The 144,179-nt window shown below is 40.3% G+C and overlaps 1 long non-coding RNA gene across 1 annotated transcript; it reads left to right on the forward strand.

Moving 5' to 3' along the window:
- Positions 1 to 14,799: 14,799 nt before the first annotated feature.
- On the forward strand, positions 14,800 to 87,203 carry LOC125363132. Its single transcript, XR_007213175.1, has 3 exons — positions 14,800 to 14,857; positions 16,699 to 16,821; positions 87,146 to 87,203. It is a non-coding gene; the product is annotated as an uncharacterized LOC125363132 (long non-coding RNA).
- The last annotated feature ends 56,976 nt before the right edge of the window (positions 87,204 to 144,179 follow it).

Here is a 144,179-nt window from a genome sequence, read left to right on the forward strand (position 1 = left end):
TCTGGGTCATAGGGGAGTTCTATATTGAGCCTTCTGAGGAATCTCCATACTGCTTGCCAGAGTGGCTGAACCAGTTTACATTCCCACCAACAATGAAGTAGGGTTCCCTTTTGGCCACATCCCCTCCAACAATTGTTATTATTAGTTTTCTTGATATATGGCATTCTTGCTGGGGTGAGATGGAATCTCAATGTTGTTTTGATTTGCATTTCCTTTATGGCCAGTGATGTGGAGCATTTTTTCATATGCCTATTGGCCATTCTCATTTCCTCATCAGAGAAGTTTCTTTGTAAGTCTTTAGCCCACTTGATGAGGGGGCTATTGGTTCTTTGCGGTTTTGTTTTGGAAGAAGGTAATTTTTTTAGTTCTGCATATATTTTAGAGATGAGGCCTTTGTCTGTTGAATGTCCGGTAAAGATCTTCTCCCAGTCTGTGGGCTTTCTGTTTATCTTGAGAGCTATGTCCTTTGCCGTGCAGAAGCTCTGCAGTTTGATGCAGTCCCATTTGTCCAACCTTTCTTTGATTTGTAGCCTGTCAGGGTCTTTGTTAAGGAAGTTCTGTCCTGTGCCAAGGAGCCCAAGTGTTTCTCCTACTCCTTCCTTTAGTGTTTTCAGGGTGCCTGTTTTGATTTCAAGGTCTTTAATCCATTTGGAATTGATTTTGGTGCAGGGTGATATATAAGGATCTAGTTTTAGTTTGTTGCATGTGTTGAGCCAGTTTTGTCAGCACCACTTGTTAAAGAGGCTATCTTTCTTCCATACTATTGTTTTAGCTCCTTTATCAAAGATTAAGTAGGTGTAGTTCTGTGGGTTCAATTCTTTGTCTTCAATTCTGTTCCATTGGTCTTCAGGCCTGTTCCGGTGCCAATACCAAGCTGTTTTTATTACTATAGCTTTATAATACAGCTTGACGTTGGGTATTGTAATTCCTCCAGCACTGTTCTTTCTGCTTCTGAGTGTTTTTGCTATTCTATGTCTTTTATTGTTCCATATGAATTTCTGGATTGCTTCCTCTATTTCATTAAAGAATGGTGTTGGGACATTAATGGGTATTGCATTGAATTTGTAGATAGCCTTTGGCAATATTGCCATTTTGATTATATTAATCCTCCCAATGCAGGAGCATGGGAGGTTTTTCCATTTCCTTAGTTCTGACTTAATTTCATTTTTCAAGCTTTTAAAGTTCTCATCAAAGAGGTCTTTCACTTCTTTGGTTAAGGTTATTCCTAGGTATTTTATGTTTTTGGGGGCTATTGCAAAAGGAGTTGCTTTCCTGATTTCAGCCTCGGTCTTCGGGTTGTTAGCATAGAGAAAGGCCATTGATTTTTGAAGGTTTATTTTATATCCTGCAACTTTGCCAAAGTTTTGGATCAGCTCTAGTAGCTTGGGGGTAGAGTCTATGGGATTCTTTAGGTATAGGATCATGTCATCTGCGAAGAGAGAAAGTTTAACTTCATCTTTTCCTATTTGGATCCCGTTTATATTCTCTTCTTGCCTAATTGCTCTGGCTAGGAATTCTAGTACTATGTTGAAGAGCAGGGGAGAGCGTGGACATCCCTGACTTGTTCCTGATTTTAAAGGGAATGGCTTTAGTTTTTCGCCATTTAGAGTTATGCTTGCTGTTGGTTTGTCATAAACTGCCTTGATTATGTTAGGAATGTTCCCTGGAATCCCAGTTTTTCCAGGGCTTTTAGCATAAATGGGTGCTGGATTTTATCGAATGCTTTTTCCACATCCAGCGATAAAACCATGTGGTTCTTTACCTTGCTCCGGTTGATGTGGTGGATTACATTAATTGACTTGCTTATATTAAACCAGCTTTGCATACCTGGGATGAATCCAGTTTGATCCTGGTGTATGATTTTTTTGATGACCTGTTGAAGTCGATTGGCCAGAATTTTGTTGAGAATTTTTGCATCTATGTTCATCAGGGAGATTGGTCTGTAGTCCTCTTTCCGTGATGAGTCTCTGCCTGGTTTTGGGATGAGGGTTATACTGGCTTCATAAAATGAGTCTGGTAGTGAACGTTCTCTTTCAATTTCATTGAAGAGTTTGAGAAATATTGGAGTGAGTTCTGTTTTGAAGGCCTTGTAGAATTCTGCGGTGAATCCGTCTGGTCCTGGGCTTTTCTTGGATGGGAGATCATTGATTGCTCTTTCTATTTCAATACTGGATATGGGTCTGTTTAGAAGGTTTAAGTCTTCATGGTTGAGTTTGGGGTTATCAATTTTTTCTAGGAAATCATCCATTTCTTCCAAGTTCTCAAGTTTGTTGGCATAAAGGTTTGCAAAATAGTCCCTTATTATTTTCTGGATTTCGGTTATTTCTGTGGTGACGCTACCTGTTTCATCTCTTATCTTGTTTATTTGAGTGTGCTGCCTTCGTTTTTTGGTCAGGTTTGCCAGGGGTCTGTCTATCTTGTTGATTTTTTCAAAGAACCAACTCTTTGTTTGGTTGATTCTTTCGATGGTTTTTATGTCTCTAATTGATTTAATTCTGATTTGATTTTAATTATTTGCTTCCGTCTATTGACTTGGGGTTTGGCTTGCTGTTCTCTCTCCAGAAAATTAAGGTGCTTCCTTAAATTACTGAGTTGCTGTTTCTCCAGTTTGTTGATGTATGTACTCAGAGATATAAATTTTCCTCTGAGTCCTGCCTTTTCTGTGTCCCAAAGGAGCTGGTACTTTGTGTCCTCAACTTGGTTGAAGTCCATAAACATTTGAATTTCCGTTTTAATTTCTTCAATGACCCACTGATGGTTCAGCAGTGTGTTCTTTAGTCTCCATGAATTGTGGGATTTTCTGTGGTGGCTGAATGAGTTGAGCTCTAGTTTTATTCCATTGTGGTCTGAGAGAATGCAGGGAATTATTTTGATACTTCTGAATTTGTACAGATTTTCTTTGTGCCCAAAGATGTTATCTATTTTGGAGAATGTTCCATGTGCTGCCGAAAAGAATGTGTATTCTGTCCTTGCTGGGTGGAATATTCTATAGATGTCGATTAAGTCTAGTTGGTCTATGCAATTGTTTAGTTCTGTGGTTTCTTTGTTCAGTTTTTGGCGTGTTGATCTGTCCAGAGGTGATAGTGGAGTGTTAAAGTCCCCCACTATCATTGTGTTTGGGTCTATGAATGTTTTTAGAGCCAGTAGTGTTTGTTTGATGAAGTTGGGTGCTCCTGCATTTGGTGTAGATATTTGGTGTAGATATTTAGGATGGTTATTTCTTCCTGTTGGAGAGATCCTTTTACTAGTATGTAGTAACCTTCTTTGTCTCTTCTTACCTTTTTTAATTTGAAGTCAATTTTGTCTGATACTAGGATTGCAACTCCAGCCTGCTTATGGGGGCCATTCGCTTGATAGATTTGTTTCCAGCCTTTCACTTTTAGAAGATGTTTACTTTTGCTGGATAGATGTGTCTCTTGGAGGCAGCAGAAAGATGGATCTTGATTTTTGATCCAACTTATGAGCCTATGTCGTTTGATTGGAGAATTAAGTCCATTAATGTTGACAGTTAGGATTGAGAGGTGATCGTTTGTTCCTTTCATTATCACTATCTTGTTTAAAGCTGTGTCTTCCCATTTCTTGATCTAGTGTTTACTAATTAGGGTTAATTTCTCTGTCTGTGTTGGGATCTTGATTATTTTCCCTGTATAGTACATCTTTAAGGATTTTGTGTAAAGCTGGTTTGGTGGAGATATATTGTTTCAGTTTTTCCTTATTGTGGAAGACTTTTATTTGACCTTCGGCTATGAAGGAGAGTTTGGCTGGGTACAGAATTCTTGGTTAGTAGTTATTTTTATTTAGAGTTTGGTGTACTTTATTCCAGGCTCTCCTTGCTTTCTTTCATGGTCTCTGCTGAGAAGTCTGGGGTAATTCTGATTGCTTTTCCTTTATATGTGATTGTTTTCTTTGCCCTAACAGCTTTGAGTATTTTTTCCTTGCACTCTGCTGAAGCTGTTTTGATCACAATGTGTCGGTGGGAAGTCCTATTCTGGTCTGGTCGATTTGGGGTTCTAAATGCTTCTTGTATCTGTATAGGCCTTTCCTTCTGGATGTTTGGGAAGTTCTCAGCTAATATTCTGTTAAATAGGTTGCCTATCCCATTAACCTCTTTCTCCAAGTTTTCCTCAATACCTATTATCCTTAAATTGGGCTTCCTGATCATGTCTTGAATCTCCTGTAGTGATCTGTTTTGTTGCTTGGACTGGATTTGTATTGATTTTTGATCTTTCTCCATAGAGTCTAAGGAATCTTCAGCTCCTGAGATTCGATCCTCTGCTTCAGTTAGTCGGGACTGTAGGCTAGCTACTTGATTTCGAATCTCTTTTCCTTCTGACTGGTCTTTCCTGATGATTTCCATTCCATTTCTTAGGTCCTGTATGGACTTCTTTACTTCATTAACTTCATTACTTTGGTTTTGAGTGTTGTCTCTCATATCTTTAAGCTGGGTAGCTATCTTTTCATTTGACTCTTGAAGCTCATTTATCTTTCTATTTGTGGATGCCATGAAATTCTCCATTAATTTTTGCTTTGCCTCCTCACGCTCTAACATAATTGACTGAAGAGTTTCAAACTTTTCATTTATCATGTTTATCAGTAGACTTTGTAGAGCATTTTGGGGGTTTTCTTCTATGTTTTTGATTGACTGCTCTGCTTCCTGCTTGTTTTGAGTGGGGGATAAGACTTCATTGTTTGCCATCTTTCTTGTGTTTCTTCTGCCCATTTGAATTGGGAATGCCAGTCTACCAGCACCTGTGAGCACCGTTTAAGACCCAAAGCAGCCCTTACCAAGCACTGTTGTGTAAATCTTACAATTTCACAATTATATACAGATAACTTGTATACCTGTCTATAAAGATAGATTTGGTGTTCCTAAAGAATACAATTTCAATATAACAACCGATCCTGGGCCCTGTATTCAGTAGTTACTTATTTACTGTTACAACCCTATATGCAAATCTTGTTTTTATATTAAGTTCTTTTAGGACTGGCTTTCTCTATGAACCCCTTTGATTAACTCGTATTAACCTGGGATACCCTCTATCCAATAACCAGGAGTCAATGGAACTTGGAGGTCCAGGCAGTAAGTCAGGAGGGTAAGTTGAAGGTAGTAAAGAGAATAGAGTAAAATGTATTGGGGGGGTGGTGATTTTGGTTTAGTTTCAGTGACGTGGAAATGTGGAGAAGAGTAGAATCAGTAGAAAGAACAATGTTAAAATGACAGACACTGGAGAGTTAGCAGAGAAGGGTGGAGGTGTTATTTATAGGAAAGTAATTTTTAAAGGAAGAGGACGCAACGAGAGAAATAAAGTAAAAATACTTGGAGACAGATACACAAAACAGAGAAAAATTATTTAAAAAGGAAGCATACGTGAATAAAAAGGAAAATAACAGAAAAGGAACAACACAAACAAATAAACAAACACAAAAAAAACTTGATAAAACAAACCGGTATAAATGGAAAACAAACAAACAAAAAACAAACAAACCAAAAAAAAAAACAAAAAAACAACCAATGATGTTTCAGATGTGAAAAAATTAAAAGGAAAATTAAAAAAAAAGTTAAAAAAATGTTTGAACAGAAAAAGGAAAAGAAAAAGAGAAAAAAAAAGTCTCTGGTTTCTCTGCAATGGACTGCAGTCTATTTTCCTGATTGGCTGGTTTGACTTGATTTCAGTTGGCAAGGGGTGGTTCTGTTCTGACCTTCTCCCCTGTTGGTGCAATCGTGTGTCTCTGAGGTTCGCACAGCTTGCAGGCAGGCCTTGGGCGTCCTCTGTAGATGGGGAGGTGAGCAGTCTCAGGAACTGTGGCTCCTCTGTCTGCTGTGGGGCCGCTGCCTTTGATGCCTAGTCTTGACTAGGCTGTGAACTCAGCAGGGCGGGGCGCCTCTGGCCTGTTTTGCTCCGCTGAGAGTTGCTTACCTGGGGGAGGCGGCCTCCTTGGCATAGGTGGGTATGGAATGCAGCTCTGTTTTGGGCTGGGAATTGGGCTTCCTCTGTGACGGGACCGTTTAGCTGTCCCAGGAACTGTTTGTTCCTCCGTCTGGTGTTTCCGTGCCCCAGGTAGCTGCTCGCAGCTTTTGTTTTAAGTTTAGAAATTCCGGCGGGCAGGGCGGGGCACCTCTGGCTAAGCCCCGGACTCGCCTCCCGCCAGGGCAGGGGGCGTTCTTCTGGGCGGGGCTGGTTCTCACTGATTCCGCCCCTCCTGCCCTTTTCAAAGATGGCTTTTTTGACCTCGCTTTCCCCAGGCCCGCTTCAGTTCCAGTCTGGTCTGACCCTATGCCAGTGGCAAAGATGGCGCTTTGCTCTGGCGGTGGGGACAGGGATGCCTTCCAGAAGCTGGACTGTGGGCACAAGTGAGGATAACTTTTGTGGGGTACTCACGCTGTCTCTGCGATGTCAGGTCCTCCGTGCTCAGCTGCCGTCTAGAGTATTTAACGCTTTAGCTGTGCGGAGTGCAGGGAGGCTGTGCCCGGCACTGTGCCGGAGCCGGCGCTGGCGCGGCGGCGGGCCGCCGCCCAGAGCTCAAATCTGTGTTTTCAGACCAGCAAAGCCGATTTTTCCTTCCTGTTCAGAATCCCTGTACTGTTAGAACTTACTTTGGCTGTCTTTCTAGGAGTAACAGTTTCTATGGGGTGAGAAAACTACGATATCGGAGGGAGCTCTGCAAGGGCTCTGCTTCTCCTCCGCCGTCTTCGGTACACTATTCTTGGTTAGTAGTTATTTTTATTTAGGGTTTGGTATACCTCATTCCAGGCTCTCCTTGCTGTCATGGTCTCTGCTGAGAAGTCTGGAGTAATTCTGATTGCTTTTTCTTTATATGTGATTGTTTTCTTCTCCCTAACAGCTTTAAGGATTCTTTCCTTAGACTCTATTGATCCTGTTTTTATCACAATGTGTCGGTGGGATGTCATATTCTGGTCTGGTTGGTTTGGGGTTCTAAATGCTTCTTATATCTTTATAGGCCTATACTTCTGGATATTTGTGAAGTTCTCAGCTAATATTCTGTTAAATAGGTTGCCTATTTCATTAACTCCTTTCTTATGTTTTCCTCAATACCTATTAGCCTTAAATTGGGCTTCCTGGTTGTGTCTTGGAGCTCCTGGAGTGATCTGTTTTGTCAATTGGATTGGTTTTGTATTGATTTTTTATCTTTCCCCATAGATTCAAGGGAATCTTCAGCTCCTGAGATTCGATCCTCTGCTTCAGTTAATCAGGACTGTAGGCTAGCTACTTGATTTCAAATCTCTTTTTCTTCTGACTGGACTTTCCTGATGATTTCCATGTCCTTGCTATAATTATTTCTTAGGTTGTGCATGGACTTCTTTATTTCATTAACTTCATTAATTTGGTTTTGAGTGTTTTCTCTCAAATCTTTTAGCTGGGTAACTCTCTTTTCGTTTGACTCTTGAAGTTCAATTATCTTTCTATTTGTGGAGGCCATGAAATTCGCAATTACTTTTTCTTTGCCTCCTCATGCTCTAGAATAGTTGACTGAAGAGATTCAAACTTTTCATTTATCATTTTTATCAGTAGACTTTGTAGAGCATTTTGAGGGTTCTCTTCTATGTCTTTGATTGACTGCTCTGCTTCCTGCTTGTTTTGAGTGGGAAATGAGACTCCATTGTTTGCCATCTTTCTTGTGTTTCTTCTGCCCATTTGGATTGGGAATGCCAATCTACAAGCACTTGTGAGCACCATTTAAGACCGAAAGCAGACCTTACCAAGCAATGTTGTGTAAATCTTAGAAGTTCACAATTATATACAGATACCTTGTATACCTGTATATAAAATTAGATTTGGTGTTCCTAAAGAATACAATTTTGATATAACAACCAATCCTGAGCCCTGTATTCAGTACTTACTTATTTACTGTTACAACCCTATGAGCAATTTTTGTTCTTATATTAAGTTCTTTTTGGACTGGCTGGCTTTGTCTTTGAACCCCTTTGATTCACTCTGATTGAGCAGGGATACCCTCTATTCAATAACCAGCGGTCAATGGAATCTGGAGGTCCTGGAAGTAAGGCAGGAGGGTAAGTTAGAGGAAGTAAAGAGAATAGAGTAAAGTGTATGGGGGGTGGTGTGATGATTTGGTTTAGTTTCAGTGACATGGAAATGTGGAGAAGAGTAGAATCAGTAGAAAGAACAAGGTTAAAATGATAGACAATGGAGTGTTAGCAGAAAAGAATGTGAAGAGAGAAATAAAGAAAGAATACTGGAAGACAAATGCAGGAAACAGACAAAAGTTATTTTTTATTTTATTATTTTATTTTATTTATTTATTTATTTATTTTTGCCAGTCCTGGGCCTTGGACTCAGGGCCTGAGCACTGTCCCTGGCTTCTTCCCGCTCAAGGCTAGCACTCTGCCACTTGAGCCACAGCGCCGCTTCTGGCCGTTTTCTGTATATGTGGTGCTGGGGAATCGAACCTAGGGCCTCGTGTATCTGAGGCAGGCACTCTTGCCACTAGGCTATATCCCCAGCCCCAAAATTTATTTTTTAAAAAAGGAAAAAACCCAGAAAAATGAACAACCAAAAATAAAAACTTGATAAAACAAAGAAGTAAAAATGGAAAACAAAAAAACAATGACGTTTCAGAAATGAAAAATAAAAAGGCTTAAAAATGTTTTGAAAAGAAAAAAATGGAGTCTTCCTTGTTTTTGTGGGCTTTCTAGAGTCTTTGGTTTCCTTGTGATGATCTGCAGTCTGTTTTGCTGCTTGGCTGGTTTGATTTGCTTTCAGTTTGCAGGGGGTGGATCTGTTCTGATCCTCCTCCCCTGTTAATGAATCCTGGGGCTCTGTGGTTCACACAGCTTGCAGGTAGGCCTTGGGCATCCACTGTAGATGGGGCACGTGAACAGTCTTGGGAACCATGGCTCCTCCCATCTGCTGTGGGGCCGCTGCCTTTAACGCCTGGCTTTGAATAGGCTGTGGACTCAGCAGGGCGGGGCACCTCTGTCCAGGTTTACTGGGTTGAGAGCCGCTTGCCTGGGGGAGGTTCCTCCCTCCTGGGCGGGGCGGCCTCCTGGGCAGAGCTGGCTATGGAATTCAGCTCTGTTTTGGGCTGGGAATTGGGCTTCCTCTGCGATGGGACTGTTTATCTGTCTCGGGAACTGTTTGTTCTCCTGTCTGGTTGTTCCGTGCCGCTGGTAGCTGCTCGCCACTTTCAGTTTTAATTTAGAAATTCTGGTGGGCAGGGTGGGGCACCTCTGGTTGAGTTCACCTGAGTGTGTGAGCCTGGGCCCAGGACGAGCCATCCGCCTGGGCAGGAGTCGTTCTCCTGGGCGGAGCTGGCTCTCACTGATTGGTCCCTCTTGCCCTTTTCAAAGATGGCTCCTTTGTCCTCGCTTTCCCCAGGCCCGCTTTAGTTCCAGTGTGGTCTGATCCTATGCCAGTGTCAAAGATGGCACTTTGCTCTGGCGGTGGGGGAAGGGCTACCTTCAAGGAGCTGCTCTGTGGGCGCGAGTGAGAATGTCTTTTGTGGGGTACTCACGCTTTCTCTGCAATTTCAGCCCGTCCGTGTTCAGCCTGAGATCCGAGGCTGTCTGCCACTGTCTGGAGGATATCTCCCTGCTCACCGCTGTGTGCTTTAGGTGTGAGGAGTGCGGGGCGCTGTGCTGGTGCCGGCACTGGTGTGGCGGCGGGACCCCGCTTGGAGCTCAAATCTGTGTTTTCAGGCCAGCAAATTCGATTTTTACTTCCTGGCCCGAATCCCTATACTGTTATAACTTACTTGGGCTGTCTTTCTAGGAGTAAAAGTGTCTCTGAAGTGGGAAAACTGCGATGTCGGAGGGAGCTTAGCTATGGCTCTGCTGCTCCTCGCCGTCTTCCCGGAAGTCCTAATCTATCAGATTCTCCTTGTTCAAAAATTCTATGATTTTTAAAGGAAGAAATATAGTCTCTGACATGAAGTATACAGTCAGAATCTTAAAAGACTATTTTTCTCTCCTCTGACTTGTCCAAGTTTTGAGAGCTCCTAGTTGCTCTCTCTTTCATAAATGTATATAAAACACAACCCAACAAAATGTTCTCTATAGGCCTTGCTGGCCCAGATTTTGGACAGAAAGACAATTTAATTCACAGCCACCTTCCAGAAGGATGGAACAAGATCCTTTTCTTTAATGTGTTCAAAGAGGCCTTTCTTGGGGGTTGCTGGGACTATAATCCCTAAGATCCTACATACTGCTGGTGTCACAGGGAGGCTCCCATACAGGGACTCCTGTTTCAGGAGACTTCAGTTTCCTTCTCCACTCTATTTAGGATGCTTTGTCTTTTTTTTTCCTTCCTTCCTTCCTTCCTTCCTTCCTTCCTTCCTTCCTTCCTTCCTTCCTTCCTTCCTTCCTTTAATTCTTTCTTTCTTTCTTTTCTTTTCCTTTCTTTCTTTCTTTCTTTCTTTCTTTCTTTCTTTCTTTCTTTCTTTCTTTCTTTCTTTCTTTCTTTCTTTCTCTCTCTCTCTTTCTTTCTTTCTTTCTCTCCTGTCTCTCTCTCTCTCTTTTGCCTAAAAGGTTATGAACCATTGTCTTTGCTTTTAAGTGAAGTCTCATTATGTTCAACCAGAACATAGTATCTATACTTTGTGTGTGTGTGTGTGTGTGTGTGTGTGTGTGTGTATCGGTGTGTGTGTGTGTGTGTGTGTGTGTGTGTGTGTGTGTGTGTTAGTCCTGGGGCTTCAACTCAGGGCTTAGGCATTGTCCCTGAACTTTCATGCTCAATTATAGTCTCTACTACTTGAACCACAGCTGCACTTTTGGCTTGTTGGAGGTTAACTGGAGATATAGAGTCTCTCAGACTTTCCTTCCTGGGCTGACTTTGAACTGTGATCCTCAGAACTCTTGAGTAGCTAGGATTTCAAGTGTGAGCTGCTGGTGCTTGGCCCATGTATACTTTTAAATGACAACAGCCAATAGCAAGCACTTGTCCAACTTGAAAATTCTTTGTAAACTTTTAGAAACATGTAAACGTTTAGAAACATGTATGAGATAGTGAAATATCAATGGTTTATTCAATTTATTGAGAGATACTCCTATTTAAAATAGTATATCTACAGAAATAATACTTGTTTCCTTTCCTGTTTCCTGAAACAAAATTTCATTCAGATTTTTTACACGTACTTTTTCTTAACATCTGTTTGAATGACCTATGTCAGCTTTTTCTAGCCTCACATTCCCATAAGCCATTTGAAGATTAGCATTTTCCAATCCTTGGTTATTGGGATGACAAGTCATGCTTGTCATACATATGTACCAGTTCCATTAGGTATATCTGTTTTTCATTTTCATCCAAGTATGTATTTATGATCTCTAAAGTACAGTCAATCACTATATTGCTTTTGAAAGTTATTTTTAGGGGACCATCTCTCAACTCAGCTACATGAGAAGTTGGGGTAGTAGGATTATTGCTTAAGGTTGCCTGGGCAAAAGTGTGAAACTCTATCTGAAAAATAAATACAGAAAAAAAAATACTGGAGAAGTGGCGCAAGTGGTCAGAGCTTATGCCTAGCAGAGTTCAAACTCCACCAAAAATATTTTTAAGGTTTATTGTTATTATGTTTTTGTCAGTCATGGGGCTTGAACTCAGGGCCTAGGTACTGTCTCTGAGATTTTTTTTTTCCTCAAGGTTAGCACTCTACCACTTCGAGCCACTTCCTTTTTGGCTTATTTCTCATAGTCACAAACACTATGAACTATAAGCAGGTAAAAATTGTTTTTATTTGATTGACTCCATACTAACTTCTGTAAATACTCTTAACAAGCCTGGAGTTATTTTGGTATTCCCTCCTCTCAACATACCATATAGCTTAAAGTAAAATGAATGGAAAAAATAGCTTGTTATTTATAAGATTTTTTTTCTTGAGGGTACTGGGGCTTGAATTCTTGGCCTTGCACTTGCTAGGCAGGTGGTCTACCACTTGAGTCATATCCCCAGTCCTTTTTTGCTTTTGTTGTTTTTCAGATAGGGTCTGAAATATATGTCTCATCTGTCCTGGACAGTGATCTTCTTATTCTTGTATTCCATGTAGCCAAGATGACAGGTCCACACCATCACACCTAACTTTTTTCATTTGATTGAGACAGGATCTTGTAAACATTTTGCCTAGGCTCACTCTCCTGGTTTGAATTGCTTGGATAACAGATATGGACTACCATGTCTAGCTTATTTGTAAGATTTTATAAAGAATCTAGCTGTAAGGTAGCTCCTTCTATAAAGAGGGTAATCCTAGGCAAGTGAAAGGAAATATTTGCTTCGTTTTAGGGCATTTCTACTAGAAAAAGTGAGTTCATAAGAGGTAGAAGGATTACAAGAACAGTTTTAATTTAAAGCAACATTTTATTTGCATATTATGTGGGAGTACCATTAATCCATTTCCTTCTTATTTCTACTCACAGGAAAAATTGATAGGCTGGTGGGATGAAACCTGGAGAATTCCCCTCTGCATACCCTTCTATTGTTTGTCCTATGGACACTTCCAGAAATCGTCTTAGAGAGAGACAGTGATGGTAGTTTGCTATCAACCCCTTTTGAACACATCAAGCACTTTGGACAGAGAGACAAATTGGATCACATGAAAACAATTTTAAGTGTTGAAAAGATCCGGAATAAGGAAAGCCCATACAACCTGTCAGGTTGTATGAGATAGATTTCTGTAAGGTTGTTTGCACTGACCTTGAACGTTTCTTCATTCAGTTATCACCGTCACTGTCATAATTGTCATCATCTTATTCATCTCTCCCATCATTTGCTGTATAATTTGGTGTTAAGAATGGCACATATTTATTTCCACAGTAATTTCACAGTTAGTGTTCTAAGGAGGACTGTAGTGGCAAGACTTACAGGGGAAAGTAGTTCCTATGCACCAACTACTGTGAGAACCTGGGGCAGGGGGCGTTGTTTGCACCTTCATATCAATCTTTGGTAGATTAAGCTCACAGTTGGGAAAGGGACTAACATTATGCAACATGACAAAACAGAATAGGAATTTTCAGTCTTGGTCATTCTTTTCTTCTCCCCTGGGCACAGATCATGCTTGAAGTATATCCCTCTCTGAACGTTTATTTCTGTTTTATTGTATTTGCTTTCTTTTGGGATTCTATTTTTTCCCATGTGAAGGCTAATTTGAAGCAATTATACCATGAAAAGAGTCTAAGCTTAAGATTTGCAAGACTTGGCCTTGAAGACTGAATTTCCCTCCCTTAAGAGCAATGTTGTATTGAACACATTATATAAGCTTTCTAGTCCTTCCTTTCCTATTTTGTGTATGAATTAAAGTGAGAATATGTGAGAAGCTGTGATTATTGTCCCAGGCACCATTGCATTTTAATGTGTAATTTAATTGGAAGGAGCGTTTATATGGGAATTTGAACTCTAGAAGGCTGATGAGGGAAACGGTACATGTGTTTAGGGGAGATGAGTATTGCAGGACTACCTGTATCCTTAGAATACATTGTGGTTGGAGATGCTCTGTGTTGTCTCTCTATATCTGCCTCATAATCTCATGTTAGGACAATGTACTCTTCTAACTTAGACTTTATAGGTCATCTAGGGACAGATGAGGTAACTGAGGTCTGAAGATGTAAATGGTCTTTACTGTGACTTTGTAGCTCACTAGCATCACAGACCCGGCAAGAGTCACTTGTCAGCATTTGCAATGCTGAAATTGGCAATTAAAGGCCAGGCTTGTTAACTATGTGTGTTTAGTCTAAAGGAGGCTTGTGAAATTTCACTCCTCCCAAGAGCTCCTACTGGAAGCTTCTAGATACCTATTGCTTGCTTTTTATTGTGACTCCTCTGAGTGGATTGATTTTTACAAGAGCTGGAAAAAAGGGAATTCTTTGGCCATGATATTCCTCTGCAAAGGCTGGTAGCACCAGGGCAAAGGTAGTATCTCTTGGTGCCCCCAAAGCCCAACCTGCCCAAGGTCTTTTCAGAAGCGTGGAGAGCTCATGAATGAATCCAGAGGATCTGAAGCTGGACACTGACTTAAACTTGAAGACTTTTATCTGAGACTCTTTTTTTAAAAAAATTCTTTTTCTTTTTTCTGTTTTTATTAACATATATGGATTTCACAAAAGGGTTTCATTGTCATAGTTTCCACTCATACACATAATCAACCTTACCTACTCCCTTTTTTGTCCAAGATTCTTAACCTTATTATGATGGAATACTTCAAGCACACAGTGAAGCATTAAACCAATGGAATCAACATGGCATACCTTTTAAAGTTTATATAACTAGCATTAGACTGTATGATTCCTAGACTTTGCTTATTTTGTTCAACATTATGTTTGGAAGATTTATCCAGGTAGTGCATAGTATTAAACTGTTATACTTTACATTGTGTGTTATCACCCTTTTTTATGGTTTACCTATACCTCTATCATCACACTGTATATCTATCTCTTTTCATCATTCACTTTCTGATCCAGCAAAACTTACACAGTGAACCATGGCTAGCAATGATAACAGAAAATCCAGGTTATGGCACAGAATAAATGTGAACATGCAGTGTTTTGAATGGTAATAATGTGGAGATTTATTCTGGATGTAGTGCAGGCTATGTCTGAACTTTATGTTAGAAATTTGTAACTGCATTGCTAAATGACAGCTCCTTTGTACAACTACTTAAACATAATAGTAATAAAAATAAAAAGTTACAAAAAAAGAAATTCATTTTTGCAATGCTAGATTTCATTTTTTTCAAAGCACATTTAAAACCAATCTTGAGTGATTTAAGGTTGTATTTTAAAGATATGTTTTATTTGCTAAAACAAACCACCAGTCTCATCTCTTTTTTTTCTTCTTTCTTTCAGTTTGTGATGAGGCCCATTGGACTGGAATTGTTGCCCAGAACCTTTGAGCCAGTATGTATTGACTATGGCTTATGTATGTGTGCTGGTCCTGGGGCTTGAACTCAGGCTCAGGAGCTGCTTTTGTGCTCAGGGCTAGTGTCCTACCATAGTGTCAGTTCTGGCTTTTTTTTTTTTGGCCAGTCCTGGGCCTTGGACTCAGGGCCTGAGCACTGTCCCTGGCTTCTTCCCGCTCAAGGCTAGCACTCTGCCACTTGAGCCACAGCGCCGCTTCTGGCCGTTTTCTGTATATGTGGTGCTGGGGAATCGAACCTAGGGCCTCGTGTATCCGAGGCAGGCACTCCTGCCACTAGGCTATATCCCCAGCCCCTGGTTCTGGCTTTTTGGTAGTAAATTGGTGGAGATAAGAGTCTCACGTACTTTCCTTCCTGGTCTGGCTTCAAACTGCCATCTTCAGACTTCAGCTTCCTGAGTAGCTAGGATGACCGGTGTGAGCTACCAGCTCCTGGTTTGGCTACACATTATTGAAAGCCAGTAAGATGGGGGTAGGGGAAGCTGTGCGAAGCTAGTCTGTTTACTTTAGGGAGAAATGTCAGGAAAGTATTCCCCTTCCCATGGCCCTAATAGCTTCTCTTTTTCTCTTTTGGGTCCACTCTGATGCCTGCTCTGAAATGTATGGCTTTAGGCTCCTGCTATGATGTTCCTTTCTTGCTCTCCTTTCCTGGAGCAATGAGCCCCACTGAAATTACTCCATCTGGCTAGGGGATGTTGGTGATTTACATTTAGCTATATTTAGCAAGGCTCGGATCTAGTCCCAGGGCTCTTTGGGGAGAGCTGTTTCCAAGAAGCCAAAGGGCCTGGGGATGCAGACAGCACAGCTGCATGGAAAAGCTGTTAAAAAAAAAGATTAAGCCCTTCCCACAGCTGAGTGTATTTTCCTAATGTAAATGTTTATCTCCTCTTTTTTTTTTTTAAACCTCAAGGAACCCCAGGAGAGGGCTTTGCCTCTGGAAACTTAACTAGGCATAGATTGGCATTAGGGCAGCTGACCCAAGAAGAAAAGCTTTGAGAGCTGAGAGAAGATCATATAAAGGTCAAGGAGGAGACAATGTGACAGTGAAACCAGATCCAGTCTCTACAACAGAGTTTTTGAGGACAAGATTAGTAAACTTTAAAAGCTTTGGAGGACTTGATAAGCCAAGAGGAAGAGTGGGAACATTTACTTAAGAGCTTACAGTGTCTGAAATCTTCTATCTGAGGCTGCTCCATTCCTCCACCTTCCTTCTCCTTGACCTTCATATGACCTTCTCTCAGCTCTCAAAGCTTTTCTTCTTGGGTCAGCTGCATTCCCAGCCTTAATGCCAACCTATGCCTAGTTAACACTCAATGAGGCATGAGGCCCCTAAAGAGGGTCAGCTGAGCAGCCCTTGTGTGCATCAAATACCTGGAGCCAGGAGATTCCACTTGTCTAGCCTAAAATATGGAACCCATTATCTCTGGTCTGTTGGAACGGGGGTGGTGGTAATAAGGACAAATGTTGGTTATGCTGCCCATGTCATGTATGGGAAGCCAAGAACAGTCTAGTATTTACATAGGCTTTATAAAGATATACACAGGGAAGTTTATTATACACAAAAATAATACTCATCAAATCCTGGGTTGTGAGAAGTAGAGACTAGTGGTCAATGGACATAAGGAGGCTCATTCCTTCTTTCACTGTTGGGGGAACTGGGGCCACACAAGTCCTGCCCTCACTAAGGTATAGTCTAGTGGGGCTCCATGGTTTTCTAGCCCCTGTTTAATTCTCTTTTATTATATATATATATGTATATGTATATATGTATATGTATATGTATATACATATATATATATATGTATATATATTCACTTTGCAGACCACACTTCTCCCTGGAAAGGAGTTCTCTTTGGAGCAATGGAACATCATTTTCATTGAGGACTTCTGAAATTTGGAGCTCAGGTTATAATGATCAAGCAAAAGCCTGTGAGAACTATCTAAGGTAACTGATGTTAACATTCCTGAATTAGCATGCAGTTGTTCTTCGGAAAAATGTAAATGCAAAGCAAAATCATACTCTTCTGACTCATATTAGCTGTTGTGGGCTTTAGTTGGGAAGCTGTTAGAAAAATAATGACTTTTCTTTGAAATTGCTTCAAGAAATGGCATTAACAACAAAATATTAATTTTAAAGTTGCTGTTTTTATTTCCTATTATTAGGGTAAGGGGAATAGTATCCAGTCTGGAGGTTGAAAACTCATCTATTATTATGATTTGTTTTCAGATATTTTTCTAATATTTTCTTTTCAGATTTCTTCCCTATTATTTCTGTACTAAGAGTGCGGTTAGGGGCTGGGGATATAGCCTAGTGGCAAGAGTGCCTGCCTCGGATACACGAGGCCCTAGGTTCCATTCCCCAGCACCACATATACAGAAAACGGCCAGAAGCGGCGCTGTGGCTCAAGTGGCAGAGTGCTAGCCTTGAGCAAAAAGAAGCCAGGGACAGTGCTCAGGCCCTGAGTCCAAGGCCCAGGACTGGCCAAAAAAAAAAAAAAAAAAAAAAAAAAAAAAAAAAAAAAAAAGAGTGCGGTTAGATACCAATAGTTTATTCTATAGATAGTTATCATTGAAAAGTATTATCTGCTTGCTGAGTGATTATTACCAGTTTAAACTATTTGAGTATGCTATTTTGTTTCTTTTGGTGGTATTGGGGTTTGAACTCAGGGCTTCATGCTTGTTAGGACATTTGCACTATGCCTCCAACCCTTCATTGACTTTTTTTTGGCCAGTCCTGGGGCTTGAACGCAGGGCCTGAGCATTGTCCTTGGCTTCTTTTTACTCAAGGCTAGCACTCTGCCAACTTGAGCCACAGCACCCCTTCTGGCTTTTTGTATATATGTGGTGCTGAGGAATTGAACCTAGGCCACTAGGCCATATTCCTGGGCCCTCATTTACTATTTTTAATGGATGACTTTCTTAGTGATGCCATAGGTACTTTAATAGCTCTTTAGTTGGAGCTAGATAGTTGGACATTTGAAATCAATTTAATATAGCCCCAGTATTACTAATTTACATACTATTTATATAGGGCTCGATCTGTTTCATTTATTTTTTATAACTCATTTAATTCTCAGAATCATTCTTGGAGGAATGTGTTATTTTTACAATTGTGCAGGTGAGGAGGCTATGGTAGAAGGTTAAGTACCAGTATGTTTAAAAGAACCACCTTTAACTCTGACACCTCCACAATTCTTTCTTTCATTCTCAAACCTCCACTAAATGCTGAACCCATCTCCAAGACAGCCTTTTGTTGTGCAAACTCACATTGATTTTTCAATCTCTGGATGACACAGTTGATAATGACTTTGGTCACCAACTGGTGGTGACTCTTTTTACCAGACTTTGCAATGGGAAATCAGAAGCTCCAGGTAAAAACCCCAGCACTCATTTCACCTCATTTCAGCACTAATTTCTGTTGCTTTTCAACTAAATTTCTCTAATGATAAGCTCCTAATGAGCTGCTCTTTGCCACTGAAAACTTGCTTTTGTTTTGCTGTATATTTTTGTGTTGGTTCCATGGGAGGTCATTTAGCGCATGAAAATAGCACTTATCCCGGTGGGAGGGTTTGCAGACTGGCCTATTTCATCTAGTTAGGCTTTTGGCAGGAAGTGATGGATGTGTGGGAGGGTCTCAGAGGTCAAAAGTTCTACTTCCTTGCTGCTCAAAGTGTGGTCCACAGCCCAGAAGCATGGGTAACATTAAGAGCTTGTTAGAAATGCAGATGCCCTGGCTTTACCCTCATTCAGAATGCTCATTACAGGCAGAGCAGCAGTGCTTTTTTGTTGTTGTTGTTTTTATATCCCAGAGAATGGAATCTATTAGGTTAAATTTAGGATTTTTTTCCCTTCTTCACTACTGTTTTGCAACCAAATCTCCATCCTAAGCATCTAGAACAGATCTTGGCATTGGTAATTTCTCTCATTAGTATGCATTTCTGTAAGTCTTCAACATGAAAATGGATTTGCCCCTTTGGGTTTTACACCTGTTCTTGTTTTGTGAAGCGTAATGTCTCTAGGCAACTTGCATTAAAAAGAAAATTCTGAAATGCTGCTCTGTTTCACAATGTGACACTATTTCTCTGAGGTTTTTCAAGAAATATTATCCTTGTTTTCCCAATCTTCATATTGGTTGAAAAGAATTTGTTTTCTTTTCATAAGCAGACTATGATACAAATGTTTTTTGATGTGAGATTAGAACCAACATGGCTGAGCCAAATGATTTTGCTTTGAAGTCCTGTAAATGCAGCTTGATTTTGACAAGATGTATTTTTATCTAAACAAACCAATGGTTAATAATGTTCATGGGAACATTCTACTGTTGTGATATGTTGGGAGTAGCACTTTACTTAGCAAACTACTTATTTATTTCAAGTGCAAAGGCGTGCATTACATCTTTACTCATATTTTAAAGTTCCCAGGGTTGGAATAGGATTCTGTAGGTTTGCTTTTAAATTCACTTTTCATCTTAAAAAGAAAATGGTCAGGCTGGGAATGTGGCCCAGTGGTAGAGTGCTTGCCCTGGGTTCCATTCCTCAATACCTCATATACAGAAAAGGCCAGAAGTGGTGCTGTGGCTCAAGTGGTAGAGTGCTAGCCTTGAGCACAAAGAAACTAGGGGCAGTGCTCAGGCCCCAAGTTCAAGCCCAGGACTGGCAACAAAAAAAAAGAAAGAAAGAAAGAAGGAAAGAAAATGGAGCTACTTGCAAATTGGTTTTGTTTTGGATTCTGAGTTTCATTTAGAACAAAACCAAGCAGTGGGTAGAATTTCTGGAGGATATTCAAAATGGCTTTTGGAATGCTGCTGTGATTTTTTCAATGTGGGTATTTATTAAGCATCTACTGTGTACACCATCTTGAGTTCTCAAATTTCTGGAGAGCATATGCCATAGATGTTCTGGAACTGTCTTAATATCACTTTTCCCCCCAGGTCAAACCATGTGTCTCTGTGTTTGGTCCAACACGTATGTTCACAACAGGGAAAGCAGAGAAAGCAGAAAGTGGAGGCACTGGCCCTCAGTAAGGAATGAGCCCGCCTTTGTTTGTCTTAGTCAGGGCCTTCACTTTTCCTGAGGAGCACAGGAAATGGGTCAGAGCACACATCAGACCTAAAGAAGACTGTGCATATGGGAGGGTTTTAAAGGAACTTTCTCCCCCCCTTCTTCTGCCACTTCCATTATCTCAGCCCACTCTAGCAGAACTGAGTTTTCTGCAAAGCCCACTCCAGAAGAACTGAGTTTTCTGAAATTTCCTCTGGCATTTGGATTTTGCAAATTTTTGCAAACAAATTATGTAGCCAATGAATCTGGCATCAGGCAATAACAGGCAGACCATAAAATACTTTCATGGGTTTCTATACAGGCCTAACAGTTCAAACTTGCTCGATTTTATAGCCAATTTAGGTTAACTAGCACAAGGAGTTTAAGGATAGTGTGGTTACTCTAAATGTAAAGAAAATAGCAAACATCTTTAAAAACAATGGATTCTCAACGTTTTCCCCATCATTACCCTTCAAATACTCCTCTCTTCTTGAAAAAAAGAACACAAAACTCCAAAACAATCCCTTGTCATGGTTACAACTATTGGTAAGGTCCATTGTGAATTTATTTTCACCTTTATTTATGCACTGTAGTCTCTGGTGGCGATGTTAATGTGCAAAATGATGAGGCAGTTCATTTCCATTTAGAGTCTGAGACATCCAGTGTTCTTCATCTCTACTTTCCTCTATCTGTACACTTCCAAGGCAGCCTACATAATAGGCATGTGCCGACTCCTTTCTGGTGCTTGAAAGTTTAGACACTGTCCTTTTCATTTTGAGTGGTTATAATTTCTTCATTTCTACTTTTTCTTTCTTTCTTTTTTTGTTTTTGGTGCTAGTCCTGGGGTTTGAGTTCAGGGCTTGAGTTTTGTCACTGAGCTTTTTTTGCTCAAGACTAGTGTTGTCTCATTTGAGCCACAACTCCATTCCCAGCTTTTGCTGGCTTTGAACCACAATCCTCATATCTCAGCCTCCTAAGTAGCTAGTGTTACAGGTGTGAACCACCAGTGCCTATTTGTACTTTTCACTAAGTGATTTTACCATTTATATTTCTGCCTCAGAGTTGGAGGTATATAACCATAGCTTTTGCAGGAGAAAATTCACTGTGCTGTGGAGGAAGGCTCATAAATGCCCTAAGAAGCCAGATATCTCTTGGTTGGGTTGTGGCCTCCTTTCTCCCTTAATCCATGATGTTGAGTGAATCAGTTTATCTCTGAGTTCCAGTTTCCTCATCTGTAAAATGGGCACAATAATATAGATCTCGTGAGTTATGTACATTAAATCAACATTTATCAGTATAGCACGTAAGGAAGGAAGAAAGTTCACATAGGATTCTTCCTTTTCCCTTTATGAAAACATTTATGATTTTTATAAGGTACACCATGGGTACAATTCCTGCCTAAGAGTAGATGTGCCTATCCTAAAGGAGGCCTGTGAATGGAAAATCTCACATCATCCATTCACTTATTTGCTAATTCATTCAGTATATATTACACTTCAGGCACCAGGACTATAAAACAAATAAGATACTTTTTTCCTGAGGGACTCTTCATGGACTCCTCTCAATGTTTATAAAAATTGCTTTCTTTTACATAGACCCCCTTTTATGATCTCATTTTTGTGACTTGCTGCTTGGGGTTTGCTGTTTGCTTTCATTCTGAGGCCTTTGGCCAACTTCACTGATCAGAAAAGAACTTTAAAAATACCAACAAAAAGTAATTGGGTTCTCTTTATTTAAATGAATTCAAATTCATATGGATGGTCATTGTTTATCATGTTCAAAACAACTATTTTTTGTGAGAATTAAAATCTGTATATTTTAGGGCATGATACAAAAGCCTTCTCATCTGTTTACTATTTAATGATTCCTCTAGCTATATTTTTGCTTGGTATTAAATTGACCAATATGGCTGGGCACACAGTAAACATTTAACATGAACCTGAGACACTTAGACTTCTTAGGGGGCAGAGAATAAGATTTGTCATCTCTGGGTAAATGGAATTGTTATTGTTGTTGTTGTCATAGGTGCTTCCTACTGTGATTTTGGGAGGAAGTGGAACAGGCGCTCACAGACACACATGGGTTATGCGCTTACCTGGGCTGTTGGTGCTAGTCATGGTTGGTGTGAAGCTGGGCTTGTTCCCTCTGTAAAACAAACATTGTAGCAGCACTGAGCTCCCTGGCACTTGGTGAGGAAGACCAGTGGAACTGCCTGGTTCCTGTGAAAACGGTTGTTATTCTCATTAGGGCAGGTGTGGGGATCCAGGAGGCTGGAATTTGGGGATGAGTGGCTTTGCCTCTGGAGATTAACATTCTCATCACATAAATCAAATGGACAGTATTTGAGGGTTTATGGCCTTCCATTTTCCTAGGGGCTCTGCCTCCTCCAGCTGCAGTTCTTAACCCACAGGGCTCCTAGAGGGGTTCTCCAAGCGCCCTCTGTTAACAGACTAAAGGACTAGCCAGAGGGAGGAGGCAGCCGTTTCCTAGGGAGGCTGCAGTCCCTGTGCCCCACCCCCACATGTCATTTTGTTTCAGTTCAGGGATGAGGTAGGCATGCAGACCTGCAGATGGGAGTGGTTTCATCCTAGCTGGGTCAGAGGTTAATAGAGATAAGTAGTGTCTTCTTTCCAGTGGGCCTCTGGGAAGCCCAGCATGTTGTTGGAGTTGAGTCAGGATCTTAAAGATTCCACAGACTGATATGTCGGGGAGAGAGAGTGAAGCCCTGGGAGAGGGAGAAAGCTGCAACCAGTCAGGCTGGGGTGAGGGGGCAGCAAGAGGGCCATGTCAGGCATTGAATGAATGGCTCCAGGTGAGACAGGGTAATAGCCCACTGGGCAGATTAGAAGTTTGGGATCAGTGTGCTTCAAATTGGCAGCTTCTGCACAGATCTGCTTTGACATGAAGGCATATCCTCTCGTGTGTGCAGTGCCACACAGGAGGAATTCCTGCACAGGCTGCCATGATGTTAGTGTGTGCTTCTGCCCTCCCCTCCCCCTGCCATCCCTAACCTCCTTCCCTGGAGCCACATCCTGGTGACCCATGCTAAACTCTGATTCTTGCCACTGTGTTCTGATGGAGAAAGCATGTCAGTGGAGCTCTCAGGGTTCAGACCTGGAGCTTCCCATTGGGGTTACAGTCATCTCAAATGGTTACTTGATGGCTAAAGGAGGGGAAAGAACATTTCTAAACACCCAGACAACTCTTCCTCCTTCAGGAAGGCTTCCCCATTGGCTATGTCACATAAGACAAATTCTTTCTCTGTATTCCTAGAGTGTTCAGTGGCATTTCCTTTCTGTGACCTTAACCTTTGACTTCTCTGCAGGCCAAATTCCATGTCATCTTCACATGACATCCTAAAAGGACTGAACCAACATCCTCTTCCCCTCTCCTCTACTCCTTTTCTCCTCCTTCTCCTCCCCTCCTCCCCTCCTCCCCTCCTCCCCTCCTCCCCTCTTCTCCTCCTTCCCCTCCTCTCCTCTCCTCTCCTCCTCTCCTCTCCTCTCCTCTCCTCTCCTCTCCTCTCCTCTCCTCTCCTCTCCTCTCCTCTCCTCTCCTCTCCTCTCCTCTCCCTCTCCCCTCCCCTCCCCTCCCCTCCCCCTCCCCTCCCTCTCCCTTTTCCTTTCCTTTCCTTCCTTTCCCTTCTCTTTCCTTCATCTCTCCCCTTTCCTCCCTCTCTTCCTCCCTCTTTGCTTCCCTCCCTCTCTCCCTCCCTTCCTGCAGTGTCTCTTTCTGTTCTTTCTCTCAGGCAGTCACATGTCAGGTACTCTTCAGGAACTGGGACAACTGTGAATAGAACAGGCCTAGTCCTGACCTGTGGTGTTGATCTTCTACTGGGCACATTTACTCATTCAGCATCTTACTGGTCCATAATCTCTAGGAAACAGGAGTCACAAAGGGACATTCTTTGTGTCTCTTATAACCATTTGTGTCTTTGCTTGCAAAGGGAACAAATGCTTGTTGAATAAATGTATGCTTCTTGGTATATATGTAGAGGCCACCAAATCAGAAGCTCCTAGGACCAGTAAAAGAATAAAATAGATGAATGCATGGCAGACATTAGAGAGTAGAGGTGACTTTGGCAAACTGGAGTATGTAATCAGTGGAGAGGTTGAGGTCAAAGAACCAGCTTTTAGTCTTATTTATTTGTTGAATGGTCTTTCCATGTTCAATCAGATTTATCTCTTCTTTAATCTTTGTGATCTCTCTCCTCCTAGTCATTTTGGATTAGATCATTTCTTGTTTCTCCAGTTGTTTTAGTTTTATCGTGAGGTTATTTACCTGCTCTGCTTCCATTCTTTTAATGTGAGTGCTGAAGGCAATGGTCTTGCCCCTCAGTACTGCTTTAGCTGTATCCCATAGGTTCCTTTGTGATGTATTTTCATTGTCATTGTGGCTTATGAATTCATTAATTTCATCTTTAATTTGGTCTGTGGCCCAAGTATTAGATAACAGTGAGGGGTTTAGCTTCCAAGAATGTGTATAGCTTCTGTGGTAACCGTTGTTATTGAGGGTTACCTTTATTCCACTGTGGTCCAATATAATACATGGGATTTGCTGAGGTTCTTTGTGTGGGCTATGACATGGTCTGTTTTGGAGTACGATCCATGGGCTGCTGAGAAGAAGGTATATTGGGTCTCTTTAGGGTGGAAGATTCTGTATAGATCTGTCAGATCCATTTGGGATATGGTGTTACTTAGGTCCTCAGCTCCCTTGCCAATCCTCTGGGTGTTGGATCTGTCTCTTGGAGAGAGTGGGGTATTAAAGTCACCCACTATGATTGTGTTTGGGTCTATCTTGTTCTGTAGTTCTGTGAGAATTTGCTTGACATATGTAGGGCCTCTTTTGTTCGGTGAGTATAAATTTATCACCGTGATGTCTTGATTTTGGATTTTTTCCTTGTATTAAAATGTAGTGGCCTTCTTTGTCTTTTTGAGTTGATTTTAATGAAAAGTCCAGCTTGTCTGAGATCAGGATGGCTATTCCTGCCGTTTTGGTAGGTGCATTTGCTTGGAAGATCTTGCTCCATCCATTCATTCGAAGCCTGTTTTTATCCCTTGCTGGAAGATGGGTCTCTTGTAGATAGACAAAAGATGGCCACTTTTTGTTTGCAGATCCACTCTGCCAGTCTGCTCCTCTTTGTTGGAGAGTTTATACCGCTTATATTCAAAGAGATCAAGGATAAGAGTGTTTTTTTCCCCTTCCATTTTCCTGTTAGGCTGTTTTTCCTGTTTTTTTTTTTTTTTTCTTTTCTTGTCTTTAGTGAGCTGTTCTTTCTCTTGGGTTCTGGTTATTGTAGTTTCTTTCTGTTTCTGTCTGTGTGTCCTGTACGATTTCTGTTGGGTGGGGTTCCCCTCTTAGAATCCCCTCTTAGAATTCACTGTAGGGCTGGTTTTTTATTCACATACTCCTTTAGATCCTCTTTGCTATGGAAAGATCTGATTTTTCCCTCGAATATGAACTCTAGCTTCACTGGATATTTTATTCTGGGTTGGCAGTTGTTGGCCTGTAGGACTTGGATGGTGTTCTTCCATTCTCTTCGCGCGTGGTAGGTTTGTGTGGAGAAGTCTGCTGTTATTCGGATCCTTTTCCCATTGTAATAAATTTCTTTCTTCACTTTGGCTGCATTCAAAATTTGCTCTTTATTCTTGAGATCTGTAGTCTTGATTATTATGTGCCTGGGTGAGGATGTTCTAGGGTCTGGTCTGCCAGGCGTCCTATAGGCTTTGGTTACCTGGGTGAGGTCCCTTGTGAGATTGGGGAAGTTTTCTGCAATCACTTTATTGAAAATATGTTGAAGCCCTCTGCTCTGGTATTCGGCTCCTTCTTCTATTCCAATTATGAGCAGATTATATCTCTTGTCTTTGTCCACTTGCTCCTGGATTAGTCTGCCCTGGAGCTTTACCGTTTCTTGGAGTGTGGTAATTTTCTGGTTCTTGTTGGCTGCATCATCGTCCAAGAGAGAGATTCTGGCTTCCATATAGTCAATTCTTTGTGCTGTGGATTCAAGTGTGGAGTTTCTGGATGTTAGGGAGCTGTTTATGGTTGCCAGATCAGCTCTGATCGTGGAAATTTCTTCCTTTAAAGAGTTGTATTTTAAATCTAATTTTTCGTGCATTTCTCTTCTCAGGATGTTAAGGTCTTCTTTAACAGAGGTTTGCACTGTATCCATTTTTGCTTCCATTTTTTTCTTGGTTTCCTGAAGGTCCTTCAATACTTCCATTCTAAACTCCTGGAATTGTTTTGTGATTTCGTTCCTGAGGCTTTCCATCATTTCTGCTATCATAGCCTCAGGTGTTTTTTTGTTCTCCATCTCCTCTTCGGTCGTATTGCTTTTTGGAGCTGGCGAATTGGCTTGCCCTTCATGTAGTTTGCAATATTTCTTTGTGATTTACACATCTGGGGATCTGTAGGTGGTTTCCTTGGGTTGGCTTTGTGCTGGTTCCCGCTGGTCTGTCAGTGGGAGACTTGTTCGTGTCCTGGCTCTGGGTTTGAGTTTGGCTGTTGAACCTTACTGCCCGATGGGTGAGCGTGACGGTCACGGTTGTTGCTGGGGTGGTCACCCTCATTGCACTTGGAGGTGGGTAGGTTCTGTGTCTTTCTCTGCAGGATAGTGAACTGCCGCTGTCTTGTGCTGACCCTAGTGTGCCCCTGGTGGGGGTTTGCGGGTTGCTGATTCAGCGTGGCATGGAGGCTTTTCTCTTCTTTGGTTCTTTTTTCCAGAGGAGCTCACCTCTCAGATTAAGATTTGCCGCTGAGAGGCGGTTCGCCCACCTGTGTGGGTTGCTCTGGGGACGGTGTTGTTGAGGGGCGGCCCACCCAACTGTGCGAGATGCACATAGCAGAGTGGGTGCTGTCGCAGGGGGGCCCTGACCACCTGTGCAGAGTGCACCCACCGGAGCGGGTGCTGCCACTGGGGTGCCCTGCCCACCTGTGTGAAGTGCGCCTACCAGTGTGGGCGCTGTCGCTGGGGGGCCCTGCCCACCTGTGCAAAGTGCGCCCACCAAAGTGGGCACCGCAGCTCGGGGCCCCGCCCACCTATGAGAAGCTCCTGTGGAGGTTTGGGCAGGAGGTCCTCTTGCTGGAGGTCCTCTTGCCCCGAGCTACTGGAGGGCGCTTGTGCCCTCTCTCGAGTCCGCTGTGGGGGGTGGTATGTGGAAGCCCCAGCTGGGCCAAGTGTCCGGCATGGGTTGGTGCCCACAAACTCCGCACCTCAGCTGTGAGTGGGGTGTTTGTTTGGGCCCAGTGAGCCTGTGACTGCTGTTCAAAAAGTCCGCGAGGACCAGGCGCCTCAGGTGGGGCTTCCAATGCCCACCGGTCCCCGGGCCCCTGTTGGGGAGGGGGCAGGGCCGGTGCAGCCCGGCTCAGGCTCCTCTGCTGCCTTGGCACTGCTCCGCCCTCGCTAGCTCCCTCATCCTCCCAGAGTCTACAGGGACCCCTCACTGCCTAACTTGTGGCTGGCTCCTTTGTTCCCTTGGGTTTGGGAGTGGGAGGGAGGCAGCGCTAGCCTCCTTGCAGGCCTTGGGTCTCTGCTAGAGCTGGTCTCCCATGGGGGGGGGGGTAATGGGGAACTTACTGGTCCCAGATTGTGTGAGGGTCCCGCACCGCCGCGAGCTCCTCGGGGCTGTGGTGCTGGGGTGAGGTGATCAGTCATTTGGTGGTGGCGGCCCCGGCTCTCCCGGTCTGCACCGCCCAGTTCCCCAGCTGCCTATGTCCGATCCCGGCCATTTGGTCCTGCAGCTCCAGTGTCTCTGTTGGTCTGCACTCAGTTCTGGGGTCCATGGAGCTCCTGCCATCTGGACTCTGCGCTCCTGGTGTGACTTTTCGGCAGTTGGTTTGCTGGCGCCAGGTCCCCTTTCCCAGCCTGGCCCTGTTCGGGCCAGGGTCGGCAGGTGGGGGAGGGGTACCCTGGAGATTTTCCGGCTCCATGCAGGCTACAGGCTCTTCTTTTTTTGTTCTTTTTCATTTCCTGAGTTCCTCTGTTGCTTCTGGTTGTTGGGTTTGCTGGATTCTTTTTTTTTTTTTAAGTTTTTATTTTCAAACTGATGTACAGAGAGGTTACAGTTTCATACGTTAGGCATTGGACACATTTCTTGTACTGTTTGTTACCTTGTCCCTCATACCTTTGCTGGATTCTTAATGGGGTGTTGGGTGCTGGAATTCCCAGCTCACTATTCAGTTGGAGTGAGTTCGGGTGCCTCCCTACTGTGGCGGCGCCATCTTCCTTTCTCCTGATATACTTCTAAGAAAAGACACTCCCCACAGATTAAGGAAACAGGACCTTTGTTCCATGAGTATTCTGGGTATTCTCTAAAGCCTGCCACATTGTTGTTGTCAGGGTTTCTGCCCGGAAAGCCCTCACTAGGTTTGGATTTACTCTGTTAGTCTTTAAGGGGGTTACAAACAATATAGGTGGAGGACAAAATGGAAGACTACCCTTCCATTTTTTTTTTGTCCTGAGATCCAATGTTCTTTCCTCTCAGTAAAGCCTAGAAACAATATCTTTGGAGCTGAGGACTGAGAGGGATGGGCAAGGTGAGTGGCTGACATAATCAAAATCCAACCAGTTGCATGGAAAATGACTAGCCCCAGGGCTGTCTGGGACTTCTTTGGGGGCATCTCCTCAGGAGGGCATGCACAGCCTGGCTTATTGATTCTCCATCCCTGGGAGTTCCCATGGCTGCAATCCACTGGGAGGAGGAACTGTAGGCAGTGGGCTGGGAGAGGCTCCTGGGTCTCCTGGTGGTGACTTCCTCCTATGAATCAGCCTCAATCAGCTGTGTCCACTAGCACCACAGGATAGAAAAACAGACCCTCTTGCTAGACAGCAACCCAGGCTCCACAAACAGTGTGGGATCATAGGGCAGGGGGCTTAGCTCAGGCATTAGCCAAGCAAGCCTGGAAGCCCCCCATGCGCATCCAGATCCTCTTGTTTATTTTCCAGTGGCATTACCTGTCTGTACCAAATGAAGGAGGGGCCTCACCAGGTCCCCTTCTGCTCTGCATGTGGAAGTCACTTACTGCTCACTACCAGAAAACCCTGCTGAGCTGCAGACTAATTTATTTATTTTATAAGTTGTACATAGGCTGTCTGCTAGGTCTAAGACCCCAGGCTAACAGGGATATCAACAACTGGATTTCATTTGGTCCAACAAATGTATCTAATTGAGCAAGAAAGGGAACCCTACAGCACTGATATTTTCCCAGCCCTACCCCTGCCCCAACTCTACCACCCCCACCCCCACCTGCCCTGCCTGCTAGGGGCTCCGCTCTCCAACCAGCACAGCATGATGGCAGATGATTCACCCAAGGACCCTGCTTGTGGCATCTGTGAGTTTTGAACTCTTCCTCCCTTGGACCTGACTTGCTGTCTTCCCAAGTAACTTTTCCAACATTTTACCATAAAAATTTCAAAGCATATGTTAAAGTGGATAGAATTAAAAACAGTGAACACCTGTAATGCCACTAGAAAATTCTACCATCCTTATATTTGGTTTATAGCCAATCTCTCTTCCTCTCTCTCTCTCTCTTTCTTTTTTTGACACATTTTAAAGTAAACTGCAGATCTTGGAATACGTTTTCCCTCAAGAGTTCACTAGGCACACTTGGAAACTTGCTTGTGGTTTTGCTTTTGGGGTAAAACTTTCATTTGAGGATTAATGGAAAGGGGGGAGGCTGTTTGTGGAAAGGAACCAGTTGGAGAACAGAAGGAGAGGACAATAAGGGGTAGGTACAACTGAGCTACATTATATACATGTATTAAAATAGCATAATGAAGCCCGTTAAACACTGTAAAAGAAATAGGAGGAGAGGTCAGAGTGAGGATAAGAAAGTAATAGAGGGGCGTAAATATGACCAAATTACATTTATATATGTATGGAAAACAACAATGAAAGTCAGTTCTATAATTAATATACACCCAGAAAAGAGAAAAATTTAATATGAAAATTGGAAAAATCTTCCCAACCTCTCCAAAAGTGGAATAATCTTCTCACCCCCAAAAGCTTACATATGAGGAGATGGATTTCTTCAGTTCATGTTCCCTGAGTTGACAAATGCAAACATCTGTGTAAAATAAACTTTATAAGATATCAAACAAGGCTGGGGATACAGCCTAGTGGCAAGAGTGCTTGCCTTGTATATATGAAGCCCTGTGTTCAATTCCCCAGCCCCACATATACAGAAAATGGCCAAAAAGTGGCACTGTGGCTCAAGTGGCAGAGTGCTAGCCTTGATCAAAAAGAAGCCAGGGACAGTGCTCAGCCCCTGAGTCCAATGCCCATGACTGGCCAAAATAAAAAAAAAAAAGATATCAGACACTGCCATCACCTAGAAAGTCCTTCATTTCCCTGCCTAGTCAACAGCTATCAATAGCCATTTGTATTCCATCCAAAGCAACTACTATTGAGGATATTTTCTACCATGCATCAGGTTTGCCTGCTCTAAAATCTCATGTAAATAATTTATTATGTTGTGTTTGGGTAAGGCTTATTTTATTTAGTAATGTCTCTGGGGTTATCCATACTGCTCTATCAATAGTTAGATTGGAATCTCACCCCAGTAAGAATGTCATATATCAAGAGAACTAACAATAACAATTGTTAGAGGGGATGTGGCCAAAAGGGAACCCTACTTCATTGTTGGTGGGAATGTAAACTCGTTCAGCCACTCTGGAAAGCAGTATGGAGATTCCTCAGAAGGCTAAATATACAACTCTCCTATGACCCAGCAGCCCCACTTTTGGGTATCTATCCAAAAGACCACAACCAAATTCACAGTAAAGCCACCAGCACAACAATGTTCATCACAGCGCAATTTGTCATAGCTAGGATCTAGAACCAACCCAGATGCCCCTCAGTAGACGAATGGATCAGTAAAGTGTGGTACATATACACAATGGAATTTTATGCTTCTATCAGAAAGAATGACATTGCCCCATTTGTAAGGAAATGGAAGGACTTGGAAAAAATTATACTAAGTGAAGTGAGCCAGATCCAAAGAAACATGGACTTTATGGTCTCCCTTATTGGGAATAATTAGTACAGGTTTAGGCAAGTCACAGCAGAGCATCACAAGAGCCCAATAGCTATACCCTTATGAACACATAAGATGATGCTAAGTGAAATGAACTCCATGTTATGGAAACGGTTGTTATATCACAGTTGTAACTACTTTCAACGTCCCATGTGTATCTGTAGCTTCTGTTATTGATGATGTTCTTGTATCACCTTCCTGTGGTTGTATCTACACTATCTCTGTAATCTTATCTGAGTATATTGGAAACCGTGTATACTGGTATTAGAACTAGGAAATTGAAAGGGAATACCAAAATTGAGAGACACAGGGTAAAAAAAGACAAACAACTACAAAAGCAATACTTGCAAAACTGTTTGGTGTAAATGAACTGAACACCTCATGGGGGAAAAGGGAAAGGGGGAGGAGAGAAGGGGGTATGGGGGACGAGGTAACAAACAGTACAAGAAATGTATCCAGTGCCTAATGTATGAAAATGTAACCTCTCTGTACATCAGTTTGATAATAAAAATTTGAAAAAAAACAGTTGGATTGGATCTATTGTCTAGTAGTACTCTGTTGTTTGGACGTGCCACAGTATTTTTATTTATTCCTGCAGTTTTGGACTTGTGCTGCTTCCACTTGTTGGCTATTATTAAAAAAAAAAAAAAGTTGCCACGGATATTTTTGTTCAAGTCATGTGGTAGACATCTGTTTTCATTTTTTTCTTGTGTAAAATTTCTAAAATTAGAATTGCTAACTTACAAAGTATATATAGACTTAATTTTCATTTTATAAGAAAATGGTTAGTATTTTCTTTCCAAAGTGTATTTTTTTTTGAAAATTTTTTTTTAAATTGTCAAACTGATATACAGATCAGTTACAGTTTCATACTTTAGGCATTGGATACATTTCTTGTACTGTTTGTTACTGAAGTGCCAGACTTTGAAGTCAGGCCCCACTTTACCACGCGAACCCCACTTTACCACGTGAACCTGAGATAAGCAGGCCCTGTGAACAATCCCAGGACAAGCTTATTAGGGCCCAGCCAGTCGAGAACTCTAATGACTGGGAATGCTTAACTCTAACTGCCCCTAGAATGCCTCGAGCCCTGAGCCAATCAGATTTGTACCGTAATCTTACTTGCTTAAACACCTGATTGCTGTAACTTTGTCTTCTGCCTTTATAAGCTCTGTGTAATCGCAGCTGGAGGCTGCCTCCTAACCTCCCCTCTGTCGGTGGGTAGGACAAGGCCTGGGTCGTGGCGCTGCTTGAATAAAGTCTTGCCTTGCTATTGCATTTCAGAATGTCTGAGCCTCGGTGGTCTTCTTGGTGGTGGTCTCGTGACTTGGCACAACATTACCTCCTCCCTCATTCCTCCCTCCCCCCTCCCCCTTTCTCTTTCCCCCCATGAGTTGTTCAGTAGATTTACACTAAACAGTTTTGCAAGTATTACTTTTGTAATCATTTGTCTTTTTTACCCCGTGTCTCTCGATTTTGGTATTCCCTGAGTACATTTCCAATGTACTCAGATAAGATACAGAGATAGTGCAGGTACAACCACAGAAAGGGGATACAAGAGGATCATCAACAATAGAAGCTACGGTTTCACATCTCATGTTGAAAGTAAATACAACAGTGATGTAATAGTCATTTCTATAACATGTAGTTCATTTCACTTAGCATCATCTTTTTTGTTCATAAGGGTATAGCTGTTGGGCTCTTGTGATCCTCTGCTGTGACTTGCCTAAACCTGTGCTAATTATTCCCTATAAGGGAGACCATAGAGTCCATGTTTCTTTGGGTCTGGCTCACTTCACTTAGTATAATTTTTTCCAAGTCCTTCCATTTCCTTACAAATAGGGCAATGTCATTCTTTCTGATAGAGGCCTAAAATTCCATTGTGTATATGTACCACATTTTCCCGATCCATTCGTCTAGTGAGGGGCATCTGGGTTGGTTCCAAATTCTAGCTATGACAAATTGTGCTGCGATGAACATTGTTGTGCTGGTGGCTTTAGTGTGTTCTTGTTTGTGGTCTTTTGGGTAGATGCCCAAAAGTTGGGCTGCAGGGTCATAGGGGAGCTCTATACTTAGCCTTTTGAGGAATCTCCATACCGCTTTCCAGAGTGGCTGAACCAGTTTACATTCCCACCAACAATGAAGTAGGGTTCCCTTTTGGCCACATCCCCTCCAACATTTGTCATTATTAGTTTTCTTGACATAGGACATTCTTACTGGGGTGAGATGGAATCTCAATGTTGTTTTGATTTGCATTTCTTTTATGGCCAGTGATGTAGAGCACTTTTTAATATGTCTCTTGGCCATTCTCATTTCCTCATGAGAGAAGTCTCTTTTTAAGTCTTTAGCCCACTTTTTGATGGGGCTGTTGGTTCTTTGCGGTTTTGTTTTGGAAGAATGTAATCTTTTTAGTTCTGCATATATTTTAGATATGAGTCCTTTGTATGTTGTATGGGCGCTAAAGATCTTTTCGCAATCTGGGGCTTTCTGTTTATCTAGTGAGCTATGTCCTTTGCCCTGCAGAAGCTCTGCAGTTTGATGCAGTCCCATTTGTCCATCCTTTCTTTGATTTGTCACATTTCTGGGTCTTTGTTACGGAAGTTGCGTCCTGTGCCAAGGAGCCCAAGTGTTTCTCCTACTCCTTCCTTTAGTGTTTTCAGGGTTTCTGCTTTGATTTCGAGGTCTTTAATCCATTTGGAATTGATTTTGGTGCAGGGTGATATATAAGGATCTAGTTTTAGTTTGTTGCATGTGTTGAACCAGTTTTGCCAGCACCATTTGTTAAAGAGGCTGTCTTTTTTCCATCCTATTTTTTTAAGCTCTTTTATCAAAGATTAAGTAGGTATGGTTCTGTGGGTTCATTTCTGGGTCTTCAATTCTGTTTCCTTGGTCTTCATGCCTGTTCTCGTGCCAATACCAAGCTGTTTTTATTACTATAGCTTTATAATACAGCTTGACGTTGGGTATTGTAATTCTTCTCGCACTCTTCTTTCTGCTCAGGATTGTTTTTGCTATTCTGGGTCTTTTATTGTTCTGTATAAATTTCTAGATTGCTTCCTCTAATTCATTAAAAATTGTGTTGGGATATTAATGAGTATTGCATTGAATTTGTAGATAGCCTTTGGCAATATTGCCATTTTGATTGTATTAATCCTCCTAATCCAGGAGCATGGGAGGTTTTTCCATTTCCTTAGTTCTGCCTTAATTTCGTTTTTCATGTTTTTAATGTTCTCATCATAAAGGTCTTTCACTTCTTTGGTTAAGGTTATTCCAAGGTATTTTATTTTTTTTTTGAGGCTATTTCAAAAGGAGTTGCTTTCCTGCTTTCCAAAGTGTTTTTAAATTGTTTGCGCGATATCAACAAACCAATGAGAGTTCCGGTTGTTCCATATACTGGTCAACATTTGGTGCTATCAGTTTTTTTTTGTTTTTGTTTTTCCAGTGCTGGTCTTGGGGCTTGAATTCAGAGCCTGGTCACTGTCCTGAGCTTTTTTACTCAAGGCTAGCATTCTACCTCTTGAGCCATAGCTCCATTTTGGGCCTTTTTTTTTTTTTTCAGTATTTACAGATAAGCGTTTCATGGGCTTTTCTGCCACTGCTGGCTATGAGCCATGACCTTACAGATCTGTCTCCTGAGTAGCTAGGATTACAGGCATGAGCCATTGGTACCTAGCCTGTCTTTTAAATGTTAATTATTCTAGTGGGTGGATATACACATCTCAATATGGTTTTAATTTTGATGATTGTTTATCAAAAATTTTCTTTAAATTCTGCGATTTGGTTCTATCATTATGTTTAATTTGGTTTTAAAATTTATTTTCTAGAAATAGATTGGGGCATTGAATATTTGCCCATGATCCAGAGGCTGAGTTAAATGTAAATTTTGTGAAATCATTATTATCTCTATTAGTGTTGGCATGGTATGAGAATTTCCATTGTAAGTTTTTTGAGGAGAATGCATTTTAGGATATATTTTGGGGGATAGGGTTTGATAAAAACAGAACCTTGGGGATGTAACATTTCAATGTACAAAGTCATCAACCACATCCATTTTTAAAAGTGTAATTTTATTATTCTGGTATTGTATAGAGAGGCTACAATTAGGAAATGAGTAAGTCAGGTAATGAATACATTTCCTTTTGGATAACAGCACCTCTTCCTTTACTTTCCCCTAGTTTTTCGCTCCTGTCCCTGCACACAAGTTGCATAGTTCATATTCTTCATAGTGTCTGCTGAGTACCAGGCCTGTATTTGTTCACCCTTCTTTTCTCCATTTCTGCATCTTCCCTTACTCCCCTCAAAAGACAGAAAAAAGAACAAACACAGAAAAAGAAAAACCATGAAAAGCAAAACCAAACATCACTACCACTACCACCACCACAACAAAAACCATGTTTCCATCTCCTGGAATTCATTTATTTTTGACTAATTACTTATTTATTGTCAAAGTGAAGAACAGAGGGGTTACAGTTTCATACGTAAGGCAGTGGTTACATTTCTTGTACAATTTGTTACCTCCTCCCTCATGGCCCCCTTCCCCCTCCCCCTTTTCCTCTCTCCTCATGAGTTGTTCAGTTGGTTGACACCAAATGCTTTTGTAAGTATTGCTTTTGGAGTCGTTGACTTTTTATCCTTTGTCTCTCGTTTTGATATTCCCTTTCCCTTCCCTAGTTCTAATACAGTATCCAGGGTACTCAGATGAGATACAGTGATAGCATGGGGACAACCACAGGCAGGGGATACAAGAGGATCATCAACAAAAAAAGCTACAGTTTCAAATGGCGTTTGAAAGTAATTACAACAGTGATATAACACTTGTTTCCATAATATGGAGTTCATTGTACTTAGCATCATCTTTTTTTTTTTGATTTTTTTCAATTTTTTATTATCAAACTGATGTACAGAGAGGTTACAGTTTCATACGTTAGGCAATGGATACATTTCTTGTACTGTTTGTTACCTTGTCCCTCATACCCCCCTCCCTCCTCCCCCTTTCCCTTCCCCCCCCCCCCCCCGAGGTGTTCAGTTCACTTACACCAAACAGTTTTGCAAGTATTGCTTTTGTAGTTGTTTGTCTTTTTTTACCCTGTGTCTCTCAAATTTGGTATTCCCTTTCAATTTCCTGCATCCAATACCAGTATACACGGTGTCCAATATACTCAGATAAGATTCCAGAGACAGTGTAGGTACAACCACAGGAAGGTGATACAAGAACATCATCAATAATAGAAGCTATATACACATGGGACGTTGAAAGTAGTTACAACTGTGATATAACAATTGTTTCCATAACATGGAGTTCATTTCACTTAGCATCATCTTATGTGTTCATAAGGGTATAGCTATTGGGCCTTGTGATGCTCTGCTATGACTTGCCTAAACCTGTACTAATTATTCCCAATAAGGGAGACCACAGAGTCCATGTTTCTTTGGATCTGGCTCACTTCACTTAGTATAACTTTTTCCAAGTCCTTCCATTTCCTTACAAATGGGGCAATGTCATTCTTTCTGATAGAGGCATAAAATTCCATTGTGTATATGTACCACATTTTCCTGATCCATTCATCTACTGAGGGGCATCTGGGTTGGTTCCAAATTCTAGCTATGACAAATTGTGCTGCGATGAACATTGTTGTGCTGGTGGCTTTACTGTGATTTTGTTTGTGGCCTTTGGGTAGATACCCAAAAGTGGGGCTTCTGGGTCATAGGGGTGTTCTATATTTAGCCTTCTGAGGAATCTCCATACTGTACTTAGCATCATCTTATATGTTCATAAGGGCATAGCTATTGGGCTCTTGTGATCCTCTGCTGTGACTAGCATAACCTGTACTAATTATTCCTTATGAGGGAAATCATAGAGTCCATGGTTTTTTGAGTCTGGTTCCCTTCAGTTAGTATAATTTTTCTGGAATTCATTTTGATAAATAATATTTTAAGTCTTCAGAGGAGTTACACTTTTGAGTTCCTCCCCTAAGAGTACCTTCCTTTAGTATGTTGTGTGTGAACACCCAGAGTCCTCTATTATGTCCAGTTGTATTTTAGATCTCTAGTTTCCACATATTAGAGACAACATTCACTGTTTGTCTCTGAGCTTGGCTTACCTCACTTAAAATGATTCATTCTAGGTCCATCATTTCCCTGAAAATGACTTAATCTTGTTCTTTCAAATAGATGAGTAAAATACCACATTTAAAAAAATCCACTCATCTATTGTAGGACATCTGGCCTGATTATACAACTTGCCTATTGTGAACAGTACAACAATGAACATGGATAGCACATCCATTTTTAGGATTGCTTTCATAGCATGTTTTTTGTGGCAACACTGGAAATGCCATTTACTTAGTTTTCAGAGATATCTTTTTATTCTTAAATAATCAAAATAGGACTCTTAATTCTACTTGCAGGCCTCCTTGACCTCCTTAGCCATGTGTTCCGATTCTTCTCCTGCCTTTCTGATTTTTGCCACCATGGTTGCCCCCCTTACACAGTCCCCTTTCTAATTTTGCCTGCACTTCCCCTGCTTCAAATGCTAGTCAAGCTTCAAGTGCATTACTACATTTCTCCGATTTTTACTTCCTTGCTGAAAGAAGTACCTTATCAGATTCATTTTCTCAAAGTGCAAGTTATTGCACTTTGTTATTGTATCAGCCTTCTTTCTCTGAGACAAAATACCTCAGTGATTAACTCAGAGGGAGGAAAGCTTTATTTTGGCTCATGGTTTCATAGGTTCCAGTCCATTGACTGTGTCGCTTTGAGTCTCTGATAACAGTGCATAATGCAGGAGTGCATGGGGGATGAGGTCTATTCACCTTATGCTGTCCAGGAAGCAAAAAGACAGAGAGAAAGGAACCAAGGGTGCAATATCCCCCTCAAGGGCATTTCCACAATGACATAAAATCCTTTGGTTAAGCCATGCTTATGAAAAGCATAACCCCTTCTTCATAGTGCCACAGGCTGGTGATCAAACCTTTAGCACGTGAACCTTTGGGTAAACTTCATCTCTAAACTACAAAATTATGATATCTATCCTATCTTCGTAGCAATCCTTTCACACCTGTAATGGAAAGCAAGCAAACAACATTTTTTAAATTATTAAACTTTATTGACAAGGTCTTGTGCAAAGGGGGTACAGTTACATGATAAGGCAGTGAGTACATTTCTTGTGATATCTTACACCCTTGTTTTTCTTTCCCTTCCCTAGATCAGGTAAGCATATATACAATATCCAGTGTACCAAAATCATATACAGTAACCATGTAGGGTACGCCAAAGGAAAATCTCCTAGAACTTTAAATGAAACATTATCAATAGAATCCTCCTGTGTCCTTCTCTTGGAGTTGTTTTTGCTTATCCTCATCTTATGTGATCATGTGTACATGGCTGTTGAGCTATTGTGATCCACTGTAGATACACTCTAGACCTTTTTATGTTTAGTAGTTGTTTGGTCTTAGATACCTAATGTGAAGTCACTCAGCCAAACATGTAGAAATACCATTTGAAAAGAAATTTGTTGTTTTCCAGACCTGGTCTCTACTGTCCCCCCTGCACAACAGTCATATATCAAGGAGGCCATGCCCCTTTTTTCTCTGTGTTCGAGGCTTGTCTTGCTCAACATTATTTGTTCAAGTTCTGACCATTTCACTGCAAATACCAATATTTTATCATTTCTAATTGCTATGCAGTATTCCATTGTGTATAGGAACCACATTTTTTTGATCCATTCATCTGTAGTGGGGCATCTGGGTTGTTTCCATATTTTGGCCATGGTGAATTGTGCAGTGTTAAACATGGATGTACAGATGTCTTTATGATATCCTGAGACCTGTTGTTCAGGATAGATGCTTAGGAGTGGTATGGCTGGGTCATAGGGTATGTCTATGCTGAGCTTTTTGAGGAACCTACATACTGTTCTTCAAAGTGGATGTATGAATTTGCACTCCCACCAAGAGTGGAGAAGGGTTCCTCTTTCCCCCCATCCCCTCCAGCATTTGTTGTTGGCTGAGTTCAGAGTATAGGCCATTCTAACTGGAGTGAGGTAGTATCTCAGGGTTGTTTTTATTTGCATTTCCTTTACTGCCAGGGATGTTGAACATTTCCTCATATGTTTCTTTGCCATTTTTATTTCTTCTCCTGTGAAGTCTCTCTTTAGCTCCTTTGCCCACTTAATAATTGGTTTACTGGTTTTGGAGGGGGTTAGTTTCTTGAGTTCTCTGTAGATGACAGATATTAGGCCTTTGTCTGTTGCTGTGCTGGTGAAGATCCTTTCCCATGTGGTTGGCTGTCTTTCTAGTTTGGTGGCTATGTCTTTAGCTGTGCAGAAACTTTTTTTTTGGTAGTAGTCACAATTGTCGAGACTCTCCCCTATCTGTTGTGCCCCTGGGACTCTGTTCAGTAAGTTCTAACCTGTACCTATATGTTCTAGTGTCTCTCCTACTCTGTCCAGTAGTTTCAAGGATTCAGGTCTGATGTTGAGGTCCTTAATCCATTTTGAGTTAATCTTGGTGCATGGTGATAGGCTATGGCCTACTTTGAGTTTTCTACATGTGGCTACCCAGTTTTCCCAGCACCAGTAGTTGAAGAGGGTATGGTTTTTCCATTGTATGTCTTCAGCTCCTTTGTCGAATATCAGCTGACTGTAAGAGTGCGGCTTTATTTCTGGGTCTTCTATTCTATTCCATTGGTCTTCAAGTCTGTTTTTATACCGATCTTATTATACTCTATAATAGAGCTTGAAGTCTGGTATTGTGATTCCTCCTGGATTGCTTCTTTTGCCTAGAATTGCTTTGGCTATTCTAGGTCTTTTGCTGTTCCATATGAATTTATGGGTTGTTTTCTCTATTTCAGTGAAGAATATAGCTGGGATCTTAATGGGGATTGCGTTGAATTTGTATAACATTTTGAGCAATGTGGCCATTTTTACTATATTGATTCTGCCTACCCAGGAGCAAGGGAGGTCTTTCCATCTCCTGGTGTCCTCTTTGATTTTCCTTTTTAGATTTTTATAGTTCTCACTAAATAGGTCATTCACGTCTTTAGTTAGGTTAATTCCTAGGTAATTTATTCTTTTTTTAGCTTTTGCAAATGGTATTATTTCCATAATTTCCTTTTCTTCTTTTACATTGCTGGTCTACAGAAAAGCTGCTGATTTTTGTGGGTTGATTTTGTATCCTGCTACTTTGCCAAATGGTTTATTAGTTCTAGGGGTTTGGGGGCTCAGTTTTTGGGTCCTTCAGATATAAGATCATGTCATCTGCGAATAGGGTTAGTTTGATTTCTTCTTTCCAATGTGGATCCCTTTGATGTCCTCTTCTTGCCTTATTGCTATGGCTAGGGATTCCAGCATTATGTTGAATAGAAGCGGGGAGAGTGGGCATCCTTGTCTTGTTCCTGAGTTTAGGGGAAATGGTTTTAGTTTCTCCCCATTAAATATGATATTAGTAGTTGGTCTGTTGTATACAGCTCTTATTGTTTTAAAGAATGTTTCCTTTATTCCTGTTCTCTCTAGGGCTTTTAGCATGTTTGGGTGTTGTATTTTGTCAAAGGCTTTCTGGGTATCAGCTGAGATGAAGATGTGGTTCTTGGTCTTAGTTCTGTTGATATGGTGAATTACATTTATTGATTTGCGTATGTTAAACCATCTTTGAGTCTGTGGGATGAACCTTACTTGATTGTGATTTATAATTCTCTTGATCAGTTTCTGGATCCTGTTAGCTAATATTTTGTTGAGGAGCTTAGCATCTGTGTTCATTAGTGGTATTGGTCTGTAATTCTCTTTTTTTTTGTTGAGTCTTTGCCTGGTTTGGGGATGAGTATGATATTAGCTTCATAGAATGAGTTTGGGATTTCTTCCTCTGTTTCTATTTTGCGAAAGAGTTTGAGTTGTATTGGTATTAGCTCCTCACTGAAGTTTTTATAGATTTCATTGGTGGATCCATCCGGACCTGGGCTTTTCTTTGTTGGAAGGCTCTTGATTACATCCTGTATCTCGCTGTAGGTTATTGGTTTATTTAATTGATTTATTTCTTCTTGATTCAGTTTGGGCAGTTTATACTTCTCTAAGAATTGATCCATCTATGTAAAATTTTCGTTCTTTAGTGAATAAAGGTTTTGGAAATAGTTCCTTATAATTGTTTGAATTTCCTGTGTATTTGTTGTAATTTTTCCGGTAGAGTCCCTGATCTTATGGATATGAGTCTCTTCTCTTCTTTTTTTTGTAAGTCTTGCAAGGGGTCTGTTAATTTTATTTATTTTCTGGAGAAGAACCAGCTTTTACTTTCATTTATTTGTTGAATGGTCTTTCTATTCTCAATCAGATTTATCTCTTCTTTAATGTTTGTGATTTCTTTCATCCTAGTCGTTTTAGATTCAATTTTTTCTTGTTTCTCCAGTCGGTTTAACTGCACCATGAGGTTATTTACATGTTCTGACTCCATTCTTTTAATGTTTGTGCTGAGGCACTGCCTTTGCTGTATCCCATAGGTTTCTCTGTGATGTATTTTCATTGCAGTTGTGGCTTATGAACTCTTTAATTTTGTCCTTAATTTGTTCTGTGATTCAAATGTTAGATAACACTGAGTGGTTTAGCCTCCAAGTATTTGTGTAGCTTCTGTGGTATCCTTTGTTATTGAGGGCTACCTTGATTGTACTGTGATCAGATAGAATACATGGGATAATGTCAATACTCCTGTATTTCTGAGGCTCTTTGTGTGGACTATGATATGATATATTTTGGTGTGTGTTCTATGGGCCGCTGAGAAGAATGTTTATTGAGTCTCTGTAGGGTGAAAAATTCTGTACAGATCTGTCAGATCCATGTGGGATATGGTATTACTTAAGTCTTTGCTTGGAAGATCTTGCTCCATTCTTTCATCTGGACCCTGTTTTTGTTCCTTGCTGTAAGATGGGCCTCTTGAAAACAACAGATATCTATATTTTGTTTGTGAATCCACTCTGCCATTCTTCTCCTCTTTATTGGAGAGTTTAATGCATTTATATTTAAAGAGATCATGGATAGGTGTGGTTTTTTTCCCCTTCCATCTTCCTTTTAGGCTATGTTTTGCCTCCTTTTCTCCCTTCTTTCTTGTCTTTATTGAGCTGCTCTTCCTGTTAGGCTCTCGCTATTGTAGTTTCTTTCTGTTTCTGTTTGGAGGTTCTGTACGTTTTCTATTGGGTCGGTTTTTCCTCTTAAAATTCTCTAAGTCTGGGTTTTTGTTCACTTATTCCTTTAGTTTCTCTTTGCTATGGAAATATTTTTTTTTCCCTTGAAAGTAAATTTTAATTTTTCTAGGTATGTAAGTCTGGATTGGAAGTTGTTGGCCTGGAGGACTGGGATGGTGTTCTTCCAGGCTCTTCGTGCATTGTAAGTTTGTGTGGAGAGGTGTGCTGTGATTCTGATCTTTTTCCATTGTAGTATAGTTCTTTCTTTTTTTGACAGCATTCAGAATATGCTCCTTGTTGAAATCTGAGACCTTGACTATGATGTGTCTGGGGGTGTTTTTCTAGGGTCATGTCGGGCTCGTTTGCCTCTCCTGGCGTAGGGTTCAAGGCTCTGCTAGGCTTCTCGCCACCCCCTTTTCTTGTCCTCTCTCCTGGACTCCCGGCCGGCAGATATCCAAGATGGGATGGAGGGGTCAGGGCCAGCCTCACGCGCGCGATGGTCTAACGAGAAAGCATGCCCACCTCCTTACTGGTAAATAAAGCCAGACATACGCAAGTCTCGGAGAAAGCTTCTAGAGCCAACTGATTTATTAAGGCAGAGGTAAAGGGAGATGATAGCGAGAGAGGGCGATCGGCCAGGACGCTGATAGGCTGAAAGCTGTCACATGATCCCCTTGAGCTAACGTCACTGGAAAGCGCCGAGCCAGGGTGAAACAGGTAGGCGCCTGGGCGGGTGAGACTGGAAGGTGCCTGGGCTGGCGGGAGAGTTGGGGGCTGGGTGCAAAGCCAGTTCTTCTGGTTCCGGACCCAGAGAACATAGCCTGCTCCCGCATTCCCCTAGGGCTTGGGGGGAAGGGCGTCAAGCCCCCCCATCAACTCTAAAGGCTGGATCCCAACATCTGCCTCTTTTATATTTATTTATTTATTTTCTTTGAACAGCAGGAGGTGCCCTACTTGAGAGCGCGCCGTGTCTTAGTTTGCCCCCCCCCATGGAGGGTCATACCCGTCTTGGGCTAACGCCCTAGCTCTTCAGGCTGACCTTCCTGCCGGGCTGGCGGGCCCGATGAGAGGACTCGGGTAGAGTGTGATTGGCACTTGAAAGAAAGCCCTGATAATTTTCTCTCATGCCAGCGGACCTCAGCGAGCAGCAGGTCCTAGGGGTCGAGTGACGAGCCTCATGGGGTTCCTATATGGCTAAGAGGCCAAAGGCCACTTGGTACCTAGACAGCTCTGGCCCATCGCTTACAATATAAGAGACCCATGTGTCTAGCACAGGGCAGTGTAGACATAATGTAAATGGGAGCATAAAGCAGACATGAGCATAAGCAATCGTAATACAAGGCAAATGCAAACATGAGCAACTGTAACACATGAGCAATTACAACACAGGCACAAAGCAATGGAGGGTCTCTTATCTGGCTCAGTCCACAGGAAATAGAGGAATCCTGTTTCATTCTGGTGTTGCTCAAGGTAGCGCGGATGGGTCTTCCTTCCCTCGATGATGAGGTAGAGGCAGGTTCAGGTCCTGGCGATGTGGCGGCCAGGGTGCTGGTAACTTAACAACTGAGGTTAGTAAACACTTTATAGTAAACATTGCAGCAAGGTTCCAATCCCTTGCTTATTGTAAACATTTATCATAAAACATTAAGGTGTCTAAGTCCTTTAGCTCCTATTTCCCTCCAATGGGGTCCCCTAAGATAAGCAGCAAAGGGGGGAGCGAAGGGAGGAACAACAGTGTGCAAAATTTCCCTTTGGTCCTTGTGCAAGGCTGTGGGCCACGCTGCCACAGCAAACATTACTCCAAAGGGCGCCAGGCAGGGTCCAGGGAAGAAACAGGGCCGACACTGGGTCCATCGCTGGTACAGGCAGGCTTTCCCATTTCTCCATAGAAAATTCCACCACAGTCTTTGCTTTCCTGAGAGGAAACAAGGGGAGACATCCCTCAAGGGCAGGTGCCCTTGGGAGGCTATTCTGATGAACAATATTTTATGTCTCTAGCAGGTATCCAGATTGGATTCAGTTCCCCAGTGGGGAAAACGTAAGCGAAGCCCCTTCCGGCACTGATAAGTGGGTCTGGGCCTCACCATGCCCCTGTAAGGGGATCCTTCCAATGGACTTCCACCTTTAAGTAGGGTGTTTGGCTTGACCAGTGTCTCTGGAAAGCCGAAAGAGGTTGGTCCTTTGAGAAATTTAAAATATTCAATGTAAACATCGCTGTCCTCAGCTGGTCATGGGGGCTTCCCCCCTTTTTCTTTTAATAATTGATCCTTCAGGGTCTTATTGTGCCTCTCAATTATGGCTTGACCCTTTGGGTTATATGGTATTCCAGTGGTATGTTTAATATTCCACATTTGGAAAAACGCCTGTAAAGGCTTACTGGTGAAGCAAGGTCCATTATCTGTTTTAACTTGTAAAGGCAGCCCTAGGATAGCAAAACATTGTAAGAAGTGGCTTTCAGCATGCCGTGCTCTTTCCCCCATATGCAGAGAGGCCTAACACGTGCCAGAGCATGTGTCGATAGACATAAATATATATTTTAGCCTTCCAAAAGGAGCGTAGTGGGTTACATCAGTCTGCCAAATTAGGTTAGGTTTGAGACCTCTTGGGTCACCCCTGGAGATTGCAGGGGAGGGACTTGCACGCAAGGCATACATGATTTGCAAGTCCTTATAATCTTTTTTAAGTCTTTTATAGGAATTGAAGGAAATCTCTGATGTAACCCTCTCCAATTTAAGTGAGTACGCTCATGGAGTCCTTTGGCCATTTGAAGGTTTTGAGGTTGTACAATGGCCAGAGCTATGATGGTTCCATTAGTGGCCAGCTGGTCAGCCATACGATTACCTTGTGCCAGGTCCCCAGGCAATCCTTGGTGTCCACGAAGGTGTTGTAAAAATATAGGCTCACTCCTCTCTTTTAACAGAGACCTGACTTGGATCATCAGAGGAGTGATTGGGTTTTCATCTAATTTAATGTATGAACATCTCGCCCATAATGTCTCAGGGAAGTATCCCTGCCCTTAATTACCAAGTCAGCTAGCTGGTCTAGCTGGGAATAAACTCTGGGAGCTCCTCCCACTGATGCGTGCACCCATTGAAGGGGCTTGCCTGATTGGGTAATTGCAGCTGAGGAAAGTTCAGACCCGGGGAGGATCCAAAGGCAAAGTGGGCACTCAGGCTTGTAGCGTGCCAGCTGTGCCTTATTTAGGGCCAATTGGATTTTCTGGAAGGCTGTTTGAAGTGATGGAGTTATTGTAATAATATCAGTGGGTGCTTTGCCCTTTAAAGAGTCATGGAGTGGAAGCAGCTCCTCTGTAGGCAGGTGAAGCCAGGGTCTTAGCCAATTAATTTCCCCTAACAGTCTTTGCATCTCCACCAGAGTATAAGGTGCCTTGAAGGATAACTGTGACTTAAGGGGGCACACAGAGTCTAGTTTAAGCTCTGCCTCCAAGATCTTAAAGGGGTATACTTTTTGAACCTTGTCACTGGCCTCTTGAAATCATGGAAATCTGTAGTTTCCTGCAACTCCCATGAAGGGGTAAAGGCTCTGAATTTAAAAGTGGCCAGGCCGTTTGTTTTTTTTGCTGCGGGACGCTGCCGCCGCTGCTGCTGCACAACTCGGGGCTGCCGAAATCTGCATATGTATTGAGCCAAGCCGAGCTTTCCATGGGGGAGGGGTAGCAAGCCTGAGGCTGCGCCACGCGTCTCCCAGCTGCCGCAGGAGCTGCGTCTGGCTTGGGGTCCCGGGGACCAAACGTGTGTTTGTCCCTGGGCCTCTTGGAGCGGGGCGTCAGGGCCCCCTCCGGATCAAAATTCCCTCCGGCTGCCCTCTCCTGAATCCAGGGGTTCCCCGCCTGGGTCCCAAGAGAAGCAAGCCTTGCGGGTCTTAATAGCTTGCAGTGGGAGTTCTCCTCCCCATTCTGCCTCTTGTGATTTCCGCTCTAGTTGGTCCCAAGTTTCCCACGAGAGTGGGTTGGCTCCAGTTAGCCACGGGACCCTGAGATTTAGCTCCTGCCAAGTAAGCATGGCACATGGTTCTGAGATATTCATCCCACGTTTTGGAGGGTGAACTTCAGGATTTTAAGACGCAAATCACCTCGCCTAGTTTGAACTTGTCCCATCTCCTTTTTGACATGGGTGGGAGGACCACGCGTCCCAGGGTTTCCACCCTAATTTCTTGAGGGTCGATCAGGAGCCGGACTTGCTCGTGTGGGTTCGTGAAACCACGTTGGTGCCAAAATGTCGGGCTCGTTTGCCTCTCCTGGCATAGGGTTCAAGGCTCTGCTAGGGTTCTCGCCACCCCGTTTTCTCGTCCTCTCTCCTGGACACCCGGCCGGCAGATAACCAAGATGGGATGGAGGGGTCAGGGCCGACCTCATGCGCGCGATGGTCTAACGAGAAAGCATGCCCACCTCCTTACCGGTAAATAAAGCCAGGCGTACGCAAGTCTCGGAGAAAGCTTCTAGAGCCAACTGATTTATTAAGGTGGAGGTAAAGGGAGATGATAGCGAGAGAGAGAGGGCGATCGGCCAGGACGCCGATAGGCTGAAAGCTGTCACATGATCCCCTTGAGCTAACGTCACTGGAAAGCGCCGAGCCAGGGTGAGACAGGTAGGCGCCTGGGCGGGTGAGACTGGAAGGTGCCTGGGCTGGCGGGAGAGTTGGGGGCTGGGTGCAAAGCCAGTTCTTCTGGTTCCGGACCCAGAGAACATAGCCTGCTCCCGCATTCCCCTAGGGCTTGGGGGGAAGGGCGTCAAGCCCCCCCATCAACTCTAAAGGCTGGATCCCAACAGGGTCAGGTCTGTTAGGTGTTCTATATGCTTCCGTTATTTGGGTGAGGTTTTCCCTTTTAAGATTTTCCAGGGTGGGGTGCCCGGCTCCCTCACTGTTGTCTGATTCTGGCTGTTCCATCCTGTGCCGTCAGTCCCGCGCCATGGGTCCCGCATAGCCATCTGCATCAGTTTGGTCTGCACGTGGTCTGGGTTCCGTGGAGCTCCTGCTGTCTGGTCTCTGCACTTGCAGTGGAACTTTTCTGCTGTTTCTTCTGTGGTCACTGAAGGTCTGTGGTCACATTGCTGGCACTGGGGCCGCTTTCCCAGCCTGGCCCTGTTCGGGCCAGGGCGGGGGGGGGGGTACCCTGGAGATTTTCTGTCTTCATGCAGATTATAGGCTTTTCTTTCTTTGTTCTTTTTTGTTTCCCTTGTTTCTCTGTTTGTTCTGATTGTTGGGTTTGGCGGTCTCTTGATGGGGCATTGGGTGTTGGAGTTCTCAGCTCACTATTTGGTTGGAGCAAGTTGGGGTACCTCCCTATTGTGTTGGTGCCATCTTCTCTCCTTAGGAAACAACTTTTCAAATGCCCACTCAGCCTAGCTCTGTGTTCTAGCTCTGTGTTTAGCACTTTATATACATTATAATCTCAATTTCAATGCCAGTATTTATGAAGTAGGGCATAGGTGAAGCAATCCTCCACAGCTCTATTGCTAAGTTTGGAACAAGTATTCTTACCCAGACAGCCTGATGTTAGAATCCAAGCTTTTAGGTTTTATGCCATTTCTTAGTAGTCTAATGACACCCTGATTGCTGTTTTCAATAGGAACACTTCTTACTTCCCCTTTCCTCACTCTGCTACAGCCACACTGACAGATTCACTGTAACTTGAAACAAACCACACTCTTTCATAGCTTCTTTTTTTTTGTATGTTATTTTTCTTTTCTTTCTTTTTTTTCCTTATTTATTGTCAAAGTGATGTACAGAGAGGTTACAGTTTCATACGTTAGGCATTGGATACATTTCTTATACTGTTTGTTACCTCCTTCCTCATTCCCCCCTCTTCTCTCCCCCCTCCCCTTTTCCCTCTCCCTCTATGAGTTGTTCAGTTGGTTTACACCAAACAGTTTTGCAAGTATTGCTTTTGTAGTCGTTTGTCTTTTTATCCTCTGTCTCTCGATTTTGGTATTCCCTTTCACTTTCCTAGTTGTAATACCAGTATATACAGTTTCCAATGTACTCAGGTAATATACAGTGATAGTGCAGGTACAACCACAGGAAGGGGATACAAGAGGATCATCAACAAAAAAAAGCTATGGTTTCACCTGGCATGTTGAAAGTAATTACAACAATGATATATCACTTGTTTCCATAGCATTGAGTTCATTTCACTCAGCATTATCTTATGCATTCATAGGGGCATAGATATTAGGCTCTTGTGATCCTCTGCTGTGACTAGCCTAAACCTGTGCTAATTATTCCCTATGAGGGAAACTATAGAGTCCATGTTTCTTTGGGTCTGGCTCACTTCACTTAGTATAATTTTTTCCAAGTCCTTACATTTCTTTACAAATGGGGCAATGTCATTCTTTCTGATAGAGGCATAACATTCCATTATATATATGTAGCACATTTCCCTGATCCATTCATCTAGAGGGGCATCTGGGTTGGTTCCATATTTTAGCTATGACAAACTGTCCTGAGATGCACATTGTTGTGCTGGTGGCTTTAGTGTGTTCTTGTTTGTAATCTTTTGGGTAGATACCCAAAAGTGGGGCTGCTGGGTCATAGGGGAGCTCTATGTTTAGCCTCCTGAGGAATCTCCATACCGCTTTCCAGAGTGGCTGAACCAGTTTACATTCCCACCAACAAAATCAATTCCAAATGGATCAACGACCTCGAAATTAAAACAGGTACCCTGAAAACACTAAAAGAAGGAGTAGGAGAAACACTTGGGCTCCTTGGCACAGGACGGAACTTCCTTAACAAAGACCCAGAAATGCTACAAATCAAAGAAAGGATGGACAAATGGGACTGTATCAAACTGCAGAGCTTCTGCAGGGCAAAGGACATAGTTTGCAAGATAAACAGAAAGCCTGCAGATTGGGAAAAGATCTTTACCATTCATACAACGGACAAAGGCCTCATATCTAAAATATATGCAGAACTTACAAAATTAAATTTCTTCAAAACAAAACCACAAAGAACCAACAGCCCCCTCAATAAGTGGGCTAAAGACTTAAAAAGAGACTTCTCTGATGAGGAAATGCGAATGGCCAAGAGACATATGAAAAAGTGCTTTACATCACTGGCCATAAAAGAAATGCAAATCAAAACAACATTGAGATTCCTTCTCACCTCAGTTAGAATACCCTATATTAAGAAAACTAACAATAATAAATGTTGGAAGGGATGTGGCCAAAAGGGAGCCCTATTTCATAGCTTCTTGACTCAACAAATACTAATGTGTCTTCCCAGTGTATTTGATCTGCTCCCTCATCTTTTCCATCAGTTGAATTAATCTCTCTGGAATGAAGACAAGCAGCACTGCCCCTGGGGAAAGCCCTACATCAGGCCCTGTTTCTCCTCTCCTCCTGTTCCTCTGTAGCACATGTGTCTTGGTGATGCTTTGGCATTACAAATTACTTAAGACCTTGTCTTACTCATCTTGCACTCTAGAAGTTAGCGAGTATCTGGAGAATCATGATTACTCCATCTAGGATCTGGGAGGAAGAAAAGGGTATAGGATAGGGTGGAGAGAGACGCTGAGTAGATGAACTTTAGGAGTCCGAGAAATGAGAGTGTATTGTGTACTTGTTTATCATTGGGGCAAGGAGGTAACATTTGAACCCCTTAGGATTTACCAGTAGTTAGATGCAGGCCCACCATAAAGGGATGTAATCTCACATGGTGCAACAGCAGCTCTTGGAGAAGAACTAAGCTTTGTGTCTTTAGACATCAAAATACTTTGGACAACCTAGAATGAAATGAGTGCTTTGGTTCTGAAAGGGAAATGGGTAGCATGCCATGGTGTGCATGAATGAACCTGTGAAGGGAGACTGTCATCAGCAACCATGTGCAGATAATGGGGAGCTTCTATTATTGAAGAGTCTTCAAAAAATAGGAGAAAAGGCTTTAGCAAATGTTGAAAGTGGATTATGAATAGATCATTGATTAATTACATTTGCATTGAAATAGCTATTTGTTGGATCTTGCCAGGTGAGAAACATCTCCTCCTATGCTGAACATTGCACATTTGACATTCCTGGAAGAGGAAAGTATGTCTCTCATCCCAACCAACCACACTTTGGCTCTGCTTTGTAATATGACACACATGCTGAGTGATAAGGGGTGCATGGCAAGCTAACTCACTAGTCATTACTACATTTGGAGACATTGAATGTGACTTCAATACATCCTCTATCTTACTCAGCTTACTTAGGATTCACTGGGTTAGTTGCAGCTTTTTCTGGTGACTTCCTTTCTCAAACAAAGGTCTTAATACCTCAGTGTGCTTTGGGTTCAGCATTAGCACACAAAACCAGAAAGTCAACAGTTTCCTCTCTTGCTAACCCACTCTTCTTTCTATGTTTTGTTGATTTGATTTTAGGACTGGTTTGGCTGGTTTACAGTCCTCTTCACATACAGTGAACCAATATCCTGGCTTCTCTTTCCAAGAAGGAGGTAGATGTGTGGTCCTGTGAGTGAAGACTATGGCTTTAGAAGCTTCAGGATCTTTGACCTCGAGCTGCCTATTGGAATCTGAACTCCCTCTGGAGAGACTCAGAATGAGGGAGCCTCCCAATAGATTCCAGCCTTGTGTGGAATATCTAAAATTGTGATCATTTAGAGCATTATTACAGAATTTTTTACTGGCCTGTATAATCATATCATACCATTTGTCACTCTGAGGGTAACAGGTGCTTTCCAAGCTGCCAGCTGGGACTACTTTAGTCTAACAGAAAAAAACAGCATTTTTAAAAGTTTCAACTCTCTTCACAAAGAACTGCAGAGATTCTAGGCTTAAGGCAGAGGAAGTTGGGAGGCAGAACTCTGTGACATCTTACAAACTTTTCTTTCTCCACATTTTACATAGTGATCTGCCTCCCATTGAAAATGCCAGTCAGAAAAGCCACTCTCACCACCCTTGAGAGCATAATGATGCTCTTTGTGTCTGCCAATATTTTATACAAGTGTCTTCATTCCTGCACTCGACAAACAATTACACTGAATGCCTGTTATGTTCTAAGCATTGCTTTAGGAACAAAAAATATAATTGTAAACAAAACAGATCAAGTTGCAACACACATGATGCTTATAAACTTATAATGGCAAAGAGGAATTCTGTGACCAAGTGAATACAATTCAGGTACTGGCACCTGTTTACAAAGGAGAGTAAAACACGAAAGGGGTTATAGAACAACAGGTGTGTGTGTGTGTGTGTGTGTATACACTTTTAGATACAGATGGTATGATATTAAAGCAGAGATTTGAAGAATGTTGCGGGAGTGAACCATTGGATATCTGAGAAAAGAGCGTTATGGGCCATGGAAAGATGGAAGATGACAAACAGCATCACCACTGTTTACTATGAGAGAATACCCTGTAGGGGACAGGGCAAGGATAGAAGAAGGGAGACCATCTAGGACATCAGTGTTACTATGGAAGGGGATATAGTGATGGCCTGTAATGAGATGGTAATGGTGGATGTGCTAAGAGTAGATCAAAATTTGCATTTATGAAGAGTTTTAACAGGACTTAATGAGAGATTGAATCTGAGCACGAGAGAAAGATGACTTCAAGGAGTTTAGAAATCAGACAAGTATAATAGGACCATACTGCCATACTGGGAAAGCAAGAATTCCATTTTTACATATATATATATGTATATATTATATATATATACATACACACACACACACACATATATATATATATACATATAGTGTAAGTAGTTGAAAATATGAGCTTGGTATTAAAGGAAGATGTTGGGTTTGGAGAAATAGATTTGGGAGCCATCAGCAGAGAAATAATATTTTTAAGCCAGAGTACTAAATAATACCACCCTGAGGACTACATAATACACTCAGGATCTAGGATGAAGTCTAAAGATTTCTAGTGTTCAGAGGTCAGGAAAGACTGAGAAAAAGGGATCACTAAGTTCTTCCTGAAGTACAGTGAAATGTTCCAAGAAGAAAGGCCCAATTAGACAAGTCACTCCTGATGAATTAGGTCAGATGAAGACTTAGAAATGAATATTACCAGGTGGGGATATGGCTCAAGTGTTAGAGTGTCTTCCCAGAAAGCAAGAGGCCTTGAGTTAAAATTCTAGTATTGCCAAGTTAAAAAAGTAAGGAAAAGATTTCCTAGAAATAAGCATTGTGTTTGTCAGTAGACTGCCATGGAGTGGGTGATTTGAAGCCAAATTGAGATGAGTTCAAGAAATAATTTGAAGACCAGGCTGAATAGCAAGCATATGCAAGTCTTTGTATAGTTCTGTTGAAAAAAGAACAGAATGAACATAGCTACATAGTAAGGATTTGAAGTCAAGAGATGTGAGGTAAAACAAACATGAAAATGGAAAGGATCCAGTAGAATAGAAAAAGATTTGATCAAGTAGGAGGGGAGAGATATAATCACAGAAGCTATGTATTCCAGTGTGGGATCCTATGCCTAAACAGATAGCATGTTCTTACCCAGGAGGCTTACTTATTTCAGTGGCGAAGGCAGAAGATGGGCACAAGTGTAGACAAGAGGGCTGACCAAATGGAAGCATGTACAAGATCTCTATCAATTGCTTTTGTTTTTTTTGTAAATTGAGAAGTAAAGTCAGGGGCTATAAGAATGAGGATGGCTAGTGGCTCATACCTTTAATCTAGCTACTCAGTAGACAGATCTGAGGATCAAGATTATAAGTCAACTTTAGGCAGAAAAGTCTGAGAGACTCTTATTTCTAATTAACCACCAACAAGCTGGAAGTGGAGCTGTGGTTCAAACGGTAGGGCTCCATATGAAGGAGCTCAAGGACAGTGCTCAGGATATGAGTTTAAACCCCAGGAGACACACACACACATACACACACACACACACACACACACACACACACACGAATAAGGATGACAAGGAGGAGTGCAACAGTTGTTTAGAAGAGCGGCAGGATAATTAAAAAAGAAAAGAAAGGTATTGCAATTTGCTGCATAGCCAAGGACTCCTTTGAGAATTTGTGAAGAGTCTTGTCAGTGCTATGGATGATAAGGTAGACAGAAGAGTAGGTCAAATACTGGGATTCTGATCACAGAGGGAGGGACCAATTTCCCAGGACTCCAACTAGAAAATAAATGGGAACATAGATCTCACATCCCCTGGCAGTCTCTGAAATTTGCCCAAAGTTAATGGGATAAATTAGTATCATTTTATCCAAAGGCTTTCTTCTGTGTCACTGAATATCATACTGTTACCATTGTCATGTGCCCCAACCTTTAAGCTGCTCTGGACACAGGTGATATTAACCCAAGGAGAGAGCAAATCACTCCACAGTGGATGATGGGAAATTCTTCACATCAATCTCCACCCTTCCTCCAGCATTGGGTCATTTTATTTGTCAGTCCAGCAGAAGCTTTTCAATGGTTCCTGGAACATTCCTTAACTCCATATGCAGGAGACCTTTGTCATCAGCTTGTTCCCCTAATTTATTTTCTTAGTGTGTAGACCCAGGAGCCTAGGAGAATAAATAAAGTGGACATGTATTTGTCTTGCTGTACTTGAAATCCACTAGACTTAATAATGGTTAGAAACCTTTCTTTTCTTTTGCACACCATTAGAAAAATGTTTGTTCCCAGCAATAATGTTATTGTATTCAAAAAACAATGAAGTCCTGGTTCCATGATAAAGATTCAGGCCTTCATCTCTCAAAAATGCCTCTTCTGTCATCCTCAGCTTAAGATATATTTTTCTCCTGGGGGGGGCGGGGGCTGGAATTTTCCAGTGAGCACTGGTGATTCTTACAAAAATTTTCTTTCTTATTTACAAAGTATTGACACACAGCATATCATAGGCAATAATGTAAGACTGGAATCTGTTATGACCCCAGGATTTAAAACCTCAAATCATAAAAATCATGCTGGTTATTCCAATTCCCCTTAAAGTTTTTCTTATTATATGCCCAAGAAAGCTAGAGTCTTGTGTACCTTTTCTGTGTATGTTGGGATTAGGTTTTTCCTTATCACATCAGATGTTTCTTGTGTTTATGCAGTGCAAACTTTCTCTTCCAGGAGTTGGAAAGAAATGGGACCATGAAATACTAGACTCAGCTTGATGATGAATCATTGCAGCCTGACTCACTTAAGTCAACCAGAGCCTTCAGCCTGGGTTAGGGTACTGCTGGCCTACAGGCTATATAAGAACCATGAAATAATTTGATACATGAAATCATTTGATGGAATCAAATTTCATCATTTGATAAAATAATCTCCTCCTCCTCTTATATCTCCTTCTCTGTCTTCTTCTCCTCTTCCTTCTCCTCCTCCTTCTTTCTTCTCCTCCTTTCCCTTTTCCTCCTCTCTCTTCTTTTCCCTTCTCCCCATTCCTCCTTCTCTTTGTATGATTATGGATGAACCTAGGGCCTTGAGTTTGGTTCTACTACTTGAGCTATACCTATAACTCTGATTCTCTTGAGCTCTTCCTGCCCACACTCCTGCAGAAAATGTGCATGGCAAACTCACCTCCAGAACAGTCAATGTGGAGAGGTAGTCATCAAGAGCCAACAGTTCACCAAGAGCCAAGCAGATTCAACTTCTGTTTTCACATCCTTCATCGTATCTCATAACTCCTGAAAGTGCAGAGTTTTTGCAGATTGGAAAGGAATTGTCTGGAAGAAACACTACCTCTGCACATACCAGGCATGGGAATGGGGGCAGACAGCAGGCAATCACAGATGGAGGTGAGAGGTGGGGATAGGAAGGGCACAAAGACATCATCAAAGGCTTTCCATTGGACTTCATGTGTAGTCTTGTCTTTCTAACATAGCTACCTTCCTACACTTGCCCAGATCTTTTCCATTTGGGGCCCTCACAGATGCTTTTCCTAGCAATAGACTCCTCCAGTGATTACTATCACACCTGCTCCACCAACTAACATCTCTCAAATGCTTTCTGTGTACCACAATCTGTGCTAATGACTATACACAATTATTCCATTTAATTGTCATAGCTGTGTAGTAGGAAGTCTTACTTCCAGTTTAGATTGTATAGGTGATTGAATAGGTGGAGTATACTCTTTTTCTTTGAATGCAAGTTTCTTTTGAAGTTCAGAAGGGTCAGGTTTTGGTTATTTTGTGCCTTTCTTGCTACCTCAATGCCTTCTGTATTCTTATCCAAATAGTTGTTGCATTTACACTAAGCCTCAAAGTAATTGACAAAGTCCATGAGAAAGATTCTAAGCACATCTCTATGCTAGCCCACCATCTGGGCTTCTGGGAGGATGGAAAGTAATTTCAATGTCAGGGTGGCTCCAAGATTCTTCAGAACTGGCAAAGAGAGGATTATCAGAGGGAGAAATTTTCCAGGCAGTCAGCTTCTCAGCCACTTCTTTGAAGAAGATGTTTATAACACATTTTGTTGACTGCTTCTATAACTCCCAGGACTGCTGGTCGTTTTTCATAAAAAAATAAGAAGTGAAAATGAAGCAATTTGGCTGTGAGAACATCCTTGCCTTTCTGCTGGTTGTTTCTAATTGCAATTTGGCTGTGAATTATTTTTTAACCATTTGCTTTAGGGTATGAAAAAAACCCCCAAACATCCAGTACACAGGAACAGAACAATGTCTAAAACATCCAGGAGTTCAGAGGGTGAGTGAGGAGAATTCTCTGAAAGCAGGAGAGGCCAGCATTCTTGAGAACACAAACAGGAAAATTCATTCCCTAAGAGCAGTAACCTTGGTCCTCTTTTCTCTTTCTTAGTGAAAATACTAGACTTGTAAAAGCATTGGGAAGGTCATCAATTAGAAGGTACTTTTCTTCATGGCTGGGTAGGTAGCCAGAGCTCAGACTCAAGGGTCTGAATAGGGATAAAGCCAGCATTCCAATACTGAAATTTTCTGTTGTTCTTAAATAATTAAAACAAAATAAAAAACTAAACTAATAAGACCAGTGGGAGCAAGGATTTGGAAGAGTTAATCTTTGTTAATTACTTCTTAGATGGTAAGAGCTATTTTATGTGCCTAAAGTAAAATTATTATTATTGTTGTTATTATTGGTTATGGGGCTGCACTCAGGGCGAGTGCTATCCCCGAGCCTCTTTGGGCTCAAGGCTAGTGCTCTACCACTTGAGCCCACTTTTGGTTTTTGAGTGGTTAATTGGAGATACAAGTCTCATGGAGATTTTTCTTCCCAGGCTAGCTTTGAACCATGATCCTCAGATGTCAACCTCTTGAGTAACTAAGATTATGGGTGTGAGAAACCAGTGCCAGGCTTTGGGGCTTACAAAGTGAAACAATATATCTATGGCCATACCACATAGTCTCTGTTGTCTGATGGCAAACCTGAGCTCCTATACACAAATGATACCACATATAGTGAGGCGTAAGGTAGATGTAAAGGTAGGGAGATCAGGACGACAGGCCCTGGGAAGTTAACCCAGATGGAAAAGTCAGGATTGATACAGAATGGTCCACCCTGTGCCTTCTGTTAGTTCAAGGCCAGGCTGACAGAGCCAGTGTTTTCAAGTCAGCTTAAGATTTTCCCTTCCTGTAGCCAGATCTGTTTTCAATTGAATTTTCCAGCTGGTGTTGATTAATAAAATGGTGCTCAGTGTTCCAAAGAAGCTGTACACTGGCATCTCAGAATTCCATTCCAGCTAATTCTGGGTCACTTATGCCATAATTCCCATGGTTGCAGTATGTTTCCCCTTCTTTTTTCTTCTTTAAAAGTGGAACATAGCAATTCATTCTTATTGCTGCATGTTGTAATATTTTCACATGCAATTTTCTCCTTCAGTTCATTGCTCTCTACAAAAGAAACTGTGGGGTATGATTATTATATTTATAATTGAAAACAGCTGACTTCACGGATTTTTATGTTTTACCTCATTTTCCAGCTTGAACTGCTTTGGCTTGTCAAGGGAGGCACAGGGGAGGCTGTGTAGAGAGAGGGCGGGTAGTGTCAAATCGTTGTACATGTAGCCAACATCAATAGTAAATAGTTCTGGAAAGGAATGGGCAGAATTCTCTTCCCAGGAGAGCTCTCAGAGCTGAAGGGGGATTTCTGCAGAGCAACTCACAAATATTAAAGAGAAGAAAAGATTTAAGTGAATGTGTGGGTAATGATATCATTGCTAGCACTTAATTGAGTGTTCAATGTAGACTAGGGACGGGCCTAAGTATTTTTTTTCTTTTTTACCAGTTTTTGGGCTTGAACTCAGGGCTTGGGCACTGTTCTTTCCTCTTTTGCTCAAAGTTAGAGCTCTACTACTTGAGCCACAGTGCCACTTCTGGTTTTTGAGTGGTTAATTGGAGGTAAGAGTCTCATGGGGACTTTTGTGCCTAGGCTGGCTTAGACCACGATCCTCAGATTTCAGCCTCCTGAGTAGTCTAGGATTAGAGGTTTGAGCCACAGGTACCTGGAGGTGTTCATTTTTTTGCAGGGTTGTCCTACCTGAGAAATATTTACAGAATTGAAGATTTAGTGTGTGGTCTCTTCTGTGCATTGTTCAATTTACTGGAAATTCTTTGTGTGGTGTGTGTGTGTGTGTGTGTGTGAGAGAGAGAGAGAGAGACAGAGAGAGACAGAGACAGAGACAGAGAGAGACACACACACACACACAGAGAGAGTCCTAGGACTTGAACATAGGGCCAGATCATTTTTTTGTTCAAGTCTAGTTCTCTGCTACTTGAGCCACAGGTGCTCAACTTCCAGCTTTTTGGTAGTTAACTAGAAATAGCGTCTCATGGCCTTTTCTGCTTGGGCTGGCTTTGAGTCACAATCGTCAGGTCTCAGACTTCTGATTAGCTAGGATTATAGGCATAAGGCACCATCACCCGGCAAAACTGGAAATTCTTAGTGGGTCATTGATCCGGCTATTGTCCCATAAAATAAATTTCTTGTGAATTATTCAGGATTACAGCCATATAAACCTGTAATCAGATTGCTTATCTTTTTCAGATTATTTATGTGTTTATTATAGAATAAAGGAAGATGTTCAAGAATTTTAATTGACTTATAAGAAAAAAATTAAGAGAAATTCCCTCCCTCCCTCCCTCCCTCCCTCTCTTGCTTTTTTTCTTTGTTTGAGAAAATGCCTTCTTATGTTACCCAGTCTGGTCTTGAACCTCTGGAATCCAGCATAAGCCGTAGCCTCCTTAGTAGCTGGGACTACAGGCACATGCTATGGCACATAGCTAAAAGGCACAATTTTCTTAACTGGTTTTTATGTGGCTGATTACTATGGCAGTTGGCTGATCAAATGCTTGACCCTTCCTGCCTACTGTTCTTGAGATCTGTACGTTCACATGCTTGGTTATGGGGTTTGCCTATAGAAAGTAATGTTACAGTAATTTATATAAGATGAGGGACTTAAAACTTGAGAAAAAGTATGTGTACCTCTCCAATTTTCTTTCTTTCTTTTAGTTTGTGCTGTGTCAGTGACATTGAAAATTGATGATATTATGCTTGGCAAGAGCCTCCTATTCTGTAATTTTGTGTAATTATTCCAAATTCCATGCAACAGAACTGAATTTTTGAGGTAAATGTACAGGACATAATGACTTGCAGCCTGGATTTCTTTTTTATACAAAGTAATTTGGATGAATTTAATATTCTTTTTTGGCTGCTGCAGCATAGATTTGGTCACAGATTTACCATATTTTCTTGATTTGGTGAGCTGCTTTCTGTTGCTTCAAAAATGTTTATGTCTGCTTCTTTATTGTTAGAAAGGGAAAGAAAACATCTTGATTTCTTTTCCTGGTGAACAAACTAGTCTTTAAAGTAAATAAACACCAAGACAAATGCCATTCATCAGTGTGGCTTTCCCATTGGTGTGTAATTGTTTTGCTTTGTCTTTAGAGTTGGGGTCTTCTCTCTAGTTACTTCCTCCTGGGTCAGGTTTATGTTTGGGCAATGTAGTCATTCAGGGTTGTTTGGGAGACATAGGCTTGAAGCACAAAGGGCAATCCTCCCCTCCCCAGGCGAGGACACTGAAGAATGTAACATGATGGGAGGAAGGGGAGGAATCATATTTAACAGAAATCATCAGTGAAAAATAAATCAGAGAAATTCCCACAAGGCAGCACATTCTTTTCACAGGTTTTGAAATAGACTGGGTGATGCAGTGAGTTCCCTGGAGAATGGATTAAGTCCTGGTGGTCTTATCCTTAGGCGAGGGGGTGAAGGGGAGATGATGGGGAAGGACTCACAGAAGTGGAGGAAGTGATCAGAGAGCCAAATTGTGGTGAGATACCCTAAAAATGAGTGATAGTAGGAGCTATTTGCAGTGGGTCTAGAATTTCAAAGATTAACACTAAAACCTAAAGGTAATTTCTGAAACAACTTTCTGGTTAGTGTCTGTACAAAACTCCTACATGGCCTCATTTAAAATCACTGGGCATGATGGCTCACACCTATAGTCTCAGCTATGGGAGTTGGAGCAGAGATTGTGAATATCATGATTTGACGCTTACTCAGGCAAAAAAAGTTAGCAAGACCCATTAACAACAACAACAACAACAACAACAACAACAACATCATCATCATCAAAATCTTATCCTGGGAAGTGTAAGGCAAAAACATTAGCAAGACCCATTCTCAACAACAATGACAACAACATCAAAAGCTTATCATCCTAGCTGCCTAGGAAGTGTAAAAGAGAGGATCATGTTCGTGCCCAGCCCCTCAAAACCTTGAGACCATATCTTAAAAATAACCAAACAAAAAGGGTAGGAGGTGACTTAAGCCCAGAACACCTATCTAGCAAGTGTAAGGCCCTGCATTCAAACCCTAGTATTGTGAAAAAATAGCTACAAATGGTATGCAGAGTTTAGGAAGAAAGGTTTCTGTTTGTTTAGGATGTACCTCATAGCTAAGCTTGAGTTCTGAGAATTATTTGGGTTAGATGGCATACTAAGAAGATATATTCTTTGATAAAATATTAATGTATTAGTATCAGCTCATCACAGTGATATAATATTTAAAGATAGTTCTGAGCAATAAATATGAATAACTAGGTACAACCAGGATTTTCTCTTTTCTTTCTTTTCCTTTTTTCTTTTTTTTTTAAGTTTGTATTATCAAACTGAATTACAGAGAGGTTACAGTTTCATACATTATGCATTGGATACATTTCTTGTACTATTTGTTACCTCGTCCTCATTCCCCCCCCCACTCCTTTTTGCTTTTTTCTTCCTCCCTCCCTCCCTCCCTCCCTCCCTCCCTCCCTCCCTCCCTCCCTCCCTCCCTCCCTCCCTTCCTCCCTCCCTCCCTTCCTTTTTTGCTGGTCCTGGGGCTTGAACTCAGGGACTGACTGCTGTCCCTAAGCTTATTTGCTCAAGGCTAGTGTCTATACGCCACTGCTCCAATTTTGGCTTTTTTTGGAGATATGAGTCTTGTGGACTTTCCTGTCCTGGTTGGCTTTCAGCCATGATCCTCAGCCTCCTGAGTAGCTAGGATTATAGGCATGAGCCAGGCAGGACTTTTTAAAAAAATTTTTTATTGTCAAACTGATGTACAGAGAGGTTACAGTTTCGTATGTTCATGACATTAGGCATTGGATACATTTCTTGTACTGTTTGCTATCTCCTCCATCATATCCCCCTCCCCCCACCCCCTTTCCCTTTCCCCCATGAATTGTTCAATTCATTTACACCAGTTTTGCAAGTATTGCTTTTGTAGTTGTTTGTCTTTTTTACCCTGTGTCTCTCGATTTTGGTATTCCCTTACAGTTTCCTAGTTCTAATACCAGTATACACGGTTTCCAATGTACTCAGATAAGATCACAGAGATAGTGAAGGTATACCACAGGAAGGGATACAAGAAGAAAATCAATAATAGGAGCTATGGTTACACATAGCACGTTGAAAGTAGTTACAACAGTGATATAACAATCGTTTCCCTAACTTGGAGTTCATCACCTTATGTGTTCATAAGGGTATAGCTATTGGGCTCTTGGGATCCGCTGCTGTGACTTCCCTAAACCTGTGCTAATTATTCCCTATGAGGGAGACAATAGAGTCCATGTTTCTTTGGGTCTGGCTCACTCATGTCCTATATCAAGAAAACTAACAATAACAAATGTTGGAGGGGATGTGGCCAAAAAGGAACCCTACTCCATTGTTGGTGGGAATGTAAACTGGTTCAGCCACTCTGGCAAGCAGTATGGAGATTCCTCAGAAGGCTAAACATAGAGCTACCCTATGACCCAGCAGCCCCACTTTTGGGCATCTACCCAAAAGACCACAAACAAGAACACACTAAAGCCACCAGCACAACAATGTTCATCACAGAACAATTTGTCATAGCTAGAATTTGGAACCAACTCAGATGCCCCTCACTGGATGAATGGATCAGGAAAATGTGTTACATATACACAATGGAATTTTAGGCCTCTATCAGAAAGAATGACTTTGCTCCATTTGTAAGGAAATGGAAGGATGTGGAAAAAATTATGCTAAGTGAAGTGAGCCAGGCAGGACTTTTTAAATTAATTGCCACCTATGACCAACTTGAGGACATTATTCAGTTGAGATTTTGAAGATAAATGAAAGGTTTACAGGGCAATGGGAGGGTTAAGGGGAGTCTTGAATACTGAGAAGCTGTTTCCTAGGACTGAAGCAGGGAGGAAAGGAAAAGTATGGGATGCAGTGAGACTTTGGCTATGCCAGAGGAGCTATCTGGCAGTAGCTAAAGTCAGACATAGTACCAGTAGATGTCTTGTTTCAAAATAACATTTTGCCACATATAGGAATGTTTTTATGAAAAGCTCTGTCTCTATTGCTACAAGAAAGTTCTGTCATCAAGACACTCATGGCTAAAGCAGTTAGCACAGTGGTTCTCAGAGGAGCAAAGAGGCTTTTCAGTAGACACCTAGGTGACTGGATTCTACTGAATTTTACTATGCACTAAACTGAATTGGGTAGGAAAAAGAACAAGGGAAGTTAAAGAAGGAAAGGGAAACTTTGTCTCATCTTTTCACAACTTCCTCATGTTTTACCTGGGTTCCCTCCAAGTCTCATTAAAACTTAACTAATTCATTTCACAGTAGTACTTGGAAATTCTGGCAATGTAATGGACACATTTATTTTGCTCCTGACTACATAGGCAAAGCTTAATACCATCTGGCAGAGGCCGGAGGTATGCATTATTTTTGGAACTTCTCTAAAGAAAATATGAACTGAGAAGTCTAGGCCCAACAATTGTTCCTGTCACATACATATAGAAACACACAAATATTAATACTGCAGTTCTGGATGGCTTGTTTTAATTATTCCAGGCACTTTGCTTTTTTATGATGTCTAAAATTCTACCATAACTTTCAAGAATTATGAAAAATTAAGATGTTTAGAATTCTCTACATAAGATTTCAAGTATATGACATGCTGACTATGTTTTTTTTCCATTCTAAATACATGGCAGACATTACTAATCAATTGTCCCTTTCTAAGATAGCATCAGATTCCTTCTCAAGATAGCATGCTCACAGGCATGAGCAATTCCTCATCAATGGCTCAAGAGGACAAACCTTCTCACAAAGAACTCATTGAATCCCTTGTTTTATAGATAAGAAAAGGATTCATTACAAGAATAAAGAGGCTATCTTTCTTCCATACTATTGTTTTAGCTCCTTTATCAAAGATTAAGTAGGCATAGTTCTGTGGGTTTAATTCTGGGTCTTCAATTCTGTTCCATTGGTCTTCAGGCCTGTTCCGGTGCCAATACCAAGCTGTTTTTATTACTATAGCTTTATAATACAGCTTGAAGTTGGGTATTGTAATTCCTCCAGCACTGTTCTTTCTGCTTAGGAGTGTTTTTGCTATTCTAGGTCTTTTATTGTTCCATATGAATTTCTGGATTGCTTCCTCTATTTCATTAAAGAATGGTGTTGGGATATTAATGGGTATTGCATTGAATTTGTAGATAGCCTTTGGCAATATTGCCATTTTGATTATATTAATCCTCCCAATCCAGGAGCATGGGAGGTTTTTCCATTTTCTTAGTTCTGACTTAATTTCATTTTTCAAGCTTTTAAAGTTCTCTTCAAAGAGGTCTTTCACTTCTTTGGTTAAGGTTATTCCTAGGTATTTTATGTTTTTGGGGGCTATTGCAAAAGGAGTTGCTTTCCTGATTTCAGCCTCGGTCTTCGGGTTGTTAGCATAGAGAAAGGCCGTTGATTTTTGAAGGTTTATTTTATATCCTGCAACTTTGCCAAAGTTTTGTATCAGCTCTAGTAGCTTGGGGGTAGAGTCTATGGGATTCTTTAGTTATAGGATCATGTCATCTGCGAAGAGAGAAAGTTTAACTTCATCTTTTCCTATTTGGATCCCCTTTATATTCTCTTCTTGCCTAATTGCATCTGTTTGGCTTATTGATTGTCAATAGGGTTCAGGTTTTGACGAAATCACTAAGTGGCTTAAAAACACATTAACATTTGAGAGGTATTTATCTGAAACACTGGGTGGAAGAATCTACAGGAGGGAGAGGGAGAGAGAGAGGAGAGAGAGAAATGAGAGAGAGAGAAAGGAGAGAGAGAAAGGAGGAAGAATGAGAAAGGAGAGAGAGAGAGAGAGAGAGAGAAACACCCACATGGGTAGCACCCTGTCGAATCAGTATCTTGGAGAGGGCATCATGTGTGATGGTCCTCGACTTCTCAGGTTTAGAACTTTAGTTCTATACAAAGTTCTACACAAAGATGAGCAACCCATGGGAGACTAGTTTTTGCTAATGAAATTATAAAGGCATTGACTGCCATGAAAGCCATAATTTATATGTACTAAATGATGGGAGAAAAATTGTGTGAGTTCTTTGCAGTCACACATTGTTTTAGGGGTCTTCTATCTGGTGAGATACGTAACTTATAAGGCTGTCTCTTGATCAACACAGAATGAAAGCAATGACTGTGGGCATTTCAGAGGAGTAGTTTCTTCACATTAGGGTTATTTTCTCTTCAAGAGCATTTGACATGTCATCTTTAAAAATGTCACCAAATTTATCATTGCCAAATTCCAATTAAATTTCAGTGAAGGTTTTCTTTGTCTACCAGTTACATTTCAGCTGTTTTCCTAAGGACAAATTTTAATATCTCTGGTTTTAGAAGCAGCACCATGAAGCCATTTCATAGGGGGTTTACAATTCAATGCAATACCCACCTCTCCCCTCCCCAGTTCCCTTTTCCCCATACATTGTGCAGTTGGTTTATACCAATTAGTTTTATAAGTATTGCTATTGCAGTGGTTTGTCTTTTTATCCTTTGTCTCTTGATTTTCGTATTCCCTTTCCCTTCCCTACTTCCAATGCAATTCCATAGCTGTCAAAACTCCCGTGTGTTCATTTTTATTTAGTTTATTCCCTAATAAGGAATTCTTCTAGTTTTATAATGCTTAGCAGCTCCTTACTGTGGCTCCTAACAGCATTGCTGTAGTGAATATTGGCTCAGCTGATGTGGGGCAAATTGTACAACCTATAGATGTTTAAGTTATCTTTATGAAAACCAGTGAAAAGATGAAAGCATTTACAAAAAGAGTCAATGCTGGGCTGTAAATGTATTTGGAAAGAACAGTGTCAAATGTTCTTTGACTCAAAATAATTCTATACCCTACCAGATGGGAAACAGTATATACAGTCTTATAGTCATGAAGGGCTGTGCTGGGTGTAGATAGTGCTGTGAACTCACTTAAAGTCAGACTTCTTGGGTTTCCAAGAGTAGCTACTTCAGACTAAAATGCTAAAGAGCAGTTGGGGCAAGGGACATAGCCTCTCCAAGATACTGATTCCACAGGGTGCTACCCATGTGGGTGCTCTCTCTCTCTCTCTCTCTCTGTCCCTCCTGTAGCGATTCTTCCACCCAGTGTTTCAGATAAATACCTCTCAAATGTTAAATTTTGCTAGACATGCACCAATTCCAAAAATCTTTCCAAGTTCTGAAGAAGAGGGAATGGTTCTATTTTCTCAAATGCAGGAGTGGAGGACGTGATCTTAGAGAGCTGCGTATAATATGGTACATAAATTTCCATAATCCAAAGACAACCCTTACTATTTTATATATTGGATAATAAAAAAACTTTAATGCTTTATGGTTATTTTCTTCTGAAACATAGACTGTTTATTACATGGGAAAATCAATGATGGGGAGTCCTTCATTAGCTTTCAAATGGTTTCAGATCATACCAAAAATTTTAAAAGAAAATAAATCAATTAACCAATGGTCATATCTTTACTAAATCAAGACAGATTTTATATTTCCTTGGGGGTCAATTCCATAAATAGTGTTTTTTATTCAGCAAAGTAGAAACATAGAGTACTTAGCAAGTGTTTAAAAGCATAAACTCTGAACTGCTGAGGAAAGAAGAGTAGCTGCTTCATACTCAGTCACTGACTTCAAAATATGAGGCTTCAAGTGAGACAGAAAGGACTTTACGAAAGTGACAGTACTGAATAATGCAAGGGAATTACAGCTAAATAACATGTGCTTATTATGCTTTTGGTTTCTATCAAGCTGTGCGGGAACACATGGATTCCTTTTCTTTTTTAAAAACTAGATTATATTTTTATTTTTTTTCCTTCTTTATTGTCAGAGTGAAGTACAGAGGGGTTACAGTTTCATATGCAAGGCAAGTACATTTCTTATCTAACTTGTTACCTTCTCCCTCATTTTTCCCCCATCTCCCCCCTCCCCAGCTCCTTTTCTCCCCATGAGTTGTATGGTTGGTTTACACTAATTGGTTTTATAAGTATTGCTATTGCAGTAGTTTGTCTTTTCATCCTATGTCTCTTGATTTTGGTATTCCATTTCCCTTCCCTAGTTCCAATACGTCTATATACAGGATCTGGGGGTACTAAGATCAGATGCAGTGATAGCAGGGGTAAAATTACCAGAAGGGAATACAAGAGAAAAAAAGGGGACAGTTTCACATGGCATGTTGAAAATAACTGCAACAATGATATACCATTTGTCCATAACTTGGAGTTCATTTAGCTTAGCATCATCTTAGGTGTTCATACAGGCATAGCTATTGAGGTATTGTGATCTTCTGCTATGAATTATTCCCTATGAGGGAAACCATAGAGTCCATGTTTCTTTGGGTCTGGTTCACTTCACCTAGTATGATTTTTTTCCCCCAAGTCCTTCCATTTCCTTACAAATAGGGCAGTGTCATTCTTTCTGATAGAGGCATAGAATTCCATTGTGTATATGTGCCACATTTTTTTTGATCTACTCAGCTACTGAGGAGCATCTGGGTTGGTTCCATATTTTACCAATGACAAATTGTGCTGCAATGAACATAGTTGTGCTGGTGGCTTTAGTGTGGTCTTGCTTGTAATCTTTTGGGTAGGTGCCCAAAAGTGGGGCTGCTGGGTTGTAGGGGAGCTCTATGGTTTTAGCCTTCTGAGGAACCTCCATACTGCTTTCCAGAGTGGTTGAACAAGTTTACATTCCCACCAACAATGTAATAGGGTTTCCTTTTGGCCACATCTCCTCCAGCATTTGTTATTATTAGTTTTCCTGATAATGGACATTCTTACTGGTGTGAGGTGGAATCTCAGTGTTGTCATGATTTGCATTTCTTTCATGGCCAGTGATGTGGAGCACTTCTTCATGTGTCTCTTGGCCATTCTCATTTCCTCTTCAGAGAAGTCTCTTTTTAGGCCGTTGGCCCATTTGTTAAGGGGGCCATTGGTTTTTTGAGGATTTGTTTTGGAGGAATTTAACTTTTTGAGTTCTGCATATATTTTAGATATGAGGCCTTTGTCCATTGTATGGCCAGTGAAGAGCTTCTCCCAATCTGTGGGCTTTCTATTTATCTTTCAAGCTATGTCCTTTGCCCTGCAGAAGCTCTGCAGTTTAATGTAGTCCTATTTGTCTAACCTTTCTTTGATTGGTTGTGTTTCTGTGCCTTTGTTAAGGAAACTTTGTTCTGTGCCAAGGTGCCCAAGAATTTCGCCTATTCCTTCTTGTAGTGTTTTCACGGTGTCTGATTTTACTTTGGGGTCTTTGATCCATTTGGAATTGATTTTGGTGCAGGCTGATATATAAGGATCTAGTTTTAGTTTGTTACCAGTGCTGAACCAGTTTTTCCAGCACCGTTTGTTGAAGATGCTGTCTTTCTTCCATCCTATTTTTTAGGTCCTTTATCAAAGATTAAGTAGCCATAGGTCTGTGGGTTCATTTCTGGGTTTTCATTTCTGTTCCATTGGTCCTCAAGCCTGTTCTTGTGCCAATACCAAGCTTTTTTTTTTTTTTATTACTATAGCTTTGTAATACAGCTTGAAGTTTGGTATTGAAATTCATTGAGCACTGTTCTTTCTAGTTAGGATTGCTTTTGCTATTTGGGGTCTTTTATTGTTCCAAATGAATTTTTGGATTGCTTCCTCCATTTCATTAAAGAATGATGTTGGGATATTGATGGTATTGCATTGAATTTGTAGCCATCCTTTTATAATATTGCTATTTTGACAATGTTAATCCTCCCAATCTAGGAGCATGGGAAGTTTTTCCATTTCCTTAGGTCTGCCTTAATTTCATAGAATAATGAAGGAATTTGTGTTGAAGTGATTGATACCCAAGATATCAACATGGAAATGGTTATCATGTACTAACTAGAAAGACAAATTAGAATCACCTTTCCCTCTCTCCTTTTTGAGGCAGATTAGGATATGTGAGCATGTGAATGGCAATTTTGGTTCATAGTTATTTACTATTGTTTTACATTCTGTGTTCATTTTATTATGAAATAGCTACTGGTTTGTTCTTGTTTGGTGATACTGAAGTGTTAGAAATGATCCCTCTTTCTCTATTCAGTTGAGACATTTGAGGTACATTATCTGAGGTACAAAGGGTAGTTAGAAAGGACCAGGGAGAAGCAAGTGGTTTGGGGAATATTTATGTCACTGTTACATGTGTATATGCATACCTTTGACCAATGGGGCTCTGGATTCATTTAGTGAAATCAAAAGAACCACAACTAAATAAAATTAAATGTCTGGGTTGAAAATTGAAATTCCATATAATGAAGAAGAAGTAAAATGGGTTTAGCAAATGAATATTTCAAGTACAAATTATTGAATAGACTTGATGAAAGTATAAGGGAATAGAAGTTGAAAATGGTTTAGTTTTATGAACACGATTGCCAACTGATAATTTGTTCAGTTGGAAAATTGATAGGATATCTCAAAATTACAGAAAACTTAGTCTACATAATTTTTGCTAAATATTCTCTTGGATTATAAAATAGGGAAAACTGAATTGTGAAGCAATATGAAACTCTACTACATGCAGAATACTCAAAATTCTATATGAGCAAGGACCTGTAAAATATTTTATGACTTCACAGTGAATAACTGGATGGCAATGCAATCTTCTATCTCATAGTACACCTCAAAATACATGGCCTACAACATTAAATCTCTAATAAAAGGAACACCAAAGATTAGAAAATGTTATTTCTTACTCACTGGCAAAGGGATAGCTCTCAGGCATTAGGACCCTTGTAAATACAAATAGAGAATTAACTGTTTAAAAATTTTAAATTTAAATTTAATTTTTAAAAACTGTGTTCTATCTGAGATCAGCTTGGCTTTGCCTGATTATTTTCTCTTTGGAAATGTAAATTAATCATGTTAGAGTGAGCTCTATGAAGAGAACCTGCTGTTTTTTCATGGGCCCATCTAGGCTCATGTTTCTTACTGGATTTGGCCTCATTTGGTTAAGCCATCTTGGAGGGTCCTGGTAGCCTGAGCCCTGAAATAAAGCTCTCACAAGCCCATGGCTTGGGTGATTGGTAGCAACCGCAACCTTCCAGAATTCAGTCAATTAACTTTGGACAAATTGTGACTTTTTTTTTCAGCTGCTTAATAAACATTAAAAGAAAAACCCCAGCCTCGTTTGCTTAGTTGGCATTTCAGTTGATTGAAGGTAGGGAAATCAAGCCTCAAAGCAATATTTGAGTAACACAATTACTTTGGAAAGTCTATAAAGTGCAGGGGAGAGAATCTAGACCTATCAATTCAAAAGGGAATGAGGAAGAGCACAACAAGCTAGATCTTAGAATATCTTGAAAGCAAAATAGCCTTTTTGTTCCAGGCATTTGGCCATGGTGTACACAACTTTGTGATTATGTGACTATGTGGATTTATAGTCAGTTTCCAAGCAAATCATCAGAGCTAGACAAATGTCTTCTGATCTGTCTCTGTGGTGTTTATTCATGGAAGGAACTCAGCCAGGGCCCTGAAATACCTGGTGACCCTTCATGAACACATGACAGTTATTGATTTGATTTCTTTTTTGTAGAGTTATAGAGTCCCCCAGAACTTGGACATTTTACCAAACTTTTTCTCTCTGTGTCTATGCAATATAATACTCTCCAGATTTGTAGACTTTCTTTGATTTCAAAATGTGCCCTACTGGGGCTGGGAATATAGCTTAGCAGTAGAATGCTTGCCTTGCATGCATGAAGCCCTGGGTTTGATTCCTCAGCACCACATAAAAGAGAAAAAGGCTGGAAGTGGCACTGTAGCTCAAGAGGTAGAGTGCTAGCCTTGAGCAAAAAGAAGCCAGGTCCCAGGACTGGCAAAAACAACAACAACAACAACAACAACAAAATATACCCTATTGAAATATTTCTCTTGGCTTTGGAGATAATGACTCGTTTTTATGTCTGATGAATAGCCAGCCCTCTTTTATCTATTTATTTATTTTGCTGGTCCTGAAGCTGGAACTGGGGCTTGGGCACTGTCCCTGAACTGTTTTGCTGAAGGCTAGCATTCTACCACTTGACCCACTTCCAGCTTTTTCTGTGATTAATTGGAGATAGACTTCCCTGCCTGGGCTGACCTTGAAGCTCCACCCTCAGATCTCAGCTTCCTGAATAGCTGGGATAACAGATGTGAGCTACTGACTCCCCACTTACCCAGTTCCTCTTGTCAGAACAACTTCTACGTTGTGAGCCATGTGAGCTCAAACACCCATATTCCTAGAGACTGTACAGTATTTGGAAGAGATTTCTTGCCGCTTCTGTTATAGCAAAGGACAGCACATCTTGGCTTCCTCCATTTCTTCTTACTATATATTCTGAGTGTAAGGGACCAATCTCAGATTTCCTTTCACATTCCTTTTATTGTTTTTAGACTTGAATCCATACCCTTTTAAGTTTCTTACAGCTCTATTTTGCCCTACTGGAACTCTCAGAATTTTGATGGGATTAAAAAAAAAAATGGTTGTGAAGCTTGAACTCAGGGCCTGGGCCCTCTCATTGAGCCTCTTTGTGTTCAAATCTAGCACTTTACCACCTGAACCACAGCTCCACTTCTGGTTTTTGAGTGATAATTGGAGATAAAAGTCTCATGAGGACTTTTCTTTCCTGGGCTGGCTTTGAACCATGATCCTCAGATCTCAGCTTCCTGAGTAGCTAGGATTACAGGTTGGCTTGATGAGATATTTTAAAACGTGATTACACTGATTCAGAAAGGGCTTTGTTTTGATGTAACATGTGTGTTGGCTTGACAAGCTGACTGAAATCACCACAGGCACCGTGGAAATGAGGATGAAGCCAAAATAACAGCGAGGGGAAAGAATCCACAATGATCAGCTAAATGCCAAGAAATATTAAAAACAGATATTCAAAGAAAGGGACCTATCTGAAAGTGGTCATTTCAAGTGTTCTTAGGATTCCTCTGGGCTCTGTAGTTCTCTGGCCATTGCTTTTAAGTATAGGTCCTCCTTTTTGCTATTCAAGCAATGTAACAGTCAGTCTGGATTGATCAAGGTAGTAGACTGGACTTGATGCCAGTTGGAAAGCTAGAATAGAGTTCTGCACTAGTTTTACTGTTTTAGTTGCTGGATGGTAGGAAGATCTCCAAGATCCAAGAAGGACCCAGAGTATTATGGGTAGAGGAGATGTGAAGCTGGATTCAGTGCAACAGCTACTTATGAAGAAGTGTACAACCATTTCAATAGATTGACAACCAGTAAGACTGTACTGATTTTCATCAGCTGCATTACTACAAGTTCTATTTCAGTTGGCAAAAGTTTAGTCATCCTGTGGTATAATCCTGTTGGCAGTTTGCTCTCAGTTAAGATGGACACCGAGGCCATGTTTTGTGTTCACATTATCACACTGCTCTTTGTCCTGTTAAGATGGACACAAACAGTAGAGTAGAAAAAAAAGGTTACTGTCATAGAAGGAGAAGCTACTGGGGAAAACGGAGCAAAAGGGGGAAAGCATTAGCTATCAATCACTCATCCCAGCAGAGATTTCAAGAGAAATTTAATATGGCAGTCTTTGTAGCAATTGTAGAACTCTTAGGCACAGTTGAGACTAAATCAGGGTATGGATAGGGGCCAGCTGCGTTTGATAAATGACTCAACATGGCTAAGTATTCTGCAAAAAGAAAACTTCAGTACTGACAGCATGCACCAATGATGTGATGAGCCCTCAAATGGATGAAGAGTAATGGATCAAAAGTAGAACCCGATGCCAAGAAAAAAAATCCCTCACTGAGTGCAAATTTAAGAGATGGAGTTACTCTTTACACAGGGATTTAGTGGCTTTCTCTTCTCCAAGGCATAACTCCACTTTATTTAGCTTTAGCTAGGAAAATACTCAATGTTCTTGGATTTTTTTTCCCTTGCTGAATGGATTTGAAACTCTTAAGTATTTCCTTATTCTAAATTTCTCAAGGTGGATAATTACTCTAGGGATTAATGTTCTAACAGGAGATTAAAGAGATTGACTATTAAATATCAAATATTTGTAACCCTTGATAAAATTCTGTATACTTGTTGATGATCTTTACCAAAATCATTGGTAGTATGTGGGGGAACCTAAGGACAGATGAATCTCAACATTTACCTTTTCAAATGAATGCCAGAATCAATAGGTAGACTTATTTCACAAAATAGGTGAAAATGGTATGTAAAATAGTGATTGGAATAGACCAAAGCCTTGAAAGGGTTTAATAAATAGTTTACATTGTTGGAAAAATAAAGGCACTTACCCATTTGTGTAGTCCACAGCTCATAGATATCCAATTTTATTGTAGAACATGAACAAGTTACAGGAGATAATTGAAGAGTTATGGTCATCTATTTATTTTTATTCAAGAGAGAGGTCATACTAACCTGTCTTAGTTGATTGGCATTAGGGTAGTACCAGCTGAACTACTTAACTAACAAGAGCAAGTCAAGAGATTGGATCAAGAGACAATGTTAGATATCAACACAAACTTTCTCAATAGATGTGCAAAGAGCAAAATAAGATTTATTGAAATCAAAGCTAGCTAAACAATTCACTGAATCATGTTCCTGTCTGTACCCAGAATCAGCAATTTAGCTTTAGGGAGACATGGAACAATAGTAGCTTGGACTTGTGCCCAGGACTCTTCAAGATAAAGTAAAAGGAGAGTGTATATGTTGGACCAGAGCCATTTCTCCAGAAGACACAAAGATAGGCAGGGAGTCTTGGAGGGATCTTTCCTTATTATAAACAGAACCTTCCTTAGTAACCTTTGGTCTTCAGGGAGAGAGTGTGGATATTAAGCTCTTGGCCCAGAATAAGGTTTAGTGAAATGGCCTTGGGGCACAGACCTGGCATGGCTTCTTAGAGTCCCATGATAGCCACTTTCTTTCTCTATCTTGGTTGGTTCTCATCCTCATCTGGTTGCTGCTTCACTTTGGGGGCATTGATAAAATCCAGCTCTGGGGATGTGAGATATGGAGTCTGGAGGGACTCTGAAGGAGTTGGATGACAAAACTAAATGGCAAGTGGGTGTCTGGCACTCAGGAGTGGGCTTTGGCTAATGGGAAGTGGGAGATAAGAGGGAACTGAGAAGATAAACACAACTGAATACTCTAAGGTGCAATTCCTTCCTGTAGCCCTTCTTGTAAATTTCCCTATGTGAACATGCCTGCCATGTGAGCTTCTCTGGCTCTTCCTGACCTTTGTGTGCATGGGGAATGGGATAACAAAGTTCATTCAATACCAGTGCACTGTTACCTACCCTTTTTTTTTTTTTTTTCTGGTTTTCTGCCTCTTTGGGATTATGTCTCCTAGGCAAAGTGTGAGACTCCTAAAGCCATGTCTCACACTGTGCTATCTAGGATGCCTGGGTTTGGGACCTCAGACAAATCATTCAGTATTTAACCAAATTGTTAATATGTCGGCCTCATCAATATGTAATATGATCCTTCCTAATGTCAGACTACTGTGGTTTCAGTGGCCCCTCCAAAATTAATGTCAATTTAATTGTGACCCAGCTATTAAGAAGTGAGACCAGGCCAAGCACAGGCAGCTCACACCTCTAATCCTACCTCAGGAGGGTGAGATCTGAGGATGATAGTTCAAAGTCAACCTAGGTAAGAAAGTCCATTAGTCCCTTATCTCTAATTAACTATCAACACTCTGGAAGTAGAGCTGTGGCTCAAGTGACAGAGTGTTAGCCTTAGTTCAAGCCCCAGAACCAGAACGACAACAACAAAAGACCTTTTTGAGGTGGTAAGTCGTTATCATGGGAATGGACTAAAAGTCTCAAAAATGGATTTGTTATAATTTTAGCATCCTTTTCCACCCCCATCTTGAGCATGCTCACTTGTCTTCTGTCATATTATAATGCAGCAAGAAGGCCCTCACCAGATGCAGCCCCTTTGATTTGGGACTTGCCAGCCTTTCAAACCAGGAGCTGGATAAAATGCTATTGTTTGTAATTTAACCAGTGGTATTCTGTTATAGTAGTAGAAATAGACACAGACAAAAAACAGATTTAGGGGCTGGGGATTTAGCTCAGCGGAAGAGTGCCTGCCTGGCAAGCACAAGGCACCAAGTTCGGTCCTCAGCTCTGGAAAAAAAATCTATAAAAAACAGATTTAAGCTCTTCTCATTATTACAGCTTAAATTTGCATTGGAACAATTAGTATCAGCTCTTCTCAGCTAGAGTGTGAACGAAACCCCAAGATATGTATTACCTGTGATGAATTAAGTTCTGTCCTATGCATGTGGAATGTATCTCTTCTGAGAAAATTGAGAAAGCAGTTATTTGAATAATCTGTGTAACTTAATTATCTTGAAGAATCCTAGTTTTTTTGAAGATATTAAAGTTTATTTCATATAGGAAATTAAGCATTTTCTAGTAAGCATCATTTACTTACTGCATAACAGAATGAAGGACACTTTGAGGAATGCTAAGAGTTGGTAAGGTCTAGAGGAAACAGGAGACATTATATAATGATACCCAATAAGCTGATAGGGCACAGCCTTGTAATGCCCTTTACTCCATAGTTTTCAATCACTTCAGCCTGATATTTTGTGCAGAATTCCAGTAATAGAAATTGTATAGCTGTACAGCCCTTTAAAAAAATAAATACAGACTTGTGCTTGAAAGTATACTGGAATTTCCTCTTCCTAAGTAGAGATTGCCTCTAGTGGTACCTTTGGTTAGGGATTTCTTTTTTTTTTTTTTTTTTTTTTTTGGCCAGTCCTGGGCCTTGAACTCAGGGCCTGAGCACTGTCCCTGGCTTCTTCCCGCTCAAGGCTAGCACTCTGCCACTTGAGCCACAGCGCCGCTTCTGGCCGTTTTCTGTATATGTGGTGCTGGGGAATCGAACCTAGGGCCTCGTGTATCCGAGGCAGGCACTCTTGCCACTAGGCTATATCCCCAGCCCCTGGTTAGGGATTTCTTAAAGGCACGAAGTGAAGAGACCTTGGGTACACTCTCAACCCAATTGCACTTATGCTCTCTGAACCTGGCGTAACGTGGACAGACGTTGATTGCATCCTGTTTGTAAAGGGCTAGTCTAGACAAATTTCTAGCATTGTTCTTTTTTTGCCTTGTTACTTTGGTATTAAAGGTACATTTATTTTAAAGTGTGTGTGTGTGTGTGTGTGTGTGTGTGTGTGTGTGTGTGTGTGTGTGTGTGCGCATGCTGATCTTAGCCTTGGACTCAGGCCTAGGTATTGTTCCTGAGCTTTTTTCCTCAAGGCTGGTGCTCTACCACTTGAGCTATTGGTCTACTTCTGACTTGTTGGTGGTTAATTAGAGGTAAGTCTAATGGACTTTCCTGCCCGGGTTATCTCTTAACTGTTATTCTCAGATCTCAGCCTCCTAAGTAGTTAGGATTATAGGTATGAACTGGCACCAGGCTATTTTACAGTTTTTCAGATGTAATCTTCATTTGTAACAAGGATAGTAAATCATGTGAGTAAATGTTTGAATGCCTACTAAGAGCTGAGTCCTAGGAAATGATAGTGACTGTGGCTTGTTGTTTGTGTCTGCAGAGCTCAAAGAAATGGGAATTAATGTAGACAAATGTTATACTATATGTTTTAGAAGTGAAGCATGTAGAAAATGACATGAAGTTGAAGAAATCGATATATTACTCTCTTTTCAAGTAATTCATTTGCTGTATTTTAGAGACCATGACTAAAACAAATGACCTGTAAGAAAACTAGGGTGGCATTTTTCTGAACCATTTGTATTGCTATAATTTTTTTTCTGGGTTCTCCAATAAAATCCTTGTCTTAAGTGATATCAAACAAGAAAAGGAATTGAAACTTGTTAAAACTTCTAGTCCTGAGTCCACCAACTAGGCTAGTAATAGCTAAGTATTTGGTTAAGGAATGTCATTTTTCAACACTTTGCCTGGAAATAAAGGTAGAATATTTAAGTTCTATGTTTTTATGTATAAGAAAATAGTGAATGGGAATTTATGGGGGTCTGCTTTCAAAATATTTCTGATTGGGCTTTTTGTAAACACTAGTAGACCAGAAATTTGGTATCAAAATCTAAAAATATTTGTCATTTGTATGTTTTATCTAAAATACAGGCATTTAACATTTTTTTCTTAAGTGAAGACCTATTTAAACTCTACTCACATATTTGTATTTATAATTTGTGAAAATCATTCTGTTAGGTCTAGAGTAGAAGTCTATCACTGGAACTTTTTGGCTTTGTTAAATACTCCAAAGCATTTTCAATGATATAAATAGCTCTAACAGAATTTTTTGAGAAGATTGGGAGAATGACCTTGTGCTGTATTAGCTTACATGCCTGGATGGAAAGGTATAGTTAGTGCTGTTAATAAGAACAAATTGAAGACTAATATTTGGCATATAAAATTTCAGATAACTATTATAAATTCATAAGGTTGTGTTGCAAAAAATGAGGATGGGTGCTTTATTTCAAGGGGTTGATGACTATTTAATATGATAAACATTTTAAAATTAGAAGAAACTAGAGATAGTCTTTTTCTCATGGAAACACAAGTTCATAATTAGGTCTTAAAAAGAGATTCTTTCACTTAAAAAGAGACTTCTCTGATGAGGAAACGAGAATGGCCAAGAGACATATGAAAAAATGCTCTACATCACTGGCCATAAAAGAAACGCAAATCAAAACAACATTGAGATTCCATCTCACCCCAGTAAGAATGTCCTATGTCAAGAAAACTAACAATGACAAATGTTGGAGGGGATGTGGCCAAAAGGGAACCCTACTTCATTGTTGGTGGGAATGTAAACTGGTTCAGCCACTCTGGAAAGTGGTATGGAGATTCCTCAGAAGGCTAAGCATAGAGCTCCCCTATGACTCTGCAGCCCTACTTTTGGGGCATCTACCCAAAAGACCACAAACAAGAACACACTAAAGTCACCAGCACAACAATGTTCATCACAGAACAATTTGTCATAGCTAGAATTTGGAACCAACCCAGATGCTCCTCACTAGACGAATGGATCAGGAAAATGTGGTACATATACACAATGGAATTTTAGGCCTCTATCAGAAAGAATGACATTGCCTCATTTGTAAGGAAATGGAAGGATTTGGAAAAAATTATACTAAGTGAAGTGAGCCAGACCTAAAGAAACATGGACTCTATGGTCTCCCTTATAGGGAATAATTAGCACAGGTTTAGGCAAGTCACAGCAGAGGATCACAAGAGCCCAATAGCTATACCATTATGAACACATAAGATGATGCTAAGTGAAATGAACTCCATGTTATGGAAACGACTGTTATATCACTGTTGTAATTACTTTCAACATACGATGTGAAACCGTAGCTTCTATTATTGATGATCCTCTTGTATCCCCTTTCTGTGGTTGTACCTTCACTATCTCTGTATCTTATCTGAGTACATTGGAAACCATCTATACAGGTACTAGGAAACTGTAAGGGAATACCAAAATCGAGAGACACAGGGTAAAAAAGACAAATGATTACAAAAGTAATACTTGCAAAACTGTTTAGTGTAAATCTACTGAACAACTCATGAGGGGAAAATGAAAGGGGAAGGGGGGAGGGGGGAATGAGGGAGGAGGTAACAAACAGTACAAGAAATGTATCCAATGCCTAATGTATGAAACTGTAACCACTCTGTATATCATTTTGACAAAAAAAAAGAGAATGATATCAGTCAAGGAGAGAAAATATATAATCTTGAAAAAAAGATAAAATAAATAAATCTGAAAAAAAGAGATTCTTTCATAAACATAGTAGAAAACCTAGTGTAAATCCAGCTTTTAATGAATGCCCTAGGAAAGAGTATAGAAATTATGGCTCTTCAGTTATGATGAAACTGATCATATCCCTAAACATCCATGGAACTTTCTCTCTTTATTTTCCATTTTACCCACTGTTCACTTTCCTGTCAATAAATGCAAACCTTCCATGGTTCTGAATTAACTCAGGGTCAGTTTTGAGAATGTCAACCCTACCTAAATACGAAATACGAAAATCTTGATAATAGTCTTTTCTCTCAGAAAAGTGTAGGAAGGGATTTCTTTTTCATTTCCAGAAATGATTCATGAGAAATGTACAGCAGAAAATCATTACAATGACTTTCATTTCCCTATGGTTTCACTTTTCTTTGATATCAGACTTAACCACATCCAAATAGACCAATTAAAGAAGCAAGACCTCTGCATTCTCCTTTATTCAACAATGCATTCTATAAAAAATTAATTTACTTATTGCCAAAGTAATGTACAGAGGGGTTACAGTTTCATATGTAAGGCAGTAAGTACATTTCTTATCACACTTTTTACTTCCTCCCTCATTTTTCTCCCATCTTTCCTCCTCCCCAATACCCTCCCCACTGTGTTCTTTTTTAATTAAAAAATTACTTTTAAGTAGTTGTACAAAGAGGTTTCAACTCAACATATCAGTTTGTTGATGCATCTTGACCAGTGCTACTCTCTCCATGGAATTCTTATTCATCCTCTCATAGAATTTTGGGCACAGCCTTTCATGCCTATGAGAATGTAAGAAACACATATGGACTGTTCGGTTGTGCTTAACCACCCTTCTAAAATTCTCATATCAACCTAAGAGAGAGCTATCTGCAGTTACCTAGGTGAATAAAGACAGCCTTTTCTGTGTAGGGTCAAAGCTTTCATTCTTTTGGGCGGTAAGATTTGCTTCTGTAGTCATCCAGGTACTTGAATCAATGAAGAGTTCCCAGAAAGAAATGCTTAAGGCTATCTTGATTATGAGCTAAGCATAGCTGTGCCTACAAGGTAAAACAGGCTTCCAGAAAGAATGTGTAAACAAGTATCAACTGACTAATGACTGGCACAAAATTATGCCCAGCCTCTGTTCTTTTGGGGAAATGTGTGCAAAAGAGCAAATTGATTTTACTTTTGTTACCACATTTTTTCATTGAGCTTTCTAGAAGTGTATTATTTCCTGGAGGGCAATTCACATCTGAGATAGGGTTAGGCTGCCCTTTGCATAGTAATGTTTTTCCCTTGCGCAGTTTTATCTTCTTTTGCTCCTGTTTCAGACCATGATAATACTATTTCTTATTTGGAAGAAAGAACAAGGTCCTGTTTAGAACTCTCAATTGGCTTTAAAAAAAAAATGATGGAGTTAATATTCCTGAGAGATGACTAAAGCAAAAACAAAAACAAAAAAAGCACAAATAGCAGGAATAAGTGACACAAGATATTCAATAAGGAAACTTTTTTTTTTGAGACAGAGTCTCAATATGTATCTCAAGCTGGCCTTAATATGGACATTCTCCTGTCTCAGCTTATTGACAGCTAGAATTATAGATGTATAATTTCTCATCAAGCAATTCAGTGAGCAAAGGTTTGACCGAGAAATCAATTCATATGTGTAATCCTAGCTACTCAGGAGGCTGAGATCTGAGGATAATGGTTTTAAGCCAGGCTGGGCAGGAAAGTCCATGAGGCTCCTTATCTCCAATTAACCACTGAAAAAGCTGGAAGTGGAGCTGTGGCTCAAGTAGTAGAGCACTAGCCTTTAGCATAAAGCTCAGGGATAGTGCCCAGCTCTGAGGTCAAACCCCAGGACAGGTGGGCACGCACACACACACACACACACACACACACACACACACACACACACACACTACCACCACCACCACTGCAACCATCAACAAACTTCTCAATCCCCGACTATGTGTCATGTATTGTCTCCAATGCCTATCATTTATTAATTCCTTTAAACATCACAACTCTAGGAAGTAGACAAAGTTTTTATCCTTACTGAAGAAGGTAACCTACCTGTGGCAGGACTTCCTTTCACATGTATCCCTCAACATGTACTAGCTCTAAAAAATAGCACTTCTGTACAGTCATGAAAGCTCAGAGTTTAACTGTATGAACTCAAAGTCTCTCAATCTCAAAAAACTAAAAACTGAGAAGTAGAACCAGACTCCTAGTTATAGAGATGGAGCAACACACAGCCTCAACAGTGATGACTCCCACTGACCACAGCAGGTCCACTCTGACTGAACATGTGTCCAGCTTCCAGAGCAGAGATAATCACTGGTGGAGACCACCCTGTTTCTTGGTAACAAGTTGACTACATTGAACTCTGCTCACTCTGAAGGGCAGTGATTTATTCTGACAGATACCCACATGTATTCCAAGAATAAGTATCCCTATTGGTTTCCAGAGTTCCTGCTAACACATTTTTTTTTTTTTTTTTGGCCAGTCCTGGGCCTTGGACTCAGGGCCTGAGCACTGTCCCTGGCTTCTTCCCGCTCAAGGCTAGCACTCCGCCACTTGAGCCACAGCGCCGCTTCTGGCCGTTTTCTGTATATGTGGTGCTGGGGAATCGAACCTAGGGCCTCGTGTATCCGAGGCAGGCACTCTTGCCACTAGGCTATATCCCCAGCCCTGCTAACACATTTTTTGAGATTTCTTGGAGATATCTGAAGCAGTAGAAGCCTGAGTTAGGAGTAAGGCCATGAAGAATGCTGACCTTTGACTTGTGCACAGATGCTGAGGATTTGTTGCTCCTCTATAGAAACACCACTCTCTGCTTAGTGTTTTTATCATGGGATGAGGTGATTGGAAAAGAAAGAAGTGACATGGGGCTATGACTTATATTTCCATTAGTAATCAAATTGTGGAATTAGGTTTATTGAGATGAGAGAGTATATGTATAGTACATTCAATCATAAAAACTGCTAATTAATCTATTACTTTTAGCTTGAGACTGTCGGAAACATAGACGATCGAGTGAGACAATGGGAATTATGGAAAAATAGAAAAACAATATCTGAGAAGAAGGGTTATAGTTATAGTTGTTCTTTAGCACATGGACTGTTACATGGAAACAAACTGTACATGGTGTTAAAGAGGAGGGACACTATGTAACTTAGGCAATTATATAACTAGTTTATGCTGTGCTAGACAAGAGCAATCTGCTTATAAACTACAGAGCACCATAGGTATTGGTGTTGGCCAGTGATTCTGAGGATGAAAATAAAAGGGGAAGTATACATTTCAAAGAGTTCTTTGAAAACTTGAAGGCTTTTCCATGGCACAGCTGCAGTAGGGAGTAGAGAAATGTGGGCAAAGAAGATTGCATCGTGAATGTGGAATTCAGGACTACAGTAGGAGGAAAAGGGAGAAAGAGTCATGAAGGCAGTCTCCTGAGTTTCTCCAGCTCAGACTGATTTCTGTATTTTTGAAGTCTGAATGGGAGTGTCTCGATCTTTGGATCCAAGTGTTGGGTCATATCAGGAGCTTGAAACAGCAAAAACGGTTGTGTTTTGGTAGTGGAAAGTTGAAAATTTGTAGACTCTGGTTGGGAAGATATTCTACAGGAAATATTTTCAACCATTTACTTAGGTTTCCTTTGACAAATATGAATTCCAAGTCACTGGTCTGAATGATGAGAATCAGAATTAACCCATGTGTGAAAAAGCCTTCATGATTTGTGTTTAGTTTTCCAGCTTCACCTGTACCCCTGTGACATTGTTTTCTGAGAATACTGACCTCCTATCATTTGTGCACTGTTCTCCCCTTATCACATCTCTGTACTACCATTCTTCTTGTCAGAATGCCTTTTGAAAAAATAATTCTCTTCTCTTTGGATAATATTGTATTTTTCAGATGAGCTGCCATTCTGTCCACATGATCTTCTTCAGGGCCCAGCCAGAGTCATCTGGTCCTTCTTTGTATCCACCTCTGTTGTAATCCTGATTATGTGCCACTAACTTGATTTGTTGAAGTCTATTTCTTTCACATTCCTTGGGCTGAAGGCTTGAGTTTTTTCCTCCCTGTATGTCAGCACTTGGCATATAACAGGTGACATAATAAATGCTTACTGAGAGTTTAAATTTAGAAATGAGTGACTCTGAGGTTAGATTATCAGGTGCTATAAATCCCACAAGGCAAGAAGCTGATAAAGTAGACAAATGTCAGAGTAGAGATAATGAAAATAAACAAACATTTCCTTTTTTTTTTTGCTTTCTCTCCATTGTGTAACTCACTTAACTGTTTCTACTATGGTTATGTTCAAGGAGTAAGGACAAAAATAGGTACTTATAAAAGAGTTGCATGATTAAGCGAAGAAAACATTCTATTTTAAATATATATTTTATTACAAAATATTAATGGTGGCCCAAAACTATTTTTCACTCAGTATTTCCATTGAATACTACCTCACTAAATTAATTAGAATTAAATTTCAGCATTAGCATTTTTTTGGTACATCATTACAGAAAACATTACAAGAATATAAGAAAGCATTGATGGAGAAATCCAGTTAGGCATGCTTTAATCAGTATTTAACTCATTTAATAAATATCTAAACCTTTTATGTGCAAATAATTGCTATGAAAGTGTTAAAATTTTAGTTCTTACAAGTAGGATTATTGTGGTTCACTATAATCTTAATATAATACCTGTGCCTATTTATAGTATGTATTTGCTTAAATGGCTTCTCTTTTCTCCATAGGTGACAAATATATGAGCCTCAGCTCAATTCTGGTCCAGTTAAAGAAAATTGAATCAAAACAACTAGGAGGAGAGAGATTACAAAGATTAAAGAAGAGATAAATCTGATTGAAAATAGAAAGACCATTCAACAAATAAATAAAACTAAAAGCTGGTTCTTTGAGAAAATAAATAAAATTGACAGACCTCTTGCAAGACTTACAAAAAAAAAAAAAAAGAGAAGAGACTCATATCTGTAAGATCAGGCCCTCCACCGGAAAAATTACAACAAATACACAGGATATTCAAACAAACATAAAGAACTATTTTCAGAACCTCTACTCACTAAAAAATGACAATTTTACAGAAATGGATCAATTCTTAGAGAAGTATAAACTTCCCAAACTCAATCAAGAAGAAATGAATCAACTACATAAACCAATAACTTACAGGGAGATACAGGAGGTAATCAAGAGCCTTCCAACAAAGAAAAGCCCAGGCCCGGATGGATTCACCAATGAATTCTATAAAACTTTTAGTGAGGAGCTAATACCAATACTCCTCAAACTATTCCACAAAATAGAAACAGAGGGAGAAATCCCAAACTCATTCTATGAAGCTAATATTATACTCATCCCCAAACCAGGCAAAGACCCAACAAAAAAAGAGAACTACAGACTAATATCAACTAATGAACACAGACACAAAGCTCCTCAACAAAATATTAACTAACAGGATCCAGAAACTGATCAAGAAAATTATACATCATGATCAAGTAGGCTTCATCCCACAGACACAAGGATGGTTCAACATCCGTAAATCAATAAACGTAATTCACCACATTAACAGAGCTAAGACCAAGAACTATATCATCATCTCAGCTGATGCCCAAAAAGCCTTTGACAAAATACAATACCCATACATGTTAAAAGCCCTGGTAGAACAGGGAACATTCTTTAAAACAATAAAAGCCATATACAACAGACCAACTGCTAATAACATATTAAATGGGAAGAAACTAAAACTATTCCCCCTAAACTCAGGAACAAGACAAGGATGTCTACTCTCCCCACTTCTTTTCAACATAGTGCTGGAATCTCTAGCCATAGCAATAAGGCAAGAGGAGGACATCAAAGGGAACCACATTGGTAAAGAAGAAATCAAACTATCCCTATTCGCAGATGACATAATCTTATATCTGAAGGATCCAAAAAAGTCAGTCCCCAAACTCCTAGAACTAATAAACCATTTGGCAAAGTAGCAGAATACAAAATCAACCCACGAAAGTCAGCAGCTTTTCTGTACAGCAGCAATGTGCAAGCAGGAAAGGAAATTATGGAAATAATACCATTTACAATAGCTAAAAAAAGAATAAATTACCTAGGGATCAACCTAACTAAAGACGTGAATGACCTATTTAATGAGAACTATAAAAATCTAATAAGGGAAGTCAAAGAAGACACAAGGAGATGGAAAGACCTCCCATGCTCATGGGTAGGCAGAATCAATATAGTGAAAATGGCCATATTGCCAAAAATGTTATACAAATTCAATTCAATTCCTATCAAAATCCCAGTTACATTCTTCACTGAAATAGAGAAAGCAACCCATAAATTCATATGGAACAGCAAAAGACCTAGAATAGCCAAAGCAATTCTAGGCAAAAGAAGCAACCCAGGAGGTATAACAATACCAGATTTCAAGCTCTATTATAGAGCCATCATAACAAAATCAGCCTGGTATTGGTATAAAAACAGACTTGAAGACCAATGGAATAGAATAGAAGACCCAGAAATAAAGCCGCATTCTTACATCAGCTGATATTTGACAAAGGAGCTAAAGACATACAATGGAAAAAACATAGCCTCTTCAACTACTGGTGCTGGGAAAACTGGGCAGCCATATGAAGAAAACTCAAAGTAGACCCTAGCCTATCACCGTGCACCAAGATCAACTCAAAATGGATCAAGGACCTCAACATCAGACCTGAATCTTTGTAACTACTGAAGGACGGAGTAGGAAAGACACTAGAACTTATAGGCACAGGAAGGAACTTCCTGAATATAGTCTCAGGGGCACAACATATAGGGGAGAGTCTCGACAAATGGGACTACTACAAAATAAAAACTTTCTGCACAGCTAGAGATAGCCAGCAAACTAGAAAGACAGCCAACCATATGGGAAAGGATCATCACCAGCACAGCAACAGACAAAGGCCTAATATCTGTCATCTACAGAGAACTAAAAAATGAACCCCCTCCAAGCTCAGTTAACCAATTATTAAATGGGCAAAGGACCTAAAGAGAGACTTCACAGGAGAAGAAATAAAAATGGCAAAGAAACATATGAGGAAATGTTCAACATCCCTGGCAGTAATGGAAATGCAAATAAAAACAACCCTGAGCTACTACCTCACTCCAGTTAGAATGGCCTATACTCTGAACTCAGGCAACAACAAATGCTGGAGGGGTTGGGGGGAAAGAAGAACCCTTCTCCACTCTTGGTGGGAGTGTAAATTCGTACAACCACTTTGGAGAACAGTATGGGGGTTCCTCAAAAAGCTCAACATAGACCTACCCTATGACCCAGCCATACTACTTCTAGGCATCTATCCTGAAAAACAAGTCTCAGGGTATCAAAAAGACATCTGCACATCCACGTTTATCACTGCACAATTCACAATAGCCTAAATATGGAAACAACCCAGATTCCCCTCTACAGATGAATGGATCAAAAAATATGGTACCTATACACAATGGAACACTACATAGTGATTAGAAATGATAAAATACTGGTATTCGCAGGGAAATGGTCAGAACTTGAACAAATAATGTTAAGCAAGACAAGCCTAGAACACAGAGAACAAAGGGGCCTGGTTTCCTTGATATATGACTGTTAAGGTTGGGGGGGTGGTGGCAGTACAGACCAGGTCTGCAAAACAAGAAACTTCTTTTCAAATGGTATTTCCCTCAGGTTTGGGTCAGCGACCTCTCATTATGTATCTAAAACCAAACAACTACTAAACATAAAAAGGTCTAAAATAGACCTCTCAGTGGATCACAATAGCTCAACAGCTATGTATGTATGATCATATAAGACAAGGATAAGCAAACTCTATTGTTGACGTTATATTTAAAGTTCTAGGTAAATTTCCTTTGGCGAATGCCATGTGGCTACTGTATATGATTTTTGTACACTGGCTATTGTATATATGCCTACCTGATCTAGCGAAGGGAACAAAAAATGAGGGTGTAAGATATCAGAAGAAATGTACTCACTGCCCTATTATGTAATTGTACCCCTTTTGCACAACAGCTTGTCAACAAAATTTAATTAATTAAAAAAAGAATGATTAAAAATGCTTATTCAAAAGACTGAGATTTATTTATTCTAACTCAACTGTGTGCATTGCATGACCTATTGCCTTAAATAGGATAAAGGCAACTATGTCTAGAATCATTTTGAATGCTGGGAGAAGAATTTGACCAGCAGGATGTCTTATAGGGTAAACAGCATGTGAGTGTCTTTTTGCATCCTGGTGGGAGGACCTGCTTTCTCAACAGATTCTGAGGTGGCAAAGAGAAGGGGCTGTAGGACTCTTGTCTTGTGGTGTAACCAGATAATGGAACTTCAATTGCTCCTTTACACAGGCAGGAGGTTGGACTTAGTAATTCTGTTAGAGATTTCTCATTTCTTAATATCTGTATCATTAGTTGACAGATGGATTTCTGTGTGGAATCTTATTTCAAGAAAGCTTCCTCATGCTAGATAATCTCCTTAAACTATAATTGACAAGTGGGATGAATTTCATTTCCCTAAATTTTGAGTGAATAAATTAAAAGTCATTCTTCAAATTGTGGAGCACTTTGTTTTGAGAAATATTTATTAAGTATTTGCCAGGAGCCAGCCATGCTGCTACATACTCAGACACAATGGAGAATGATAAAGGTACTGTCTTTTCTTCAGTGACATAAATGCACATGTGCACATGCACACACTCGTGCACACATGCAGTCACGCACACACATAAGACAGGACTTGTTAGCAGCACAGTAACTCATGCCTGTAATCTTAGCTGTTACCATTCTGTAATCCTAGTCAGTAGGCTAAGATCTGAGGATTTGGGCTGGAAGCCAGTTTAGGCAAGAAAGTCCCTGAGACTCCAATTAATCTCCAATTAACCAGAAAACTGAAACTGGTGCAGTAGCTAAAAGTGTTATAGCACTAGCCTTGAGCAAAAGTGCTCAGGGACAGTGCCCAGGCTCTGATTTCAAGACCCAGGAACCACAAACAAACATACAAAAAGGATTTGAGGATTTTTCATGTATATCAAGAAGGTTGTGAATACAATTCACAAGGACAGGTATTATTTTTCTACATTATAATCTGTATTTTTTTCTCTGTAAAGCAGTAGTCAATCTCTCAGGTTAACTTTTTTTTCAGACCACAGCTTCTTGACATGGGAATATCCATAAATAAAGTTAGAGAGAATTTTTTGGAATTTGAAGGCCCAGTATTACAGATGCATCTATTAACCTACAGACTCACTTGTGAGTCCAGCCCCTGAGACTTTCCTATTGATGGTATGAGAAACTATCTTTATATTGGTTCTTTTTAATAATTACCAGTGATATTGGGAGAGGAAGCTTTTGTTTACCTAATAGTTGGATTTGGTTTGAGGGAGACATGCATGTCCCTACACACACACACACACACACACACACACACACACACACACACACACACACACACTTGCACACAGAACTGAGCTGAGATTGGTCATTCAAAGCATGGAAAGAGCTGCCCAAGGGCATGGTGTCTGGAGAGAATGCTCAGAATCCTCTGAAATCATGAACCAAAAACAAATCCTTCCTCTTTTAAGTTATTCTTTCAGGTATTTTGGTCACAGCCACACAAAAGTAACTAAAACATTCTGAAGAAAAGGAAAAGATATGTTTTATCACAGGGAATTGAGATTTGAAATCAGGTGATGTCATAAGGAGGATCTCTAAGCCTTACTCTTGGTAAGTGGCAGTGGCCAGTGAACAATTATGTTCAATATGACTTTTATTTCTGTGTTGCAGCATCCTTTAGCTAGTGACAAATCTTCAGCAAAATCTGTTGGCATTTATATCCTCTGATGTGCTGGGTGAGGTGCTGAGTGAAGGAGGTGTAGACAGATTCTCCTGCCCTAACCTTTTCTACTCATGTGGTAAGAGTAGCTCTATGTCCAGAAAGAACCATATTTCTAGATTTAAGGGGGTCTCTTGGAGCAATGCAAGTTAAGGCCCAAAGTAGGCTTGGGACAAATAGGGACGTAAGTCAGTGTTCTTGCTGCTAAGTGCCAAAAGGGTCAGCTATAGTAGCAAGGGTGACAGGAGGCGGGCCCAGGAGTCCTGTGTACACACATCCTTCCTGGGCAATACCTGCTGCCATTGTTCCCTGCAGGATGTCCTGTGTGCTAACATGAAGCAGGAGATAGGTGCTCTTCTCATAATACACACAGCCTTATCTTTAGCCATTATGTGTAGAGCAATGGTAATGTTACAGTTAATTTTATGTCTCAAGTTGGCTAGGTTGTAGGATACTTCATGGTTTGCTCAAACTCCAGTATAGATGTTTCTGTGATGTTGTTTTCAGGTGTGATTGACATTGACAATCAGTAAAATTTGAGTGAAGCAGATTGCCTTCCATAATGTAGGCTCCATTCAATCAGTGTAGGCCTTCAGAACAAAGACTGACGTTTCCCTGATAATTCCAATTTTTAGCACTGCTAAAAATTCTGGTAGAAATTCTGGTTTAGTGCCTGCTGGCCTATCTCACAGATTTCAGTGTCAGGCCTGTGCTATCAGCTGGTACTGAATTGCTGTCCTCATTCCTAGCTTGTTCTACTCATTTGTAACTTGCTAGCTCCTAATATCCCATCAGCCAATTCCTTAAAATGTGTGTGTGTGTGCGCGCACACATGCCTGTATGTATTTGTGTGTGTGTGTGTGTGTGTGTGTGAGAGAGAGAGAGAGAGAGAGAGAGAGAGAGAGAGATTATCTCTCTTTCTTTGGAGAATCCTGACTAATTGAATAAGCAATCTGAAGGGGAACAAATAGAAACTTAGTGAGTTTTACTGGAAATATTCAATATCCAATAGATCCAGTGTTTTCTACTGACTTCCACCTAGAATCCACAAGAACTTATTAACCCAAACCTGTTGTCTGGCTAGGGAAATGGGGAGAGCTATGCTGGCAGTTTATGACCACTGGTTAACTCTTCTGCAAGTCCAGCCTATTGCTTCCATCTCTTCGAGTCCTGTTTCATAGAACAGAGTAGGATGACGCTCAGGTTCTTTTTTTTTTTTTTTTTTTTTGCCAGTCCTGGGCCTTGGACTCAGGGCCTGAGCACTGTCCCTGGCTTCTTTTTGCTCAAGGCTAGCACTCCGCCATTTGAGCCACAGCGCCGCTTCTGGCCGTTTTCTGTATATGTGGTGCTGGGGAATCGAACCTAGGGCCTCGTGTATCCGAGGCAGGCACTCTTGCCACTAGGCTATATCCCCAGCCCCGACGCTCAGGTTCTTATGTCATCCCAAGTTGTCTTTGTCCCCTCAGCCACTGCATATGGCTGGCTGTGGTAAGTAATGGAACCATTGTCAAGGAAAGTGCACATACTAACTACGTGTGGCATCTTTACCAGCACTGTGTTTGAGTTAGACTTGAATCCTTCTCTGATCTCTCTGATCTAATGATTGCTCTGTGACTATCAGTGCCTCAGGGATGGTGCTGGCTAGAAAGAATGTGCATGGCCATTCTTGTGCCAATTTTATAACTCATTTTTTAATAATCTGTATCTGAAGAGTGGAGTGGAATTCATTAAACCCTGCCCCTTTTCTCACTGGGGAGCTTTCTGTGTTTTGTTTCCAAGCCAAGGCTGAGTGCAGCTGTTGGAGCTGTCACTGGAATTCTGGTTCACCCAAATATTGATAATAATTGCTTTGCTTCACATGGAAAGCACTGATTTAAATATTTGTCATGGAAAGACTGATATTATTGATAGTAAAGCTTTCCAGTGAGATCATCACAACGTGGCTATGATATTCATAAACTATGTTCCCCAACAAGCTGTATCTCTCTCTTGTATGATAGGCAGGGCCCTGGGTTGGTATTGTTGATCATCTGTTCTTCATAGAAATAGGGAGATGCTATTACCAGAGAATAATTAAACCCATAGAAACGTCCCAACATTGGCAGGCTACAGCCATCCCCAACACCACACAACAGCCTGTTGTGATCAGCAAAATCAAACAGCTTAGGCTTTGAGGCCAAGGGGGGTAAATGGTGTAATGAGTTTTCTTTTCCCTGTTATTATTCCTCCCCTGACTTTCCTGGATTACAGTTGCAAGTGGGTCACATCACATAAATGCACCCTTCATACTGAGCCTGACTTTGGAGTGGAGCCTGGGTTCTGGTGTAACTTGAGTATGAATGCCCACATCCTTGCAGGAATGAAGAGCTGCTTTTGACCCTTGCCAACTGTATCACTAGAAAGCCCTATGTTAGCATGAACCTACCACTCAGTATTTCCTTTCTCTGTTTTTCTTTTCTGTCCTCTTGCCTGACCTTATTCACTTGTCTTTGGTTGTCTTCCCCTTACCCAATCAAATTCTCTGTTTAATTATATATTTTTAAAAGGCAATGTATTATTTTCACTCCTCAAGATGACTTTATTTTAACGATAATGCCTTATCACCTCCAAAAGAATAGGAGAAATTTTCTTAGGGTATAAGTGACCATCTAGGCTATGAAGTCCTTAGCTGGGGATTAGCTGTATCCACAGCAGTGAGTTGAGCTGATGATGGAAGAGGAAGATCTTTCTCCATCTAGGAGGAATACTTTTTATATCAAATCCTTACCTGTTAGAGAGAAGGAGATTGGATCCAGCCTATGGGCTGTTAGGTAATTTAATTCAAAGCTTAGCCTCTGGAAGCTGCTTTGAGCCTGAGAGACAGAAAGCTGTGAGTGCAATCTGTGCTATTATGTCCTGTGATGAATTGGGATCCCATTACAAACTGCCTAGGGATCTTGCTGCCAGCACATAATACAAAGAGAGGGGACTTCAGTGATTGTGGAGCTGATGGAGCAGTCTTTACTCTGCCTGATCTGCCAAGGAGCCTCTAGTTGATACCCGATGCATATACCTCCTACCCAGTCAGCCTGGTTGGCAACCTTGGGGGAGTCCAAGTTCCCTTACATTATTCCTGAATGAACTCACAGGGCACCTTTATTATTGTTTTACACATGTAGGAGGTGATCCATTTGGGGTCAGTTCCTTACTCTGTGAATCATGAACCCTTTGTCAAGAAAACTGAGCTAAGTGGTGGATTCCTCAAGGGACTAATGTATCCTGGTCTTAGCTTATAGAAAGAAGAATAGGTTATTTGGCTGTAAAAGCCTACAATTTCACCAGCTTTCAAAAGCCTTCTGTACTGATGAACTTTGTTTGCAAAGGACAGATTTTTTAAAAAAAATTAATATGACTGAAGTTGGAGTCACTGGAAAGAAAAACTGGAGCAAAATTTCAGAAACATGATATCTTTATGCATACAGAAAAATGCTGAAGTGATAAAAAGAATGTTGGACTTAGCCAAATGAAGCCATCCAATGACAAAACTCCTCTACTTCAAATCAGGAACTATTTCAGCCAATTAATGTGGCCTTAAAGTCTATTTTAATTTCTGAAGGCTTTGTTAAAACCAAGCCAAAGCCAAAATAATCGGGGCTTACCAGTAAGTTTCAGGGTACTTTTCCTGCTTGGGGTTCAGAAAGATGAATCATGTCATTTTATAAGAATTCTTTATAATGTAGGGTAAAATTATGCTCACATGCTCTGAAGTGTTTCTAAATAGCTCTAGCCACATCTTAGATATTCACTGTCTGAGAATGTATAATTTAAGAAATCATCACAAGAGCAGAATTTAGTTCTAAAAGATTTTCAAGGAATTGAGCTCTAGCCACTTCAAAGTTCTTTCCTAAGAGGACTTTCATCTGCTCCACCTCCCCATCCCAATCCATAACTTTTAGAGCTTCAGAATTTCTTCTTTCAACTTGGGATAGTCATTGACTATTGTTGTTCAGTGGGCTCTTTCCTCTCATTAATTGCCATTTGCTCTATGTTCTCAGCTTGCTGTTGCTTCTCTGCTGAATTGCTGGGTGATAATTAAGACTACCTCAAGGCAGGTGGCCTGACCAACTCTTCAAAAATAATTATGCAAAAATTGGTGTATTTTTTTGGTAGATGAGCATGTTTAAAAATGTTGATCAGAATCTTAAAAGTGTTTTGTAATCTTAGAGACCAGGGACTTAAGGAATGGCTTCCTGAGCATACCTAGGCTACAGCTGAGTAAGGATGAAAGGAACAGTGATAGGATGAACAATTTGGGGTCTGGGAACGTTGAACAATACCCTTCAACTTTCACTGTGAATAAGGCTGGCTTTGTACATGAGTGTTTCTAAGATGCTAACATTTGTTACTCTCTGGCATATGAATCAATAGCTCATATTTCTTTATATTCATTTGTTGCTCACAAGTAAACTTGTTTCAGAGGAGCTTCTCTAGTTCAGCAAAGCTGAATATGTGATGATTGACTGGAATACTGCTCTAACTCCTTAAGTTAGCAGAATTTTTATTGCCAGCCTCAGGGCTTGAACTCATGGCCTGGGCACTGTCCCTGAGCACCTTTGCTTAAGGCTAGCACTCTACCACTTGAGCCACAGCTACATTTCTGACTTTTTCTGTTTATGTGGTGCTGTGGAATTGAACCCAGGGCTTTACACACAAGGCAAGCACTCTACTACCAAGCCACATTCCCAGTCTATTTTTCCCCCCTCAAGATTAGCACTCTACCACTTGAGCCTTAGTGGTACTTCTGGCTTTTTCTGTTTAATGTGGTACTGAGGAATCGAAACTCAGGGCTAGGCAAGTACTCTACTACTAAGCCACATTTCTGTCAGGGTCTGGCTATACCTAAGAGACAGGCCCTTTCTCCCGCCCTGGGGCTGTTTGGCTGTTATTCACTCTTACCTTCTCCCCGGGTCTGGAACCTCCTCCGGAAGAGGGAGCTAAACCAGCCCCACCCTCCATCTGTAAGCACGTGTGCCACCATGGCACCAGCCGAGCCCAGGGGAGGCGGTTCTGTGGGCCATTATTTCCGCCCATAGAGGAAGTTCTGTGACATCACTATGATGAGCAGCCCATCAGCCAATCGCTAGTACCTAGTTAGGCAATCCAAGTCAGTCCCTCCCCTTCCCGCCGTCATCACCGTAATAAATGCTATTGCCCTCCCTCTGAATAAACAGAAGCCGGAAGTCCATCAGACTCCCCGAAATCTCCGTGTCCAGTGTCTGCTCTTAAACATAAGTGGGGCTTTGGGATGGGTGGTTTTGCCGGCTAGATCCCCATCTCGGCTTAGTCTCAATCGGGACAGGCTCTGCCCTCCTGCCGGCAGGAGAAATGCGCAGAGCTGAGTGTCCCCCACAATTTATGTAGTCCGACACATTTCTAGCTAAGTTAGCAGAATTTTAAAGACTATTTTATATGGTGGAAAATGAGCAAATAATTGCTTCACATGGGAAACCAGGGTTTATTACCCCCTCCACCAGTGTACTTTTCTCCCAATTTAGGATGGTGTTGATCTGTGTTTATTCTCATCTTCCGCCTTCTTAATTCTTTACTCTTAACTCTTAACTTTTTTTAACAGTTACTGTATTCACGATGCTATCTGCCTCACCTATTTGAAACTCATGACTTAAACCTATAGAGGGCAGTTAATATTACCTTTTCCTCTAAGATATTCTGAAGATTAAATGCGAACATATAGTTATAATACCTATAGGGCCTCTTAACAAAAATTAGTCATAAACGAGCACATTATTAAAAGAGATTCTGTATATACCGTATTTAAATTATTAATTTGCAAATAAAAAGATGAGAGGTAAAGCAGAAAAGGCAACTCATTCAAGAGTGAGGAATTCTAAAGGGCAGTATGGGTTTGTGTGGAATGGTTGTCTCAAACTCATTTTCTGGGAAATTTCCCCCAAAACTTTTCCTTCAGTGGAAAAAGTTACACTGTAGGTTCCTAGGTTATGTGCAATTTGATCAAGAGATAGATATCTGAACTAGGCTGAGTCAGCAAAGGTATTTGTAAAATTGACCTGGGGAAATAGGTTAGGAGTGAGAGAGTGTTGGAGTAAGGGCAAGAGAAAGCTCGGCTCCAGGCAGTATTCCACCCTGGGTTCCGTCTGGTTTGGATGCCTGGTTGCATTTCTATTGAGTTTCCTAAGGCACTTTCAAGAAAAATCAATGCCTTTGTTGTCACTGTTCGCTATTTTTGCTTTTACTACAGGGAGGGGAAGTTCTATTGCTGGAAATAGAGGGTCTTCTCTGAGCTAAACCTTATACGGCCTCTTTGATTTCTGTGATTTTGAGTATGTGTGTGTTTGTATGTTTGTATATGCACACTCACACAGGAGATGATGGCAGAGTGTGGGCAGTCAGAACATTATCTTCTGCCTGATAAATGGTAGCCCACAAATAATAAGTGGAGCTAGAAACAGTAAATATGCAGTAAATATGCTCATTGGCATAGAATGTCAAGCCATCTTAGAAACCCAGCTTTTGATTGTTTTCCTTGAATTACTTCCTGACTTTGTCAATGGACACAGGTATAACAGAGACAAAGAAAGGTTTTTTTTTTTATTGTTTGTTTTTTAACACATTCTCCTAGGAAAATAAAGAACAACTAGTGTTTGGGAAACAGGATGTTCTGAAGTGTGAGGTGAATTTAAGATGGAGGATTGATCTGGAACCCTGAAGCTGAGATGGCTCTTTTCTCAGAGCAGAGTGGTATCTTGTGTTTGAAATAGGAACAATGGGTCCCCAGCAGCTGCCTCTTCAGAAGAGAATGTGCCAGATGCAATATGGCATTTCTGGCCTCTTGATGATGATTTATGAGCCTTGGGCTCAATTACCATGTACATGATGGAAAAGTAATTTGTCCTGTTTTTAGGGAATACAGTTCTCAACATTTGAGAAAAAAATTGAAGTTAGTTTTACTTCAGTAATTGTTTATTTTTAATGGTTTTGGTGCCAGTCCCTTTTTATGGGGAGTCTTTATTTTCTTGTATCTAGGCTGAAAGAGCAGTTAACTATGTTTGTTTGTTGGCGTATCTTTCATCCATTCTAACTTAATTCCATTTTTATTTCTCTGAGCACATTTAAAAGCCATTCATTTATCAGTAAGTACTGCTTGCTTAATCTACAGGGTGGTGCCAGGTACTTATGGGTAACACTTTGTTCTCCACAGTCTCTCTTAGTTAATGGCTAAGAGCCTAGGGCATCACCACTGGACTGTCTGGGTCCAAATCCTTGCTTTGGCAGTGATTATTTGTATAACTTTGAACATCAGTCATTTGGACCCATTATTTAGTATTTCTGTATTTGCCTTTTTTTAATATAAAGATAACAACTTCACCTAGAAGAGCTCTTGGCTCCTGGAAAATGCTATGGCAAGATTTCTGTGATTGTTTTATTGGTAGAGTAACATTTCTTTATTAGAAGAATAAACTTAGAGCTGGGTGCTGGTGGTTTGCCTACTATTCTAGCTACTGAATTAAAGTAATTGATTCATTTTGGCTTAGTCAAACTAAAATTATTTTGCTTTTATTTTATTATTTTTTTTCCAGTCCTGGGCCTTGGACTGAGGGCCTGAGCACTGTAGCTGGCTTCTTTTTGCTCAAGGCTAGCACTCTGCCACTTGAGGCACAGCATCACTTCTGGTCATTTTCTATATATGTGGTGCTAGGGAATTTAACCCATGGCTTCATGGCATTCTTGTCACTAGGCCATATTCCCAGTCCCTTATTTTGCTTTTATAGAGATGATAATAGGAGTATACAAATATTTGAACTACAACACAACCAAGGATCCATTTTCTCTTATATTTATACCAGAGCAAGGTATAAATGAGTAGCAGCTAAGAATTATTTTTGTCTTTGTTTCCTTACTTACACAAGCTTTGTCTTGCATAGTATTTTAAAATTTTAATTCCTTTGTTATATCTCTTAAGATCCATCCAGTAAATACTATTTTATCTGAACTTTTTTATATGTCATAATATTTATGATTCATTATTCCAGCTAAAAGGAAAGCCTTACAAGGTCTCTACAATATTACAGAAGGCACAGTAAACAAAAAGAACAAAGTGACTCTGGTCTGGGTCTATGATCAGTTTTCCCACTTATTGTTAGAATGTTGTGAAGTCTCTTAATTCATACAAGCCTTGCTGTTTCTATCTATGAAATGAGATAATGTTATCTGGCCTACAAAGTCTTTGTGAGATTAGAAACTTAGTATTTAAGTTGCTGGTACGTAGTAGGTACTCAAGAAGATAAACAATCATGACTGTTGCTTTTAAGATAGTTATTATGGTTGGTTTTCCTTTTTCTTTTTGTTGGCCATGTGTCTTGAACTCAGGTGCTGGGTATTGTCCCTGAACTTTTCTGCTCAAGGCTAACACTCTCCCACTTTGAGCCACAGCTCCACTTCTGGTTTTCTGGTGGTTAATTCAAGATAAGAGTGTCACAGACTTTCCTATTTGGGCTGGCTTTGAAGCATAATCCTCAGATCTCAGACTTCTGAGTAGCTAAAATTACAGGTGTAAGCTACTGGCTCCTGGCTTACGCTTATGAATTCTTTATCATGATGATGATTTTTGCCAGTATTGGAGTTGAACTCAGAGTCCTGTGTTTGTTAGGCAGGTGCTCTACCACTTGAGCCATGGCTCCACCTCCAATATTATGGATTAATATTTCTGTGTCTCTAGCGTTATTTAGATGTCCAGTCATAGTCTTACCAACTAAAGAGTAATCATGGAAATCATTTGTCTTCCTTCCTTCCTTCCTTCCTTTCGATCTTTCGTTCTTTCTTGTGTGTATGAGTCCTGGGACTTGAACTTAGGGCCTGGGAGCTGTCCTGGAAGTTCTGTGATTAAGGCTAGTACTCTACCACTTGAGACGCCTCTCCACTTTTAGATTTTGATGATTACTTGGAGACAAGAGTCTCATGGACTTTCTTTCCTGGCTGACATTGAACCATGATTCTTAGATCTCAGCCTCCCAAGTAGCTAGGATTAAAGGCATGAGCCAATGGTACCTGGAAAATAATTTTTCCGTAATTATTTTTCCCAGGCAAGTTTGAATAATTTTTTGACTTTTCATTTCTGTAGAAGTTAAAGTTCTCTAAGTAGAAAAATATATACTAACATCTGTAGACATTTTATACCAAGCATTTAATGAATGGAATTTTGAACTTTTTTTTTTTCCAGTCCTGGGGCTTAGACTCAGCCTGAGCACTGTCCCTGGCTTCTTTTTGCTCAAGGCTAGCACTCTGCCACTTGAGCCACAGCGCCACTTCGGGCCATTTTCTATATATGTGGTCTTGAGGAATCGACCCAGGGCTTCATGTATACAAGGAAAGCACTCTTGCCACTAGGCCATATTCCCAGCCTGGAATTTTGAACTTTTAACATTAATAAATTTAGGACTGAGAATGTAGCTTAGTGGTAGAGTGCTTGTGAAATCCTGGGTTTGATTCCTTAGTACCACATAAACAGAAAAGGCTGGAAATGGTGCTGTGGCTTGTGGTAGTGTGCTAGCCTTGAACACAGAGGGGCTTGGGGACAGAGCCCAGGCCCTGAGTTCAAGGCCTAGGACTGGCAAAAACAAAAAACACAAAAAATTAATAAATTTAGCCTCAAACCTCTTCTCATTCATAGACTTTGAGCTTTGAGGCACCAAGATACCATTTCCTTGTCCCTGCTTGCCACCTAAGTGCTCAGCCTCCTTTATGGCACATGACTAGTGTATTTCTATGGCAACTTGTCTTAGCATTTCACAAGGATCAAAGGACTCTTTTTGATTTATTAAAAGCACCAACTAGCTATTGCTACTTAGCATTAATCCCACTTTTACCTTCCATATTTTCCCTCTATCCTAACGTTTCCTTCAGTTAACTATTAGCTTCTGATAACACATCACATTTTCTTATTTCATTTCATTCACTGAAATCCTGTCTACTTTTCTAGGGAGAGCCTTGTTATACAAGGCACATCCTGTGGTTACACAAACTAGGTTTCCCTACCTAATAGGACTGAGTTTCCTATGCCTTAGCTCCTTCACTCACATATATTCAGATGGTGAGCCATTTGTGCATTTGATCTTCCAGAGAAAAAAAACCTGTTGCTGGATATCTTTGTGTGCTCCTGAGTGACTAAGAGAGTCCTTTACAATCACAGATGCCTAACATAGTCTAATGAAAAGAGTAAATATTGAATGACTTGTTTGTGAATGAAACCACCCAACATTGGCTACTCCAGCAGGAGTTAAAGAAGACAAGCCTGGAGATGCACTGTGGTTGCTTGTGACTTGCAGGAATTTGGAAGAATAACCTCTTTGAACTCAATTTCATCATCTGTAAAGACATATTTGAATCTGCTTGTTCTTGCCCTACCTACTTATGGAATAGTATGGAAACTAAGTGAAAGAAAAACAACAACAACACATGTTCACTCTGAGTACACTGGAAATGCTAACCTAAGCAATTACATTCCTAGACAGCTAGGGTAACTTTGCTGCCAATAAATACTTTAATAACAAGCTTCATTTACTATTGACTCAGCCCATTCAAAAAATGTTATCAAAGTCCTTTTGCTATTACATAGCGACAGTGATCCATTCACTCCCTCTTCTGTTTTTCTATAAAGAATCATTTCAGTAAATACTATTGAAGTCCTACTATAATGCCAAGCACAATGCTAGGTTCTAGGGCTCTGGGTGGCCTTGTATTCTGTTACGAAACCTTAAAGTAGGCCTATAAACAAAGAAATTCACAAATAAAATGATCTGAAATGAGGCAAAGTGCTGTAGAGATACCAGAATGCGGAAAAGGAAGCAGCTGTGAGCAAAGGTACAAAGGCAAACAGGGGAGTGAGATGAGACTTGGGATGACAGAAGAGCAGAAAGGCCAGTGGATTACAGGAGATGGCGGCATAGCCTGGTGGCAAGGCTATCTATTCCCCCAGAAAAATTAAGGAAGAGAAAAAGCAATGCATTTTCTTTGGCAACAGAGTTTAAGACTGGTGAAATTCTGATGAGGGGTATTGTAGAGGGTGCTTACATTCATATAACCATAAGTATTTTAATATTCACTAAAATGAAAGCATCTCTATTGTTTCTGATTTGGGGTATTTGTCAAATAAATTTTTCTTTGCTTAAACCATTACTGTTTGGGTGATCTGCTGGTGTCCTTAACTGTTAATTCATTGTTATCAATGTTTAGTGAAAAGTTTGAATTAAGGCATTTAAAATACATTTAATTTTACGGCATTCATAGTACCTTTTAGAAAGTCTCAGACCAATGGAACAGAATTGAAGACCCAGAAATGAACCCACAGAACTATGCCTACTTAATCTTTGATAAAGGAGCTAAAACAATAGAATGGAAGAAAGATAGCCTCTTTAACAAATGGTGCTGGCAAAACTGGCTCAACACATGCAACAAACTAAAACTAGATCCTTATATATCACTCTGCACCAAAATCAATTCCAAATGGATCAAAGACCTCGAAATCAAAACAGACACCCTGAAAACACTAAAGGAAGGAGTAGGAGAAACACTTTGGCTCCTTGGCGCAGGACAAAACTCCTTAACAAAGACCCAGAAAGGCTACAAATCAAAGAAAGGTTGGACAAATGGGACTGCATCAAACTGCAGAGCTTCTGCACGACAAAGGACATAGCTTGCAAGATAAACAGAAAGCCCACAGACTGGGAGAAGATCTTTACCGGCCATTCAATAGACAAAGAAGGCCTCATATCTAAAATATATGCAGAACTAAAAAAATTACCTTCTTCCAAAACAAAACCGCAAAGAACCAATAGCCCCCTCATCAAGTGGGCTAAAGACTTAAAAAGAGACTTCTCTGATGAGGAAATGAGAATGGCTAAGAGACATATGAAAAAATGCTCTACATCACTGGCCATAAAAGAAATGCAAATCAAAACAACATTGAGATTCCATCTCACCCCAGTAAGAATGTCATATATCAAGAAACTAACAATAACAATTGTTGGAGTGGATGTGGCCAAAAGGGAACCCTACTTCATTGTTGGTGGGAATGTAAACTGGTTCAGCCACTCTGGCAAGCAGTATGGAGATTCCTCAGAAGGCTAAATATAGAACTCCCCTATGACCCAGCAGCCCCACTTTTGGGTATCTATCCAAAAGACCACAAACAAAATCACAGTAATGCCACCAGCACACCACTGTTCATCACAGCACAATTTGTCATAGCAAGAATCTGGAACCAACCCAGATGCCCCTCAGTAGATGAATGGATCAGGAAAATGTGGTACATATACACAATGGAATTTTATGCCTCTATCAGAAAGAATGACATTGTCCCATTTGTTAGGAAATGGAAGGACTTGGAAAAAATTATACTAAGTGAAGTGATCCAGACCCAAAGAAACATGGACTCTATGGTCTCCCTTATTGGGAATAATTAGTACAGGTTTAGGCAAGTCATAGCAGAGCATCACAAGGCCCAATAGCTATACCCTTATGAACACATAAGATGATGCTAAGTGAAATGAACTCCATGTTATGGAAACAATTATTATATCACAGTTGTAACTACTTTCAATGTGCCATGTGTATCTGTAGCTTCTATTATTGATGATGTTCTTGTATCACCTTCCTGTGGTTGTACCTACACTATCTCTGTAATGTTATCTGAGTATATTGGAAACCGTGTATACTGGTATTGGAACTAGGAAATTGAAAGGGAATACCAAAATTGAGAGACACAGGGTAAAAAAAAAGACAAACAACTACAAAAGCAATGCTTGCAAAACTGTTTGGTGTAAGTGAACTGAACACCTCAGGGGGGAAAGGGAAAGGGGGAGGAGGGAGGGGGGTATGAGGGACAAGGTAACAAACAGTACAAGAAATGTATCCAATGCCTAACATATGAAACTGTAACCTTTCTGTACATCAGTTTGATAATAAAAATTTGAAAAAAAATAAAAAAAAGAAAGTCTCAGACTCTGTGGGTGTACTAGATAAAGGGGAAAAAACTCCACAATCCTTCATGGAGTCTTCATGGAATCTCTCTCTCTTTCTCTCTTTCTCTCTCTCTCTCTTTCTTTCTTTCTTTCTTTTTCAGATATACACAGATTAAATAAAAATTTTAACTGTGATAAGTTCTGAAAATGAGAGGTTTATGGTCCTATTAATATTCTTTAAAATTTTTTCTTCTGTGTGCTCACTTTTTTCTTTCTTTTTTAGATTAATATATTTTACTAGTACAAAGGAGTTTTATTGTGATAGTTCCATCTAAGCATATAATGGATTTTGATCATATTCATCTTCTCTATTAGCCTTATCACCTCTCACCTATCCTCCATTTTTGGCAGGTTTATTGTGCTATTTTTCCATATTTATATACTGCATTTTATCATATGCATACCTTTGTCATTTTTCGTTTTCTTTCCCTCTGTTCACTGGTTCCCCTCCCTCACATGGACATCAAAATGTTTGTATGTGTGTGTGTGTGTGTGTGTGTGTGTGTGTGTGTGTGTGTGTGTAGAGAGAGAAAGATGATAACATGAATATTGTGTTACATATACATAATATATATAAAATATTATATATTACATATTATAATGATTCATTTCTTGGCTATTGTGACAAGTGTTATAATAAACATGGGTGTGCAGGTGTCACTCCCGCATGAAGATTTATATTCTTAGGACAGCCTCTCAGCAGCATGGGTACTCCTGCTTGCTTTCAACTTGTGGTTGTAAATGTCTTGCCCTTATTTCCCTTTCAGTCTGTGTGTCTTTGCCTGTGAGGTGTGTTTCTTGTAGACCATAAATGGTTGGATTTTATTTCTAATCTAGTCAGCTAGTCTGTGTCTCTTGATTGAGAGATACTAGTTGATTCTTGTAATTGTGTTTGTCATTTTTCTGATTGATTTGAGTGCTGCTTGTTTTTTTCCTTCACCTTTGCTCACTTTAACATTGTGCTGATTTGCTGAGTTGAACATGTTTTATGTTTTCTCAATTCTCACCTGTTCATCTATTTCTCTCATGAAATTTATTCTTTCTTGAAGTCTTTATGCCTGTCTTTATTCTTCTTCTGGTGTAGTGCTCTTTTAAGTACCTTTTGCAATGTTGCCTGGGTGGACATGAGTTGCTATAGCAATTGGAAGGCTTTTATTTCTCCTTTGACTTTCAATGACCAAATTATGTTGGCTATAGTAATCTAGGTTGGCAGTTATTTTCTTCTGAGGCCTGAAATATGTCATTGCATGCTCTCCTAACAGGGTGTTAGCTCTGTAACCTACGTTGTCTTAGCCTTTTCATGCTGGGATTATGGGCATGTACCACAGAGCTATTATGAAAAATTTCAAAAGCAAGAATTGGTCATTTAAAGAAAGGTCAATGAAGGGTTAAATTAATCAAGTACTATATACTAGAAGTCCTACTGTAGTGATTGAATTAGAATATTTGGTAATAAGCTTATTACATCTTTCCACTTCCTAAGGACTAAATTGCATATGAATATATATGTATACATATATATTAAAGTACTGCAAAGTATCTTTGTCTCATATATATGCCATTTCCTATACATACATATGCATATACACACATTTATACATGTACATATACATATACATACACACATGTGTACACATATACACATGTACATGTACACATGTGTATATGTACATACATACCTATATATGTATATATGTGTATAATATATAATGTATAACATATGTGTCTATGAGTGTATAAATATGTAAATATAAAATAATATGTATATGTACAATAAAATATGTATAATCTGCTTTTACACACAAACCAGTATTTTCTCCTCACCTTTTTTCCCTTAACAAAGGGAAGTCAGCCTTGCTGGTGTACATATTATCACTGATAAATGACCACTGATATTTGATGGTGGGATTTATTCCATGTTCTATGAATTTTCTCCCTTTCTGTTCATTCTACACTGGACATTGAAAGCACAATTACTGAGTGCTTCATCTCTGCCTGCCAGGTTACTCACACACCCACACATCGCCCCAACCACCTCCCTCGCTGTGGTACCCCAATCCACAGTCCTGCCCCTTCCTGATGTGGAAGTGCACTCTGCCGGCCAGCATGACTCCCTCTCCACAGCTACTCTGCCAGACATTGGACTCCCAGGCTCATAAATGTGGAATCTGTCAGGCTGTGAACATAAGGGCTCCAGCCCATTATTAGCCAATAGAAAGCTTATAAAAAAGACTTTATAAACCAAGGCATGAATAAATAATTTCACAAGCAAAGCTTCCTGTGGCAGTCCTGGGTTTAAAGCAGAAAGCCTTTCTAATATGTCGCCAGAGGATTAAATGCCATCACCATGTTTCAGGCAGTGATTTTTATTGCATGCTTCATTCAGAATTTGACATTGGAAAAGAAGGAATTCTATGCACATCAAATTGAAATTAGAAGGCAGCACACTGTGATTCAGAGCTTGGTTGCTATTGTTTTGAAGACATTAGCTTCTGCTTATGTATTTGCTCTTTATCTCCCTCCTCCCCCATCTCCATTTGTCAACAAATATTTATCACTTCTTGGTTCCTAATAAACTCTCGCATAATGCTTTTAAAAATTATATTCCACAGTGGTAAGAGCAGTAGTCAGTGTGCTTTAGTAGGGGTGCACCAATTGTGTGGTACCACATGGTATCCACATGCAATGGTAACACATACACACACACGCACACACAATCAGTGATTCAAACATATGAGGGAAACCACATGGGACATTTGTCTTGTACTTAATAATGAGTGGGGGTTGTTCTGTGGCTACGTCATTAATAACTTGAGAGGTTAGAGTGAAACTCCAGGGTCTGAATCTCATGTAAACTTCTTTCCTGGTTGTAGTTGATAGGAGGACATTATTTTAAGTGAAATAAGCCAGGTGCAGAAGGACAAACAGCACGATCTCACTCATGCATAGAATGTGAACAAGTTGGTTTCATGGAAGTGCAGGGTGGAAGAGACTGGTAGCAGTAGAAGGTTAGGGAGGAGAGAAGTTGGTCAGTGACAACTTTGGGTTGAAGGTGAGACACGAAGGTTGGGAGGCAGGCTGATGCAGAGAGATCCTGACAGGATTGTTAGGTGAGAAGTCCACAGAGGCCTGAAGGGGAAAAACCATGGCACACTTGACATGGATTGCACAAGTTTTACCCGTTCACATTTCTGAGATGTAAATGTCCCCTCCTCTTCCTCTACAGGCTTTTAGCAAAAAGGGTGGGGCCCACGGAGGTTATGGTTCCCATAGAGGTAAGAAAGATATTTTTGTATCTATGTCAGCTATGTGGCCCTATAAAGGCTTTGGGGAAATCTTAAGGGTGAGATCTGGACTACCTTAGTCATGGAATCTGTAGATTTGAACATATTTTTTTTCCTGAGTCTCCAAGGATAACAAAAACCCTCACTCATACAATGCTGGGCTATACTATATTTCCAGCGGGCCTACAAGATAGTGATTTGCAATAAGGGCTACGAGAATGGATGGTAGTGTGGTGATTTGCAAACATCTTGGCTTGTAGCACATATAATGAGGACTGAACTATGCTCAGTGCAGTCAAGAAATTAAATGAATAAAAAAAAGCTGATAGGGTCAGGCATCGTTGGCTCACATCTGTTATCCTAGCTACTCAGGAGGCTGAGATCCAAGAATTATAGCTTAATGCTAGCCCCAGGCAGGAAAGTCCATAATTGTTATATCACAGTTGTAACTACTTTCAACGTGCCATGTGTAACTGTAGCTCCTATTATTGAGGATCTTCTTGTATCACCTTCCTGTGGTTGTACCTACACTATCTCTGTATCTTATCTGAGTATATTGGAAACCATGTATACTGGTATTAGAACTAGGAAATTGAAAGGGAATACCAAAATCGAGAGACACAGGGTAAAAAAAGACAAACAACTACAAAAGCAATACTTGCAAAACTGTTTGGTGTAAATGAACTGATCAACTCATGGGGGGGGGGAAGAGAAAGGGGGAGGGAGGAGGGGGGGATGAGGGACCAGGTAACAAACAGTACAAGAAATGTATCCAATGCCTAATGTATGAAACTGTAACCTCTCTGATAATAAAAACTTAGAAAAATACTAAATATAACACAAATAAAAATCAGATTTTTTATCATAAAAAAATTAATCACCAAAAAAGCTGGGAGTGGATCTGTGGCTCAAGTGGTAAGATGCTAGCCTTGAGCAAAAGATGCACCTGAATCCTAAATTCTAGACCCAGGAACAGCGTGCGCGCGTGCGCGCGCGCGCACACACACACACACACACACACACACACACACACACCACATATTGAAATTGGCTGGTTCACTGTAGAATAAAATGATATTCCCATCTATTTATAAGGGTATTTTTCTATTGGCTTATATTATACTCCATGTAAAATAAGAAAATCCAGATACAACTCTCCATGGATGCATGCTCCAGCATTATTTCTAGGAATAAGGCTTTCAGAAAGAAATAGGTTGTGTTTCTCATCTCAGCAGACAGCTGCCACCCTGGGATGGCTTACATTTTCTTCCTGACACCTCCAGTGGTGTGTGGGAGTTTGTTTCTAAGATCTCTCCCAGCTCTCTTCCTGACTTGCCTCATGGTTTTAGTCTCTTTTTTCCAGAGCATCTCAATGAAATCTTCCTTTCAAAGCAACTTATTCTCCTTACCCAACTTCTTCATAGGGAAAAATATTTCAGAGTAGTCAAGGCTGATTTTTCTTCTGCCATATTGACAGTAAAAATTTAGGGTGTGAAATGCTTTGAAAGAATTTTCTTTTCTTCCTTCTGCTTAGAGAAGCACTTATTGTTAGCATAAAAGAGTGAAAAAAAACAATGCCAGGAGTGTAATAATTTATGAGATGGTGGGTGCACTTGTGAATGTCTGTCTGTCTGTGTGTTTGTGTGTAAAAGGATAGAAGAGAATGGGAAATTTGATGACTTCACTTACTAGTGTGCAATCATTTTCCATGCAAGACAATTACGGAGCATATTTAAAAACATTATCTTTAGCATCCGTGCATGCAATATCTAAGATAATATTGTAAGCATTTATTATCTTGTCACACAAAATATTTCATTTCAGAAGGTCAAATGTCAAAATGACAAGCAGTCCAAAGTGCAAAATTTGATGCTCATATCATATCTTTTACCATTCTGTGTCTTTGAAGCTGAAAGGAGGGAGTTGAGGAATTTGGGGATAATCATATAAATGAGTATCAACTCAGCCATGTCAGGGAGTGCTGTTACTGTGCTTGGGAATCTATAGAAAGGTGCTTCCATACGAGAGAAATTTCTAGATTTTAAATGCTCTGTGAACACCCACCTTTGCTTTTCCATCACAGCTTATACCAGTTAGTTTTCTTGGCTGCAGTCAACAGAAATGAACACTTTAAACAGAAGTCTTTAGAGGTTATTCTGGGCTTACAGAAGCCGGAGCTTGGAGACTACAAAGCAACTAGATGACATCCCAGGCCCCATGGCTGTTATTTGCTGTGTAGACCATCTGTGTCCATCCCTACCACCCATGCTCACATGGTGAGATCTGGAAGAGAATGTTCACAAGGCTGAGCTCACTCAGAGCCTGCCTCCCCTGCACACAAAGCTGCACAGGCTGGAGGAAGTCTCCTTGGCACTCATGATGCAGGGGAGAATTCTCCCCCTGCTCTCCAAGTCCACACAAATTTGGGGCTCTCCAAGAAATGTCAACAGATATAGGGTAGGAATTTGAAGGCTGTTAAGCCACAAAGCAATTCAAGCCTTTTGCAGACCCCACAAAATTTGTGCTGGTCATATTCCTTCTCCTCTCTGCTCCAGGCTCAGTTCCAAATGTCACATTTTAGGAGTTAGCTGGGGCTGGGAATGTGGCTTAGCTGTAGAATGCTTGTCTAGCATGTACAAAGCTCTGGGTTCAATTCCTCAGCACCACATAAACCAAAAAAGCCAGAAGTGGTACTATGGCTCAAGAGGTAGAGTGCTAGCCTTGAGCAAAAAGAAGACAGGGACAGTGCTCAGGCCCTGAGTCCAAGCTCCAGGATTGAAAAAGAAAGGGTTAGCTGTCCAAGGGACATAGCCATATGAGACAGGCTAGTGCTTGTTTACTAGTAAAATGAAGAAAATGTCATCAATCACAGAGTGTTGTTGTAGTGATTAAATGAACTATTTGTAAAAACCTAGTACTATGCCTGGTGACCACCAAGCAGTTGTCAACAGAAGTTATGCCCTGGACCTCACTGTGTTGTTTTCCATAGGGCAGAGTGAATCCAAGTGTGGACCAGGTGTCATCTTATTTATTCTCTAAATATTATTCTCTAAATATTATTGTTCTTGTTTTCCTCAGTAGGCAAGGACTGGTGAGGACTTTGCTTAGAATTATTGCCATTTGTATACCCCCAGGGAAGTCAGTTCACCTCTCTTAGAGTTACCATGATTGCTTTACAGAGGGGAGATAATACTACACTTCCATTCAATAGTTATTCCAAGCATAAATGAGAAAATACATGCAGAGTACTTAGCAAAGTGCCCCAACAATAGGAAACACTCAAATTCTGTTAATTCTTAAGAAGAACCCAAAGAATTTACATATTATTTTTCCTAGTCCACTGATATATTGAGCCCCTACCACCAAAAGGATTCTACAAGTTTACCATGCTTGTTCAAAGTGTAACTTATTTTTGAAAGGCTAAAAGAAAATACCTGGAGACTTAGAGCTGGAGGTAGTAGGGAGAGGTTATAGTTCAACATCTTCAGTGCCCATAGGTGATGGGATCTGCTCAGTGGATTTGCCCACTCTCTATCTGCTTCTGCATAAGCTCACCTTACTTCCTAACCATCTATAGTTATGTGTTTCTGCTGCCATCTAACTTCAATTAAAGCAGAAAGGATTCAGATGCTGTTGTGAAGCAAGATTCAGCAATGCTGGTCCTCTGCTGTGTATTTTGCTCTTTCTTTTCCTGCTGTTCAGTGATGGAAGTGGTCAGGCTGTGTATGAAGGGAAAGCCTGTCAGTCTCACCTTATCTAATCAGTTACATCTACTTATGGCAGGCTGCTACAAGGAGAAAATGGAAATGGCCCTGGGAGCCTTTGGCTCATTTTCTTTCCTATCATACTTTAAGTGGTTACTTAATATTCTGTCTATTATTCTTTATATAGTCCATGGAATTTCTAATTGCCATATTTTCTCATGGAATTAAATTCGTTTCAAATTATTTTCTTATGCTATGGTAGCTTGTATTTTTTCTAAGCTGACTTTAACTTACTATTTTCTGGCTGGAGTTCTGATCACTTCACATCTTCACGTATGTGAACCCAATCTTTGCTTATTCAAAACAGAACTACTAATATCAATAACCTAATGCTCACTTCTATTCCAAGTCATTAATAAAATTTTTATTGGGACCAGAGAGAATATATACTTTCTGCTAAATATTTTGCCTCAGTTGGACATGGGGCCATTTATCAACTTCCTTTGTTTAAAATAGCTTAGCCAATTTTTAATTTATTTGACATTGTTATTCCAAGATAATTCAGATATGCTTTAGATAACATTTTATCAAATGCTGAACCCAATGTTTTATTGATGTTCTCCTTATATAATTTTGTATTATTTTCTAAACAAACTTTTTTTTAAATCAATTTGCCAAGAATGGCCATGTTGTTTTGTCTGGAATATCCTGTTTAAACAAATGTCTGATTTTGCTTTGCTGTTGCTTGAGATTTTTAAATTCCTTTTCCTCAGAGTAATTTCTTTAAATTAAGAATTGTATTTGGGTTAAAAATTTGAGGGTTATAGTTTTGCTGTTGCATATACTAAAACATATGTGAGCCTTCTAATTCCATTTAAAATTGTAAGTTATAAACATTATTTTTTCCATACCAAATAAAAATTAGATAGTTAAAAAATTAATGTTTGTAGAAAAATAGCAATTTCTTTCCAAGGGTGTCTAGAGAATTTAGGGATTGAGGATTTTTTGTTATTGTTGCAATTTTTCTAAGGCAATATACCTCAAATAAATGTTCTTCAATATTATTTTTAAAGCAGGTTTAAAACCTGACTGGACCTCACCTATAACTTTTTCTTAAGGGATTGTCAGTCATTTCATACATGTACTTACTTATATTGTATGTATTCTCTGTAATTCCTCTGATATCCTCCTTAAAGCTAGTTGCTTCTTGCTGAGAGATTACTTAATGTAATCCTCAGGTACAGATGTTCTTTGCCATATTTTTGTGCTTATTGGTTCAAAATTGCTTTTCACATAATTCGAGATTTTGGTGCCAAGTGATAGATTGTGAACAGTTTAAAGTTCAGTCATAATATCCTAAGATTTACACTTTTGTAGTCAGTCTCATTTTCCTGTTTCCCAGGGGGTTTAGAAGCAGCATGTACTACAATTTCTTTCCTCTGTTTTAAACTACATACTATTTTGTTGGATTGCAGATTGTTTTTTTCATAAATTACACAAAGAGCCTATAGCCACTTTGTACAATCACAGTCCTTATATGCTTAAGTATACAGTATTGATACTAAATTTTTGGTGCTATGCTCTCTTTCAACTTGTTTTCTCTCTAAGTTTAAATATGGGTCAATTGATATTGTATTTCTGAGGGGTCCTTCATGTTTAATCTGAGATTATTAGATAACATTCTCAGTTACAATATTATAATATTCTGCTTGATAAATTCCTTACATCTCTTTGATATGAGAATATGACGTGATATTTCTATTTTCCACAAAATGTAAGGCTCTTGATTAAGTCTATATTCTCATGCAATATAAAATTTGTTGAATTTAGGGCTGGGGATATAGCCTAGTGGCAAGAGTGCCTGCCTCCGATACACGAGGCCCTAGGTTCGATTCCCCAGCACCACATATACAGAAAACCGCCAGAAGTGGCGCTGTGGCTCAGGTGGCAGAGTGCTAGCCTTGAGCGGGAAGAAGCCAGGGACAGTGCTCAGGCCCTGAGTCCAAGGCCCAGGACTGGCAAAAAAAAAAAAAAAATTGTTGAATTTAAAACTTAAAAGTGTAAATGACCTAACATTATATGTATATGTCATTTCTCTTTATCTGAGGTTATGTCTAGAATTTTGTGTAAACTGCCCACTTGTAGCAGAAATCCTCTATTCTTGATTTTCTAAACTCAGCCTCTCTTGCTTTCTCTAAGAGGCATTTGTTTCTTGTTTATTATAAAATAAAGTAGACTATATGAAGTTTCTTGCACTTCAATGCTTAGTACCTCAAAGTAGTCATTTATGGAAAGAAAGAATCAAGGGTGAAATAGAAAATGGATGTCATTTCTGGGTTGCTGCTACAGTCTCACAGGGCAGTGCTGGTGTCTAAGACTTCAGGCTGACAGGAACCAATCAGCACACTGGAGTATTGGAGCTTGCTTTACATCAGACTCCTAAATTATCCTCACAATGATAACACCACAATTAAAAATATTGTGGTAAAATACACAAAAGTTAAAACTTATCAGTTAAATTATTTTAAAGTGATCAGTTAGTGACTTGAAGTACATTTACATGGTTGGGCAACAATCATCACCATCGGCCTCCAGAACTCTTTGAATCTTGAGAAACTAAAGCTCTGTGCTCAGTAAACAGTCATTTTCGCCTTGGCAGCCCCCACTGGCTTTCTGTCTCAAGAAAGTCAGTTTTGCTAGCTACTGGATGTAAATGTGTCATACAATGTTTATTCTTTGGCCTTATTTCAATTAGCATCTTGTTTTCAAAATTCATCCATGTTGTACTTATTTACTCACTTATTATTATTTTATTATTATTATTTATGTGATGCTGGGTATTGATCCAGGGCCTTGCATATGGTAGACAAGCCCTCTGCCATTGAGCTACATCCCCAATTAAAAATTTCTTTCCTTTTTAAGACTGAATAATACAATAGTGAATTTATATTGAGTAATGGACTTTCAGGTTATTTCCCCTTTTCATCTATTTTACATAACACTGATATGAACTTAATGCACAAATATCTGGTTCAGGTTCCTGATTTTAATTTGTTAGTATTCACTAGGAAGTAGAATTGCTAGATAGTGTGCTACTTTTTTTTTTTTTGCCACTCTTGGGGCTTGAACTCAGAACCTAGATGCTGTCCCTGAGCTTTATTTGCTCAAGATTGGTACTTTAGCACTTGAGCCACACATACCCTTCTGGGACTTTTGCTAGTTTAATGGAGATAAGAGTCTTGTGGACTTTCCTGTCCAGGCTGGCTTCATAGCACAATCCTCAGAGCTCAGCCTCCTGAATAGCTAAGATTACAGGTGTGAGCCACGGGTGCCTGACAATATGCTCAGCTTTCTTGAGGAACCTATGAATTTATTTTACCTGTGAGATAATCATTTCCTCTGTTCATATCCCTTTTAGCAAGACATTTTACCGTCATTTGACTTCTGAATTTGTTTTCAATTTTTAACAGTGCAAAAACTCAGATAAAATGGAGGGCTAGGGTTTATGGCATTTCTGGTAATAATGTTTTTGTGCTGGTGCTGGGGCTTGAACTCGGGTCCTTGTATTCTCCCTTGGCTCTTTCCCTCAAGGTTGGCCTTCTGGCATGTGAACCACAGCTTCTCTTCTGTCTTTTTTCCTGGTTAAGAATCTCACTGAGTTTCCTGCCAGGGTTGGCTTTGAACTGTGATCCTCTGATCTCAGCCTTCTGACTTGCTAGGATTACATGTATGAGCCACTCGCACCTGACTTCTGGTTTAGTAATTTCAAAAGCTGTTGTAAAATTCACCATAAGGATGACAAGTTGTTTCTGTAATCATAGCTTTACAGTTAACTTTCTTTTTCTTTCAATTTAAAAAACTCTATTATTGCTCATGATTATCAGTTTTCAAAAAAAAATTTAGTGTTCCTAAAGCTTACTTTAAAAGCAAGCAAGAAGATATATACTCTCTTAATAAGCCCAAATTATAAGGTGTCTCTTTAAAAATATATTCCATTCCTAAAGGTCTGAATTTAGAAAGCAAGTCCATTAGACGATTTTCTGTGTTGTCAAAAGTTCTTGGATTGATCAAAGGTTGTTTTTTTTTTTTTTTAACAAGTTTCATGGTGTACTTTTTCTCCCCTCAAAATGATTTATTAGTGGCTTTCTAAGAAGGCACCATAAAGACATTATAGCAAAATTGCTTTGGTTTTGTAGTTGAGTAATTAGAATTTGTGATATTTGTACAGAGGTCATGAAGTTTTTTTTTTTCTTTTCAAAAGACATCAGAGGGAAAATAAAAGTCTATTAACAAGACTATAAACAAGATTCCAAAGGAAAGTGATTGCCTATTGAAGAGAGCCAAAGTGTTTCCAAGCATTTAAGAAATAGTAATTTAGAGCTGAAGTGCCCTGCAGTTCATTTGTCCCGCAGAGGTTAACAATGCTGAGGCTGAAGCTATCCTGTGCTAGCAGCAAGCCATTCTTATTGATTAATGCTTTCATACACTTTTTGCCAGGCTACATTTGGCTGGCACAGTTAATTCCACATGTTTGACTGTGTAAAGTTGCATTTAATGAATACCCCGTTTGGGAGAAGACAAAGAGGGAAAAATGACATGCCTCCAGAGTTTTCTCTGGCACTATGCACAGGTTACTTTTCTTGAAGTGCTTGAAATGAAAGCATTCATCCTGCAGCATCATAGTACTTCTACTTTATTTTCTGAACTTGTAGTTACCCCCCAAAAAAGGAATTTGGTTAATCTGGTTGAATAATTTGGTGATGATCAGAAGTTTTTGCTGATAAAGTAGATTGCATGCTCATTTTTTGGTTCAAGTATGTTATTATTATTATTATTATTTTTTTGCAGATGTGCACCCTTATTGTGCCAACATTTACAAAAGTGTGGGATTTGTTTTCTCCAGGTTGGCTTGTAAACTTGAAGCATAGCTTGAATAGTTTACATATCCTCAGTGGAGTCCCTGTCATCATTGTTTTACTCTTGTGAATAAATGCATGTGGTATTTTTATTGTCGTTGCCTGGGGGCCCACTCTGACTGCATGCTGTATTCTTGGTCTTTGATCACCTGGCCATGTGAAGGCCCAGCACAGCCCTGAAGGTTTGATGCCTGTCTGAAGCATGCCTGGTATCGACTTTTTGCACATCTAATTGTTTTAGCTGTGAGTTGTCATAGAAACAAAAGTTCTGTTTGAACCTCTGCGGGCTCTTTGTGGAAGCACATACTAGCTTTGCTGAAGCCACAGATTGTGACACAGTTGCAGAGAGATCTGGACTTGAAAGTGTATATTATAGATTGAATTTAGTTATTTAGTCAAGTGTCTTATTTCAGTTTAAGTAGCAATATAAACCTACCATGTTGAGGGTGTGGACCGGAGGGGGAAAATGAGGGAAGATGAAAGAAGAGGTGAGATTAACCAAGAAGCATTGTACTTGATTTAGGGAATCATAATCCCTTGTACAATTACTTAACAATGTTTCTACTTACTACTAATAAAAACCAGGGGGCTTGGGGCTGGGGATATAGCCTAGTGGCAAGAGTGCCTGCCTCGGATACACGAGGCCCTAGGTTCGATTCCCCAGCACCACATATACAGAAAACGGCCAGAAGTGGCGCTGTGGCTCAAGTGGCAGAGTGCTAGCCTTGAGCGGGAAGAAGCCAGGGACAGTGCTCAGGCCCTGAGTCCAAGGCCCAGGACTGGCCAAAAAACAAAAAACAAAACAAAAACCAGGTGGCTTAGACAACAGAAATTCATTCTCACTCAAGACTGGCAATTTCAAAATCAAGATAGCAGATTCAATGACTTCTAGAATCCTCTTGCAGATTGTTTCATTGAATTCTTACATAGTGGAGGGAAAAGAGTTATTTACTTTGTGTCTCTTATAAGGGCACTCATCTCTTTCACAAGAGCACTAACCCTTCTGACCTCATTCATTCCTAAAGCCCCACTTCGAAAATCATGGTATTGATGGTTCAGCATTTGAACTTTGGGGTAAAGGACACCTTTAATTTATAGCATATACTTATAAGATCTATTTATATTTTCCTTTTTCCTTCCTGCTCCCTGGTTTGTCTGGTCATTTTTGGCAGTACTGGGGCTTGAACTCATGGCTTAATACTTACTAGACCTGTAGGTGCGCTACTGACGTTCTGTTGCTTTTGGAGAAGATGTTACTTTTACTTGGAAGCCTATGGAAAGCTTACAAAACATAAAAAATTTTCATAAATTTTAAAGGAGAAATTAAAGAGATATGACTTGATATGTTAGAAGGGGAAAAAGTATTATTATTCAGATATTAAGATGCAGGAAAAACCTTATTTTGATGCTAATAACTTTTTAATAAAATATCTTTTTTTTTTTCCTTTATGGCAATACTGGGATTTTGAACTCAATGCCTTGTGCTTGCTGGATAGACATTTTGATTTTGCCCAAGGCTGGTCTTAGATATCAATCCTTCTAACGCACCCTCCTGAAACTGGGATTGTAGACATTAACTACCATGCTAGACTTGCTAGTTGAGATGGGGATCTCCTGAACTTTTTGCCCAGATTGGCCTTAAACAGCAACTTTTCCAATCTTTTCTTCCCAAGTATCTGGGATTAACAGGTATGTGCCACCATGCCTGGCCCCTACGACGTTTTTTTTTTTTTTAAGAGAAAGCAGTACTCAGGCACAGACTCTTTGGCAGGCAACTGCTTCTGCTAAAGATTTGCTAGCATTTCTGTGCCTCTATTGGTTTTCTGTTTGTTTTTAATTTTGACAGTACTGGAGTTTGAACTCAGGGTCTTGTGCTGGCTTGGCTGGTGAGACAGTACTGAGCCATGCCACTACCCCTGTTTTTCACTGACTATTTTAAAAATAGTGTCTCACCTCTCATTTGAGTAAGCCCTCCAGCCAAGATCCTACTTTGGGCTTCCTGTTCATGCAGAGATGGCCGGTATGGCTACCATGTCCAGCTTCCCTCCATGGAGCCAGAATTTCATGGGCTTTTCTGTCTAGGCTTATCTGGCACAGTGATCCTCCCAATAAGTCTCCCATGAAACTTTAGGAGGATAGGCATGTAACACTGCACCCAACTATGGGTTGAGATGAGATTTTGCAAACTTTCCTGTGTAGGCTAGCCTCCCATGGCCATGTTCCTGTTCTCAGTATCCCAAGTGGCAAGGATGATAGGCATGAGGTCAGAAGCACCAACTTGTTTTTATTTCTCCCCCGTTTTGTTTCTATTTATGGAAAATAGTGTAGCTTTTAGAATTTGTTTCCAAGTCTTGCTTGCACAGGAGTGGAGGTAAGCTATATATCTATTTAAATCCCCATAATAAGGTAATGTGTTTGAAGTCATTTTGAGTTACATTTTACAAATAGAAAACAAAAACAGACTTGAGAAGATTAAACAACTTTTGCAATCTAGAATTCAGAGCCAGCTGTGTCTGAATCTAGACCCTAAACCGTAGTATTTGCATATTGAATGTTATCTGGGCTCTTAGCTGCTATCAACAGGGTGCTGGAGCCTCTGTGACAAAAGCTGCTAAGTCCTGAGCCTTGTCTACGGGTGTCTTGCTGTTCTTGCTATTGTCCTGTGGATAGCACAATATATGTGTGCCTGGTTCCACCCGACCGGATCTAATCATAGTAATTTGTGAATGTGAATTCTAAATAACAACTTTTTTAAAAATATATTTTTATTATCAAACTGAATTACATAAATAACAACTTTTTAAAAATGAAGTCAATACTATTTTTATTGTTATTGTAAAGATGATGTACAGAGTGGTTACAGTGACATAAGTCAGGTAATGAGTACATATCTTCTTGAACAGTGTTTTCTCTTCCCTTGTTTTCTCCTAGTTTTTCCCTTCAGGCTCCCCTCCTCCACAAGTTTCTGTCCTCCCCTTTATACTCCCCCAAATAGATAAATTTATATACAAGACAAAAGGTATAGAAAACAAAAACAGCAACAAAGAAGAAACAAAAAAGAGCAAAATACCAAAAAAGTCTTGTTTTCATTATTGGAGTTTGCTTTTCGAGACATCATTTTATACTATCATAAACTCATAGCTATTGAGCCATTGTGATCCTCTCCTAAGAACATCCTCTTTTGGTTTCACTGTGTGACTATCTAGAGGAGTCCTGTATAATTGATCATATTCAAGTATATTTTTCTAAAGAACAACTTTTTTATGGTATTGTTAATCTATCTGTCTGTCTGTCTATCTATCAAATGTCTATTATTGTGCAAGTTCTGGGGTTTGAACTCAGGGTTTGTGCTCTCAAGAATACTCTATTACTGGAATCATACCTCCACTTCTGGCTTTTTGATAATTGATTGGAGATAAGAATCTCAAGAATTTTTATTTATTTATTTATTTTTTTGCCTAGGCTGGCTTTGAATTACAATCTTTAGATTTCAGAGCCTCCTGAGAAGCCAGGATTGTAGGCATGAGCTATGGGCTCCCAGTGTTTATTTCTCTTTTAAGAAGTAGGAATAGTGAAAATAAAGCACCTTTCTCCATCATTAATATATTTAGCATAGAGAGATAAGATGAGAAAAATTAGTAAAATATTTAGCTCAATGTATGGTCATTTATGAGCATCTGAATACACATGGAGACACATCAGACTGGACAGAGCAGAGTTTTACTTCCTGACCCAGCATAGGCTGTGGTGCATTGTGGGAAGGCCCAGAAATTAGCTGGGCCCTCTGTGGCTTCACTGACCTAAGTAATGTTTGGATCAATTCACCGATCTTCTAATTTCTTTAAGAAAAAAGTCAACTATATATTTATGCATAAAATAGATAAAGGTAGAGCAGTTCTAGTTTCTAAGGGTCATGATTGAATTCATCTACCTGTATTTAATTCCAGTCTCCCCCTAACTTCCTGCCTGTGTGATCTTTGGCAAGTGGCTTAACTTCTTTATGTTGCAGATTTCTTATCTGTAAAATGGGGGATAGTAAGAGCATTCATCTCAGAGAGTGGTTATGAAAATGAACATCCTGCCCAATGTGAAATGTTTGAACAACACCAGAGACCTAGACTCATTATTTTACATGTATGTGTGTATGTGTGTATGTATATATGCATGCATGCAGGTATATCAAACCCAGGTCTGCAGGCATGCTCAGTACATAGCTACACCCTCAGCCCTATCCTTGTTTATGTTGTGATTTTATTTTTATTGGAAAACAATTGAGATTCACTTTAAAAATAGTTTTGCTGATTGATCTCCAAAGTCTCTAAATCCTATGTTTTATGCTAGATATTTCTAGAGGATAACTAATGAAAACCCAAGAATCAATTAAATTACCCTACTTGGGAGTGCTTTGGTGGCTCATTAACATGTGTTTCACGTTCCAGGGTGGGTTGTTTGTTGATAGCTGCATGGTCATCGCTGGTGTCCATTTGGGAAGATGAGACCAAGAGGTTTTGAACATGATGCCACAGAAAATAAGTGTAGGCTTTGCGGGTATTCCTATTTGTTGTGAAAATGCTTTACAACAACAAAAAACACATGCATGAAGAACCTGCTTTCTTTGATGTTGCATATTGTGTTACTTATAGCTTGGGGATTATAGCATGTTACCCTGCTGCACATTTTGCTGAAGTGCTTAATTAGCATAAATTCCCTGTTTCATCAGTTCCTGTGGTTCCTTGACTCCTGACTTTTTGGCTCCAGAAAGGCTGCAGGTATAGATTGATTTGCCTGTCAAGGAACTCATATCAGCCCCTCTCTTTGCTCCATTGTGACCTCCTTTTTAGAAGCAACACATTCAAATATAAAACAGGTGAGATGATAGCTTATCATGGAAACTATCAAGACCCCAGTGTCTGTCTCCTTGGAAAATGACTAAGTCCCATGTAATACTATAGAAATCAACTTCCTGGTTTAAAGAGGTTGTCTTTTTTTTTCTTTCAAATTTTTATTATCAAACTGATGTACAGAGAGGTTACAGTTTCATACGTTAGTCATTGGATACATTTCTTGTACTATTTGTTACCTCATTCCTCACCACTTTATACCAGGAAAAGAAAAACATTATCATCTCTGAAATTAGTAGTTAACACCAAAATAAAGCTGTACAGAATAAAAACAAAAACTAAAACAATAGCAAAAATAAAAAAAAAAAGAAATCAACTTCCTGAAACCTTCTTGGAATTCAGCAGCACTGCTGATCTGATCAAAACTAAAGACAGAAGAGAAATGGAACCCTCAAGTCTGCTGACTTAAAATAAGCATAGGGCAATCTGCTGGAGGAATTCATCACATTTTCAAATTCTGAAGGCTGGGAAAATATGTGTAAATGGATAACTGAATGGAGAAAGTCTGTATGCCTTGGGTACAAATTCTTAAAGGAGATGCTAAAAAGAATCAAGATGCCATGTATGCCCTATCTCCAAAAGTTCATTATCATTGAACAATAATTCAGCAGAGTGGCTAAGATGATAACAAGCTTTTGAGATGTAATCTCAGCTCTGCTATTAATTAGGTGCATGATCCTGAGAAAGCTATTTTATACACTGTGTATCTATCTGTGAGATGAAGTTCCAGTTCTACATTGCTGTATGATAATTATTTCTCTATTTAGTGGCCTAAAGCACTACTCGGTTTCTTAAATCTCATGGTTCTGTGCATCAGAAATATGTGTAGTGCTCTGTGGGAAGTTTTAGGCTGCCTGTGGCACTGACTTGGTGACACTAAGCTGGCAGCTGCTGGGTTCTGGAGGGGCCAGGAGGAATGCCTCGGAGTCTGGCATGTGGATGGGGATGAATACAAAGCTGCACTCCAGGGCTTTCCACACAGTGTCTTCCTTAAATTAGTGAGTATCTTACCATAGAGGTTCAAAGCTCCAGAAGTAAGGGTAAATAGTGTAATTAAGAGGTAGAAAAGGGGTGGTCTTCACATTGGGGTAGGACACTGGCACTACATTGCTTTTTTTTTTTTTTTTAAGCCATGGCCAAAGGCAATCTTCAACCTGCCCACATTCAGGGCAGTGATCCTGACCTTCCCCTTTCATGGAAGAAGTGTCAGAGAATTTGTGACCCTCCTCAATCAACCCCTGATGGGCAGTAAAATGGGTATTAATATGATAAAGTAATTGTGGACCATTATTCAAGATGTATATAAAATGCACAGCAATGATGATCACAGATTAAATATTTCATAAATATTGGATACTCTAACATGTCCTGCATACTTTTACTACTTATAAATGTAGGTATGTACAATTATATTTGAAAAGTACATAATATATATGTACTACCTGTGTCTCTGTCCATAGGTACATGGTTTCTGGCTTGCAAGGGTTTGACTTTTTCTTTATGATGGTGCAAAAGTGACATGCATTTAGTAGAAATCATTCTTCCAAAGTCGATCTTTTCTGGGGCAGGTGGTATGTGGTGCGTTGTTCTCTTAGGATGCTGGGCAGTGGATCCCACTTCTGGGCAACCCAAGACCACAAGAGGAAACAGCTAATATACCACCGTGCACTGTGGTAAGGAACTATGTTTGATAGTTTAGACATGTCACATGCATTTTGGCATCTTTTCGGTTTGTGATAGGTTTATTGGGATTTAACCTCATAAGTTGAGAAGCATCTGTGTTTTTTAGGTATATGCACAGTACAGAATAATAATAATAATAATGATAATGATAATAATAATAATAATAGCAGCTAACAGTGATGAGACTTTCCAATGTGTAGCTTAACCCTGTCCTGAGCAACCTGTGTAGGGAGTGGCTATCCTTTCTCATCATAGCCGTGTCAGGTTACCATCCTGGTTTTACAGATGGTAAACGAAACACAGGGAAAATGAAATATTTAATCAAGGCTACTTAAATGGTAGACTTGCCAAGCCTGTTTTGTTTTTGTTTGTTTGTTTGTGGTACTGTTTGAACTCAGGGCCTCAGGCTCACTTGGTGGGTGCTCAACAGACCTGGTTTTCATTGGTTTTAAAAACATCAGTAAGTAGTTGTACAAAGGAATTGCCATTCGACAAAGCATTTTATGAAAACAGTGTGTTATGATCAATGTCACCTTCTTTCTCATCCACTCCTCCCAACCCACCTCTTCCTTCAATTTCCTTAATTTATAGGATATGTATTGAATTTTTTGCCATTAAAAAAGTTTATGTATACAATGCATCTGGATCTGTGTCATCCTTTCAATTTTTTCATGTTTCTTCAACCTACCTCTTCTCATATATATTTTTTCAATTCTGTGGTATATGCAATATGTTCTTGCTTGCATTCTCCCATCTTCCCTCTTTATTCTTCTTCCCCATTCCCTTTCTACCGCTCCTCTTCTCTTGCAAGTACTCATTTCCTGGTAATTATTTTATTGGGCTTTGACTTAGTCTTTTTAAAGGATTATACTATTTGAGCTCTCCATAGAGTCTGTTATACTTCAATTAATTATTTGGTTATTTTTGACATGGTAACTTGCAGACTTTTCTGACCAGGGTGACTTCAAGCTGCAATCTTCTGAATCTTAGCCTCCAGAGCAGTTAAAATTAGCTGCTAGATACTCTGGCCAATTCTGGTGTGACTGTGTGTGTGTGTGTGTGTGTGTGTGTGTGTGTGTGTGTGTTTGTGTGTGTGTGTGTGTGTTCAATGGGTGGGGATTGAACTCAGGGCCTTGTACATACTAAGCATATTCTCCCCTACTAGTATTTTTAACCACTGTAGCCTTTTATTTTAGGCAATAATAAAAAAAAGAAAAAAAAAGATCCTTGCCACACTCCAGCCCCATTTCCCAAACTCTGTGTAGCTGGTTCATTTATGTACAGATAATCATATGAAATATTTTTGCAAAATTGAATAATTTAATACATACAGTGCTCTGTATATTGTCATTAAATATCCTATAAAGGGATGTTTCATTCTTTTTAACTGTCATGCAGGATATAGATGAACCATAATTTGACTATCCTTTATTGATTGTTGCTATGATTCCCCTTTCCTCAATCAGCTATCATTAACCCTCATTATTTCATTGTGAAGTTCATTACAGTCCTCTTCTGGGCCATGGAAGGTTGGATTCTAGACATTCTTTGCTGTTTTTGTGGGGGCCTCAAAATGAGCCAGCTCCTCCAGGAGCGGAGTTTTTTCCCTTACTCAATTGGACAGTGTGGTTCATTTTTTTATCTGTACTTTCTAGTAACTTGTTTGTAGCTATTCTTTCCTTTAATTCTCAAACAACATTTTTATTTTCTTCCTTTGAAACAGTTCCTACATATTGTTGGTAGTTTCCTCTACAGGGTTATCTGCTGGTCTTTTTTCTTCCAAGGTTATCATAAATAATTAATCAGAATCATGAATATTTATTGATTTTTACTGTGAGTCAGGCCCCATATGAACACAGTATATTCATCTCATTTATTTCTTTAAAACATAGACAGAAGATAGTGCAAGTATAAGAGTCTTGCCATTCTCCAGTTTTACACATAAAGAGAAACTGAGGCATGAACAGGTTAAGAGGGTTTCCCTAAAACAGAAAAAGAAGGAAGGAAGGAAGGAAGGAAGGAAGGAAGGAAGGAAGGAAGGAAGGAAGGAAGGAAGGAAGGAAAGGAGGAAGGAGAAGATGGGAAGGATAGAGGGAAAGGGAAGAGGGGGAGAAAGAGGGAGGAGAGGGAGAAGAGGGAGAATGAAAAAGAAGAGGAGGAGAAAGAAATAGAAAGAGAGAAGTAGGGGCTGGGAATATGGCCTAGTGGCAAGAGTGCTTGCCTCCTACACATGAAGCTCTCAGTTCCATTCCCCAGCACCACATATATGGAAAACGGCCAGAAGGGGCGCTGTGGCTCAGGTGGCAGAGTGCTAGCCTTGAGCGGGAAGAAGCCAGGGATGGTGCTCAGGCCCTGAGTCCAAGGCCCAGGACTGGCCAAAAAAAAAAAAAAAAAAAAAAAGAAAGAGAGAAGTAAAAATGTGAAGTTGGAGCCAAAGCCCCATGTATATGATGTATAAATGCAGCCTCTTACTTTTCTTCTTTATTGCCTATCAACACTTTCTCTGCCTTTGAAACACTAAAATGTTCATGAGAAGAAATTCCATTCTTCTTGGATTCACTTTTTCTTCTCTCATTGCTTGGCCATTGTCTCAGGCACTTGTCATGTTAGTTTATTTGATTTTTAGGCCTTCTTTTCCCTTTCTTTGGGCATTTCATACCACCACAGCAGTTGGGAGCATTTATTTCTTTTAATAATGACTATGGATTTCTTTCTTACTCCTTGACTTTCTTTGTTTAAATTTTTGAACATTTTGGGCCACTCACCCTTTCTACACCTTGAGGGGCTTTCATCAACTTGATCATTCTTTTCATGTATTTATTTCTTCTTGTTGGAAGAAAATTTGGTTATTTGCCATGTATTTCTACAAAATATCCTTCATTTTGTCCATTTATTTCTAGTTGTGTTTTCATTAAAAGGTAGCTTTACTTCTTTTATAGCTCTTAAACTTTCTTGGTACAATGCCCTGGGATGTGAAGTGGGGGAAGTAACTGTTAGTAGAGAGGCCAAATAAATAACAATTCAATTATCTCCTTCTGAGGTATGTTAAATGTTTGGACTTTGGGGTCACTTAGATTTGTTTCCAATACTATACTGTTTCCATACCTCATCTAAAGTCACTTCTCTCTACTGCAGCCCCTAGCTTTGTAGGTAGGAAATAAGACTTGGATATTCATTCTTTCTGTGTTTTCTTCCCCAATTCAACCAAACTATGCACACCCCCACGTAAATCTCACTTATCTTTTAAGCTTTCAGGCTATATAATTAATAAGAGGAAAAGAGAAAGGCAAAAAAAAAAAAAAGCCACCCTCCAGTCTCATTCTCCTCTACATTGATTAGAATATTGGAGCTCCTCTCTTTCTCTCTCTCTCTCTGCAATTAATTTTTTAAAATTATTAAAAATTAAAAACTTAAAAAAATTAAAAATTTTTAAGTAGTTGCACATAGGAGTTGACATTGTGCAAAGCAGGTTTTGAATACAATGCATCTCCATCCCTGTTTCCCCTTTCGTTATTCTCCTCCATGCCAGCCCCACTCTTTCCCTCAGTTTTCTTAATTTCATAGGATAGGTGGTGAATTTCATGGTCTCTTTTTAAAATAATATATATATTTTTTCACTTTTAGTCCTGCTTTCTTGCCCTATTTTTTCCCATGTCTCCCTTACTTCCAAGTACATACATATGTTTCTGTGATTAGAAGGCCTTGGGATCTCCTGTAAGAGATCGAGGCTTTGGAGCAAGAAAGCTCTGGTTTTGACTCTAATTCTGCCATTTACTCTCCTGTGTGACTCCAAGCCACCTACTGAATGTCTTCTGGCTGATTTTCTCATATTAGTGGCAAGAGAATTTATCCTGTGGTTATTTTAAATATTAAAGGAAATGAAGAAAAATGTATAGCACAATTTTTGGACAGAGCAGATGTTCCTTAAGTGAGAGCTGCTGCTATTGTTGCTGTCACTATTATGAATGACTTGTGGATTTATATTGTCAAACTTAGATTTGATTCATTGGACTTCTCCAAGTTTCTTTAGATCTCTGAATTTTCACTGGTCTTTTCTTTTTCCTCTTCTCAATTCTTCACATATTACCTTTTACCTGTGAAATGTATTTTTTCATACTTCTACCAGTTAGTTAGAAGTCTGAAACATCTTTGGTAGATATATATTGTAGATACATTACTCCAATTTCTACCTCCTTCAATACATGGCACTCTCTGTGTGTATGTTTTTGTGTCTCTTCTTGGAAAGATACTGAAGACTGGACATAGGACCTCAGTAATCCAATATTATATCATCTTAACTGCCTGCCTCTCTCAAACTTCTACTTCAATGAGGCAGTCCCATTCACAGGTCCTTGAGGGCATGCAGAGAGGGCACAATTCAACCCACAGAGGGAAAAAGAAGTGAGATAAGTTAACTGGGCTATGATGTGAGAGTGACAGAGCACCTATATCACCAGAAGCCCTAAGTATTAGATAGTCACATGATTGTCTCTTGTAGTAGTTACAGAGATTGGGGCTGAGACTTGAATATTGAGGTCCAATCTGATAGATGTCTGGGCTCAACAACAAACATTTGATTTATTGGAAAGAGACAACATCAATGTGTCAATTAGTTTCCTGAGCCACTTTGGGCAGATGACACCAAGGGCATGGCTGATATCACCAACATAACATGTGGTTAATTTAGCTGTCATAAAATCCTGAAAATCATATGTTTTACTATATCACAAGTATTAGAAGTGTTAGTGTTACTTGTTCTTTCTATTCTTTACCCATCTTTAAAAATATAGTATATTTTTCTCCATCCTATTTCTTTTATGTTTAACTTTTTAAAATTACCTTTATTAGTTATATGGGGAGTATTCTATTGTTACATTTCCACACATGTTGACCATATATACCAATCTCCCCTTCCTATAATTCTTATCCCACTCTTATCACTATATAGTCCAGGCTGATATTGAACTCATGATTTTCATGACTCAGAGTCCTGCATGCTTAGATTATGGGTATATGCTAACACATCTAGCTTATCCTTTTAATCTGGAATATGTACCCTCAGTATGCTTACCATACTTACCATGTATGCTTACTTGTATGCTTGTATACTTGTATGCTTACCATGTAAACATACTTACCAGTATGCTTACCATACCATAAGTATGCTTACCATAATAAGAGTTTGTGTGTGTGTACATAGTGCACACATCTATGTGTTTACTACATCTCATGAGTTTTATTCATTCCATTTGATTTCTTGTTATCTATACAAGTATGTAACATTTCAAAAAATGCAATAAAGACACATTACAAGCATTTAAATAACAGAGTGTCTTTATTGAGTCCTTACCATGTACCATCAGCAAAAAGGAGGCATTAACTAAGCTGATCCTTACCATTGTAGAAGGAGGTCATTGTTCATGAAGTAAGTTATTGGTTGATTCAAATTACTTGTCCAAGGCCACATAGTGAGCATAAGTGATAAGACATATGCTGTGTAGCTTAGGCTTTAAAAAATGTGCCAGCTCTGGGGCTTAAACTCAGAGCCTAGGCACTGTCCCTGAGCTCAAGCCTGGCACTATTCTACTTAAGCTGCAACTCAAGTGGTTTTTTTTATGGTTAATTGGAGATAAGAGTTTTATGGACTGTAGGGTTTTACAGACTGTCTGGGCTGGTTTTGAATGGAAATCCTCAGGTCTCAGCATTCTGAGTAGCTAGGATTATAAGCGTACTGGTGCCAGCCTAGTTTAGGCTTTAAATTCCATTTCACTGGGACTTTTTTATGATGATGCTACTTGTCAACTGTTATTTGCTTACCTGTAAAGACTGCTGGTGGGAAGAGTACACAAGTATGTACAAATTGGTATCCCTGTTCACCTCTTTTTGTGAGCCTGTGAGCTCATAATTGCAGTACTGGAGAAACTTGGCTTTTGAGCTTGCAGGCTGAGGGCCAGACCCTGGGGCACGGGGAATCACATTCATTGCTAGCACATGCAAGGCTACACAGTGAGGCTGGCAGCCAGTACCTTCCCTGGCCTATAGGCTGGCACTGTCTCTGAACAGAAATCTCCTCTCCTCCACTATGTATTCAGTACATCTACTTTCTGTTTCCTGAGCTGCATATCTCCTTGCATTTATTAATTTCTTATTGTTCCACCTATTTATCTCTTTGACCTCTCTACTCTCACTCTCACTCACTGAATTCAAAGTTCACCTATCTTAGCATTCTCATATTGTTCTGGAAGTATCTTGCCTCTGCTGCCTTCTCATTTTACAGCCTCTGGAGTCGTTTGCATTCATTTGGCAGATGTTTCTGGCTAAGTTGGTTATTCATGTCCACAGACACAGCTGTGTTGTGTTTGACTTTCACCATTACAAAGATCATATAAATTCTCTCTCTTGTTATTGGGGTCTCTTCCTTTTTTTCTCTTTATAGAGGCAGGATCTCTCTCTATAGCTAGGCAGGCCTTGAACTCATGATCTTTGTCACTCAGCCTCACAAGTGCTGGGGAAGCAAGTCTTTCTCACCATACCCAGCTGTATAAAATTCTATTTGAAAAGATGCAACATGAGTGCTCTGTTCTTTTGAAATACCTAAATGATTTTTGGTATATATTGTCTTATGGTTTAGATCAACACAATCCAATTGACCTCACTATTGTCATCCATCCATGCTTTTAGCAGTCTCTAATCGAAAAATACATTATGAGAATTTAATTCTTGAGTTCTTGCTTGGCTTTTTAGCTCACAACTGGTACTCTGCCATTTTAGTCATATCTCTACTTCCAGCTTTTTGCTGGTTAATTGAAGTTAACAGTTTTTCCAGGCTGGATTCAAACCTCAATCCTCAGATCTCTGATTATAGATGAGCCACTGCTGCCCAGCTCATTACCTAATTTTTGAAGAATCTCATTTTGCTTTGGCTTGCTAAACAGCACTATTACAATTTTTTTCCTGTCCTGGGCCTTGAACTCAGGGCCTGGGTGCTGTTCCTGAGGTTCTTTGGCTCAAGATTAGCACATTACCACTTGAGCCACAGTATCACTTCCAGTTTTTTCGGAGTAGTTTACTGGAGATGAGAGTCTCACAGACTTTTCTGCCCAGTCTGGCTTTGAACGGCGATCCTAAGATCTCAGCCTCCTGAATAGCTAGGATTATAGGCAAGAGCCATCAGCACCCAGCCTAGAATTGCTACAAAATTATTTTGTAGGCCTAGTCATATTCTCTAAAACAGACTTAAAAAAATTCTATCTATATCCATGACTTGCTGAAATTTAAGCGACTATATATGAATACCCCATTGAGGTCACCCCTTCTACCACAGAGTAGCTACTTTGGTATCTTTGTTTGGCAGCTGCTTTTCTTAGTATGAGGAGATCCACACCACAGATCTTCCCCTGAAAGCCCTTCCTGCTGCCCTCCCTCCATGACTGGTCTTAACCTTCCTCATCTTCTGCTGAGGCTGAATAGAAGATAGTATTGACAAACTACTCTATTCTGCTTAGCTTCTTTCCTCCCTTTCTTCCTCCTGCCTCAGTTGTCAGCTTTATCCAGTCTCTGCTGCTTGGGAACATTTTCCAAATCTTTGCAGAAATCAAGAGAAAGCAACATTCAGCCCATCTGAACTTTTATAGTACCTTTTTTTCTCCTGATGTATTGAAATTCCTCCTTTCCCATGGTGGTTTTCATCTTCTATCCAGTGCATACTTACATTATGCCTTTCTTCCACTCCCTAAAGCTAGTTCTTCTTAACTGCTATACAGGATCTAGCATTCACGTCTACTGTAAATTTCTTACCTGTACCAAAATAGCAGGCCAATTCCTGCTGAAAACTTTCTTATACAGTATATATAAGGGTCCATAAAATAAATTTGCCAGTATGCAACCACCTATCACGAACTCTAAGCAGTAGCCTATTTAAGACCATTCAGAATTATTGGAATTGGATCCTGGGCTGTGAATACAACTCAGTGGTGGGGCATTTACTCTGATTTGATGCGCAATACTGTGGCTGGGAGGTGGGATGGGAGGGGGAAGGGCTGGAGATGTTATTGATTAAAGTCCTATTGTGTGTGTGTGTGTGTGTGTGTGTGTGTGTGTGTATACGCGCGCGGGCGTGCATGCACGCGCCAGTCCTCGAGCTTGAACTCAGGGCCTGGGCACTGTCCCTGAGCTTCTTTTGCTCAAGGCCAGCAGCTCTCTATTGCCAGAGCCACAGCTCCATTTCTGACTCCTCCCACCCCCCACCCTCCAATGAATTTGAGATAATCTCACAGATATTTCTGCTTGGGCTGGCTTTGAACTGAGATCCTCAGATTGCAGCCTCCTAAGTAGCTAGGATTGCAGGCATGAGCCACTAGCACCCGGCCATCTTATGGTTTTTCCCTTGAGATGATTATAATTAACTTACTTTTTATTAAGTTCAACTAATTTTCCTAATTTTATCCATCTTTCAGAATCTCAAAGTTTATTTTTATACAAGGTACAGAATATTTTGAAATTGGGAGGGAAGATGGCACCGCCACAGGAGGGAGCCACCCTGACTCGCTCCAACTGAATAGCAAGCTGGGAACTCCAGCACCCAACACCCCATCAAGAACCCAGCAAAACCAGCAGCCAGAAGCAGTGGAGAAATGCAGGAAAACAAAAAGGAGCAAAAAAGAAGAGTCAAAAATCTACACGGAGCCAGAGAATCTATGGGGCACCCTCCCCCTACCAGCCGACCCTGGCCCAAACAGGGCCAGGCTGGGAAAGGGGACCCGGCAATTGGCAGACCGACTGCCGGGAGCACAGAGTACAGACAGCTGGACTTCCCAGACACCAGGGAGAGTGCGGACCAAGACACACGGTGATGGCGGCGACGGGAAGTTCTGGTCCACACCAGGAATGGACGTAAGTGGCTGGGGAACCCAGCGGTGCAGAGGGGAGAGCCTGGGATGCCACCATGACCTTTTGCCACACCCGAAGGACCAACGGTGGTGCGGAACACACACACAAACCAGGACCAGTGAGTCCCCCATTACCCCCACCCCCAACGGGAGACCAGCTATCAGAGACCCAAACCCTACAAAGAAGCTAGATGCCCCCCTCCCCTTCCCTACCCCGAGGGAACAAAGAACCCCCAAATCAGGCAGGAAGCTCCCATCAGGCACTGGGAAGTCAGAGCTGTTTAGCAGGGGAAGGGTGGAGCAGCCCCAAGGCTGCCCAGGAGACTGAACTGGCCAAACCGGCCCTGCCCCCTTCCCAACAGGGGCCGGGGACAGCAGGCAGTGCAAGCCCCACCTGAGGCGCCTGGACCTCGTGGACCTTTACAACTAAAATCACAGGCGCTGGTGGGCAATAGCAGAACAGCAGGGACACCTGGGCCTGATCAAGACCCCCCCTCGCAGCAGAGGCACAGTCTGAGGGCGCTAACCTGCACCTGGACAGTTGATCCCACTGGACCCCACACATACCGCCCCTCACAGTGGAATCGCGGGAGGGCGCAAGCACAACCCAACAACCCGGGGCTCGCTCTGGTAGGCGTACCCCACTCAGGTGGACGGGACCACAGCAGCGGCGCCCGTTGTAGTGGGTGCACAGTGCACAGGTGGGCGGAGCCCCCATTGACAGCACCCGCTCTGGTAGGTGTACCTCGCTCAGGTGGGCGGGGCCACAGCAGCAGCGCCCGCTCTGGTAGGCGCACCTACACAGGAGGGCAGAGCTCTCCATCAGCCCGTGCCCACTCAATTTGGTGCATTTCGCACAAGTGGGTGGGCCACACCCCAACAACACTGGCCCCGGAACGGTCCACATAGGAAGACAAACTGCCTGAGAGGTGAGCTCCTCTGACCAAGATATAGAGTGGAAAAAAAGAACCAAACAAGAGATAAGTCTCCACGCCACGCTGAATTAGTGATCAACAAACCCCCAACAGGGGCACGCTAGGGTCAGCACAGCACAGCGGCAGGACATTGTCCTGCAGAGAAAGACACAGAACCTACCGGCCCCCAGGTGCAGGGAGAGTGACCACCTCAGCAACAACTGAGAAGGTCATGCTCACCCATTGGGAAGCAAGGTCCAAAAGCCAAACCCAAACCAAGAGCCAGGACACCAGGACACAAGGCTCCCACTGACGGACCAGTGGAAGCCAGCACAAAACCAAACCAGGGAAGCTACCCACAGATCTCCAGATGCGCAAATCACAAAGAAATATAACACAGTTCATCAAAGGGCAAGCCAACTCGCCAGCTCCAAAAAGCAGCATGACTGAAGAGGAGATGGAGAATAAAAAAGCAAATGAGGCCATGTTAACAGAAATGATGGAAAGTGTCAGAAACAAAATCAGAAAACAATTCCAGGAGTTTAGAGTGGAAGTCTTGAAGGACATCAAGGAAGCCAAGAAAGAAATGGAAGCAAAAATGGACACAATGCAAACCTCCGTTAAAGAAGACCTTAACATCCTGAGAAGTGAAATGCATGAAAAAATAGATTTAAAATACAACTCTTTAAAGGAAGAAATTTCCACGATCAGAGCTGATCTGACAACCATAAATAGCTCTCTGACATCCATAAACTCCGCAATTGAATCCACAGCACAAAGAATTGACCATATGGAATCCAGAATCTCTCTCTTGGACGATGAAGCAGCCGACAACAACCAGAAAATTACCACACTCCAAGAAACGGTGAAGCTTCAGGGCAGACTAATCCAGGAACTAATGGACAAAGACAAGAGATATAATCTGCGCATAATTGGAATAGAAGAAGGAGCTGAATACCAGAGCAGAGGGTTTCATCATATTTTCAATAAAGTTATTGCAGAAAACTTCCCCAATCTCACAAGGGACCCCATCCAGGTAATTGAAGCCTATAGGACACCTGGCAGTCCAGACCCCAGAAAAGCCACCCCAAGGCACATAATATTCAAGACTTCAGATCTCAAGAATAAAGAGCAAATTATGAATGCAGCCAAAACGAAGAAAGAAATTTTCTACAATGGAAAGAGGATCCAAATAACAGCAGACCTCTCCACACAAACCTACCAAGCGTGAAGTGAGTGGAAGAACACCATCCAAGTTCTACAGGCTAACAATATGCAACCTAGGATTAAATATCCAGTGAAATTGGAGTTCACATTCAAGGGGAAAACCAGATCTTTCCATAGCAAAGAGGATCTAAAGGAGTATGTGAATAAAACAAACAGCCCTACAGTGAATTCTAAGAGGGGAATCCCACCCAACAGAGATCGTACAGGACACACAGACAGAAACAGAAACAGAAAGAGCAGCTCATTAAAGACAAGAAAAAAAAAAGAAAAAAGAGGAAAAAACATCCCAACAAGAAAATGGAAGGAGAAAAAACACTCTTATCATTGATCTCTTTGAATATAAACGGTATAAACTCTCTGATAAAGAGGAGTAGACTGGCAGAATGGATCCGCAAACAAAAAGTTGCCATCTGTTGTCTAAAAGAGACCCACCTTACAGCAAGGGACAAAAACAGGCTCCGAATGAAAGGATGGAGCAAGATCTTCCAAGCAAACGCACCTACCAAAATGGCAGGTGTAGCCATCCTGATCTTAGAAAAGCTGGACTTTTCATTAAAATCAACTCAAAAAGACAAAGAAGGACACTACATTTTAATACAAGGAAAAATCTAGAATCAAGACATCACGGTGATAAATGTATACTCACCAAACAAAAGAGGCCCCACATATGTCAAGAAAATTCTCACAGAATTACAGAACAAGATAGATGCAGACACAATCATAGTGGGAAACTTAAATACCCCACTCTCTTCAAGAGACAGATCCAACATTCAGAGGACCAGCAAGGGAGCTGAGGACCTAAGTAACACCATATCCCAAATGGATCTGACAGATCTATACAGAATCTTCCACCCTACATAGACCCAATACACCTTCTTCTCAGCAGCACATGGATCATACTCCAAAATAGACCATGTCATAGCCCACACAAAGAACCTCAGCAAATACAAAAGTATTGACGTCATCCCATGTACTATATCTGATCACAGGGGATTAAAGGTAACCCTCAATAACAACGGTTACAACAGAGGCTATACACATTCTTAGAGGCTAAACCCCACACTGTTATCCAACACATGGGCCACAGACCAAATTAAAGATGAAATCAACAAATTCATAAGCCACAATGACAATGAAAATTCATCACAAAAAACCTATGGGACACAGCTAAGGCAGTACTGAGGGGCAAGATCATTGCCCTCAGCACTCACATTAAAAGAATGGAAGCAGAGCAGGTGAATAACCTTATGATGAAACTAAAACAACTGGAGAAACAAGAAATGATCGAATCTAAAATGACTAGGAGGAGAGAGATCACAAAAATTAAAGAAGAGATAAATCTGATTGAAAATAGAAAGACCATTCAACAAATAAATAAGACTAAAAGCTGGTTCTTTGAGAAAATAAATAAAATTGACAGACCCCTCGCAAGACTTACAAAAAAAGAAGAAAAGAGACTCATATACGTAAAATCAGGGACTCCACCGGAAAAATTACAAGTACACACAATATTCAAACAATCATAAGGAGCTATTTCCAGAACCTCTATTCAGTAAAATCAATAATTTTTACAGAAATGGATCAATTCTTAGAGAAGTATAAACTGCCCAAACTGAACCAAGAAGAAATAAATCAACTAAATAAACCAATAACTTACAGTGAGATACAGGAGGTAATCAAGAACCTCCCAACAAAGAAAAGCCCAGGCCCAGATGGATTCACCAACGAATTCTACAAAACGTTCAGTTAGGAGCTAATACCAATACTCCTCAAAGTCTTTTGAGAAATAGAAACAGAGGGAGAAATCCCAAACTCATTCTATGAAGCTAATATCATATTCATTCCCAAACCAGGCAAAGACCCAACAAAAAAAGAGAACTACAGACCAGTATCACTAATGAACACAGACGCAAAGCTCCTCAATAAAATATTAGCTAACAGGATCCAGAAACTGATCAAGAAAATTATACATCATGATCAAGTAGGCCTCATCCCAAAGTCACAAGGATGGCTCAACATCCCTAAATCAATCAATGTAATTCACCACATAAACAGAACTAAAATCAAGAATCACATTGTTATCTCAGTCGATGCCCAAAAAGCCTTTGACAAAATACAACATCCATACTTATTAAAAGCTTTGGAGAGAACAGGAATAGATGGAACATTCCTCAAAACAATAAAAGCCATATACAACAGACCAACTGCTAACATCATATTAAATGGAGAGAAACTTAAATCATTCCCCCTAAACTCAGGAACAAGACAAGGAGGCCCACTCTCCCCACTTCTTTTCAACATAGTGCTGGAATCCCTAGCCATAGCAATAAGGCAAGAGGAGGACATCAAAGGGATCCACATCGGCAAGGAAGAAATCAAGTTATCCCTATTCGCAGATGACATGATTTTATATCTGAAGGACCCAAAAAACTCAGTCCCCAAACTCCTACACCTAATAAACCATTTTAGCAAAGTAGTAGGATAAAAAAATCAATCCACAAAAGTCAGCAGCTTTTCTGTACACCAGCAATATACAAACAGAAAAGGAAATTATGGAAACAATTTCATTTACAGTAGCCAAAAAAGAATAAAGTACCTAGGGATCAACTTAACCAAGGATGTGATGGACCTATTTAATGAAAACTATAAAAATCTAATAAGGGAAATCAAAGAAGACACAAGGAGATGGAAAGACCTCCCATGCTCATGGGTAGGCAGAATCAATATAGTGAAAATGGTCATATTGCCCAAATTGTTATACAAATTCAATGCAATCCCTATCAAAATCCCAGTCACACTCTTCACTGAAATAGAGAAAGCAATCTATAAATTCATATGGAACAGCAAAAGACCTAGAAGAGCCAAAGCAATTCTAGGCAAAAAAAGCAGTGCAGGAGTTATCACAATACCAGACTTCAAGCTCTACTACAGGGCCATCATAACAAAAACAGCCTGGTATTGGTATAAAAACAGATCGGAAGACCAATGGATTAGAATTGAAGATCCAGAAATAAAACAGCACTCTTACAGTCAGCTGATATTCGACAAAGGAGCTAAAGACCTACAATGGAATAAACATAGCGTCTTCAACTACTGGTGCTGGGAGAACTGTGCAGCTATATGCAGAAAACTCAAAGTAGACCCAAGCTTATCACCAGGCACCAAGACCAACTCAAAATGGATCAAGGACCTCAACATCAGACCTGAATCCTTGAAACTACTGAAGGACAGAGTAGGAAAGGTGCTAGAACTTATAGGCACAGGAAGGAACTTCCTGAATATAGTCCCAGGGGCACAACAAATAGGGGAGAGACTCAAAAATGGGACTACTACAAATTGAAAAGTTTCTGCACAGCTAAGGACATAGCCACCAAAACAGAAAGACAGCCAACCATATGGGAAAGGATATTTACCAGCACAGCAACAGACAATGGCCTAATATCTGTCATCTACAGAGAACTCAAAAAACTAAGCCCCTCCAAACCCAATAAACCAATTAGGAAATGGGCAAAAGAGAGACTTCACAAGAAAGGAAATAAAAATAGCAAAGAAACATATGAAGAAATATTTAACATCCCTGGTAGTAAAGGAAATGAAAATAAAAACAACCCTGAGATACCACCTCACCCCAGTTAGAATGGCCTATACTCTGAACTCAGGCAACAACAAATGCTGGAGGGGGTGTGGGGAAAGAGGAACCCTTTTCCATTGTTGGTGGGAGTGCAAATTAGTATAACCACTTTGGAGAACAGTGTGGAGGTTTCTCAAAAAGCTCAATATAGACCTACCCTATGACCCAGCCATACCACTCCTAGGCATCTATCCTAAACAGCAAGTCCCAAGATATCAAAAATACATTTGTACTTCCATGTTTATCGTGGCACAATTCACAATAGCCAAAATATGGAAACAACCCAGATGCCCCTCCACAGATGAATGGATCCAAAAAATATGGTACCTTTACACAACGGAATACTACATAGCGATTAGGAATGGTGAAATATTGTTACTCGCAGGGAAATGGTCAGAACTCGAACAAATAATGTTGAGCGAGACAAGCCTAGAACACAGAAAACAAAGGGGCATGATCTCCCTGATATATGACTGTTAAGAAAGGGAGATGGAGAGACAGTAGAGACCAGGTCTGTGAAACCAAAAACTGCTTGTCAAATGGTATTTCCCACAGGATTGAGGCAGCGACCCAACAGTATATAACTAAAACCAAACAACTACTCAACATATAAAGGTCAAAAATTGACCTCTCAGTGGAGTACAATAGCTCAAAAGCTATGTATGTATGTTCATATAAAACTACTGTCGATGACATATTGTCTAATATCGACATTACATTTAAAGCCCTACTCGAATTTTCTTGGGCTTGGCCACGTGGCTACTGTATATGTTCTTGATACATTGTATATTGTGTATATGTCTACCTGACCTAGAGAAGGGAAAGAAAAACAGGGCGTAAGTTATCACAAGAAATGTACACACTGCCCTACTATGTAACTGTACCCTTTTTGCACAACACCTTGTCAAAAACATTTGTGTTCAATTAATAAATAAACTAAATTAAAAAAAAGAATATTTTGAAATTACAACTCAGTGTCAAAAATATTTGAATACAAACTCAGGGGGAATAAATCCATTTGAATTCTGTATGACTACAGTATATCATGGTTGGGTCAAAGGCAAGTGACTTGTGGATACTAATGTATGGAAGATGATATTTTCCTTTTTCATTCATAGGGAAATTTTAAGGGGGGAGGAATAGAAGAGGATATTTTCCTTTCTCATATATTTCCAGTGAAAATTATATAGCTCTTTTTGTTTTGGATGTAATTTGATATTGGCTATCCTGCTAGACCACTGCATCTCTCTTAGGAGGGCTTTGTAAAATTCTTTCAGGAAAGAAGGGAAGGTTGCTAGAAATGCTTCAGGTTGCCAGGTCAGTAACCCAAAGAAAGAGACTAGGGAGACAGCAATTGGATTCAATCTGATCCCTGGAGGCTGGGCATATGTCTGAGTGTAAAAGCACAATCTCTCACAAGCACTCATTTCCTGGAAGTTGTGAAGCTGTCTTCAATCCACTGGACAACAAAGCCAGAACCAATAAGCTGTTTTATTAATTTATTGTAGGCTGAGTGGCTTTGCCTCTAGGCATTCTCTTGTTCAATGGGGCTTTGTCAGAAAAAGCTAAAGCAGCCTTCATTTCCTCTTATGAACCACTCAGCTTTGGAGTGTCTAGATCTTGGAGAGCTTACAGATTTTGGCAGAACACTCGTTCTCCCCAGTACCATATGGCATTTGACAAATTTGGGCTCCAACTCCCGCTTAACAACACAGCCTAATAGTATCAGCCCACTGAGGAAATGACCCTTATTTGTTCCAATAGGTCCTAAAGCTTCAGATGGGAATAGGGTAGATAAGGCAGTTTTGAAAACATCTATGAAAGAGGGAGAGAAAATTGGTGGGAGTGAGGATGGGGATGGGAAAGCTCTAATACACAAGATGTAGCTGATTCTGAGCAACATTTTCCAAGTCCAAGAAAAATACTTGCCTCACATTCACTCCTTTGTCAGGACAAGGAACTTTCACCTGGATTTAAAAGAAAAAAGGATTAAAAGTCTGGTTTCAATTAGTATGATTTAGAATACACAAGGATTGTTTTCTAGGATGGTTCCACAGCTTGCAGTAGATGTTAAGGACACTCTCCTCCTCAGGGCTGGGTTGGGATGAGTTGTTCTGTGAACTCCAGTCCAATGTCCTATACCACATCTGACTGTGTGCTATTCCTGGCTTGCAAGCTTCCAGGCCAGCCTGATGACTGTCTCAACTTAAAGAAAAAGTAAGCAAAATGTGAAGAATGAAACATCTTCCCAATTCCCACATCAAGTTTCACTCACTCTGCAAGACCAGAGCACCAGAAGCAATCTTTGAACGTTCCCACCTTTTAATCCACCACAAATTGTGACCCTTGAGTGAAGATGAGTCTAATGACAACATCCAAGGACCAATGAAAGCCAGATGCATCTTTTCCTGGCCTTCTAATGAAGAGACAACTGGAAACCTTTCAGTAAAGGACTTCATGACTGAGCAGAAGACTCAGCCTTACATCCATCTGAGACCCATGCAGACAAGAAATAGAGTAATCCAGCTGAGAAAAGCCATTTTAAGCCTACTTATGAATTTCAAGAAAGGACTCTACCATAAGTACTGTTAATTAGGCCACTTTCCTAATGACCTAAGCAGTCAGTTGATTTGTATCTACTGTTCATTGAAAGGCATGGAAACTGATAATCAAAGGTAATGACTTTCTCTCCTCCTCTCCTCCTCCTCCTCCTCCTCCTCCTCCTCCTCCTCCTCCTCCTCCTCCTCCTCCTCCTCCTCCTCCTCCTCCTCCTCCTCCTCTTCCTTTTTTTATTATCAAACTGAATTACAGGGAGGTTACAGTTTCATACCTTAGGCATTGGATACATTTCTTGTACTGTTTGTTACCTGGTCCCTCATTCCCCTACCCCTCTCCCTTCCCCTCCCCCCCCATGAGTTGTTCAGTTCATTTACACAAAACAGTTTTGCAAGTATTGCTTTTGTAGTTGTTTGTCTTTTTTTACCCTGTGTCTCTCGAATTTGGTATTCCCTTTCAACTTCCTAGTTCTAATACCAGTATACCCGGTTTCCAATATACTCAAATAAGATACAGAGATAGTGTAGGTACAACCACAGTAGGGTGATACACGAAGATCATCAATAATTGAAGCTACAGTTACCCATGGCACGTTGTAAGTAGTTACAACTGTGACATGACAATCGTTTCCATAACATGGAGTTTATTTGACCTAGCATCATCTTATGTGTTCATAAGGGTATAGCTATTGGGCTCTTGTGATGCTCTGCTGTGACTTGCCTAAACCTGTGCTAATTATTCCCTATAAGGGAGACCATAGAGTCCATGTTTCTTCGGGTCTGGATCACTTCACTTAGTGTAAGTTTTTCCAACTCCTTCCATTTCCTTACAAATGGGGCAATGTCATTCTTTCTGATAGAGGCCTAAAATTCCATTGTGTATATGTACCACATTTTCCTGATCCATTGGTCTACTGAGGGAATTTGGGTTGGTTCCAGATTCTAGCTATGACAAATTGTGCTGCGATGAACATTGTTGTGCTGGTGGCTTTAGTGTGATTTTGTTTGTGGTCTTTTGGATAGATACCCAAAAGTGGGGCTGCTGGGTCATAGGGGAGTTCTATGTTTAGCCTTCTGAGGAATCTTTATACCGCTTGCCAGAGTGGCTAAGCCAGTTTACATTCCCACCAGCAATGAAGTAGGGTTCCCTTTTGGCCACATCCCCTCCAACAACTGTTGTTGTTAGTTTTCTTGATAGAGGACATTCTTACTGGGGTGATGTGCAATCTCAATGTTGTTTTGATTTGCATTTGTTTAATGACCAGTGATGTAGAGCACTTTTTCATATGTCTCTTGGCCATTCTCATTTCCTCATGAGAGAAGTCTCTTTTTAAGTCTTTAGCCCACTTGATGAGGGGGCTATTGGTTCTTTGCGGTTTTGTTTTGGATGAAGGTAATTTTTTTTAGTTCTGCATATATTTTAGATATGAGGCCTTTGTCCGTTGAATGGCTGGTAAAGATCTTCCAATCTGTGGGCTTTCTGTTTAACTTGCATGCTATGTCCTTTGCCCTGCAGAAGCTCTGCAGTTTGATGCAGTCCCATTTGTCCAACTTTTCTTTGATTTGTAGCCTTTCTGGGTCTTTGTTAAGGAGTTGTGTCCTGTGCCAAGGAGCCCAAGTGTTTGTCCTACTCCTTCTTTTCAGGGTATCTGTTTTTATATAGAGGTCTTTGGTGCATTTGGAATTGATTTTGGTGCAGGATGATATATAAGGATCTAGTTTTAATTTGTTGCAGGTGTTGAACCAGTTTTGCCAGCACCATTTGTTAAAGAGGCTTTCTTTCATCTTATTTTTTTAGCTCATTTATCAAAGATTAAGTAGACATAGTTCTGCAGGTTCATTTCTGGGTCTTAAGGTCTGTTATGTTGGTCCTCAGGCCTGTTCTGGTGCCAATACCAAGCTGTTTTTATTACTATAGCTTTATAATAGAGCTTGAAGTTGAGTATTGTAATTCTTCCAGCACTGTTCTTTCTGCTTAGGATTGTTTTTGCTATCCGTGGTCTTTTACTGTTCCATATGGATTTCTGGATTTCTGGATTGCCAGTCCTGGGGCTTGGGACTCAGGGCCTCAGCACTGTCCTTGGCTTTTTGTTTGTTTGACCCTGACTCCTTTTTGCTCAAAGCTAGCACTCTACCTCTTGAGCTACAGCATCACTTCCAGCCTTTTCTGTGTATGTGGTGCTGAGGAATCTAACCTAGGGCTTAATGCAAATGATGCAAGCACTCTACTACTAAGCCACATTCCCAGCGCTGTAATGACTTTCTTAAAGTTTCTTTTCAACGCTCATGCTTCACACATTCATTCTTCTAATTATATTTTGGACCATTTTTTTTTTTTTTTTGAGACAAGTTCTTACTATGTAGTTCTGACTCATGATCTTTTTGCCTCTACCTCTCAACTTCTGGTGCTAGGAATATTGACATGAGCCACTACACCAGGCTGGATTTCCTATCTTTAATTTTTTCTTTTCTCCTTATGGTATTTGTGACATTGGTTTACTTGCTTTTCTCCTAAGGTGCTAAGAAATTCTTTGGACAATGGATTCTACTCTCTCTCTGTCTGTCCCTATCTGTCTCTGTCTGTTTGTCTGTCTGTCTGTCTGTTTCTCTCTCTCTCTCTCTGTGTCTCAGATGTGTGAATGTTTACCTTTCCTTTAGGAACTAGATCTAGTGTCCTGGAATTCATAAAGTTTTCTGTTTTTTTTTTTTTTCTTTTTGGCCATTCCTGGGCCTTGGACTCAGGGCCTGAGTACTGTCCCTGGCTTCCTTTTGCTCAAGGCTAGCACTCTGCCACTTGAGCCACAGCGCCACTTCTGGCTGTTTTCTGTATATGTGGTGCTGGGGAATCGAACCCAGGGCCTCATGTATACGAGGCAAGCTCTCTTGCTACTAGGCCATATCCCCAGCCCCTGTTTTTTTTTTTCTTTTTATATCAAGTCTAAACTATAGCACAGTAGATGAGGCCTAGTTGAGGGTTGGCCAGGCCTGGGTTCAAGTTTCTTCTTTTTTTAATGAATAAAAACTTTGTTACATTGTTTGCTGTTTTTTCTTGAAATCAGATACTTAGATGTTCTAGTACTGCTTTAACCTCCTCTTGGTACTTCAGCCAAAAATGCTTGTCTTAGTTCTGCCTGGAAATCCACAACAGGAATTTGATGCTACTGAGAACGCCTGGCATACAAGTGACACTCTTGGTTGCTCAGTGAGGCTGTTCTGCGTTTGGCTTGGACTTCCACCTCTGGCATATGCTGTTCTGTAGTTCGTCTTAGGTGTAAACAGTCCCTGAATCCCCACTGGCCACCCCAAATCTTTCCCCCTTCGGCTCGCCCATGCTACCGCCTTCCCTGCAACCAAAGTTTCTTCTTTTTTAATTTAGTTTTTGTGCCAGTACTGGGACTTGAACTCAGGGCTGTCCCTTAGCTTTTTTTCAGTCAAGGCTGCCAACTCTATTACTTGCACCATACCTCCACAGGTAGTAAAATCCATGGATACTCAGTCCCTTATTTACAATGGTCACACCTAGAATAGGTTCTTTTTGTTGTTGTTGGTTGTGGGGCTTGAACTCTGGGCCAGGACGCTGTCCCTGAGCTCTTCATCTCAAGGCTAGCATTCTACCACTTGAGCCACAGCACCACTTCCAATTTTCTGGTGCTTAATTGGAGATAAGAGTCTCATGGACTTTCCTGCCATTGCTTATTTTGAACCACACATCTCCCGATCTTAGCCTCCTGAGTAGCTAGTATTACAGGCATGAGCCACTGGTTCCTGGCTGGGTTCTTCTTTTCTATTATCTCAAAGAATGGATCAAGGGACATGGAGGGGAAAGTAAAGTGGCAAGATTTATTGAAAATAAAAAGGATAATCAGAGCTCCTAGTAGATTGAAGGGGTTCCCAAGGGAGGGCACCACCTGGGGTGCATAGTGCAAGGGCTAATGGGTTGTCTTAGGAGAGAGCTACATGACTCTATGGGCCATATTAGTCCCCAGCCCCAATCAGTGGTGCTGTATACTCTGTATGAGTTCTTCACACTTGTCTAGAGCCTCTGACTTGGTACCCAATCCGGTACACAGCTCTGAAGTTCAGCCAAGCTGCTGTTCATGTGCAAGTTGAACAGTACTTGTTGTTCAAGTGATGAGCTGTAATGGGCCATGATATGATGTCTAGGGGCCTGCATGTGGGACTGTTAAGGCCATGGTGAGGGATGTAGAACCTCTATGGTAGGAGAGGGCTTTTATCATGATTGCCTAGCTAGTTACTCTGCTCTCAGTAACTTGACATGGAAAAAAAAATGTGCACAATAGGTTTATAAAAGCAAGAGGTATAGTAAAATATAGTCTTCTTAGAAAAATAAAAGAAGATTTTAGAGCATTTAGTAAAATGTTTATATCTGTAGGATGAGATTGTAACTGTTTTGAATTTTCTTTTGGATTATCTGTAATTTTATTTACTTTTGCAGTAGGAAGGTATATCTTTTTATGATACTATTGTAGACTTCTTTTTTACATTACCTTTATTTTTTTAAATTTTTATTGTCAAACTGATGTACAGAGAGGTTATAGTTTTATACGTTAGGCATTGGATACATTTCTTTTTTTTATTAATTGAACAAATTTTTTTACAAGGTGTTGTGCAAAGAGGGTGCAGTTACATAGTAGGGCAGTGTGTACATTTCTTGTGATATCTGTTTTTCTATCCCTTGTCTAGGTCAGGTAGACATATATGCAATATACAATGTATCAAGAACATATACAGTATTCACAGACTTGGTCTCTACTGTCTCTCCATCTCCCTTTGTTAACAGTCATATGAAGACTCCATGAAGGATTGTGGAGTTTTTCCCCCTTTATCTAGTACACCCACAGAGTCTGAGACTTCTTTTTTTTATTTTTTTCAAATTTTTATTATCAAACTGATGTACAGAGAGGTTACAGTTTCATACGTTAGTCATTGGATACATTTCTTGTACTGTTTGTTACCTCGTCCCTCATACCCCCCTCCCTTCTCCCCATTTCCCTTCCCCCCCACATGAGTGGTTCAGTTCATTTACACCAAACAGTTTTGCAAGTATTGCTTTTGTAGTCGTTTGTCTTTTTTTACCGTGTGTCTCTCGATTTTGGTATTCCCTTTCAGTTTCCTAGTTCTAATACCAGTATACATGGTTTAAACTGGAACATATTATTTTTAATAGGACTGGGAATTATTTGTGTGTATGGAATCTATATGATTTTGCAAAAGTTACTGAACAATCTCTAAGTCTCAGAAAGAGGATAATCATGACATTTATTTAATTTACAGAATATCTAAGGGAAGAAATGAGAGAATGCATGTAAATTGTCCTGAATAGCATTAAGAGTGTGCTCAACAAATAATTAGAATTGTTTGATTTTAACTTTTCATTTGGTGGGTTGTGATTCATCCCACTAGAACACGGTATCATTAAAGCTGATCATGAATAAGGTGTTCCCTGGCTGACAACTGTTAGACAAAAGACCCAGATTCCTGCTGCTGTTGATTCTTTTCTGCCCACCAATTTTCTTTTGTTTTAAAATTTTTATTATAAAACTGATGTACAGAGAGGTTACAGTTTCATACGTTAGGCATTGGATACATTTCTTGTACTGTTTGTTACCTTGTCCCTCATACCCCCCTTCCTGTTCCCCCTGTCCCCCCCCTGAGGTGTTTAGTTCACTTACACCAAACAGTTTTGCAAGTATTGCTTTTGTTGTTGTTTCTCGTATTTTACCCTTTGTCTCTCAATTTTGGTATTCCCTTTGAATTTCCTAATTCTAATACCAGTCCACACTGTTTCCCATACACTCAGATAAGATTACAGAGATAGTGTAGATACAATCACAAGAAGGTGATACACGAACATCATCAATAGTAGAAACTACAGATACACATGGGATGTTGAAAGTAGTTACAACTCTGATATAACAATCATTTTCATAAAATGGAGTTCATTTCACTTAGCATCATCTTATGTGGTCATAAGGGTATAGCTATTGGGCTCTTGTGATCCTCTGTTGTGACTTGCCTAAACCTGTGCTAATTATTCCCTATAAGGGAGACCATAGAGTCCATGTTTCTTTGGGTCTGGCTCACTTCACTTAGTATAATTTTTTCCAAGTCCTTCCATTTCCTTACAAATGGGGCAATGTCATTCTTTCTGATAGAGGCCTAATATTCCATTGTGTATATGTACCACATTTTCCTGATCCATTCGTCTACGGAGGGGCATCTGGGTTGGTTCCAGATTCTCGCTATGACAAATTGTGCTGCAATGAACATTGTTGTGCTGGTGGCTTTACTTTGATTTTGTTTGTAGTTTTTTGGATAAATACCCAAAAGTGGGGTTGCTGGGTCATAGGGGAGTTCTACATTTAGCCTTCTGAGGAATCTCCATACTGCTTGCCAGAGTGGCTGAACCAGTTTACATTCCCACCAACAATGAAGTAGGGTTCCCTTTTGGCCACATCCCCTCCAACAACTGTTATTGTTAGTTTTCTTGATATATGACATTCTTACTGGGGTGAGATGGAATCTCAATGTTGTTTTGATTTGCATTTCCTTTATGGCCAGTGATGTAGAGCACTTTTTCATATGTCTCTTGGCCATTCTCATTTCCTCATCAGAGAAGTCTCTTTGTAGGTCTTTAGCCCACTTGATGAGTGGGCTATTAGTTCTTTGCGGTTTTGTTTTGGAGGAAAGTAATTTTTTTAGTTCTGCATATATTTTAGATATGAGGCCTTTGTCTGTTGAATGGCCTGTAAAGATTTTCTCCCAGTCTGTGCCCACCAATTTTCTAAAGTGCCAATGAGAGACAATGGCAAGGACAAGAACATATTTGTAATTTGGACACAGAATTGAAAGGGCTGTTGGTTTTGAAATGCCAGGGAAGTTATTTAAGTGTGTCATGTGATGTTTGAGCAGAACAAAAAGTTGGCTTGACCTCAGAAATAGAAGACAACTATTAATGGGAACTAGAGGGCCATATAATTTTAAAAACATGCTTCTTTTTCATTCATTGTAAGTCTACTACAGCATGAGGCATGCATATAATTTGCTTGCTGGTGAATGAGAATGTTCCCTGAAGAACATATATCTCCCAGCTTACATGCAACTTTTAAAAATCATGTATTTATTATTTAGACAGGATAAAAAATGTTGGTCCTCTTTTTTGTGATAGGTATAACCACCATGAAATGTTCTAAAGTCATGTGAGGTGGTTATTCAAGATGTTCTGGTTCCCTACAGTTTCCTTAAGGAGAGTTAAATGATTTTTCCTGCATTATTTTGTCTCTACTTGAGACATATTTGCATGTATGACTAGAAGATGCAACCATTTGGTGATCTTTTAGCCAACAGTCTCCACAAGGTAGGAATTTACTCAGGTGTTATTTAAGATGGAATCCTGAGCCTGTCTGGAGTCTAGGTGAGGGGCTAGGAGACAGGTGAAATGTGAGAGAATTTCTCCACCATTTTCATTTCAGCCTTAGTCTGAAGATTCCCTGCCAAGTATGAGGAGACAGCTGTGACCCTACTCTTCTCATAATCCCGACTGGAGAATATTACTGCCCAGCATAGTAACATCCCATAACTCAAACACACACTTTTTATAGCTGTGTCCAGAAGAAAGAACATCTCAAATTCTCTCTGTAAGCATATGATTATTTTAAATGCTAGCCAGTGCAATGTAAAGAACTCTTAAGCTTTTGTCAGAGAACTGAGTTAGAGAAACTTGGTTGAACACTCTTTTACCACAGTGAGAAGTTCTGAGTTTGTCCAGGCATTTTTAAAAAATAGAATTTGCCTTACAGATATTATTGACTGTCACTTAAAAGAGATAGTGTGCATGACATTCTCTTAGCATGACCAGCTTCCTTGTCATTTCAGCAACTGGATAAGAGAATGAATGCTGAGACCAGTTGTCATAGCAACAGAATCTTCAGTAAAGGTGATGGGGGAAATCATTTCTCTCTAAATGCTAATCGGTTGTCACTTTTATCTTAAAAACCCATTGTTTCCTACTGTGTCTCTGATTGCCATGAAGGCAGA

Source organism: Perognathus longimembris, chromosome 14 (genome assembly GCF_023159225.1).
Source record: "Perognathus longimembris pacificus isolate PPM17 chromosome 14, ASM2315922v1, whole genome shotgun sequence".
Lineage (NCBI taxonomy): Eukaryota > Metazoa > Chordata > Mammalia > Rodentia > Heteromyidae > Perognathus > Perognathus longimembris.